Raw genomic sequence first — 103,579 nt, forward strand, 5'->3', positions numbered from 1 at the left:
AGGAGGATCAAAGTTATAAAAACCCCTCCTTCTTGCCTCAAGGTGGGACAGACTCCATGCTATTCAAGGTCAAGATGAGGTTTGCCTTTACCTAAAACCATTTCCATGCTTAGCTTCGCCCCTTCCCTATTCTGCTTCTCTCACTCTCTCCCAAGTTTCTCATAAGAACACCCCATTATCTAGTCACTTGTGCAAAAACCCCCAGTTCAGGCTCTGCTCCTCAGAACAGCCCAGATGATGCTACCTCTACCAAGGTGAAAAGGAATGAATGATGAAGGGGGCTGTCGGTGTGGCTGAGGAGCTCGTGGTGGCTGTCCTCTGCAGGCTGAAACTGGCAGCAGGAGATGCTGTTACAAAGCTGGGCTCTCTGGTTTCCAAAGGGATAATAGCGTTCTGGAGTAGTAGAGGCCAGATGGCAGCATTAATCATCAACGACAAGATGACCTTAATCACCACAATGGGCGGCAACTTCAGAATGGCAGCCGGGCAGCCTGCCCTGGAGGACTCTATGGAGATAGAGTGGAGCACAGTATTCCTCAGGGCAATAAATATTTGCGGGCAACAGAGAGATCACTTAATATATATAATCAAAAGAAATCAAGAATGAATGAGCCAAAGGTTAAGGTCAGCCACCTCAATAGAGTGTCATGGTGCTTTATCCAGTTTTCAAACCTGAGCCAGGTCTCAGACCTAACACCCATTAATTGAAAGGGAGGCTGACAAGCTCATCCCAGGAGGACATCAGAGCAGGGGAGTGAGGCAGACAGCAGAACAGGATCAGGGTCTGCATAAGGAGGGTGTCCGAGCAGAATGCTGGCCTAGTGCTGTCAGGTTATTGGTCACATGCAGTGGGGGGAGGTGGGGGGTGGGATTCAGCATATAAATATAGTGAGCATAATGGGAGCCAGATTTCTCACAGTTGGAAAAGGCAAATATAGGGAAAGCTCTGAACCCTGTTGGATCGGTATTGAATTAGAATTGGAGATATAGGGACGCCTGGGTGGCTCGGTGGGTGAGCATCCACCTTCTGCACAGGTCGTGATCCCCGGGTCCTAGGATGGAGTCCTGCATTGGGCTCCCTGCATGGGGCCTGCTTCTTCCTCTGCCTGTGTCTCTGCCCCTCTGTGTGTGTCTCTCATGAATAAATAAATAAAATCTTTTTTTTAAAAATAATTAGAGATACAGGTGTAAGCAAATGGTTTTCAATATATATGTAGATACAGAAATATTAGTCTCTCTGTACACACATACACACAGATCAATATGCACATATACACTCATATATATATTCTAGTTCTGACAACTGTGGGTGAGGGTTGGGGGCTAGGAACAGCAATACTCCAGTAGATTTTAGTCTCCATTCTCCATTTAAAGAAAGTAAGTGTACTTGGGAAAAAATGGCTGATCCCAGGACTGAGGTGGGAAAAAGACCAAAGAAGACCTTGGAAAAGTTGGATTATTCTAGAAAGTAAGGAAGCACAGAAAGAATGAGGAAGACATAGAAAACAAACACAGAGGGATGCCTGGGTGGCTCCAGTCAGTTAAGCATCCAACTCTTGATTTTGGCTCAGGTCATGATCTCTGGGTTGTGATATCGAGCCTTGTGTCAGGCTCCACACTCAGTGGGGAGTCTGCTTGAGATTCGCTTTCTCCCGCTCCATCTGTCCTTCCCTCTGCTCACACTTAAGTGTGCTCTCTCTTTCTCTCATTCTAAAACAAGTAAATAAATCTTAAAAACAAACACAGAAACCAGCTTACAGGGACTCTTGCTGGAAAAATCTGGCACAATATGAGCATCAAAATAAATGCTGATAGTACCAGATTATAACTCATGAAATAATAGGAATCAGTGAGTCCACAATGACAAAAACGTATAAATGGAAAGATAAATGAAGAACAGAAAAGGTGCTCTCTTGTAGTAGAATGCCAACTGAAGATTGATAGAATTAGGAAAGTCAACATTTGGCAACTATTGAAGTAATAATTAATTCAGGCAAGAAATATCAATGGATGCTAAAACTAGAGGATTAAAGTGGGATGAGGAACTTAATATAGCCTCAAAGTATTTCCCCTACAAAAGTCAGACTATTTACAAAGGGTAGAAGAGTAACTGTCGTGGAGAAACACGGCAGACACCATCCATCTTGATCAAGTGATCAAATTAATACCACGAGTCATAGGGCAAATCCACGTCATGTAGGATCGCAATGAGAAGAATACAGCACCATTTCTGCAGTTTTCTTACCAAAATATATAAACCAGGCTAATTATGAGGAAATTCAGTCAGGTTGAAGAACGTTCTACAACACGACTGACCTGTGATCTTCAAAAACATGTACAAGTCATGAAAGTTGCAGATTGAAGGAGACCACGGAAACATGACATGTGATCCTGAACCAAATGCCAAAAAGAACATTCTTTTTCAAAAAATATTCTATTTATTTGAGAAACAGAGAAAGAGCATAGAGGGAGAAGGAGAAGTAGGCCCCCTAATGAGCAGGGAGCCTGACGCAAGTCTCCATCCCAAGACCCCAGGATGATGACCCAAGCCAAAGACAGATGCTTACCGACTAAGCCACCCAGGTGCCCCTCAGAAAGGACATTCTTGGGGGAACTTGAATGGGTCTTCTGGGAGAGGGTATACAAGATTTTTTTTTGTGTGCTATTCTTGCAACTGTTTGGTAAGCTTGAAATTGTTTCAAAACATAAGCCTTTTAAAAAAAAAAAACCTATCTTTTAATTAAAAAAAAAAAAAAAAAGAAAAGCTGAGTCCCCTTGAGGAAATGCTCTGAAATACCACAGTAAGTATGTATATATAGTATTTGGGTAACTGCCAGTATTTGGGATAATACAATGTCTGGGGAAAGGGGAATGCCTTGGTCTTTTGAGGGCTATTATATACAGTTTGAGTTGACCCAGAAACCCAGGGAACCAATGTGCCATATTTGTCCCTGTGAGAGAAATGGCACATGGGAGTCATATAATAAATGAAGTCCTAAGCCACGTCTGTCTCACAGTGAACCCACAGAATTCACAGACCAACTGGTGGTCATCTCCCCAGTTCTTAAACATGTAACTGGAATGGTCTTCCTTAGCAGTTAGCAAAACCCTCATACTGGTTCCTTAACCTAGGGAGTAAAAGCTATTGCAGTATGGAAGATTGTATAGTTTCAGGGACTTCTGAAGTCTTTCTAGCCAAAATAATATTTTTTTAAAAGCTGCATTCCAAAGAATAAAATAAAATAAAGTTTTTTTTTAAATAAAAAAAAATAAAAAGTTGCATTCCAGGGGAAATGGCAGAGATTGGTACTACCTTCAAAAATTTGAACGATTCAGAAGCGATTGTCTTGATCATATGTGCACTCAATTGACTAGTCTGGCCTCTGTAAAAAGCAGATGAATGTGGCAGATGACAGCGGACTACTGACATTTACCCACTACAGCTGTTGTGCTATATTTGCTATCTTTACCAGAACATAGTAACATGGTGTCTGGTGTAGGGTGTTGCTTTTGATCTGGCCGAGGCATTATTTTTAATACCCATCAGGAAGGAGGACCAGAAGAAATTTGCTTCAGGTGGGACGCACAAGAGTATACGACAATTATGCTATCGCAAAATATTCTGAAGAGACATGAGCCATCTGGACATTCCAGAAAATACGATATTGGTCCATTATATTGATGCCATCACATTAATTTGACCTGATGATCAAGGTGTGACAAGCACTCTGGATACCTAGGAAATAAATATTTAAAAATTCAGGGCCCTGCCTGCCTTATCTATGGAATGTTAGGGGTTTGGGGCATGTTGCGACACCTCCTTCAAAGTAAAAGATGAGATATTGTAACTTACACTTCTTGCCACCAAGAAAGAAGTGCAAGGCTTGCTAAGCCTCTCTGGGTTTTGGAAGCAGCACGTTCCCCCTGGGGGTATAGTGCTCAGACCCAGAGTGATGGGGAAGGATGCCCGTTTTGAAAGTAACCTAAACCAAGAAAGAACTCTAGTAGTTTTGGTCTGCAGTATGTGTAACCCTGCCACTTGGGCCATAGGGCCCATGGATCCCATGGAACTAGAGGTATCTGTGGCAGAAAAAGAGGAACACTCATACATTGCTGGAGGGAATGTAAAATGGTGCAGCCACCATGGAAAAGCTTGGCAGTTCCCCCAAACACGAAGCAAAGAATTACTGTCTGACCCAGCAATTCCACTCTTAGGCATTATACCCAAGAGAGATGAAAATACACGTCTACTCAAAAACTTGTGCACCAAGACTCATAGCAGCCTTACTCACAACGGCAAAAAAAGCGGAAGCAACCTAAACATGCATCAAATGAACAGATAAACAAAATATATATCTATACATAACCCATCGTTTGGCAATAAAAATAAGGAAGTACTAGAACACCCCATAACATGGAAAATATTACGTTCCGTGAAAGAAACCAGACACGAAAGACCATGTGTTATACGATTCCATTTATGTGAAATGCCCAGAAGAGACAAATCCAGAGACAGAAAGTAGAGGAGTGGTTGCCGGGTGCCAGGGCAGGGGGGAGAGGGAGAGGACCAGGAATGGAGAATAGCTGCTAAGGGGTACAGGGTTTCTTTCTGTGGAGACAAAATGTTCTAAAATTGGATTGTGGTGATGTCTGGCCAACTCGGAGGATATACTCAAAACCACTGAACTGCATGCTTTGTATCACACATCAGTGCCCACCAGAGGGCATCCCTGCAGAAGCAGCATGAAAACAACCAAGTGGACAGGATCCATTAGATGTCAGCCGGTCCCTGGCCTGGGACACCTTAGCGCTGGTGAAATGGGATCATGAATGGAAGAGCCATGGTGGCAGGGATGGGGGTTATGCCTGGGTCTGCAGCACCGTGTACTTCTCACCGAGACTGATCTGGCCACTGCTGCTTCTGATGCCCAAACCATCAGCAACAAAAACCAACACTCAGACCTCCAAGGAGGCCAGCAGGCAACCTATTGACATGCGGGCTATAATTGGAAGCTTCCATCCTGGAAATGGCAGCAATTCATGCTGGCCAGGATTAACACATATCCTAGATATTACAGTTTGCCTTTCCAGCCTGGAGTGCCTCCACCAGCATCATGAGCTGAGGGCTCACAGAGTCAGGGCCAGGACCAAAGGGAGGCAGGGGAGGCATCTGGAGGGCCAAAGAGTGAGTGTCATCTTTTTTTTTTTTTTTTTTAAGATTTTTTTGTTTATTTATTCATGAGAGACAGAGAGAGAGAGAGAGAGGGGGGCAGAGACACAGGCAGAGGGAGAAGCAGGCTCCATGCGGGGAGCCCGACGCGGGACTCAGTCCCAGGACCCCTGGGATCACGACCTGAGCAGAAGGCAGACACTCAACCACTGAACCACCCAGGTGCCCCAGAATGAGTGTCATCTTAAAGTCTGCATCCTAGGCATCCCACTCGCCTCGCTCCAGTCCCATCCCTGCACAGTATCTCATTTCTCAACATGAAGCTACAGATAACATTGCTTTGGACCAAGGAGCCCTATCAATGCTGAAAGAGAAAAGCAATGGGCACGTGGAATCCAACTGCTCTTATCACGTAGCGCATTATCCCAAAGTTGCCAACCTGATGGTGGTGAACCAGCCTCTCAGAGATGCAGCTGAAAAGCTAGGTAGTCTCAAACCCATGGCCACCATAGGTGGAGTGTCCTCCAGAGATAGAATACGTGGAATGAAGAAAGGAATGAAGAGGTTAAAGTAAGAGTGGACCCATTTAGGGGGTGTGTGTTGCCCATGCCTACAACTCTGGTCCTGGTCCCCAGAAGGAGTGTGCTCCCACCAATAAAATAAGAATCTCATGGAACTGAAAACTCTGGCTGCCTCCTGGACATTTTGTGCTCTTGTGCCAGCACATCACCAAAGAGAGGCACCACCATACTTCCAGGAGTAATTGGTCCTTATCATGAGGAGGCAGGGTTGCTACCATATATTGGGGGCAGGGAGAAATATGCTTACCATTGGGGTGACCCTTCTTACTCCCATGCTATGTTTACCTGTAAACATGATAACAGGGGGTTCAGATCCCCTGACTCCACCATCAAGCCACCTAGTCCAGCAGAAGTGCTAGCAGAGGGGAAGAGAGTCTATAATGGATGGTACAGAAAGGAGACGAGAAGCATCGGTTGCAGCCTGGGGGCCAGCCACAGAACCAGGGGCTGCAACTCAACCCATAACCATCTCTTTACAGCTTTCACTACAAACTGTGGCCATCCAGAATCTGGGAGAAGCCGAGACAAGGTGGAGGGAATGCCACAGGGGAAGCAAGTGGATCTAAGTGGTGCTAGAGCTGGACCAGCGCAGACGCTGTGGGCGCCCCCGGGATCCCATTTCCCAATCTGCTACACTTATCCCCCAGCTGCCGACTGAATTCCTGCTCACAGCTCACACGTGCTACTCCACCAGCAAGTTGTCCTTGGTTGATTGGATCCGCCTTACAGTTGGTATCACCCACAGTCCAGGCTGCCCGTGAGTAATGCCTGCCCATCGTTGGGGGGTGTTCGGAAGCCCAGCTCCCGTGGCTCAAGGAGGGACAGCTCTGTGATGCCATCCACACTCCAGAGCTCCCTGCAAGATCATGCCGAGGCCCCACTTTGCTGACATCATACTCTGGCTCAGCTGCTGCTTCTTCCCTCTCCGACTTTCCTCGTTTCCTTACAGGTTTCTGTGAGGAGAGCACGCCTTAACAAATCACGTGCACGTGAATCCCCACTTTGGATTGTATTTCGAGAAAACCCGATCTGAAATTGCAAAAGTGATTTCAGTTTCAACATGTGCAAAATTTAAGCAAAACTAAAACTGAATGGCAAACACAGTTTGAAATCATCCTCTTGACCAGGGAGTCTCAGGCCTGGGATTGAGGTCACATGGCAGGTTTCTTAACATGCCACTTGCTAGGCCCGGCGCTAGGCCTCCTTAACCAAAACTCCACAAGTGACTGAGAAGTCTCAATTTTTGTAAAGTTCCCTGGTGTTACTGATTATTAAGTTCTGGGGATCCATTAGTTGAGACCATTCATTTTTTTATAAAGATTTTATTCATTTATTCACAAGAGACACAGAGAGAGAGAGGCAGAGACACAGGCAGAGGGAGAAGCAGGCTCCATGCATGGAGCCCAATACGGGACTCGATCCCGGGACTCCAGGATCATGTCCCAGGCCAAAGGCAGGCTCCAAACCACTGAGCCACCCCAGGATCCCTGAGACCATTCATTTGTATCAGATGGTTCGGATATACCTCTATATGAACTTGCAGGATGTGCAAGATGCAATGCTGAGGCCCCTCCCAGTAGTACAAGCCAGCAATTCAGTAAGCTAATGATTATACATCAATATTCCTTAATTGAAAAAAAATATTTTGATTTTAAATCAAACAGGATGATTATTCGCTACAAATATGATTTAATGTGAAATCTGCCATAAAAATGTCTACATATTGTACGTCTAACTGATTACATTTGACGAAATGGTAACGATTTTCACTTTGTGAGTTGATATGTATTACTGGATTGGTCATTATAGGTAATGCTGTGGTAACAAGCACCTCCAAAATCTCAGTGACACAGCAGAGAAAAAGGGTTATTTCCTTCTCATACAAAGTGCACAGCATGTCTGGGCCACTCTTCAGAGTAGCTGTTCTCCAGGTCCACCATCAGCAGCACAGGAAACTTCCAGCCTAAGGTACTTCCATCTCAGCATGAGGCTTAGAGTCCACTGTTGCTAGAGAGGCTCACGCTGGAAATCAAATGCTATAGCCCTAAGGTGACCTCTCCCCATTTCCATTGATCACATAGGTCATAACCTACTGGGCAAAATGAGGACTATGGTCAGTGCCAGGGCCAAGCGCACTTACTCCCCAAGAAAGGGGGATCCTGCTGTATGCCCAGAATGAGGGAGGAACTGCATATTGGGACGACCAGTGATGTCTACGATGAGTCATTAAATAAAATGCAGAAGATTCATAAAAGTGGAGAAAAGAAATATATACATGTATTCCAGCACTGTTATGGGATTTTGGTTTATTTCCCTTGAATCACTGAAACTACAAGGTCTTTTTGAATAACATTTATTTTTAATTTACAATGGTGTGCTCCCACTGTACAATATTTTTTGGGTTTTATTTTTTAGAGATTTGATTTCTCTTTTTATTTGAGAGAGAGAAAGAGAGAGCACAAGCAGGGGGAGCGACAGAGGGAGAGGGGGACACAGGCTCCCCACTGAGAAGGGAGTCCAATGTGGGGCTCGGTCCCAGGACCCTGAGATCATGACCTGAGCCGAAGGCAGACGCTTAACTGACTGAGCCACCCAGGCGTCCCTAGGATGTTTTAAAAGTATATCAGTGTGTAACAAAAAAATTAAAACCCTTATAATCCCACTTCCAGAATATAACCATATATGATTTTTAATCAAAATTAGAATCATACTATTTACTCGTAATCTGTTCGTTCTCCTTATCGATTTATACAAATTCCATTTTTAATTCCACTGTGCTAATGATCATTAATTGTGATTTCAGGCAAGGCCCTTCTCTCTGGGTCTCAGTCACTCTGTCTCTAAAATGGGGATGTTACAAGAGATCATTCCAAGACGGTCTTCCAGCTCTGATGATTTGTGAATATATGCAACTCCTGACATCTGTATGCCTTCCCCTTTCTCTTCTCCTCTCACCCGCAGGCTCTACCCCAGACTAATCATACCTGGAAGAATGAAGATTTTGAACCAGCCTCCTTCAGATTCCAATTTTAGGACCCAGACTAGCTTCAGGGTTAGGGCTTCTGTCTGTCAGCATGATGCCCTGAGGCCTCAACTGCTTTCAACCTGATATACTAAATCTCCTTAGGGCGCTGAGTCCCCTGGCCAAATCATTGTTAAAATTTTTTGCCAAAAAAAAAAATTTTTTTTTGCCAAATCAGACTACCATTACTTGGAATTGATGAATCTTAGCATCTCTGATTAGAAAAGAATAGTGGGGCTTGTTCCCCCTCACTGATAAAATGTAAGCTCATAAAACAAGGTCTTTGGTTTGTTCACAACTTGTACACCTGTCACGTAGGTTTCTGGGACACAGCAGATACTCAATAAGTATTTGATCGTTTGAATAAGTGAATCTAACATGACCCCTACCCTTTCTAGCAGTGCCAAGAAGGACTCTGGTAACATCTGTTTCTATACCTCTGACAACTGGGAGCTGATTCTGTCCTGGAATAACCAATCCCACTGTTGCACTGAGAAACAGGCCTAACCAGAGGACGGCAGTGTGGACCTCATCCCATGCGCTACCTCAACTGGTAAGTCAAGAACTGAGGAGCCCTGGGGGGTAGACACGTCAAATGGGCAAAAGTTGGCTCTGGGAGTGGACACACAACCTTCAGAAACAATAGCTTTCCTATTTGTAAGCTGTATATTACTTTACATGACATTTATGCCCTTTTTAAAAAATTCTACTTTGACGATTACGCAGAGGCAGGGTTTAAATTCAGGATTTGTTCAATAGCTGAGCCTTATTGCAATTTTTACATCAGTCACCAGGGGACGCACTTGTTGCTTAAATCGTCTCCATCATCCCTGTGGCTGGGGACCTGCAGTCTGAGGGCGATCCCAGGCTGGGAGAATTAAATAACCACAGACTTTAGGTCCTACAATAAAGGAACAATGCTAACAGTACGATTACCTACCAAGACAGATATGGGAGGCACATCACATCAACTGAGAAGGGTGGATAGAAATCCTTCACCACTGATTAAATAACCAGAGTGGGGGCGCCTGGCTGGCTCAGTCAGAGGAGCATGAGACTCTTGATCTCCAGTGTTGAGTTCGAGCTCCACGCTAGGTGTAGAGATTGCTTCAACAGAAACAAAACAAAACAAAAAAACCCAAACAAACAACTTGAGAAAAAGCCAAAGACCTTCTGCTGAGTACTATGGCTCCAAACAGAAGAGGTCTCAGGTCTTGCTGACCTTGAAGGAGAGTCACAGAGATATTACCTGCTGGTGCCACCTTATTCTCTAAATCTCTGGCAGTCTCCGAAAATGTTAGCGCTGGAAGGAAAGGCAAGAGCATCCAAGCATTTCCTCCAACCTTCCATTTTATAGATAGGGAAACCGAAGCCCAGAGAAAAAAAATAAATTACTTGCCCAAGTCACTAGAAACGACTATCTAATGGCGGATCCAGAATTAAAACTCAAGAGTTCATTTCACGGAGTATATAATAGTTTGGCTAGGGACAGGGTGGTCTTTAGAAATAACCCTTTGGATTCAGGGCAACCGAAATTCTATTGGTGTAAGGCTGGTCTTTTTAGAAGTTTTTGATTATGACATCTTTGCTCAAGAGAAAGGAGATGGAGAGAAGAGAGGGAGGGATGGGGGAAGGGAGGGAGGAAAGGAAGGAAGGAAGGAAAAGAGGGGAGGGGAAGGGAGGGGAGAGGATCAGAGGAGAAGGAAGGGAAGGGAAGGGAAGGGAAGGGAAGGAAGGGAAGGAAAGGGAAGGGGAGGGGAGGGAGGGAGGGAGGGAGGGAGGGGAGGGGAGGGGAGGGAAGGGGGGGAGGGGAGGGAAGGGAGGGAAGGGGGGAGGGGAGGGGAGGGGAGGGAAGGGGGAGGGGAGGGGAGGGGAGGGGAGGGAAGGGAAGAGTTTTCTGCTGGCTTCCTCTCCAGGCAGCCTCTGGTGCTGCTCTCTTCCTAGCAACTGCAGCTATGCTGCATTGTTTGAAGTACTCTTTTCTTTTTTTCAAAATCAAAAGATGAAGGATAAACTCCCAAAACAAAAGGCATTTTTCTTCCAAGGGCTTAGATAAATCATAATTCAAGGACAAAAGAGTCAAGGGTGAGCAATCCCTCAAAAACCATCTGCAGAACAATTATGCTTTGTCAACAGCACAACTCATTTCTGAAGTGCCGTCTTGGAGGGCCTTGGAATCATCCTATTCAAATGCCTTGCTTTGCAAAAGAGGAATTTGTGGTTCACAGAGGGGAAGGGGTAGGGTCATAACTCAAACGCTTTCAGGGGTCAGGGAAATGAAGCAAGCTGGGGACAGATAAGAGATATTTGAGTTAGTTACAAAAAGACTTTCCTCTCTAAGAAAAACAACAGAGCAACATGTTGACAAATGGCAGATGGCACGTGCCCTCGGTGATGGGGATAAGAGGGGGGACTCCGGCAAACTGAACAGGCCCCACTTTAAGGGAGCAGCTGTCCCGCGTCGTTCATCACTGTCACATAGGCAATGTGAGCATGAAGGTGCCAGATCTTGTCATTTTTTTAAAATATGGATTTGTAATTGAAATGTCCTTATCTTTTTTTTTTTTTTTAATGATGACAACTACTTTGAATCCATTGCAGGCCAAACAGAGTTCTTTTGGAGTTTGGATTCAGCTGCAAGTATCTGGTGCGTGCCCTCTGGACTAGGGTGCCGTGGGATGGCAGGGAAGAGAAGGGGCCTTCTGGGAAGCCCTGTGCTCTGGTTTTAGCTCAGCCATCCACTTGCTTTGTGACCTTCCAGGAACCACATTTCCCTGGCATCTGTTTTCTCATCTGAAACATGAGGGAGATGAAGTAGGGGATCTCTAAGGTTTATCTGACAGTCTCTGGAGTTTCTGAGTGTTCTTTACAAATGGAGAGTCTCAATTCACAAGGCATTCTGGGTAGATCACAGGGTCTGGAGGCAAAAGGTCTACAAACTTCTATATTCCTCCCTGTCCCTGTCATACTGGAACTTCAAACACCACAGGTCATAACTAGGCTGTCATCTCTCACGCCCAGTGGTTCCTCACCTAGCCTTCACCCACAGTGTAGGGCACCACACCTCACCTAGTTGCCCAAGTCAGAAACCCTGCCCTCATCCTAAATCCCTCTTTCACCCTCTACCCTCAGCCAACCAGCAGGTCCTGGCAATTCCATTTTTCATCTGTCAACTCTGTTCACTTCCTTCCACCCCAGGGCCAACATCCTAATCCAGGCAGCCATGCTTTCTCACCAGAATCATCCTGCAACTGTCTCCCTACCTCCATTCTTACCTCTCCAGTCCATTCTTCATGCTGCAGTCAGAGCTGACTTCGTAAGACACACATTCCCAGCTTAGAATCATTCTGTGGTTGCCCTCAAGGCAAAATCCAAACTCCTTCACACAAGGCCCTTCATTTTGGGTTTTTTTCTAGGCCAGCCTCATGTTCTATACTCTTCTCTTGCCACTGCCCCCCAAATAATCTATCTGGGGTTGGTGAACTCCTAGAGAGAAGAAACTGTGGCATGTTAACCAATGAGCTTCCAGAACCCGCCACAGTCCTGACCCCTGACAGCTGCTTGGCTGCTTGATGAATGAATGAGCAAGTGGATGGATGGATGGATGGATGGATGGATGGATGGATGGATGGATGGATGATTGAATGACTGAATTATGAATCCAAGGACTCCCCCACCTACAAACCAGATTCTAGAGCATGCACACTCTTATTTTCTCCACCTGTAAAAATGCCTGTCCTTATAGGTTACTGTGAGGAGCAAATTAAGCAACAGGTGTAAATGACCTTTAGAACCTGTAAAAGCAGAATCTAGACATTAGTTGCTATATACCTTCTCTGCACTTCAGTTTCTTAGCTCAGTACCTACTTCAGTACCTGCCTCGCAGCCTGAAAGGATGACTTAAATTAGTTCATATATGTAGCACTTTTTTTTTTAAGATTTTATTTATTTATTCATGAAAGACACAGAGGAGAGAGAGAAGCAGAGACACAGGCAGAGGGAGAAGCAGGCTCCATGCAGGGAGCCTGATGTAGGACTCGATCCCGGGTCCCCAGGATCATGCCCTGGGCCAAAGGCAGGCACTACCACCAAGGCACCCGGGGATTGCCAGCACGTTTTGAATAGTACCTGGCACACTGCAAATGAATAAGGACTACTATGATGGTGGTAATGATGATAGCGATGAGTGATCTTTACAGCCCCCTGAGGTGCTATATGTAGTGGACATTTGTGGCCGTTCTTTTGGTAGCAGAGCCCTGGCTTCCCTTTGGATGAAGTCTTGAGTGAAGTCTGAACAGGACAATCAGGGTGTGCCCTCCCCTAGCCAGTGGGGTGAGTCCACAACCAGAACCCAGCTCATCAGACTCCCGCTGTCCTAGAACTTTGACTCTTGAGTGGCAGGAAGGAAGAAAACCAAGTTAGGTGCTCATGCATCTCTACAGTGACGCCGGGATGTGAACAGTGGAGATGTTCTAACCCTGCAAACCTACAAACCTGACTCCCACCTTTGCAAACCTTCCCTTCCATCCATGAGTTCCCCCATGGCCTTCCAAAAACATCCCCTTTTGTCTACATTAGCCAATAGCCACTCCTGTGGCTTCTTGCCAGAGACCCCTGGCCTTTAGTGCTCCAGGGTCAGGAGACACCCTGTGTGGCTTTAAACAAGGCATTTCTCCTTCTTGCACCTCAGTATACTCCCCCTAAAGTGGGGAGCCTTGACCGGCTGGTTTTTCCCAGCCCATCAGCAGAATCATCTTAAGATAGTACCTCATCCCAATCCTACTGAGTCAGATTTTCGGGGGGGGGAGGGGAGCCTGAGAATCTATATATTTTTCATAGTTCCCCCAAATGATTCTGAATAGCAGCCAGCGTGGGGCCCCTTAAGGGCAGAGGACTGGGGTTGTCAGTGCTTCTCTGATGCTGCTGCTCTTTAGGATGCCACATTCAAGTCCAGTCCCATCATGCTCCCACGGAGAACCTTCCTGTAGCTTCCCAGAGCACTAGGATGAACCCCAAACTCTCCCAGCCTCCCCTGCCACATCTCTCCTGGCCTTCCAGCTGTGCCTAGAAGAGAAAGTTCTGTCTGGAAAGCTCTTCCCTACCCTGCATGGCTGTTTTCTTCTCGTACCTCAAGTCTCTGCTCAAATGTTACCTCCTCCGAAAGGCCTCCCCGAACACCCAGAAGCAGCCTCCCTCTACCGTCACTCTCCATCACCCTGCTCTGTTTTCTTTTCCTTCATTGCACTTACCACTGTCTGAAATTACCCTCTTATTCATTATTTTACCCCGGTTCATTGGCAGTGTGTACCCCCCTAGAATGTAGTTACCATGAGAGCAGGGAAGCTGACTAACTTGTTCTCTAATGCATATCCAGCTTCTGGAACGATAGCCAGCTCAGAGGAGGCCCTCCATAAAATATTTGTTGAATGAATCTGCTTCACAGGATCCCAGAGCCATGACCACAGTTCTGATTCCCATTCCTCCTGAGACCAGTGTTTCTGATGTATCTTCCTGGGATTGGCAGCCAGGTGCCCTTGGCCTTCACCTTGAGCAGACAGGGTGGTGTCCGTGGCTCCCAGAGGCTTGGCCAGGAGCTGAGGCCAGCTCCTACAAAAAGATCACATCACACCCCCAACCCGCATCCACCCCAGCCATTGGTCTCGGCTGAGTTTCTCCTCTGACAAACCTTGTTAACGTCCTTGGCTTTTCACTCTTCAGGCTTGCAGCCAGGAAATATGACTCTGGAGGTGAGCTCTTAGGAACACAAAGATGTCCTCTCCTTTTCAGTCAATTATTTCACACAAATGCTCTGCTTTTAATTTACCCATCTCTGTCCCCACAGCATCTGCTCCGAATCCCAACTCCTTGGGAATGGTACGAGGACATGATTCCTAGACCCCTTAAATGGATTACCTTTGCCAATTTAGGTGTGGGATAATGCCCAGCTTTTATTGAGAGACTTAACCAAAACCAACTTCAGGAATCCCATTTACGCATTTGCTATGACTATGACACTAAGGCCATTGGCCACAGGGACCCTCAGAGTCTATGGTCAGAAAAAAAGCCTCCTGAAGATAAATGTGCTCTGAGAGCTAAGTGTTAGAGCTGCCTCGAATTCTTAGGGAAATGAACAAGAGAAAAATGAAGAAACAAAAGGAGGAAGGAAAGAAAATAGGAGCTAGCCCCCCCCCAAAAAAAGGTGACCTACTTTGCCACTATAGACATATTGGTCTGTTTCTTCCTCGCTGATTTAATTATTTAAGCATTCAACAAAAATTTATGGAGCACCTATTACACATCATCAGGCATCGTCTGCGACAACACCCAGGATCTATCAGTGATCCAAAAAGACGACAATGTCTGCCCGTGTGGAACTTATATTCGAGTGGAAGGAGACAGACAGATTGAAACAGCAACTACATTAAACAGATAAGTTAGGTAATTTAAAATTTATCAATACAGGAATTAATAAAGAACGTATTAAAGAGCGCCTTACGTTGCAACAAATATACGATATAGCTTATATAGTACCCAGTACGTTAGGAGGTAAAATGCATGCCACCATGAGAGAAAAGGTAAAGGTGGACTGGGCAGCAGAAGGCAGGGGGCAGAGGCAGGCTCCGCTGTTAAGGAGAGTGGTCAGGGTGGGCCTCATTGAGGAGATGACCTTGACCAAAGACTTGAACAATGTGAAGCCATTAGTTCCACGTGCTATTTCCCTTTCTTTTTGATATCCAAGAGGATCAGAACCGAATCTGAGGCTCAAGCCCAGTGTTCTAGAGGCCCCTGTGGTCTGCATATTCGTGGTCTTTTGTCTGTTGGAGAGGCAGGGCAGGACAGTGGTGCAGGTCGTGAGTTCCAAAAATCACACCAAATATCGGTTCCGCTGCTCACCAGCTAAGTGACTTTGCGCATCACAGTTCACCTCTCTGGCCTTCAGTTCCCTATGCCTCAAAGGGAAGGTAATAATAGCACCTACCTCACAGGGCTCTTTTATGGCTTAAAGAAAATAACCTACGCAAATTCCATCGCCTTCAGGAAGAACTCGATAAAAATCAGGTGTAATGACCAAGCCTTGGTCTTGTCTCTCAAAGTGTACTTACATTTTCCTTGGTCCTGATTCTCTATCCTTATTGATATTTTAACATTGCTTTATGGTTTCTGCTCCTGTGGTAAGCTACCTCAAATCCTTTGCGGTTTGGGGTGGGTTATAAATAAGGAAGTAAATAAATAAAATCTGGAGAGGGGAACGTTTCCACCGAAGCAAAACATTTCATTATCAGTAGAGTGAATTCCAAGTGAGGCCAAAAGGAAGAAATATTGACTCTAACCTCTAAGAGCCCATCAAAAACCACCAGCAAGATGCTCTCTGGTTACTCAGACCATCTTTCTCTTCCCCTTCTTCCTCTTTCCTAAACCCCTCTTCTTCCCTTCCTCAAGAAAGGGTACATGAGTCACACAGAATGGCCCAATAAGCCTAAGCCCTGCCAATCCCTCAATGACGACCTCATGGCATGGGACTCACAGAATTCTCCTTCTTCCTCAACAGAGAAGAGAAAGGAAACTGGTGGGCTTACTCTCCGTGGTGCTGGGGTTAAGAGATGGGTGCTGTTCAGGGCACTGAGTCAGACAGAGGTCAGGATCTCATTCCTGCCATTAATTAGTGAGTCCTGTGGCAGTGGGGAAGGCCCTGGAACTCTCTGGGCCTCAGTTTCCTTGTTGGTAATAACAGTGCCTCCCTCCTAATGTACCCATGCAGATGAAAGGGAGGATACAGGGAAGTAACATGGATAGCTTGTTTTTAAAGCCCTTAATAAAAGTTGGGACTTTCCTTCCTTCACTGCGCCCCAGGGTAACATTTACCAGGCAATGGGAATCTGAGACTCTTTAAAAGGGGGTTCACAGGGCAGAAACAGGGTAAGAAGACTAGTTTGGCTATATCTCTATGTGACAGAAATGCCCTACAAGAAGGAGACAGATCATTTTTTTTAGCCTCTACTACTTTGCAGGCACATTCATGCAGGTGTGTGTGTGTGTGTGTGTATACACATCCCTTACGCCACAGGCATATATATAAATATATAGTATGTTACCATATAGATCATCACAGATCCTTACTGTAACTGTTTGAGATGAACATGTCACATCTGACAGCTGGGACTGGGTTTAGAACCCAGAGCACAGAGCTAGGAATGTCTGTGAGACTGTGCTGGCCTTCTGGCATTTTCTTTATGAAGGGCAACAACTAGCCTCCATCACAGGACATCACAGACACCATTGGCAGAAACCTGCGAGGCCCTGGACCCGCTGGAGCGCCAAGCTTCCGTGACTCCTGAGCTGGTTTCCAAAAGAATCTGGATCAGGCTGACCTTGCCGAGGCTCTCTGAGCCCTCCTCCTCCCCTCCCCTCCAACAGCCTCCAGGGCCTTCAGTGTTAAGGCAGCCCTGCTCCATGGATTTCGGCTTTGGAATTAGCTAGATCTGAATTTGAAACACACACCCCTCGCACAGCAGCTGTAGGACCTTAGGTAAGTCACTTACTCTTTCTGGCTCCTGTTCTGAAAATGATGACATCCAAATGTCTGCCTCCCAAAATGATCATGAGGATGAACTAGAGCAGTGCCTTGGAAATAACACAAAACGGTGCCGTGCCGGGAACATACTAAGTGTTCATTTCTGGTCACTGTTGTTCCATTGACACCATCAGGGAAAATCAGCCTTATGCTGACAGAGGTGATGCTCTCAAGTCCTTGAGAACCAACTGACATGTCTACCCACGCTTCTGCACAGACCAAGCATCGTGGCCTGGTTATCTGACGTTTGGTCCATCCCTTATGCCACAGGCAACTACTTGTGGATAACAAGAAAACCTGGCTGGGTGGGCTCTGTGCCCCTCCCAGGGGAAAAAAAAAAAAGACTAATCAAGATCCAGGCCTTCCAATCATTGCCTTTGATCCACAAACATGCACTGATGGTCCCTTTTGTGCTGGGACCTGGGGAGAGATGAGAAACCCGGACCTATCCCAGCAGTTTATGGTGCACTTGGAAAAAAAAAAAAAAAAAAGACAAGGAACCGCATCATGGTAGACAGAAAGGAATGAGTGCTGAGGACCCCTGGGGACATGAGTGAAAGCCCCAAGGAGAAGCATGTATTTGAACCGGACCTTACAGTCTAGGTGAAACGTCAGTGCGTGACTTCCCAGGCTGGAAGCACAGAATGAACACAGGATAGAAATGGGAAAAATACAGAGTTTGTTTAGAGAACAGAATTTTGGTGAGCCTGGAGGACTGGAACGTCAGAGGACTGAGGTGAGAGCTGGCAGTGAGGGGCCAACGAGCCACAGGAGACACAAAATAAAGGTCATGACTACCGTGGAGAGAACAGGGGCAGGGGGCCTGCAATGTAAAGCGGGATGGTCCAGAAGGCCTGTTGGAGGTGACACGTTTAAGAGGTAAAGGAGCAAGCCATGTGACTATCTGGGGGAAGTTTCCAGGCAGAGAACATCGCCGCCGTGCAAAGGTCCGGAGGCCAGGGGGTGGCTGCCATGTTGGTGATGCATCGAAGGGGACCGGTGTGACCGAGCGGCGGGGAGTGAGGTGAGAGTTCAAAAGGAGCCGGCTCCTGAGAGGTCTGGCGGGCTGTTGGGGGCTTTAGCTTTCACTTGCCTGAAACGAAGAGCCATTGTAGGATTTCCAGGGAAGGCGAAGACTTAGGTTCTATACGCATCTCTGACTGCTGTGTGGAGACCCAACTGCAGGGGGCCGAGCCTGAGGCAGGGAGAGCGGCCTGGAGGCTGCAGCACAGATCCAGGTGGGAGACGACGGTGGTGGCCGGAACCAGGGCGGTAGCTGGGCGGCGGTGCGCCTCGGTTTCCCCGAGTAGAGGCCCTGCCCTGCGTGCAGCCTGACGCCCCGGAGAGCTCCCTCCTCCCCCACCGGGAATACCAGCAACCTCCCGCCGGCAGGGCGCCGGCCTGGGGTGCGGGGCTGCGGGGTGCGTGGGCAGCCCCCCGAGCCCACGAGGGCGCCGCGGCAGGTGCGAGCGCCGGGCGGGACAGGCTGGCGGGGCCGGGCCGAGCTCCCCGACCCACGAGGGAGGGGCGGGGGCGCCACCCCCGCTGCGGACCCGGGCGTCGCGCGGGCAGCCCCGGGGAGCGCCACAGGCCCCCGCCTCGCCCCCCCCCCCCCGGCGCCCCAGCACTGACCCCTTTGTCTCGCCTTCCTCGGCCCGCAGCCGCCCGCCGGTCCGTCCCGCACTGGGCTCGGCGCGCACGGCCCCGCCGGGGGGTCCCTCTGGCGGCCGCCGGATCGGCGCACCCGGGCCCGGGGCTCCCGGGAAGAGAAAAATCATGAATGAAGCGCACGCGGATCTCCCGCTCCCCGCTCCGGGTGCAGGCAACCTCCGCGCGGGGGCGGGGCGGGGCGGGGCGGGGCGGGGCGGCGCGCGGGGACTCCGAGCGGCGCGGGGGGCGGGGGCGGGGGCGCCGAGCTCCGCCGCCGGGACGCGGGGCCGGGGCCGGGGCCGGGGCCGGGCCGGGGCCGCGCGGGGGCCCCGCGGGCCCTGCGCAGCTCCCGGGGGCGGGGCGGGGCGGGGCCGGGCGGGGCCGGGCCGGGCCGGGCCGGGCCGGGCCGGGGGCGCTGCGCCCGCGACTCCGCAGCCCGAGCGCGCTGGCGGGGCGGCCGGCCGGGGAGCGCGCACGGAGCGCGGGACGGAGCGCAGGCGGGCGGGCGGCGGCGGACGGACGGACGGACGCCCCCGCACACGCAGACGCACGGAGCTCGGCGCGGCCCCCGTCACACACACACGGGAGCACACGCAGACACGCGCACCCTCGCGCGCGCACCCTCCCGCCCGCAGCCCGAGCCCGAGCCCGAGCCCGAGCCCGAGCCCGAGCCCGCAGCCCGCTCTGGCCGGTAAGTGCGGCGCCTCGGTGGCGCCTTTGTGCGGGGAGCCGGCGGGGAGGGCGCGGGGTCCCTCCGGGGCGGCCCCGCGACGGGCAACCCCCCCCCGCCCGGGCCGGCCGCCGGCGCCCGCCACCGCCACCGCCACCGCCACGCCCCCGTGGGGCTCCCCGCGCCCCCGGGCTGGGGGAGGGGGCCGGGGGCCGGGGGCCGAGGGCCGAGCCGCAGCCGCTGCCCCCGAGCTCGCGCGCGCGTTGCGGGGAAGGATGGAGACGCTGCCCCGGGTCCGAGGCCCCGCGCCCGCGGCTGCTGCTTGGCCCCCGGCCGCGTCGCCTGCGGGGTCTGACGCCCCGCGGGGAGGCTGGAGGGCGCCGCTCGCCCGCGGGCCTGGAAAGCGCGGCCCCAGCCTTCCCTTCCCCTCGCCTCGCCTCGCCTCGCCTCGCCTCCCCCGACCCCCGCGGAGCTTCGACAGCCCACGAGAGCCCGAGAGCCCGGCGCGCCCCCTCCCCCCTCCCCCCTCCCCGGCCGGCAGGCCCCTTTCCCCAGAGGAGGCCCGGGCTCCTGCCAAACGCGGAGCCGGTGGGGGGGGGGTCGGAGCCCCGAGGGGTTTACCTTACCAGGGACCGCGTGGCTTAGGGGGTCAGGACCAGATGAACCCTCGGAACTCATTTCACCCCCTCGCTTTACAGATGGGGAAACTGAGGTCCAGGGAGGTGGCTCAACCAAGGTCACCAGAGTGAATGACCAAGCCCGCATTAGAATCTAGGGTCTCTGGCTTTCGTGTTCATTTCCCTCCTACATAATTCAATCCTATGCCCACTGAAGCCCCAGAACCCCAAAATTTCACGAGTGTACCAGGGAAGTCTTTGTGATTCCAGCCCTGCCCCCACTTGGAGCGGCAGGTGCCATTCATTTGCCACCATCCTTACCGTGGGGTGTGTGTGTGGGGGGGAGGGTGGCCTTTAGTGTGCCACAGTCGGCCTCAAAGGAGAGCTCTCTTATGCAAGCAAGCACAGGTTTGGGGATTGCATTTGCAAGAATGAAGCAGCTCTAGGCAGGAGATCAGATCAACCAGTTGATGTGCCAACCCCTTCCCTCACCTTTACCAGACTATGTGCCTTCCCAGTCACGCTCCCCTCCTCCTTAATGGCAGGGGTCTTCTAATCTAACCAGGCCCCCTTCGTCATCCCTTTGAGGAGGTCCCCAAGTCCTTCATGTCGGGCCACCCCTTCCTCCTTGACGTCTGTTGGCTACAGCCTCTTGGTGTTGCTGACAAAGCTGCTGGGGAAGCTTGAGTTACAGCCTCACCAGGCTCGGAGGGTAGCTCAGGGCAAGACTCCCTCAAGGGCAGCTGGGTGTCCCCAGAGCTGAGCCCGATGGCCGGCACACACAGGGTGCCCCTATGTTGAAGGCGTGCAAGCTGGACAGTGAATGGATGAAGTCGAGCACTTTTGAGGAGACTCCGTGGGGTGAGATAGTTGGCAAGGAGGGCAGTGTTCAGTCTCTAGGGGCCTGAGGCTCTTGTCTCGAGAGCCTCCCTCCTGAGTGGGGTGAGCAGCCTGGCAGGGAGCAGAACCGAGGTGACTGGGTGGCCCGACTCCAGGGACCAACACTGGTCCACGTAAATGGCATCCCACTCCAGAAGCACCATGCACACAGGCGTCTTAATGCGAGGTGCCCCCTGGCTTTTTGGGGGGTGGTGGCTCCCAGGCAGAAAGTGCAGAGGTCCGGGTTCCAGGCCCTGTGTCCTCCTCACCGTCTGGGCAGCTTCAGTTAAATGCTCATAACCTCTCTGGGTCTCAGTTTCTCCATCTGAAAAATGAGATAATTAGATTGGAAATTTTCAGGATACCTTTCGGGTCGGAACTGTTGGGGGTGGGGAGGGGAGCGCTTATTTATATAACCACTGTGGGCCTGATTTTCCTCTTCTATTACTCTGCGAGGGAATAAAATGAGATGAGATAATTTATGTAGGGTACTTAGCACTGTGCCTGGGGCACAGAAAGAGCTCTAGAATTGGTAGCTATTAATACTATTAGAACCCCAGCTTTGTGGATATACCCTCCACTTCTTCCCTCTTCAGGCTGCCCAAGGGCATGGGATTTTAGGGCCTCGGAGTCCCTCTCTTTGAAAAAAATCCCTTCCTCGCCCGACTTAGGGCTCAGCCGGCCTAAGACATCCATGAAACCTCCCCGGGACAAGTCACGCTTCCATTTATCAGTTGTTTTGTAGCTAATCGTGACCGTATTTAGTAACTTAGGTAGTGTCGCTTACATTTAATTCTCCTAACACACCCGTAATAGCCATAGAGTTATCATTCCCGTTTTATAAATGGGGAAGTTAAGACGCAGAGTTTAACCTACCTAAGAAAGCATACTTTAAAAGTCTCAGAGCCAGAGAGCTGTGCCTCGGAGCTCAGATGATCTAAATCCAGATTCCAAACTCTTCTAAGTCATGTTGCCTGTCCTTGCCCAACACCTGCCCTAAAAGAGCGACTGATGACCTTTGGGAGAGAGTTGAGAAGAAGGATGGGTTTTATTCTTCTGGAAAATCAGGAAGAGCTTCTTGGAGAAGCTTTGTAGCATTTGAGTTGGGTCTACGTGATTAGCACACTCGAAGAAGGAAAGATTTCAAGTACTGGAAGCCGCATGAGCAGAGAGCAGTGGGGGCTTCTCAGGCATGTGTGGAAACTGGAAAGTGTTTCATTCCAACTGGAGCAGAAAGGATAACAGAGGAGTTGTGAGAAGGAACTTCTAGGTAGAAAGGTGGAGGCAGTTTCTGGGAGCATTGAATGCCAAGCTGAGAGGTTGGTCTTTAGGGCATGGTCAAGCCTGGCCATTAGGAAACTCAGCCTGGCTGCCCTGTGGAGAACAGATGAGGGGAGGACCCACTGGCAGGGAGCCCAGGTAAGAAACAATGACAGTGGTCTAAGTAAAAGATAAGGAGTGGGGGTGGTTGTAAGAATGAAGAGAGGAGGAGGCCCGGGTGTCACCAGAACTGACAGTGGTTTGGACACGGGTGCTAGAGGGAGGGAGGAATGAGAAGTGGTGGCAAGGTTTTGAGCCTGAGTGGCTAAGGGTGTCATTCACAGAGAAAGCCCAACGGGAGGGGGTATGGGGAGGCCTGCAAGTGGGGGCCGTGGATCTGACCGGGAACCATAATGACTCCTGCAAAGCTGGCTCACTGAGCACCCCTAAACTGTCTAGAGCCAGTTTGTTCATTCATTCATTTGATCTCCAGATACATATAAACATCTGTTACGTGCCAGGTTGTTCTGGGCTCTGGGGATACATCGCTGAAAAAGATGAACTTCCTGCCCAAGCTCTACCAAGGGAGACAGAAAATAAAACATAAGCAGAGATATGACATTTCAAGGGGTGAGCAGTGCTCTGGGGAAAAAAAAAACAGGGTGGGGCAGGGGAAGAGTGAAGGAAGAGGTTTGCCTTTAAATAGAATTGCCTTTGAGGAGGTGATAGTTGACCAAAGACCTAAGTGAAGTGAGGAGACCAGGGGAGAATGGCATTCCAAGAAGAGGAGACCACAAGTGCAAAGGCCCTGGGGTAAGAATACCTTGGCGTTTTCAGGGAACAGGAAGTGTGGCAGTAAGAGATAGGAGAGAGGAAGGATGGTAAGGGCAGAGGTAGGAGAGGCAGGGCCAGCTCATGTAAGTGTTTATAGGCCTGAGGAATAAGAAACCACAGCGTTAATGAGTTCCAAGAGAACCAGAGTCCTATTCTCCTTGTATTCTAGTGACTGGCAAACCAAGCCTGACACTCAGCGCTGGCTCACTGAATAGTTGTGGAATGAATTAATGTTAGAAATGACCACCTACGTATGAAGCCGTATGTCTTGGAATGATACAAACCTCTAGATAAAGATATGGCATAGTGAGCTGTAGTATGATCAAAATGATAAAGCTCAGATGATTTGACTGTGCTGCCATTCAAGTTTGAAAAGCCCATGGTTCGCAGATTTGTTGGACAGCAAGCATCTTGGTGAGAATTTCTGACTTTGGGCCAATGTAGGGGGTGAACTGGTCGTGGCCAAATCTCCCGGGCACTGTGCTGGCGAAACAAAGACCCTAAATTGTCCTTCCTCTGCATGATGAGGTGGTTGGTTGAAGGCATTAGAGAGGCTTTGACATGTCCGTCTTAAGAGTCAGAACGCTCCCCTCTCCCCGAACTCTCTGAAAGCCACTCAGAGGGATTTGTGTGGACTTCGGTGGCGGGCGCAGTGTGGGTGTCCAGAGTCAACTCCAAAGATTGTATGTTTCATCATCGGCCTAAAGGTGTTGCCTGGCCTTAAAAAATAAATTGCATCGTAAAAATGACATGACCAAGCTATAAAGCAAATGTAAGATTAACCATGATCTTGAACATCCTGCTCTATTTCTTCTAAAAATCTGTGTCTTTTTTTTTTCTTCCTGCAGTTTATTCTTTTTTTTTTTTTAATTTAAATTCCGGTTAGTGATCATACAGTGTAATATTCGTTTCAGGTATACTATTTAGTGTTTCGACACTTCCGTACAACACCCATGCTCATCATAGATGAGCATCACCTTAATCCCTCTTTAATCCCCATCACCTATTGCCCCATCCCCTCACCCCCTTCCCCTCTGGCGACCATCAGTTTGTTCTCTCTAGTTAAGAGTCTGTCTCTGAGTTGCCTCTAAAGGTCTGTATTTTTAATAGATGAAATCAGTCAACGTCGGTTTTAGTACCTTGTTTTTCACTTAACATTTTTTCATGACTTCTTCTGTGTTCCGTCATGATCTTCTTTTTATCCTCAGTGGCTTTACTATATTTTGTTTAGCCGTTTCTTTGTTGATGGATATAGTAGTGAACATGTTCACGCACAGCTTTCCCATCTCAGATTCTCAAGGCATCCGTTTTAAGCATCCTCTAGAGGGTATGATGGGACCATGGAGGGCCTAAAAAGGGGCCCAGGGGACAGAAAAGGAATGACTGTGGACAGAGGCAGGTTCATTTCACCGGCATAAATGATGTGGCTGTGGGTCCTGGGGTAGAAGGAGAACAGAGGACACCAGAGCAAGAGCCAGGAGAGGATGGAGGGAGATCATGGATCAGGAGGCCAGAGGCAAAAGAGCACTTGAGGGTGTGACATCCAATTCGAGATGGAGTCCCTCCAGCATTCTGTTGGTTCAATTTGGGGCGCTTCTTTAAAATGATGAAGTACACAAAGTTTGCTCTTTTACCCATTTGTAAGTGCACAGTTCGGTGGCATTGAGTACATTCACGGTGTTGTACCACCATCACTACCCTCCGCCCATTGAAAGCTTTTCATCTTGCAAAACTGAAACTCTGTATTCATTAAACAATAATCCTTCATTCCCTCCCAGCCTCTGGTAGCCCAAATTCTACTTTTTCTCTTTATGAATTTACCTATTGTAGGACCCTCATGTAAGTGGAATCATATAGTATTTGCCCTTTTGTGTCTGGATTATTTCACTTAGTGCCATGTCCTCAAGATGCATCCATGTTGTAGCAGGTGTCAGAATTTTCTTCCTTTTTAAGACTGAGCAATATTCCTTTGCATGGACAGGCTGCATTTTGTTTATCCGTTCGTCCATTGGTCACTTGGGTTGCTTCCAGCCTTTGGCTCTTGTAGACAGTGCTCCTATCAGTATTGATGTAGTATCTGAGCTCCTGCTTTCAGTTTTTTTGGGTACAGACCTAGAAGTAGAATTGCTGGATCGTATGATAATTCTGTGTTTACCTTTTTGAGGAACCAATGGGGCTTTTTTTTTTAAGGGATTTTTGTGGGCCCAGCATGAAGAGGGCCACTAAATGAAGTCTTAGGAGTGCGGAGTCTGGGAAGAAGCCATTAATTAAAAAAAATAAAAAATAAATAAAAAAGATGTACTCAGGGCACCTGGGTGGCTCATTTGGTTAAGTGGCCAACTCTTGGTTTCAGCTCAGGTCATGAGATCAAGCCCTGCGTGGTGATCTGCACACGGCACAGTCACTTCAGATTCTCTCTCCCTTTCCCTCCAGCTCACACACTTTCTCTCACTCTCAAATAAATAAAATCTCTTTAAAAAAAAAAAAAGGTAGAATTTCATGGCTTCTTCATGGCCTTGAAGATAATAGGAGAGAAGGGAGTAAAAATGAATCCAGCCTCCATTTCTGAAGAATTATTGTGATTTAGAGGCATTGTGGGTGGAAAAAGAAAGTTCTCCAGGGACGTCTTAGTGGATGCAGTTCATTCATGCATGCAAGTATTTACTGTGCCAGGAAATCCACATGGCCATGAGGGCCCTGCCCACAAGGAGCCTATGTCTCCTGGGGGGTCCCCGACAGGTAACCCTGCTTCAGTCCTCCGTGCCCGATGTGTGATCTGATGGTAATAATAAGCCCTCACTTCTTGGTGCTTGTGACATTATCTCACCTAATCCTCCTAACAGTTCAGCACAGAAGATTTATATTGTCCTCAGTTTCCAGACTCAGAGAGCTTAATGAACTTGCCAAGAACACACAGCAAGTATGTGGCAGAGCCAGAATTCAGACCTAGGCAGTGACTGTCCTCTGGTGCTGGGCCAAGGGTTGTGGGAACACAGGAGAGACGCCTGCACAGCAGGGAGATCAGAGAAGGCTTCCAGAAGGAAGAAGTAAGGCAAGGATCTTAAGTGTAAGTCAGCCGTGTTCGAGCTTCTTTTGCCCATGATTTCAGGAAATGCTTTTCTGGAGCAGCAGCAGCAGAGCAGCCTTCAGCCCTGCCGCCAGTGACTCTGATCCCCCAGGGGGCCCCACCTCACTGAGACTCCATCTCAGAGGAGGATGATCGTTCATCATCCCGGGTGCTTATCATGAGGCAGGGAGGCCAGGCAGGGGGTATTTCCTTTTCCCTCTCATCTCAGCTGCCTCTGACTACCCCAGCTGTCCTCCTCCAGCCCCTTCCAGCCCTAGGGGCACATGCGGGCCTCCCCCCTCCTGGGCCTGAGCAGCTTCAGGACAGCAGGCCGGAAGTGACCAAATACAAAGCCCAGGAGTGGCCATGGGGGTCCTATGCCCACCTTCCTGCTTCCCAGCAGGGACCCTCCTGGCCTCTGACAGGGAGAGCTCTCCTTGTGGAAGCATCCCTGGCCCCATCCCTCAAAGATTGCCAGCAGCACCTTTAGTCGCAACAACCAAGGACGCTCACACACGTTTTTAAGGTCTAGTCTATGAACAGCGAGAGGTACAGACCTTAAATATTGCATTCAGTGAGTTTTGATGATGGAATCGAGTTACAGACCCATTGCCAGGATTGAGATGGGGCGCATCTCCACCACCCCCGGGTGTTCCCTCTTTCTCCCGTCCAGTCAGTAACCTGCCCCCAGAGGTGATTGTTGTTCCTGGTCCTGTCATTCTAGATGTTTTGTCCGTTCCTGAGCTTCGTAGGAATGGCATCAGAGCATGGGTCTTCTGTGGCATCAGGCAGTTTGGGGGAGCCTCCACGTTGGTGTACCCCCAGCCTCGCCGACACAGATTCCTAAATGCCAGCCAGAGCGGCGACACCTGCCACCGTCATCCTGCTGAGAAACAGTGGCCTCCCAGTTAAGTCAGGGTGCCTTAGCCTGCTGCCCAGAGCCAGCTGCCACGCGGGGATCCCCTCTCCTGCCCACTCCCCAGCTGCTCCAGGGGGTCCTCTTCCTCCCACTCCCCCTGCGCTCTCATCTCTCTGGGCCTTTGCCCCAGCACCGTCCCCTGCCCGGCTGCCCTCCCCCGCTGTCTGCGGAGCCCCTGCTTCTCCTAGAGATGCTTCCCAGACCCTCCCCTTGTCCCTTCTAGGCACTCCCATTAGGTAGCCCCCTTGACCTTTAGCACTTTTCCTTCCTTTTTTTTTTTTAAATAGTTTCAGAGGTAGAATGTAGTGATCATAACACCCAGTGCTCATCCCGTCACGTGCCCTCCTTCATGCCCATCACCCAGCTACCTCATCCCCCCCCCACCTCCCCTCCAGCAACCCTCAGTTCGTTTCCTAGAGCTCAGAGTCTCCTGTGGCTTGCCTCCCTTTCAGTGTTCATCTCATTTTATTTTTCCTTCCCTTCCCCTGTGTTCATCTGCTTTGTTTCTTAAATTGCACATGTGAGTGAGATCAATATGGTATTTGTCTTTTCTGACTGACTTATTTTGCTCAGCGTAATACCTTCTAGTTCAGTCCACATCGTTCATTGCAAGTGGTAAGATTTCATCTTTTTTGATGGCTAAGTAATGTTCATATGTACACACACACACACTCCACATCTTTAGGCATTCATCTGTCGATGGACACCTGGGCTCTCTCCATAGTTGGGACATTTAGCACATTTCTGACTCTATGTACTAAACTGGATGCTGGCTGAGGGCAGAGCCTGGGTCTTAGGCCCAACAGAGCTCATAGTAAAATGGATTTAAGGTCTTGGAGGCAAACTGGATTTAAAACAACCATGCAAAATAAATCTCACCTGCTCTCTGAAGCTGATAAGAGAGCGTGAGATAATCTCTGACTACAGGTGGGAAGTATAGAGTGAAACCCACCGCCAATGAGGCAGAGACCTCCAGCCCTTCCCCAGAGGACGTAGCATCATGGGAAATGGTACCAATGAGTACAAAGTAGTGCAGCTCAGGGAGCCAGGGAAAAGAAATCTGAGTCAATCAGGGAAGGCTGCCTGGAAGAGGTCAAGTTCCAAATGTTTTCAAAGAGGAGTCGGTTAGGCCAGAGAGTTGCATAATCAGGGGGTAGTTCACGGAGACCCTTAAAGCATGACCCACAGTAGCCTGGATCTGTCCTCTTGTGACCCTCGTCCTGAGTCTCATATGGCTGCCCTTCCTTTTCATTTCTTTTTGCTCACTTCTATCTTCTTTTTCTCCCACATAGTCACTCCTTCCCATCTTTTCAAATCTGAGAGTACAGGAAAATGCTGGATGCACAGAGAATGCTGGAGCCCTCTGCACTGGGCTCCCTGTCGTGGGCCCCATGGGAGGAGGCCCATCCTCTGCCCCTTCTCAGCCTGGGGCAGCTCACAGGAGCCCAGGTTTTTTTTGTTTTGTTTTGTTTTTTTATGAGAGAGAGAGAGAGAGAGAGAGGCAGAGACACAAGCAGAGGGAGAAGCAGGCTCCATGCCAGGAGCCCATCGCAGGACTCGATCCCAGGACTCCAGGATTGCGCTCTGGGCCAAAAGCAGGTGCCGAACCGCTGAACCACCCAGGGATCCCCGGAGCCCAGGTTATGAACAGGAGAGCTGGGGAGCAGCCCAGGGTGGAGTGCAGTCTGTTGCCAGACTCCGAATCACAAGTCACGTGCCCGGAGGAGAATTCAGCCAGAGGAGCGGTCAGCATGCACTGGGCTCATGCACTGGAGAGGCTTCCTGGAGGAGGCGTGGTGCTGAGGCAGGCCCCGGAAGGGCCCGAGGCCACGGCTCGGAGAAGAGGAGCAGGGAGGGCTTAGCAGGAAGGAGAGCAGGAGAGACCAAGGCTGAGAATCAAAAATGAGCGTGGCCGGAAGCTGGGGCAGTTTTCAGGCTGGAGGAGTATTTGGGGAATCCCCTGAAGTCACGTTTCCAGTTCTTCGACCCACCTTCCCAAGGGCTCTGAGTCTGATGAGGCGGACCTGGGAAGAGCCCAGGGCTCTCCAGAGGGAAGAGGAGTCTGTTCTGCTGGGGAGGCCCTGCACTGTTCTCATTAACTCCAGGAACACCTGACGGAGCCCCAGGAAAAAGGAAACAGACCTTCGTAGCTGATGGCACTGCCTGGTGCAAAGAGCAGGAGCATCTCCTTGCCAGGTTGACTTAGAGGGAGCGGGCCACAGAGCTTTGAGCCAGGTCAGCTGTCACGAGGAGGAGGATGTCGGCCTCGGGTTGCCTGGTACTTCCTTTACTCCCGTTACTTCCACAGCCTCTACCAGAGAACCCTGCCACAGGCAGCTCTGCTGTTCCTGCAACTCCCAGGAAGAGACTGAGGTTCGGAGAGGTCCAGACCCTGGCCAGGGACCCCATGGCAAAAGCGCAGGGTTTCAACCAGGTCTCTCTGCCTCTAGATCCATCCTTTTCTCAGAGCGCCACAGGTGCCTTGAGGCGTATGACCTCAGAGTGCTCAGCTGTCATGTCTTGAGGGATTGCACCCATAACTGAGGACCTCTGTTGACAACCTGCCCTGGACCCCAGGTTTCCAGCTGTACTAGCACCAGGCACTAAGAGGACCAACCATCCTTGGCCCAGGACCAGACTGTCCTGTCTTCTCCATGGGCCACCTGAGCAGGACTAGAGTGACCCTGAGCTGTGCTCGTGCCAGAGTCTAACCCCTCTGAGTGCCATGAGCTCCTGTACAAAGTGAGGTCATGATGTCTTTTTCCCAAGGTTGCTGCAAGGGTCCAATTAAATAAGGCATTAGAAAGCATGTAGCACATAGTAGGCATGCAGCTGATACTACATTTGCATACAGGAGGTTGGACCCTTTTAAACCTTGACTCCTGGTCCTGTCTTTTTTTTTTTTTTTCCTTTCCCATTCCATTTGACACTCTATTGTCTCTGCTGGTAAAGGAGCCTCAGACCCAACTAATGTTTCCAAATGTAGCCTCTCCCAGGCCCTGCATCTGACTCCGTTTGTCTGAATCTTTCACCAAATCCTAAAGTACCAGGGTCCTCAAGCCTGTGCTGTCAGTGTTTGGGCCAGGCCCGAGCCCTGAAGGGTTAAATCAGAGGCAGAGGGTGGGGACTGTGGCCAAGGACTAGACCTCATGGTGGGCTGTGGCTGAAGCTGGAGCCCTCCCTACCTGGAAGGGGGATCGACCCTGGTTCTGAACCCCAGCCCTCCTGTCTGTACATGCATATAAGCCCTACGTGAAAAGTGGGTTCATAAGCATGAAGAGCAGAGTAGATGCCAAATGGGACCATCGTAGATGACTGGTAGTCCAGGCCAGTGGTTGGCATCAGGACATCTAGGGCTGAAACCAGAGGCAGGTAGACACCAGCAGCATGAAACCATTTGTGATCCAGGAGGGTGTGTGACCAACACAGGCTGAGTCAGAATTCTAGGTCCTGGTGGGTTGGGGAGAGCTGCAAGAGTGGAGTGAGCCTTGGTCCTAGAAGGCAAATGACCAAGACAGAGTTCCTGCCAGGCGTCAGGCGAAAGGCCAGGTGCTGGGATGGGGCCAGTGTCAGGGCCAGACAAGGAGCAGGGAGACCGAGGACTGCTGCAACTCCCAACAACCACCGTATGAGCTACTTCTTCCATAGCATCCTCGGTGCCAGGCGTTCCTCAAGGAGCAGTGTGTCTGCTCATCCCACGATGTGATTGTAAGGATGAGAAAACTGAGGCACAGAGGGTTGCAGTGAAGCTCCTGATCTCCTCCAAGATTGGCAGCCGGACCCCTCACATTCCTAGCTCGAAATCAGCCATCATGGGACCGTTTACACTGTGAAAACTAGCAAATGCCACTAATCGGGGCTTTTAAAGTTACTTTTTGTTTCTGAGAACTAATTTGTTAGCACATCACAAGACTCGTTCTAGAGTCTCTATGGGCCTCATTTATATGAGAGAAAGAAGGGCTATGTTAACTGAGAAACAGGCAACACCTGACGTACAAGATGATGACAGCTAACGTTTTTAGGTGGGTTTTATTTTTTTAAGACTTTGCTTGAGAGTGTGCAGGCATGAGCAGAGGGGGTGGGGCAGAGAGGGAGGGAGAAGCAGGCTCCCTGATAAGCAAGGATCCTGATGCAGGGCTTGATCCCAGGACCCTGAGACCATGCCCAGAGCCAAAGTCAGATGCTTAGCAGACTGAGCCACCCAGGTGCCCCTTCAGCTAACATTTTTAGGAGCTTACTGGCCCCTGTTCTAAGCATTTTCCATGTATCTCATGTCAAAACTTCATGTGAGGGGGCACCTGTGTGGCTCAGCAGTTGAGTGTCTGCCTTCAGCTCAGGGCATGATCCTGTGGTCCCGGGATCGAGTCCCACATTGGGCTCCCCTCAGGCAGCCTGCTTCTCCCTCTGCCTGTGTCTCCTCCTCTCTCTCTGTGTCTCTCATGAATAAGTAAAATCTTAAAAAAAAAAAAAAAACCTTCACGTGAGGATCAAAATTCACTAAATCCCCTTTTTGAAAAAAAAGACTTTATTTGAGAGCAAGAGAGCACACGCAGTGGGGAGCGGCAGAGGGAGACAGAGAAGCAGACTCCTCGATGAGCAGGGAGCCCGATGCGGGACTAATCCCAGGACCCCAGGATTGTGATCTGAGCCCAAGGCAGATGCTTAACTAACTGAGCCACCCAGGCACCCCTCACTTAATACCTTTAAGAATCCGGGCAGCCCCAGTGGCTCAGCAGTTGAGCATCTGCCTTCGGCCCAGGGTGGGATCAGGGGACCCGGGGTCGAGTCCCACATCGGGCTCCCTGCATGGGGCCTGCTCCTCCCTTTGCCTCTCTCTCTCTCTCTCTCTCTCTCTCTCTCTCTCTCTCTCTGTCCCTCGTGAATAAATAAATAAAATCTTTAAAAAAAATACCTTTAAGAATCCTCTGAAGTGTGGATGGCTATTCCCATTTCACAGGTAAGGAAACTGGGCACTGAGAATTCAAGTATCTTGTGCAAGATTGGACAACCACTGGGGGATCCTTAGTTCCTACTCGGCAGCCCAATCCCAAAGCCTGTGCTTTATGGTTTGTTTTTTTTTTTTTCTTTATGGTTTTTAATGAGCCACCTATTCATACTCCATCTCTAGCCTGCTTTTCATTGATCTTTTCAAGAAATGTGTTTTGAATATATCTGCCAGGTGTCAGCTAGAGCGGCCGCGTGGGGAGCAGGAAGGTCCGTGTCAGGAGCTGTACACTCAGTGGTTTAAATAAAGCCCTGGCCTAGGGTTGAGGCAAACGGAGTTTGAAGCCTGGTTCTGCCACTTACCAACTGTGTGACCTTGAACAATGACTCAGTCCCTCCAAATCCCAATCTCTGCATGTGTAGGAGGAGGGTGATAACTGTGTTTAGTTGATAGGGCTGTAGTGAGACATGAATGATGTAGTACCTGCCCAGCGGTTGGCATGGTATCCAACACACAGCGAGCCCTCAGTCGCGGGGGGGGGGGGGGGCAGGGGGGTTGCTGTGATTCTAAACCACAGGTTTGTGTACAGATGCCTCATGGGGATTGGGGATTCAGGCGTCAGTAGATCATTTCTGAACAGAGAGGTGGGAAAGGAAGAGGGAGTACCCAGTTTTTCCTTCCTTTTTTTTTTTTTAAAGATTTTATTTATTTATTCATGAGAGACACGGGGGTGGGGGGCAGAGACACAGGCAGAGGGAGAAGCAGGCTCCATGCAGGAAGCCCAATGTGGGACTCGATCCTGGGTCTCCAGGATCAGGCCCTGGGCTGAAGGCAGGCGCTAAACCGCTGAGCCACCCAGGGATTCCCTACCCAGTTCTTCCTAAGGGAGTCACGGATGGTTCTGCCGAAGAGGTGACATTTGAACATTTGAACATTTGAATGGGATCTTAAACGGGTCATCAAGAGTTTTCCAAGCCCGGAAGGAGAAAGGGGGCTTTTTTTCCGGTGAAAGGGAAAGAACGTTCCAAGGAATTATAGGTGAGGGTGGGCATCTGAGTACCCTCACAAGGGGTGTGCTCATGCCTTCACGTCTGTGATAGTCTTCTCCTCGTACACTAAACTCCGTACCTGGGTCTTGGAAGGTGTTGGGAGAGGGAGCAGAATGAGTGTTTCAGAGTGTTGGAAAACAGGGTTAAACCAGAGGATCTTTGAACTCTGAAATCTGGCTCTTTGGTTGATCTTTTTCTGGGCTCGCCACACAAACAGGACCATCCGCAGCAACACTCATCACCAGAACTGGACATGGCCCCAGTGGGGAACTGGCTGGGGTGAGATGGGCCCTACACACTTGCCAGTCAGGTGGCCTTTGCCCAGCGGCTCCGTGGTGCGGGCGGGCGGCGCCCTCTGCTTGCTCCCTGCCGCTCCATCACCTCCCGCCTCATTAAATCCACCTCGACAGCCCTGAAGTTGAGCCTTGACCTAAAGGAAAGGCCTGTAAAGGTCATTAAGTTCCATTCCCTTGGTTCTCAGCTGGTGCCACTGAGACCCAGATCCGAGGAAACGACTGGCCCAAGTCACACAGTGGCCTTGGACAGAGCAGGAGGGAGAATTTATCATTTATCTGGGCACATCCCAAGCAGAGAACACGCAGACCCTATGTTTGGGATCCAGAACACTCCCAAGTTTGCAGTCTGCTCAGACGTGGGGACAGATGGCCGGACAGTGGACAGCTGGGCAGGGAGGGTAGGCAGCATGGCAGGATGGAAATAGCAGTGAACTAAGCGTTGGGAGCTCGGGGCTCAGAGCCTGTCTGTTCCCCACACATCGGCCTGAGTTCTCTGGTAACAAGCAACAGAAACTGGCTCTGAGTCATTTAGGCAGAAAGGTCTAACACAGAACCACAGGTAACAGACCTCTGGTCCTGGGCCCTCCCTGTGGCAACGGACAAGCGGGGCACCCAAAGAAGAGTTACCTCCCAAAGGGAGTTTGGATTTTGTTAACTACCTGAAAACCGCTGCCCGTGCTGTGTGACGTGAGGCAAGGCACTCAGCCTCTCTTGCCTCAGTCCCCCATCTGGGTGTTCTAAAGCTGGCCTCTCTCCATTCATATCTCTAGTGTGCTTTTTGCTGAAGAGCTTCCTGCCCTGGCCCCCGATGGCGCCTTTCCCCATCCAGACACCTTGGGAATGAATTATGAGGAAGCCAGGTGAGTGGTGTGCGTGGGCTTCCCTGCAGCTCACCCCACTGAGGAGGGCAAGCCCTCTCCTCGTGCATGCGCTGGGACACGGGACTCATTTGCATGAGGTAGTCAGTGTGATCCTTTGTCTTCCATGAAACCAGCATGTCCTTGGCCCCTGCATGCTAAACACGCTGCTGAAAATCTAGGTGGCATTATGGGCCTCTTTCTGGTGGTGGTCTGGCCGTCTTCTCCAGGCTGGGGAGCTCCTAGCTAGAGCCTGTCCTCCCGGAGCCCCCAAAGCCACTAACCCTAAGACCCTCCCCCTGCCTTCCACTTGACCTCTCTAACATGTACCCCAGCAGGCTCAGGTTCTGAACACCTGGGATGCAGAGGTGGCTGAGGGGGTGGGGATGCTCTCAAGTGATTGGAAACCTGGGGTAGGGGGAGGCAGGGGCATAAGCAGCTAACTGTAGCAGCAGAACACAAAGGCAGAGAGAGGTAGTGAGCCAGGAATAGGGGCGAGCCCCGAGATGGGAGAGCTTGGTTCTCCCCAGGAGATCAGGGAGTGCTCCAAGGAAGAGGTAATGTTGAGGATGGGTAAGATTTGGCAGGAGGGAGAAAGGAAACTTCAAGCTGAGGTAACAGCATGAACAAACGCCTAGAAGTAGGAGTATACAGGTTTGATTCAGGGAATAGCTACGTCTGGTGGGATCAGAACTCTGGGAGGGCAATAGGAGTTCCACATCGACAGTGAGGGGTGTCTCGGGGGCCACAGAGCCCCAGGAGCATGAAGCCCAAGGTAGAGGGCATGCCTGCCTGGGGTTGGGTCAGGAGGTTGTTGGGGGCTCAGGCTAACACCCAGGAGTAAGGCCTACCCAGGAACAGGGGGCAGGCCCCTCGGCCTCCCTCCCCAAACCTATCAGCTATTTCTCTACACTAGTCCTGGGCAAAGCAGGCATCACCTCTTGACAGCACCCACCCATCTCCCATTCCATCCCCTAGGGAGAGGTGAGGTGCTCCCCCCCCGCCATCCCAGACGGGCCTCTGCTGGGCCTCTCATCCAGCCCACAGGAGGTACCTGCCCTGTGTCTCCCCTGCTAGCCGTGAGTTCCGGAAGATGAGGCAGGCTGGTCCAGATCCAGTCTCCAGCTTCCAGCAACGGTGGGACAGCTGCGGGGTACACGCCACCTTCACACACGCACCCGTGAACGAGCGATAGTGATGTCGTTCGGGCCGCGAGGATTCTGACCGCCTTATTTTATGAACGCAGCTTCAGGGGCCCAGGGTGAGACAAGATTACCCAGTCATAGGCATGTTGGGAGCTGAGTTTAAGGGAGAAGTTTGGTTCGTAGCAGCACTGTTCATAATAGCCAGAAGGTGGAAGCAACCCAGATGTCCATGGCTTGATGAATGGAGAAATAAAATGTAGTATATCCGCACAGCCGAATGTTATTCAGCCATAAAAAGGAATGAAGTACTGATCTGTGCTCCAACCTGGGTGAACCCAGAGAACATTATGCTAAGTGAAAGAAGCCAGACCCAAGGCCACGTAGTGTATGATTCTGTTTATGTGAAATATCCAGAACAGACTAACGCACAGGGACAGGAAGCAAATTAATGATTGCCAGAGGCTAGGGGAGGGGAGAATGAGCAGGGGCTCCCTCGTGGGTAGGAGGTTTCCTTGTGGGGTGATGAAAATGCTCTGGAACTAGAGAGTGGTGGCAGTTGCATGACACTGTGAATATATTAAATGCCACTGAATTGTACAGTCTCAAAATGGCTAAAGTAGTGAATTTTATGTGAATTTTAGCACAATTTAGGAAAAGAGAGTAGTTCAGGACCAGATGAGATAGCACCGGCCAGGTCTACCATCTGCTCCTCGAAACACGTGCCACTGGCCCCCCTCCTAGTATAGGTCTCCCCTCCTCCCCAGGCCAGGGGTGGAGAGCCTGTGGCACCTCGGTTCATGGCAAGCCCTAAGGTCAAGTGGAAGAAGGCAGGATTTCTGACACTGAGGCCTCCTTCTTGCTGATTCACCTCTGGTCGAGGCCTGGCCCCCGTCATTTCCACATCCCACCCACCAGCCTGCTCCCTTCAGTACCAAATGTTCCATACGTCTCAGACCTCTGTGCATTGCTTTTGCTGTCTGCACCGTGAAGGAGGTTCTTTCCCTTGTCACCCCTCATCCATCTAGAAACATCCTTTAAGAAGCAGCTCTTATCTTCCCCTTGCAGAAGATCCTTCCCCCTGCCACCCTGCACCCTGCCCCTCACCACAATCTGAGCTGAGCTCCCCAAGGTATGGCGTGAATACGTCGATCAGAGCAGGTGTGGGTGCAGTGGTGTTTGCGTGTGTGTCTTCCTGAGACGACTGGCAGCTGTGCAGGGAGGGGCCTGGCTTGTTCGTCATTGGATTCCTAGGACAGCTCTGGTGCCTTGCTCACAGGCGGTGCTCAGCGAACTAACGCTTGTTGAATGAGGCAATGGCTTTGGGAAGCTTCTGTCCCCGCCCAGTTATTCCCCATCAATGAGGGAGGGACAGGCTGGGTGATCTCCGAGTCCTTTTATCTCTGGGGTTCTCTGGTTCTAAGAACAGCAGTGGGGGGCCCGCCCAGTCAAGTGGCTGCATGTTCTGCTCCCGCCGCCCAGTGCATAGAAATCCAGGAGAAAGAGGGAGCCTGCAGTAATCCACTGCAAGCAGCTATTTCTGCTCTTGGCGGGGAGGAGAGAGGGCAGTGTCCAAAGACTGGGCTTCTCCCTCCAGCCCGAAAGGACCATCTCTTCTCTTTGGAAATCTAATTAAAACCCTTCCCTGAACAGCCTCGCCATGCAGGTTTGGGCTGAGGTGGCCTGGAGTCCCTACAACGACAAAGCCGAGCAGCGGGCTCTTGCTCCATTTTCCTCTGCAGATGAGAGGTGCTACTCTTTCTGCTTTTCTGATTATGAAATTAGTCATTTTCTAGGAAGCTTATTTATAGAGTCCGCTGCACACATGCAGCGCTGAGCTATTCTGAACACGGCTTGGGGCCTGGGAGGCTTAAGGTGTGAAAGCAGCTGTGAGTCACACACGGGTCCCCTTCCAGAGGTATCTAGATACCTTGGTTACCTTTCTGCACCCAGCCAGGAGCCAGCCCTCATGGGCTGCTCTCCAGCCAGGGTGCTCTTTACAATAAGGACAGAAAAAGCTCAAGATCCCAGTCCCCATGGCCACCAGCTGAATATAGTACCTGGAGCAAGTCAGACCCCCCACTCAGTGCCCCATTTGCCTCCTCACCTAAATGAGGGGCCTTCCGGATGTGTGATTCTGTGCCTGCTCTGGACAGCAGCTGCAGAGGCGGGTTCCAGGTGGCTTCATAGAGACCTGCCCATGAGGCAGCTCAGAGAGTGGCCATGTTTCAGGCTCCTGATGTTGTTTTCCAGAAAATCAGGGCGACATTCATTTATTCAACGAGTATTTGTTTATTTATTTATTGAACACCTACTACGAGCCAGGCGCTATACAAGGCTTTGAAGATACAATGGCGAATAAAACTGAAATGGAGCTTATCATCTAACGTTAAACAACTGCATACATTAAAATGAAATTTCAAACTGTGTCGAGTGCCATGAGTAAAAAGTGCTAGGAAATAGAGCTGGAGGGCTTTCTAGGCATAGAGAAAAGCATATGTAGAGACACTGTGGAGGAAGGAGCCTGTCCGGTGTAGCTGGAGGTCAGAGGACAAAGGGAAAGGGGATATGCAATAAGGTTGGGGGATATCCTGGAGTCAGCCTTACAAGACCCAGTAAAGCAGGTTAAAGCATTTCTGTGTTCTAAGTATAATAGGATGCCACTTAAGTAATTTTTTAAAGGAGGTTATATGATAAAATGTTGAGTTTTGAAACAATTGTTTCTAGCTCAGGCCTGCGCCGTCCAGTTGTGCAGGTTGTAAACCGCACACCCTGTGAAGCCAGATGTATTGGAACCACATGAAGAATGTTTTAGGGGCCAGTCTGAGTGAATGCCAGAGACCAGTTAAAAGACTGCCAAAGTAATCTAGGCAAGAGAGGCTGGCATAGACCAAGATGTAGGTGGTGGAGAGGGAGAAAAGTAGAGGGATTCAGGAGACATTTAAAGGGCCTTGAAGATAGCAGCCTTCTCTCTGCAAGAGAGCTACGCTCCAAGGATTGGGATTCTCAGAGCCCCTGCCAGTCAGAGTGAGGAAAAGATAAAATAATGCAATGCCAGTTGAGAACAGAAAATGTCAGAGTGAAAAGGGTCGCCCCCTTAACCCTGCCTGTCTATCCGTAATCATTTCAGATCTGCAGCAGGGCCTCAAACGGACCTCAGGACCAGTCTGAGAGACAGGATTGCAGAAATAGTGGGCAGAGAGGTAGCTGACCTCTTGGACTTCATGGAAGCATTATCCTGGCAGTGCTGTACTCAAGTTTGTTTGAGTTGCTAATTTCAGAAATCAGATCCTACTGGCCTAAGCTAAAATGTTGGAATTTATTGGAAGGATCTAGGGGCATCTCGTGGTTTTGGTAGACAGACTCAAGACCCTGGATGGGCAGGAATGAAGCAGCCCCCAGGCCCACAGCAGCAGATGTTTTTGGACCTCCCCTCCAGGACACTGTGGCTACCATGATTCAGAGCCAGCAACCGCAGGCCGCAGAATGCATTTGAAAAGTGCAAGGGAGAGGAAGCGATGGACCCAGCCTGGTGGGTGTGTCTAGCCCTTGATCCATTAGCTACTGCCAGGGGTCAGAACGTGAAGGGCAGCGAGCTCCGCTGGAACCCATGTTTGCATGTCAGGCCATTCCCAAAGCCTGAGGAAGCTCTGTGAATGGCACAGTTGCCCCCAGGGTATATCTACTCTGCAGACACTTCTGGGGTCTAGCTGAGCTCCAGCAACCTTTTTCCAGCTTATGGGGTAAAGGAGAAAAGCTAGGCCCCAGTGTAGTCCTGGAAAGTGCCCTGATCGGCTAGAAAGAGGGCTTTCTGATATCAGAAAGAAACAGAACATTTAGAGCAGGCAAAAAAAATTATACATATATATACTTTTTCTAACTATTTCTGGGGAAGAGTTTTGCATGCCACTTTCTACTGCCCGGGGCACAAGGTACTTGCCGCCCCTGAGGATCTGGGCACAGCCTCTGTGGGACCCAGGCCCCTCTTCTTGCTCTTGTAATTCAAATCCACATGAACTGGGAGGCCGGACAAGACATCAGTCAGTGAGAGCGTACGCGTGGAGTCCTAGACTGTACTTCCATATCCAGCTCCACCCTAATGAGCTGTGTGACCTTCGGCCAGTTACTTAACTTCTCTGAGCCTGTTGGTTGATCCCTAATCCACAGGGTCACAATGAAGACTTAGTGCAATAAAGCATGTAAATGCTTTTGCACACAGTAAGCCCTCTCTCCATGGCAGAGGGCACAGTGCTGATGATGGTTGTAGGGCTACTGCTGTTCATTATGGGGCATGGAAAACCGCCTGCAGAATCTGTTCTTGCCTCTGCAGCTTGACCCTTCTGCAAGTTGGTCCTTCTCCTCAGGCCCCGCAACCCCAATGAGGCGCTATTCAAGGGGGCCCAGTGCAAGCAAGAAGCCTTTTTATCCTTGTTCAGGGCTCTGCCTTGATCCCAGCTCCATGGCATCATCTGGCATTTTTCATCCACTGCAGGAGTGAGAGAGAAAAGCACGCAGCCGATGACTCCGAGGGAGGGATCCTGGACATGTGCTGTAGCGAGAGGCTGCCGGGTGAGTCTGCCCAGCACCCAGGGGTCCCCGAGCTCCCATGGCACGCAGAGAGCCCCGGATGGCATGGGCTGGAGTGGAGCCCGCTTAGCTGTGAACTTGCTCAGGAGGAGTGACTCAGCTGCTCACGAGGTCTTCATTTAAATGAGGATTTGTTTTCCTAATCCCTGGTGTCTTTCTGACCTGTTGTCATTTGAAGCTGCTCTGGGCTCGCTGGGAGGGAAGAGCAGGCCACTGAGGGTGTGCCGGGAGGGTGGAGAGCAGGGTGATGGGGAGTCCAGGGCTGGTGGGCCATGACTACTGACCAGCGGTGTGTGGGGCAGAGTCCAAGAGATAAGGCAAGGGGACACGAGGGTGGGTGGGTGATGTGGAGAAAGTACTTGACTTTCAGCCCCATAGGGAGCCCCCGGCTGTGAGGGTCAGACTGTGCCGCTTGAGTCTGATTGACCGTACCCGTGGGGAGCGTGGCTGGCCGTCAACACAGAGACATTACCCTGGCACTCTTGCCTATGGGCTGACAGCATGTCCCAGCTGTAGACTGAGGACCCAGGTCATGGAGAGAAGAAGGAAAGGAGGATAGAAGTTTTCAATACTCGTTTTCTCTTTATAAACGTTTGTGTTTTTTTTTCTTTACAATAAATACCTATCATAGAAATAATAGAAAACAAGAAAAATGAAAAAAAATTTTCATAATCCCATGACACAATATTCATTTTCACCTTTCCTTCCAATCCTTTCTGTTCAAAAACAGCCTTTTGAATGTTGACTTTGAAGTCCCAAACCTGTAGCTTGTCAGAAACCTCGTGATTGGCGAGGAACCTTAACAGGGGTTTAAAGACCAGTGACGGTCTTTAAGACAGGCACTGAAAACAACTCGGCATGACTCTAAAGCGATGACTCTTTAAAATAAGTAGGTATTTTACTCCCAGGGGTAACCAGGGCCGCAGCCGCTGATGCAGCTTCTCAGGCCTCCAGGTAAGGACTGAGCCCTTTGGTGCAGTTTGTGCCATAGCCAGTAGGGGGTACCGTTGCTCAAAAACACTTTGGAAGGCCTGTTGAGCTGGTCTAGGATGGCTGTCACCTTTCAGGTGCCTGTGGGGACCCGAGACAGCGAGCTTCAAGAACAGAATTCCCCAAAGGGATGCGAGAGCTGTCTGTGAATATAGAAAAGGCTGTCCTGTGAAGGGGGCAGCAGATTCATTTGTGTGTATCTTAAGAGGCTGGCATAAATCCGATATACAGAAATTAAAGAGGCCTGTTGACACAAGGGATACAGAACTAGCTTTTTTTTTTTTAAGATTATTTTTAAGATTTTATGCATTTATTCATGAAAGACACACACACATAGAAGCAGAGACACAGGCAAAGGGAGATGCATGCTCCCTGCAGGGAGCCCGATGTGGGACTCCCATCCCAGGGCCCCAAGATCATGCCCTGAGCCAAAGGCAGATGCTCAACCACTGAGCCACCCAGGCGTCCCAAGATTGTATTTATTTGAGATAGGGAGAGAGCCGGAGGAGGAGCAGAGGGAGAGGGAGAAGCAGGCTCCTCACTGAGCAGGGAGACCGATGTGATGCAAGGCTCCATGCCAGGACTGCGGGATCATGACCTCAGCCAAAGGCAGCTGCTTAAATGACTGAACCACCCAGGTGCCCCAGAACTTTCTTTCTGAGTCTGAGAGTGGTCCACTCGTAGAACTGGATAATTCAAGAGGAAGAAAGTGAGTGTGCCATCACCGGAGGCATACAAATATTGTCTGGATAGACAGTGAAGAGGAAATTTCCACAATGGGTGGGAGGTCGAGATGACATCAAAAGTCCCTTTCAACTATTAAACGTTCCGTGATTCAGATATGAGTCATAGAATTCAGAGATGATTCTATGACCGGGGATGGCCCAGTGGCTAGAAAAAAAAACCCACGGAAAATAGGACATGATGTATAGGAGTCCAGAGAGTAGCAAAGAAGAGCAACCAGCTTTGGCATTTGAGTCTGGCGTACAGGCTCTGTGTTTATGGACAGGTCACTTACCCGTGCTGGGACTCATTTGTAAATGGAAACAACAGCAATATGAGCATTTATCCTCACAGTGATATGAATATTTCCCTTTCAATTAAATAAATATAATCACACAAGCATTCAGTCCACAAATACTTCTTGAGCACCTATGATGTGTTGAGTATTATACTAGGTGCTAGAAATATAGTGGTAAATAAAATAGACGTAGTCCTTGCCCTCCTTTGAGCTGCTTCTGGAAAATGGGGTGGAGCCACCAGAGAGAGACTACATTAATAAGAATAATGCATGAAATTTCAACCATCTCCGAAAGCCAGCAACCAACTTAGTATGGAGGAGAACCATTGGTCATCTCCAGTGGACCTGGCACACTGCCTTCCTTGTGCTAGGCACTGTCCTGTATACTCTCTCATGTACATCTCACATAATCCCATCCGTTGCCCTAAGAAGTTAGTATCATTTCCTGTCCCCCTCTTACAGGTGAGAGGACTGAGACCCAGGGAAGTGAGGGAGTCCGTCCAGGGTCACTTAGCTAGTGTTTGGTAGAGTGAGGATTCACTTTATGCCGTCTCTTTCCAGAGCACATGCTCCTGGCCACTTCCCCATTCTACCTCCATTGTCACCATGGAGCTGCCATCGGGTTTCTGGCACTGTGTAAACTGAGGCAAGAAGAGCTAAGGCGTGTCTGTCCCCAAGGAGGAGTCTGGAGGTGATGGGCAGTCACTGTGCTGTCCACATCTGCGTCCTTCCTCTGGAAAGCCCTGCCTGCCAGGGGCTAGGCAAGTTATACGCCCCTCTAGACAGCCCTGATGCCATCGTGATGTGATCTTGTAATCACGTTTTGTCTGTTTCCTCCACGGGACCATGAGTTCTGTGGAGGCAAATGCCTCTCTCTTTCATCCTCCACGTCCAGTCTTCGTTCACTCATGTCTTTGTTCACAGAATGACTGTTAATTGACTGCTTCCCAGGGCAGGGCACTCTTGTAAGCACAGAAGATTCAACAGCGAACCAGGCTGAGAAAGTTTCCACCCTCACAGGGCAGTGTTGTGCATTGATTAGGAGCAGGGACTCTGGACCTGGGCTTAGTTCTACCATTTACCCTTGTGGGGTGGGGGGCGGTGCGGTGATCACGGCAAGCGACTTAACCTTTCTGTGCCTCCCATTTACAAAATATAAGCAAGAATACTATTTACTACCACGTAGAGTTGTTGGAGGATCACATGAATTAATGGAGAGCTCAGAACAGTAGTTCTGGCACATAGGTAGTTTGATCTATAGGCATTTACTATTTAGAGAAAGACAATAAAATAAATAAGTAAAATGCTTAGGATGGTAGATGGTGGTCAGTGCCGTGGAGAAAATTAAAGCCAAGAAGGGGGAGATGGGAAAGGACTGGGGGTGTCTTGGCGTCGTAAATAAGGTGGTCTTGAAAGCTGGTAAGGAGTACACTTCCATAAATGCTCATCAGCCAGGACCACTGATGTGAGCAGCAACGTGGAGATACGTGGGGGTATAAAGGCCGAGAGAATCCGGGTGCAGAGCCTTGAGAATGAGCCCACGGACACTGCAAGCAATTGCATAATGATGGTGTAAAAATACAGCCGTCAAGTAATCTCCCCCCGCCCCCAGCTGTCTTCCCGCCGGGCGAGATGCGGTGGAGTGAGGGCTAGCCTTGCCTGAGTGACTCACGCATTCCCACACTGCCAGGCAGGGGCAGCGTGGCCAACATGCCAGGCCACGGTCACCTGGTCCTGAACCAGCACCAAGCAGGTCACATAGTCCTCCCAGATTGAGATTTCTGGGGGAATACCTCCTCCGGCATCGCCAGCACCCCCGGGCAGCCCCCAGCTGCCCCGGGACAGGTGCCCGCATGTGCTCACACACTCGTCTTAGTTCTCACTTGTCCCAGCCCCGTGCCCATGTATGCACATGTACATACCCACACGCCGCTCCCCAGGCACACGCCCCGTCTCTCTCTGCCTCATGCAGCCCCACGGGCGCACACCCACTGGAAGCTCATGCACCTGCGAGCCTCCTTCCTCTTGCGCACTCGGGATCTCTTCCCCTCATGCTGCCATCATCCAGGCCGACTTGCCTGCTCTGTCATTCCAGCTTTAGGTCTCTTTCCCTTCCACAGCCAGGCCCTTCCTCACGTACACTTCACAGACAAGTGGACACACTCCTTCCCTCCCATTCTCTACCCTTTCATTCCCCAGGCCCTCAGCTGCACTCCCAATGCATGACACTCGGTGCACACACACACACATTTTTCTTCTTCCTTGGACACACACTCTTTTACACATGGTCACTCTCCTTTTCTTCTCTTTCACTCCCCATTGCTTGCTCATTTTCTTGCTCACAGTCACCCAAACACATTTATACATTCAAACTCACACTCCCCCCGCCTCTGTGTGTAGGTGTTCATATTTGCAAGAAACCAGGCAACCCTGCCGGTGCTGGGGCCCCCGCTCCTTCCCCAGCCAGCACCACTGCAGGCCTAGCCTGGAACCAGCAGTTTCCTCTGGGGTACAGGTCAGAGGAAGGAGGTAGACAAGGCCATGGTAGGTGCTACGTGTGGTGTGACATCACAGAGTGTTGTTCACACTGTCTCTAGCTGGCAGGCTTGTGGGCTGGCCTACTCCTAACATGTGTGGAGACCAAGGCCAGACAGCGAATAAGGTCCCTGGTGTGGTGCCTCACCCTTTGCTGAGTCCTGCACTGCAAGAGCCCTCGTGTGCATGCATGTGGGCATGTCAGTCTGTGGATCCAAACTTGGTCCACATCCCACACCCAAGTGGAAGGCCACGTCCACCCTCAGAAGGGTTTACCTGCACCCATGCATGCTTCAGGACCTTTGAGCAGGGAGCTCTGGAGCCCTGGTAGCCAGAGCATGGCCTGGAAAGGGGAGCGTAGGCATACCTCCTGGCCCTGTGGACTCCTCGCCTTGTAGGGAGTGGCATGGCCAGAGCAGAAGGAGCTCAGTCTGGGTGTAAGGACAGCTCTGGTCTTAGAAAAAGGGTGCCCCCACAGCATCCTGCAGCCAGCAGCTGGCTGGAGCCGGGATAGTCACTGCCACCCTGAAATTTAAGTGTATCATGATAGATTCTTTGCAAGGTTATGAGTAGGCCTCAGTAAGCCATTGCCCGTTTGGTAGAAGCATCCGGCCTCTTGGTGACTCTCGTACTCACTCCCACGTGAGTCCCAGTGTTTTATATCCTCTCCCCAGCCCTAGGTTCTAAATAGTCATGGGTGTCAAGCTGACCCTCTTTTGTAGGGGGACAAGGTCTAGGTCTCATTGCCCATCCCAAGTGGCCTTTTATAAAGCAAAGGGGTGCCATTATTGAGGAAATCTTTGTTATCCTGAGCCCGCGGTGACTAACCCTGGCCATCACAGAGGGTCACATCACAGCTTTCCCAGCTGTCCCTTCATGACACAGACAAGGTCTTGGGCCACAAGCCAGCAGGAGCCAACTGAAAAGCCCTTTTATCAACTTAACAAACTTTTATTGAGCATCCAAACTCTGTGGTCAAGACTGTGCCAGGCACTGGTGATACAGGGAAGAGCAAGACGGACCCTGGTTCCTGCTCTCAAGGACAGAGCACCAGGGAAGGGTGCACCACTAATGAATGCAACCTTATCTTGTGGGGGAGGGGCGTGGCGGTCAGGGAGGTTTCCTGGAAGAAATGGCCTTTAAACCGTGACCTGAAAGATGAGTAGGGTTCTGGCTCATGTCTTTAGGAACCAGCTACCAAAGCGTTTTAAGGAATAGGTTAACCTCATAATGGAATTTGTCCCCCATCTACTAACCCTTATTCTCACAAAGACCCTGGTCTGGATCTGGTACCTAGTACTGGTTCAGACTGGTCTGGGAGCAAGTACAGGAGTCCAGATAGACAAACGTAGAGAAGACGGGCCTGGGTATAGTTGTATGGTAGGTGCTGGTTCAATACTCAGCAGCTTAGGTTCTGTTGGCTTTTATTTCTTTGTATAATTGGGGTTCTGTTTTCATTCAAAACTTTTAATGCATTTAAGAGAGTTTATTATGGCTGGTGGTACAGTGACTTTGTTTTGAGTCTTCAGAGTGGAAATGAAAAACAAAACACCATTTGGATGTGCTAAGAACCCTAATTGGAGAGCATTCCATCATGATACCGTTGTATTGAGAAGTACCAACCCAGGTCCCCACTGATCAGCGATGGTAGAGGTTAATTCTTCTCAGATGATAGGGGCAGATACGGAGGGATGAACCCAGCTAGTCAAGTCTTGGCATGCTGTGAGGAGACCGACAGACCTGGGTTCAAATCCCAGCTCTGCCACCGATCAGCAGCGTGACCTCAGATAAGTTATTTGACCGCTCTGAGTTCCATATGCTTCACTCTAAAATGAGGTGGTACCATAATAATATCTTTACAGAGATTTTTGTGAGGATTAAATGAGTTGATGCATGCTAAGTGCTAATTCCACAGTGTTCCACAAATGTTAGTAACACTGGTGAGGACTGTTCCAGGATATGGAGTGTGAAAGAAAACCCTTCATATATTCCCAAGGACCCCAGCCGGTCCTTCAGCAGTGGAGTGGTCGGATAGCTTTGTGGGTCTTTCTTGACTCCCCACCGCAAGCCTGGCACCTCACAGAGCCAGCACAGACACTGCAAGAGTGTTGTCTACGTACGAGTCAGGCAGGAAAGAGGCCAGGGTTGTGCGGGAAGCGAGCCACCCACTTTCCTTCACCAGCAGAGAAGTGGTTCTGATATTCTAGGGAGCCGCCTGGATGTGTGATGTGACCAAAGACTCTTCACGATGGGAAGAAAGGCCGTCTGCCTCCACATGGGTTGATGCTCAAGGTCTTTCAGACAAACGGACGTCCATGGTATCCCTAAGATACGCAGTGACAGCCGCTGTTTCCTTTCTCCTTTCCTGGCTGAGGGACTAATCATCCAGCCCCTTAAAAATCATCATCATCATCATCTCAGGGCGCCTGGTTAAGCATCTGACTCTTGATTTCAGCTGAGGTCATGATCTCGGGATCATAGGATAGAGCCCCACTCAGCATGGCGTCTGCTTGGGACTCTCCTCTGCCTCTGTCCCTCCCACAACTCTCACTACCCGCCCCCCAGGGAGTGCCTGGGTGACTTACTTGGTTAAGCCCCTGCCTTCGGCTCGAGGTGAGCTTGATCAGGGACCCTTCATAGCCCTTGAGTGGCCAGAAGATCATGATCCCATGGTCCTGGGATCGAATCCCGTCCCGGGCTCCCTGCTCAGCAGAGTCTGCTTCTGCCTCTGCCCCACCCCCCGACTCGTGTGTGCGCTCTCTCTCTCTCTCTCTCTCTCTCTCTCTCTCTCTCTCTCTCACACACACACACACACACACACACAATAAAACAAATAAAAATCTTTAAAATAAATAGCTAAATAAATAAAAACTTTTAAAAAGAATATTTCAGCCTTTAAAAACGAATCTCATCCTTCCACTTGAGCTCATTTCTTCTTTTCAAGTCCCAGCCTCTTCTTTTGGTTAATGTATTTGCTACCTAAGAAACAGTCTTAAAACTTAGTGACTTTTAAAACAATAGCATTTTATTGGCTCATGATTCAGAGGGTCCTACAGGTCTCAGCTGGGTGATTATTCTGTTCATGTGGCTTCAGCTGAGGTCACTTGCTCACCTGGTGCTGGGCTTGGATAGAAGTCTCAAGAAAGCTTTTCTTACATGTCTGACACCTCACTGTGAATACCAGGATGGGGGGGATCATTAGGGCACCTTGGGGGCTGCCTGCCATACTCCTTAAAAGTTGAACCCTTGAAATCCAAAGAGACATATTCTAAGGATACGTCTATATACAGAATGATTTATGAGGGGAAAAAAAATCCACCCACAAAGGAAGAAAAAAATACCAGAAAATATGTCAAGAGGAAACCAGTGCCTTTCTCAGCGTGGTAGGATTATGGATGACTTGAGTTTCCCTTATGGTTTTATGAGGGTTTTTTTCCCCCTCGTATTTTCCAAAATCGTTTAAAAAACAATTTGCCACTCCAAAATATTAGTCAATCCTTGTCAGACAAGAGTGGTAGTTGGGGGTAGTGGGAGCCTTCTGGGGTGAATCACATCCCTCCAGGTTGGGTTGCTCAGCCTGGCAAGCCCAGAATCTCAGACTGACCCAACCCACGAGATCTTGGAGCTAGTTAATCCTGTGGGGGCATCTGTGGAATCTCCCCTCCCTAGAGAGAGCCAACAAAATGACTCAAGTGTCATGTTGGTGAAGTTGCTCAGAAAAGAGGAGACACAGGGGTCTCCTTGGCAGTTGGCTCTGCTTCAGCCAAGTCCATGAGCCTTGCCCCCTAAAGGGGGCGTCGATTCCCAAGCAGCCAGAAGAGCCATGTCCCTCCCTCTGGCTCTCCCAGTTCCAGGACCCAGACAAGATAACAGGCCTTCCCTTGGCTCTTGTTCTTTCCCTGTTGGGACTTGACTCAACTTACAACTTGGTGGTTTTGTTTCATGTCTCCTTGGGGGAAGCAGGGTAGGTATGATCGTTGTAGGTATTCAGGTGTTAGTCATAGTCCTGGGTGCATGGCTTCGTTATCCTCAGTGGCCTACAAGAGGCCCCTCTCTGCTTTTATTCACTTATTCCTTCTCTTTTCTCTCCCACTGCCATCCTCCTCCTCATAGATAATGTGTTCTGAGGGACTTAGTGTTTGTTGTTTGTTTGTCTCTGTGTGCTCTTGCAGAAGGGGTGGCAGTATTTTGGGTGCATGTACTTTTTTTTTTTAAGATTTTATTTGTATATTCATGAGACACACAGAGAGAGGCAGAGGCAGAGGCAGAGGGAGAAGCAGGCTCCCCGCAGGGAGCTCCATGCGGGACTGGATCCCAGGACTGGATCACGCCCTGAGCCAAAGGCAGACGCTCAACCACTGAGCCACCCAGGCATCCCCGTGTGCATGTACTTTTAATGTGTGTTCATGGTGTTGTATTAGGTCTCATTCTGTCCACTCAGGATTCTTTCTGAGATCCTTCGTGTGGTGCCATATGTACTCTGCCCCTCTGCCCCTGAGGGCTGCATAGTACTCCCCACAGCATGTCCCCAGCCACAGCCTCCCAGCTCCCCCAAAGTGTAGTTCCCCCCTCTTCTCCCACCCCGACCACAGAGCGTAGGCTTTCATGGCCCCTTAGGGACCGTGTGAGAATTTCTTGGAACGGAACCACTGGTTTCCAGACTTCTGCTTCCCAGGCCGGTTCCTGCAGAGGTTGTGGAAGGAGAGAGAACTAGGAATGAGGTGGTGTGCCAGGAGGCTGCGGAGATAACACAGACGGAGCCTTTCTTTTTGCCCATGACAAGGACTTTGGTCTTTGGCCTGAGAACAAGGGAAACCTGCTGAATTAAATTAAAGCAGGGGCTCAAGGTTGTTGGTGTGTCTTTGGCACTGGAAGGACCCTTAAAGACCCCTGGTCACACTCTAAATTTACAAAAGGCCTCAGAGGCCATGGAGGCAGTGAGAAGCACAAGGCCACACAGCTTGCTAGAGGCAGAGCTAGGACTGTCATCGTGGCCTCTTGACACTTCACCAACATCATGAGCCTCCCCGGCTGCAGAGAGTCGCCCCAAAATGGCAACCTCTGGAGGCTTGGGATCTGTGGGCGCTGCTGTCCTGGGGAGTCTCGGGTCGCTCCGGCTCCCTTCCTACCACCTGGCCTTGCCTATACTTCTGAGGGCACTTACCAGGGCCCACCAGAGAACCCCAAGCCAGGACTCAGGCTTCTGCTGCCGTGGGGCCTTTGGCCTCAGCCCTTCAGATGCCCACTGGCAGCCCCTGTGAGACTTCCCTTGCTGGCATGCTGAGCAAGAACTGAATTAGAGGGTTAAAGTCACACGTGCCCATCCTGGTTCTGCCTCTTACTGTCTGAACCTCAGTTTCCTCATCTGCGAAATGAGCGGGTAGACCAACCGTTCCCTGCAGTCCGTCCCTTCCTCCCCATGAGTCTGTGCTGAAGTCTCAAGCACTTAGGACCTCTGGTTCCCCCTCCCCGCAGGGCCTCTCCGGTGGTTCTTTTAGTTCTCAGCGTGGGCAGCTGGGAGGGAGCTGGGCCGCACCCTCAGAGTTTCATTGACCCTTTTCACCCTTGTACCTCTTGGCCTCCGCTCCAGAGGGGCACAAAGAACGAAGCCATTGTTTGCTGCAACAAAGCTGTTTGCAATTTCACATAGAACCATTTTATTATATCCCATCTAAAGATTACTCGAGTTGTGTTTTGTCTTGAAAGCTTGTTAGCAGTCTGGATTTAATTAACTGGCAGAGACGGCCTCCTGCCACCTGCAGCCCATGCCCACGCCATCCACCGACCCCAGTTGCCAGCCTACAGCCCCACAGCCTCTGCCCACGTGGGGTCAGGGCATCCGCTGTCCTCCTGAGGGGCTCGCCTGGCAGATGAAGGGGAAGTCTTTCCTGCTGCCTCTCCCTCTCCCCCTCACCCCTCCCTTCCCCTCTTCCTCCTCCTCTCTAAACGATGCCCCTGTTTATTGAGCGCTCACATGTGCCCGGCTGCAGACTGAGCACCTTGCATGTTTTACCTTAGGGTATCCTCAAAATCCAGCAGACGAGTCTTATTATGTCTGTTGTCTGGAGGAGAGATGAAGTCACTCACCCAAGGTCACAGCAAAGTCAGGCCTCAAACCTAAGTTTGTGTGGCTCTTAAACTTCTGCCATGAGCCACTACCAAAGGCTACCTCCCTGGAGACTAAGCCACCTGGGGTGGGTAGCGGTGGGTAGGAAGAGTTGCAGAATGGCACACAGGTGTCAGGTCCTGGGGATAGTTCTTGTCGCTTCAGTCTGCCTCCTGAGAGCATTCACTCCTGGCTCCGTTCTTGCCTCTCGCCATGCCCCCTCCCCTAGCCTCTCTAGCTGTCTCCAGCACCCCCTACTCGCTCCACCCCTGCCTTGTCCTCTCTAGACTGAACGTCAGAGACCTGAGTTCCCAGACTGCTTCTTCTCACCTTCAACCCAATCCTGCTTTTCTCTGCCCACCGTGGCCTTAGCAGAGCACACCCCCTACCCTGCCCCCATGCCAGGGTGTGATAGGAGAAGGCCTGTGCCCTCCATTGCAGGCTCGCCCCCTGTCCTAGAATGGGCTGAAGCTCTTTCCCAAGCTCAGTCCCCCAACAGGCAGGAGGAGGAAGCTGTGGAGACCCAGGCAGGGGTGGGCAGCACGGGGTCTGGTGAGGAAGACAGATGCTGGAACCCAGCTGCCTGGGTCTGGGGCCTCACTGTGCCTTCGACGAGCCATGATGGCCTTGGGCAAGTCACTTAACCTCCTAAGCTCCTGTTTTCCAGTCTGTAAAAGGGAACAGGCCCCTTACCTAGCCCCCCACGGGGGTTACAAGGCCTGAATGAGTGGGTATGGGTAAAGCAGTCACAAGGGTGCATGGCACCGTGCCTCTTAGCTGGTTAAGAAAAAAAAGAAGTCGAATTCTGTGACTTGGAGGAAGCAGAGCTTGTGTAGCCTAAGCCTCACGCACACAGGCTCACACTCTGCATCAGTCAGAGAACCAGAGTCCCTAGCTTGAAGCAGATCACTGAGAAAAGTTCTGGAGAATTCTGCATCAGACAGAAAGGAGCATAGTAGACCCTCCCACTCCCTCTTCTGTGGCACAAATTTCTCACCTGGCACAGGTGAGCTCCCAGAACATCATCCTTAAACACAGAAGCCCTACACGTGTGATAGTTCAGTTGTCCCGTGGGGCCTGAGGTCAGGCCCCCCACCGCCCCCCGCTGCATTGGCCTGTGTGCTGAATGTCAGGGTTGACGGGGGCTTTTCAGCCTTCAGATTTTCCTGAGCACCTGCTACGTCTAATGCATCCACTCACTCTCCACTCTCTCCCCTCTTGCCATCTCTGTCCACAAGGCGGCCTCAGGGCAGCTGGAGTTTCTTAAACAACTGCCGGAGGTTTCCAGAGCAAGCATCCAGAGAGAAACTGCAGACGCTAGATGGACTTTTCGAACCTAGTGTCAAGGGTCAGACGTCATCTTTTGCCATATTCCTCGTCTTTAAGGCCATCACGCAGTCCAAGGGGAGGGGACATTTGCTCTACTGCCCATCGATGGGAGGAATGTTCCGGAATTCACAGACACATTTGAAAACCACTGTAGGACTCAAGTTACTCAGAGCTTGGGCAGTCTACCTAAGTCATGTAGCTAATAAATGGTGAGCACCCGTGTTCTAGTCCAGAACCTTCTTCTGCCAAGGTCAGCTTCCTTTCCCAGGCTGTCCTGCCTGGGGAGTCAGCAGTGAGACTTGCACCTTCCCCTCGGCCAGCTTACCATCCGAGAGCAGGTGCTCGCTGCCAGCCCAGTTCTCGCCATCTCACTCCTCTTTCTGTGGGTGTGTCAGCCTTGCTTGCTGATTAGTAGGACTGACAAGGTGGAGGGCTGGAAGGGAGCCACTGCAAACCTCCAGAACCCCACACCCACCATCAGTTTGCCTTTGCTCAGAGGGGCTAGACTTTTTGTTTTGTTCTGTTTTTGCCAGGGCTGTTGTCATGCCAAGGAGTCTTGCTGGTCAGCATTAGGACCGAGACACAAAACATCCCAAGAGCCTAGAACAGCTGCTTGGTGAATGTTTGTCAAATGAAAACGTTGTTTTGGGGGAATCTTCTCACCCCCCCCAACACATCCCCTCTGACTCCTAGTTTACCTGCTGCATGCCTCCCAAAAGGGAGCAGAAAACGGAGACCTCCACGCTAGCCTCTCTCAGGGAGGACAGAGTCCACCGCAGTACCTGTGCCCATCGAAGCCAGGCGGTCTGCTGAGGAGTGTGATCATTGTGGTGGCAGAAATGGCTGATTGGGCCTCTTCCTTCTAGACTTTTTTACCCCTTCTTGGTTCCCCTGGGGGCACCTGCCTCCCTTGGTTCTATATTCAGGGCTGACCCAAGCAAAACCTCAGAATAGGCCTGATTGTCCTGCCCCTGCCTTATCCCCTCGTGGGTTTCCAGATCTTTCTGTGGAATAGCAGAGGCCCATAGACATGGATTCAGATCCTAGTTCTACTGCTTCTGGCTCTGTGACCCTGAGTAAGGCACTTCTGGCCCTCTGGTCCTGAGCTTCCCTCTCTGAGATTAGCAGGCTAGACCAGATGCCCCTTGGGGCCTGTCAGGCTCTGACTGTCCATGGTTTGAAAAGCCTGGTCAGGACCAAGTGTGATGTTCTGTTGGTCAAGGCCCCCTGTGACCCTGTGGGCATGGCTGGGCAGTCACTCCTGGCCATGTTTGGGAAAGGAAGAAGAGCTGAATGGGACAGAGTCTCCTTGGTCATGTAAACAGGAACAGCCTGAGCCAGCCTTCTGCTCCAGTTCCGGTGGGCTGGCAGCCTGTGAGCTCCAAGGATGAGTCACCGGCAGGAGCAGCCGCGGGTTCTTGAGCTCAGGCGGCGCCAGCCCCGGGGCACACAGCAGCTGCAGAGTTTAGTGGTGGGATTCAGGTGCTAGGTGACAGGAGAGGGATCACAGTGCTTCCACATGCCCCGGGTAAAATCTGAAGGCAATCCGCTTGCAGGCCTTACCTGGGGTCCCTAGAGCTTTGGCCGGGAATACCGAGCACCTGCTTTCCACTGCTTCCTCCCTCCACACTGTGTAGTCTTTGAGGAGCCATCAGCCAGGGCGGGGGCACAAATGCTGCGCCACCCCCAGCCCCATGCAGCTGGTTAGGGTTCAGGATTCCCCCCCAGGTACAGGGCCTCCCTCCCAGGCTCTCACCACCTGCCTCCTCTGCTGCAGCGACCCTTCCTGATAAGCAGTGTGGCAAAATGGAAAGATCACTCGGTGTCAGGAAGCCTTGGGTTTGAATCTCAGGTCTTCCCTTCCTTGGGCCAGCCACTGGACTCTCGAAGCCTCCATTTCCAGGCCTGGAAAATCCCCTTCACCCTGCGCAAGAGGCAAGCCCAGGAGGAGCCCTGTGTTAAATCGTTGTCAGCAAGCTGCCTCTGAGTCAGGGTTTCATGCGTGGCAAAGCAGCTACCTCGCTGTGAACTATTGAAAAGCCAGCCTTTGACACAAGCAGCCGCCTCTCACCGACAAAACGGGGCTGATGATGATAATGTCTACCTCACAGGGCTGCCGAGGGAAGCAAATGCAACTGCGTGTGCAGAAGCACTTCGGGAACTGCACGGAGCCTGCCCGGTGAGGTGGTGCTGTCACTCCCAGAACATGATAGCAAGTGGCAGGGTGGGCAGGGCAAGGCCGAGAGCTGAGATAATCTCTGGGAGCAGGCCTGGAAGCCGAAGGGACTGAATGGGGCCAGGACCTCGGTGGTGTCTGCAGGTGGAGACTGGTTTTGTTCGCTCTTGTGTCCCCAGAGCCTGGCCCAAGACTCGGCCATGTATATCGCTGGTGCTCAATAAGTGTGTGTTGGACTCATGCCTGAGTGAACAGAGACTAAAAGCAAGACCGTTCCCAGACCTGTTCTCCACACCCCCTGCTTCCATGACATTCTATCACAGAGCTCTACTCCCCACCCCCAAGGTCAGAGGTGCTTAACTGGAAGTCTGTGGATCCCCTCCAAAATTTTAGGCAGAATGTAGTATGCTTCTGAAGATGTGTCTTCCTGAACTGAACTTCAGCTCTCTGCCCAGAAAAAATTTTCAGGGCAGCCCCGGTGGCACAGCGGTTTAGCGCCGCCTGCAGCCCAGGGCGTGATCCTGGAGATCCGGGATCAAGTCCCGGGTCAGGCTCCCTGCGTGGAGCCTGCTTCTCCCTCTGCCTGTGTCTCTGTCTCTCTCTCTCTCTCTCTGAATACATACATTTTTTAAAAACTTAAAAAAAAAATTTCAGTACACCCTGCTCTGAAAGATAAAGCATCTCCCAGGTGCTCAGTGAATACGCACATCCCTTGGATTCATCTGGCCCCCAGGGCTGCCAGGTGCCCTGTGGATTTCAAAACAAAACAAAACAACCATTCTCCCTGAGATGTGCATACAGGGCCTACCAGCCTGCAGTTTTTCTTCAACCCCCAGAAGGTGCCCGGCCATTGACAATGCCATCTTTCCTACAGAAGGCTGATGATCACGCATCATCAGGGGGGCCCGTCTTCAGAGTGGCTGTTACACCGTAGTGGGGGGGGGGTCACAGAGCTGTGTACACTGTCTCACTCTTCCCATTCCCCCCTTGTGCATTTAGGTGTGATAGGTGTGGTAGTCAGAGCCTAGAAATCTAGGAGTATTAATGAGGTCTCATGGTGTCTGAACTCAGAGCAGTGATCCCTTCTTTTAAATATATTTTTACTGTAAATAAGTACGTGTGTATGTGTGTGTATATGTGTGTGTGTAGACACATGTGTTTATGCATCTGCTTATCATCATACATACGTATGTATATGTCTATTGGAGAAATTTTTTAATGTATAAATAGTGAAAAAAATCGGTTCTCATCTCCCCTGCCTCCAAGGAACTACTGTTAACACCTGGCTTCTGTTCTTCCCATGTACCATGTACAACATTTATCGAGCACTTACTGTGTGCCAGGAGTTTGCTGTGCTACATACCTCCCAAATACTATCTGACATTAACTTCTCATCCTACATTGGGTATTTGTCACCTTATCATATGCACATTTATACTTTCTTAATTTTTAAGGCCAAGAAGATTGTACTGTTTTGTCACCTTGCCTTTCTCCATACCGTCAGAATTTCCTTCCATGATATTAAATATTCATTTACAGAGTCTTTTATAACAGCAGCATGATGTTTTATTGCAGGCAGGTTCCACGCTCCTTAGACTGGGGTGCGTGTACCCCTGAGGGCAAAGTCACAGGATAAATCGTATCACATTTTCCTGAAGGAGAAATCTGATTCGAAGCTTTGGGAGGGGAGAAAGCCCATTATTTTAATATCAAAACGAGGACAGATACACCACAGCATAGAACAGAGAGCACCCATGAATTTTAAAACAAAGCAGAGAAGTCCAAAATCGTGTGAGCTTGCTGCTAATCCCCAAAGACCCAGGTCCCCTCTCCTCTGAAGATGGAAGAACTAGAGCTTCAGAGGTACCAAGTTCTAGTTCAAACCCCTCTTTCTACAGATAAGGAAACTGAGACGCAGGGAGAAGGCGGGATTGCCTAAGGTCCACAGTGCATGCAGTCCGGAGCCACACCAGGTGACCTCTGGGCCCTGGACCCTTCCCACCCTTCCAAATTTGTCATCACCCTTGGACTGCTTTTTCTGAGGGTGTGGGTGGAGACCTTGCCACTTGAGCAATCAAGCCTCTGCGTATCGAGAACGGAAACTCCAGGCTTCCTGCATGATCCATCCTTAGCAGCAGCTTTTCCTTTTTCACCTGTCTGGCCAGGATCTGAGCTGTCTCTTCATGTCAGCAATGAGGCCCTACATGGGCAAGAATGGGTAACCCTAAAAAGTGACTCCACCAGCACTTGGATTTTCCACTGAATGCACTGGATTATGAGCATGTATCCACTGATCTGTCTTACCCATGAGACTGGGAGCCTTTTGAAGGCAGGAATTACGTGCTAACATTATAATCGGACATTTACTGAGCACCTGCTAGACGCCAGGTGCCATGCTGAGTGTTTTTTATTGATAGAATTTACAGTCTTCATCACAGCTTTTCAGGGAATGTATGATCATCGCCATTTGGTAAGAAAGCTGATGGCAAGTTAGCACTGGCCTACCATCAGGCACTCATTTGGTATCAGTATTTATTGCAGACTTACACGTCAGGACTTTGCTAGATGCTGTGGACAGTTGTGATGAACAAAACTGACTCCACTCCTGCCCTCGTGGAACTTACAGACAAGTGGGAGAGATGATACTCAACAAATAATTTTACAAACCACAGCCCATGTAATGTAGACCCGAGCCCATCTCCCTGCCTCAGTTTGAACGCACCTCGATGACTCATTAGCTAGCTGACCTGGGGAGAGTCTTGTACCCTCCCTGCATCTCATTTTCCTCTTCTATCGAATGATGGTAATCGTCGTGCTGATTCCATAGGAGTACCGTGAAGAGTGAAGACATTCACGTATAGAAAACACTCAAAGCAGGGCCTCGGACATTCCAGATGTATTATTGCTGCCGTGGTACGGGGAGGCAGGCAGTGCTAGGCGAATATGACAGGGGAGGACGGACTTCAGGTGACTTCTGACTTGAGTTCCGTAAGGTGAAGAGGAGTTAGCTTGACAGAGTTGGGGGGAGTGGGCAGGGGAGGAGAGCAGGAGGTTGGAGGGATGTTCCAGGCAGAGGGAATAGCAGGTGCAATACCAGGAGGTGGGCAGGCGGTGCAGAGCAAGTAGGGGAGCTCACCTGGGGAACTGCAAGGAGTGTGGCTGGATCACATCACATGGGGAGCTGTAGCAGGTCAGCATCTAGGAGGATACAGGTGGCACTGTCACCAGGACCTGCGCCCATTGCACCACAGTGGTGATCCAGGCTCAGTAAGATGCTCCCTAAATGTCCAGGAGGCAGACAAGTGGAGAAAAAACTCTCAGCTCTGAGCATCCTGTTGTCACCCAACTAGAACAAAAAGAGTCCATTGTTCGTTTACACAGAGCGGTGCAGACTGCTCCATCCTCACTGTCAAGCTGTTTGCATATCCATTTTGCTAGTCCCTCTCTTCTTGGCAACAGTCAGCTGTGTGGGCTCCAGTGGGGACCTCCAGCATCTGGGCTCTGGTAGGGACCTCCAGCATCTGGGCTCCAGTGGGGACCTCCAGCACCTGAGCTCCAGTGGGGACCTCCAGTATCTGGGCTCCGGTGGGGACCTCCAGCATCTGGGCTCCAGTGGAGACCTCCAGCATCTGGGCTCCGATGGGGACCTCCAGCCTCTGGGCTCCGATGGGGACCTCCAGCCTCTGGGCTCCGATGGGGACCTCCAGCCTCTGGGCTCCGATGGGGACCTCCAGCCTCTGGGCTCCGATGGGGACCTCCAGCATCTGGGCTCCGATGGGGACCTCCAGCCTCTGGGCTCCGGTGGGGACCTCCAGCTTCTGGGCCTCATCAAAGTGGATGCTGATAGAATCGCTGAGGCCAGGGCCCCAGATCTAAGCCAGTGGTGTTCACACAGTTTTCATAGTGGAACCCCGTGTTGGAATCATCTCAGAGGGAACCCAGGGCATGGCATGGGGACAAGCAGAGCTTCCACACCGAGGTCCCTGAGCGCTTGGCAACACCGGGTGCACCTGAGAAACAGCAGGGCTCTGTAGAATAGTAAGGAAACCAAGGGTTGAGCTGAACCTCTATTTCCCGGGTATGGAAACGGAAGCCCGGAGAGGGGGTGACTCTCCCAGGGTCCCACCACTAGGGACACACCCAGAGCTAGACCTGAGACCTCCGATACCAATTCTGCTGCACCAGGGCTTTCCTCCACGCCGCCCTACCCGCCCCACGGCGTGGGGGCCTTGACGTGGGGAAGGGGCGCACGGCCGGGATCTTGTCCAGGGTCCGGCCTCCGGCCCCAGTCAGGGTACAGACCCCACGAGAGAAAAATCTGGAAGGCAGGCGTGGGAGGGCTGCTCGGGGTCACGGCCTGGTTACGCCGTGTCTTTTTTTCCTCTCTCTCTCTTTCAATTGAGTTTGAGGTGGTTGTTTTTTGTTTCCTTAAGAAACGGGAAAGAACGAAACTGCGTAAACACGGCGGTGTTAGCTCCCTGAAAAGCCTCCTGCCATTTTAACTCTGTTACTGGAGAAATAAAAGAGAACTAATTTGTCCACCCACACTTAGCTCTTTCTGACGAGGGTAGGTGAATGTTGCTTTGCTAATCGACGGTGACGGCTGGAAGTGGAGCCGCGCGGACCGATCCCACACTGAGACGGAGCCGCGGGTCGCCGGGGCCCCAGTCACCGGGCGCCTGTCCGTCCGCCTTCCGCAGCTCTGCCCCAGCCGGTGGTGATGGCGACGCTGGACCAGGCCGAAGGGCTCGAAGGGCTCGTGGACCCGCAGCGGGAGATGCCGCCGCCCCCGCCGCCCTCACCGCCACCCCGAGGCGCCGGCAGCCACCCCCTCAGCGGCAGGGGCAGGAGCGGCCTGTGCCTGTTGGCTGCCTCTCAGCTCCTGGTAAGGCGAGGGCAGGTGCGGGGACAGCCCTTCCGTCGCCCCCAAGGCGGCCACCTGGGGACGGCGGGGGGCGAGGGGCCTTCCGGGTGTCCCTCCGGGACTCCAGGCCCTCGGGCCGGTGTGCAGAGGAGGCCACGGCCTCCGGCCCCCGTAGCTGAGACCCTCAGGCCGCCTTCCCTAGCCCAAGACGCGGGGCCCTGCACCGCCCCAGCGGCCGGCCTGCGGGGGTCTCTGGGAGGACTTCCCGTCTAGGGAGAGATCAGATCTCTGGGGAACTTGGCCTTTTATGTCGTGCCTGGTGGGCAGGGGGGTCCCCTCTGGGAAGGGCTTGATCTTGGCTCCCTCCGGTCAGCTCCTCTCCAGGGAGAGTCCTGAGGCCTTCTCTGCACCCAGAGTTCCCCGGGCTCTTCCCTCAGCTGTGCAGTCTGGACCTTGGGGGGGGGGTTGGGGGCAAGTTGAGGCTGCAGGGGGAAGATGGGGGCAAGGAGCCCAAGCTCCAGACTCAGTCCGTCATCCCCCCTGGCTGCCCCAGCTTGCCTGCGGGGTCCTCTGGCTCAGCGGCTACGGCCCCATCTGGTCACAGAATGCCACAGACCTCCTCTCCTCCTCGCTCACACTCCTGGGACAGCTGGGACCCATGGTGAGTAAGCTCCAGGGAGAGCCAAGGTAGGAGGGAACGACGGGACCCCTCCAGGCCCACCAACCCCTGGATGGGGCTCGTCTGAGTTCAGAAGATACATCCACACCCCTGAAACCCCTCACCCTGCTCCCCACGCACGCCTGGTCGGCAGCTTTCAGAGCCTCGGTTTGTCACCGTAGGAATGGATGAGAACTATGTCCCCACCACACCACCACCCTGACCTGTTTGTCTCATGTTCTCCAGGCCCGGCTGGGCGCTGGGACCTGGGAGGTCCCCAATCTGCTGCTGGTTACTCTGTCTGTGATCCTCATTACCACCCTGGTAAGGTGCCCCCTGACCTGACCTCAGCGCTCCCCTCCTCTGGGAGGGGAGTCCCGGTGCCCACCAGCTCCCATTTGATCCCCCCACTAGATGTTTCAGGTCGGGGCAGGGACAGGCTGTCTGTCTCCTTCCACCAGTGTGCTCACAGCCTGGGATGAGGGGCACCTTCTTCTTGAAAATGGGTTTGTGGTGTCCTAGGCTGTTGAAGACTCCCGTAGCAGCCCCACATCCCACCAAAAAAACCTCAATCCACACGAAACTGAGGGTTGGGAGGAGGGGGCAGGGGGGAAGGTAGGGGCTGGAACCTCCCACCTAGGTGAAGGGCAGTGGCATGCAGGCAGCTCCCAGGGGAGCAGGGCTGCTCTAGAGTGAGGGGGCTCAATGTCATGGACACCCCATCACCCGGGGACCAGCCAGCAGATGCCAGGTCCATGATACTATATCTCCCCAACTAGGTGTGGCACCTCCTGAGGGCTCCCCCAGAGCCATCCACCCCACTGCCCCCTGAGGATAGGCGCCAGTCAGTGAGCCGTCAACCCTCCTTCACCTACTCAGAGTGGATGGAAGAGAAGGTCGAGGATGACTTCCTGGACCTGGACCCTGTCCCTGAGACTCCTGTGTTTGACTGCGTGATGGACATCAAGCCTGAGGCTGACCCTGCCTCACTGACCGTCAAGTCCATGGGTCTACAGGAAAGGTGAGAGGGTGGAGGAGGGGTGGGCTCTGTGGGCTCCCGAGCTTTCAGCTCCCCAGCGGAAGGGCAGGTGCCTGACTCTGACTCCCAGTGGCCAGGACAGAGCTGGCCTCATGGTTTAGCCAGTGTAGACAGACACATGCTCCTCAGGTCGGATTCACGTAGATCAGAATGCCCCAGGGAGGGTAAATGCTGTTACTGCACGCGAGCCCACAGGCATGCACATGCGTACGTACTCACACGTTAACTCCTATACCCAAGTAAGTTTGGGTAGGTTCCTGTATTACAGGACTTGTCAGGGCCTTTAACATACTTGTGTTCATCGTAAATCAGCAAGGGGGTAGCATAGCATGTGGCATTCCTCAAAGTGTTGACACAGACCCCTACTTTTAGAAAGTGTCCCATAGTGTTCCCTAGAGTGTACATTGGGAGGCGTCAGCACCTTCTCCTCTGAGCCTCGCTGGGTAAACCAGATGCACCAGGTTTGCGTTATTCCCACGATGTCATGGAAGAAGCACTGGATGAGGAGTCAGAAAACCTAGCTTTTTGTTTCAGGTCTCCCATCCCCTTACTGTGTGAGCTTGGGCAATTCTTGTCCTCTGTCTGGGACTCAGTTTCCTTTTCTATACAGTGAGGGGCTTTTCAGCTGTTCTGTGTCTTTAGTCACTGGACATGGTGGAGCTTGTCTTGCGCAGACACCCGCCGCCGCTGTGGTGCCCCAGGACTCCCCCAGGACCTCCCCTTCCCCTGGCAGCCGAGAGGCCTGGCCCCTCCCGGGTGAGATGGCCGGGACTCGTCAGCAGCCCCATCCAGGACCGGTGGGTGGGACCGAGGCTGGGTGCGGAGTAGAGCCCTGCTTCTCTGCTCTGCGTAGGTGCTCCCCACCCCCCCACCCCCCACCCCCCGCTCGTGACGTCCTGGGGCCCCGGGGCTGGGAAGTGCCTCCAGCGGTGACAGAGGACAGGCCAGGGAGGACTGTGTTGAGATTGCCTTGGATGGAACCGCTGGAACTGGGGCCCCAGGGCCCCCTCAGTTAGTGACTCCGCTGTAGGGGCCAGGAATCGGGGAGTCAGTCAGGCCTACATCTCGGAGCTGAGACCCACGTTCCCCAACCAGTGGAACTGTCACGCTCCCACTGCTCCTCTGGGTGCCACCCTGCTCCCACCCTTGACCCCTCCCTCCTCACGCCCCCACCTCTGAGACTCGCTCCCCTCTCCCGGTCCTTCCAGGAGGGGCTCCAACGTCTCCCTGACCCTGGACATGTGCACACCAGGCTGCGGTGAGGAGGGCTTTGGCTACCTCATGTCCCCACGTGAGGAGTCGGCCCGCGAGTACCTGCTCAGCGCCTCCCGGGTCCTGCAGGCCGAGGAGCTTCACGAGAAGGCCCTGGACCCCTTCCTGCTGCAGGCAGAGTTCTTTGTGAGTCCCCCCAGGGCCAGCCACCCACAGTGGGCGGACCTTGCTGCTCACGTCGATCATGCACTAGCCGGGCAGTGGTGTGGGGTGTCCAGCACCCAGCACCCGAGTGACTGACGTCGCTTCCTTACTAGCTCTCCCACCATCTTGGGCAAGCTGCTTCCCCCCTGAGCCTCAGAGGGGCTCTTTCCAGGTTCCTCATAAGGAAAATGGGGATAAAAATCATTGGAATGTTGCAAGGATTAAAGATACGGCTGAGGTGTGCAGGGGACGCAGCCAGGTGATAGGAATCTGGTGGCCTCCCCGCGTCCTTACTGCCCAGCACTGGGCTTTGGGAGTGGTAGAAAGCCTTCCTCCGACTCTCCTCTTTTCCCTCCCTCCTCCTGCCCGCTATCTCCGCTATCTCCACTATCTCCAAAACGTTGCTCCTCCTCTGACATCTCTCCAGTCACCTCCCCGCCAGACCTCCGCGAGAGCCTCAGCTGCCTCCTGTTGGGCCCCGTAAATGACCTGCCTGCTTTACCTGCCTGAGCACCCAACCAGTGATTAGCTAGGACGTAGGAGATGACAGTGTCACCTTTATTTTGGTTGGTAAAGGCTAATTTTGAAGTGAGGCCTAGGTGCGTAGCAATAGTGAGCTTCCTAATACTGACCCCAAGAATCCACAAGTTTTCTGCCCACCTCAGGGGGTGCACCACTTGCCCCCTGAGGGTATCCCTGTATTTCTTTCTCTGCAGGAGGGTCCCCAAAGGAGGAGGAAGGAAGGAAGGAAGGGGTTTGGGCCCAAGAGTGTGCTCCTCACTCAATCTCACCATCTGCCACCAGTCTGGGTGGGAGAGGGCAAGAGGCCATGAGTCTTTGGGGACAGTCCCTCCTGGGAGAAGTCAGGGGGATGGGGAAGCCATGTGCCTCCCTCGGCTTCCCTTGCCCAGGCCACCTGGCCTCCTACCTGGCCCGGATGGCTGTTTCCTCTGAGAAAACCTCTGCTGCCCTCCGACCCACCGCTCCACATTCTTCAGGGCTGGGCATGGTCTGTCTCACCCGAGCTGGGCTAGCCGAGCCTCCTTTTTCAGCCATGTGCCCCCTCCCCTACAGGGACTGTCCACTTCAAACTGGACTACCACCTCCCTCCACCCCCAGGCCTTTCTCTTCCCCACCTCTACTCACATCCCCCCACCCCCACCCCGCTGGATGCTTCCAGAAAGCCTTTCTCAACCACCCCAGCCTCAGCTTCGCTGCGTGTTCCCACCACCCTCACCTCCCTGGTGTTTCCTGTTCAATAGCTGATTGTTGATTTTGCCCAGAGACCAAGGAACACAGCCTGCGCCCTCACTCCATGGGCACTTTTATACACATTGCCTTTTGGGGAATGGGAGGGTTAGGGGTTTTTTTTGTGGGGGTTTTTTGGATTCTCATAATAACCCTAGAAAATTAAGTGTTGTGATCCTTAACGCCCATACTTAACTATGTCCAAAAACTGTGGACGTTGTGAAACTGGAGTCAGGTGCTGAGCGATGGGGACAGGTGGAAGGGGGGGTGAAGAAGCCAGAGGCACTGGGGAGTCACCCCCATGAGCAGTAGGGAGGGGGCAAGAGGTGAACTTAAAAGCTGGGAACTGTTTGGACAGATGGAGAAGGGTGGGACCAGCGCTCCCGACCAGCAGAGGGTCGGAAGGAGTGCGGGGAGCTCAGACCAGGAGGCAGGGTGGCCGGGGAAGAGACTGGCCTGTAACCAGAGAGCAGCCCACGGTGAACAAAGACCAGATCCAAGGCGACATCACTTGGCCAGGCAGAGAGGATTGGATTTGGGGCTTTTGACACAGAGTTGTGATTGGAAGGCACAAGCACATCCTTGAGGGGCTCAGAAGGAGGCTCCTTTCCTGCTGGAGAACGAGGGAGGGCTTCTTGGAGGAGAGGGTGCTTAAGGTGGACAGGACAGAGGAAGCGGAGGATGGGGTGGATGTTTCCACAAAGGGAGCAGCACAGCCCGAGCCCCTGAGGCCAGACCCAGGTCAGCGAAGCCTCGAAGGGAGGGGGATGGAAGGCAGTGATTGGCCAGGTCACTTTTTCTCTTGTTCCCTGTTCATCAGCCGTTTATGGAGCATCTACGAGGTGCCAGGCTGGCCCCGGGGCAACGGTCGTAATAACGGCATTTATTATGCACTCACTAGGTGCCAGGCACTATTCTTAATGCTTCTCCTGTGCACTGACTGGTTTAATAGTACACGTTCACTGAAGGAGTGCGTGCACTCAAGCACACGCCTGGACTAGAGGTTAGAGGCACACCAGTGCCTGGATCCCGACGCCTGTGAGAGCCGGCCCACCGCGGCTAACGCCCCCATGTCCTCCTCTGGCAGGAAATCCCCATGAACTTTGTGGATCCGAAGGAGTATGACATCCCCGGGCTGGTGCGCAAGAACCGGTACAAAACCATCCTGCCCAGTGAGTACTCACTGCCCCCGGGGCGTGGGGTGCACCTCCCCTGGGAGCCCCTCGCCCTGAGGAAGACCTCAACCCCGGAGCTAGGCCTCGAGGTCACGAGGAGAAGGGAAGGAGGGCTGGGGGCACCCGGGGAAGGGGAAAGGCCCCCGTGGTGAGGGCAGAGCTGAGCTCACAGCTTCACCCTTGGCCTCCCTGGCTGTGCTTGGCTCTGGAAACCCGGAGAGAAAGAATGACGACAGTAGCAGCTCCCAGACAGTGCCCAGTGACCCCAGAGTGTTTTCACGCTCTTTCTCCCTGCAGAGTGGGCGGGCGGCTAAGAGGGGAAAATGAGGCTCAGAGAGGTAGAGTCACACGGCTAGGAAGGACAGAGCTGAGTCTCACCCTGGGCCTCTTTGACCCCGGAATCGGGCTCTTCTGTGTACCTTGAGTGGAGTTTGCTCAGACTGGGAGTCCTCTGACAGGAAGAGCCACCCCACAAGGGCATGAGGTGCCGGTCAGCTAGTGAGCTCCCCGTCACTCAAGGTGTTCAAGTGAAGCTGCGTGATCAATCCCCTGGCAGATCTGAGAGGGATTTTTTCCCCCTTTGAGGGCAGTCAGACCAGGTGACCTAACGTTCCTCTTTCAGCCCTGGGGTGTCATTTTCAGCTAACTTTCATCAGGCCCCTGTCTGCCTGTCACCCCTGCCCAGTTCTGGCCCCAGGCCCCCCCCCCGGGCTAGCTTAGGGGGTGACTTGTTGAAAGCGAATCCCCACCAACCTACTCCACTCAGTTTGTGGAGTAACGAGGCTTTAAAAAAGCAGTTTTGCCATCAGCATCTCCAACAACATGTAAGATGTCATGACTTATTTTTAACTTTTAAAATATCGACTTGTGGTTGCCATGGTTACACAGTCTCTAGGTAGTTCCGGTTAAACAAAGCACCATTTAAGGCCAGGATGCGTTCTTCAGGGCTGCTCACCTCCTTCCTCATCTTGTCACCCTCCAACCACCCAGCCCCACCTGGAGGGGCTCAGGCACCCCAGAACCTAGGGCTTGGCTGGTCACTCGGAATGGCCACCGGGGGTAGGGTGGGGGAGCCAGGCCACCGCTCCGCCTGGCTCCCCCTGGACGGCTGAGAGGTCCTGAGCTGCTTCAACTATGCGCTGAGCCTGCGAGGGCCTGGAGCTCAAGCGAGCATCCTCTGTGGCCAGCGAGAATTGTCCCTGTGCCTCAGAGACTGGGACCAGCCGGGGGTTGTATGTGTGACAAGGAGGACATGTCAGGCTTGGCACAGGCCTGCTGGATCCAGGACACCCCGAGGCTTGGTCTCTCGTTCATTTGGCACCAGTTTCCTGAACTCTGCCCCAGGGGCTGAGACTTCAGGCATGAATGAGCCACGGGGACTTCACGGTCTCGTGGGGGAAATAGACCCATGGACGGTGAGTAGGACAGAGTGACCAGTGACCCAGCTGGCAGCACTGAAGGCAAAATAACAGGGGAGCGATTTCTGTCCTTTTTGTCACCATGTCCCAAGTGCCAAAATAGTGCCTGGCACCTCGTAGACAGTCTGCTCCTATTTGAGTGAGGGAGGGAAGGAGGGAATGAATGAATGAATGAATGAATGAACGTCTCTCAGGTCAGCTCAGCCTCTCCATCCTCACTGCCGGATGACTTTTTGGGGGCCAGGGCTTGTCTGTTGCCCAGTCCCATACCACCCCTGGAGTTGTGCCAGGCAGTCGTCTCCTGACTGCCCTGCCGAGGCCCACACTCTCCCCTCCTGTCCTTCGGCTACCGTTAGCACAGAAATGGTAGAAAGCAGAAATCCAGTCGTGTCATCCTCTTCCTTAAACATTGTCACCATCCCCCTTGTAATCCTCGGGTTTTGGCCCAGCCTTGGTTTATAAGACCCTCTGTCAGTCCCTCTCCAGGCCATGTGTCTGCCCCCCCGCTCCCCCACCCCCCTGCCCTGTGCCCTGGAATCAATCACACAGACCCCACACAGCCTACCTGCCTGCCCGCCTGCCCCATACTAGGGGGCAAGGACGTGTCTCGTTCACTGAGGAGTCCCTACCCTCGAGCCCCATGCCAGGCACAGAGACCGCGTCCAGTGGGGTCATCATTCCCACAGTGGTTCTTTAGTGCCACAGGCCCTCCTGGTGTCTGGTCCGAGGGTGCTGTGCCCACTTCTGACACCTAATCTGGGCAGGCACCAAGGCCAAGAAGGGAGATGGCCCCTCAGCACGCCCTGCTCTTTCCTTCCACTGACCACGCAGCATCCCCTCCACTCACCCTCCCTCCCTCTGCCCTCCTAACACCCCTCTGTGCCCCCATCCACAGGGGCAGCCCCACCATGGGGCTGGGCATAAAAGGGCCGGAGGGCAGAGGCCTGTGAGTGTCACCTGTTTGTCCTACCCAGTTTGGGATCCTCTCTACCTGTTAACTTCTAGGGAAGCTCTGTGCCATATGGTGTGTGCAGAGCTAAGTTACTGGTCTAAGGCCAAGCTACCATTCCCTCCTTTCATCCTTACAAGACGAGTGGGGCTGTGACGGAAGGGATGTCTCCAGTTCACAGACCCACACAGGGAAAGTAAGTCAATGGTGCACACTGCTAGCAAGCCACAGCGTCAGGACTCGAACCCAGCCCTCTGGCTCCCTGTACTGTCTCGGAGAGCCCCCGGCTGTGTGCTGGAAGCTCCTTCAGTTCAGCCCTCCCTATTTAGGAAAGAAAGGGAAACCCAGAGAAGGGATAAGACTGTGAGCTGGTGACGGAGCCAGAGCAGAAGCCAGGGCCCCGGCCCCCCACCCCCACGAAGTCCCTGCCCACCCCACGCACCTTCCCCATCTCTAGGCCCAGCCTCTGCGGCCTGACCGAAGAGGCAGTTCAGGGAGGCTCTCGCTGGCACAAAACAGATTCCATTCCAGGAAGAGGAGCAGGAGGTTGTGAGAATCTGTAACTGTGGGATTGAACATGTCAGTCGATGGAGAAAAAAGAAAACACAAAACAAAAACCCTTCGTGCACGTGTGTGCGTCTGCTGCGGAGACCCTGCCATTGCGTCGCAGGTGCAGGAGGCTCGGCTCTCTCCATCCCTCGGCTCTCCCTCAGCTTTCTACCCCCAAATCTCAGCAGCCCTATATATTTGTAAAGCACTTGACGGTTTACATCGCATCTTCCCAGCTGTTTTCTCATTTATCTTCCCAACAACCCTAGGAAGTAGGCAGCTTTACCCCTGTATTTCACACGGGACAGTTGAGGCTTAGGAAGGCCGTGTGCCGTTCAGGTGGACCCAGCCCGTCAGTGACCGTGTGCACCCAAACCCTCGCTGCCCCCGCTGACTGGAATGTGTCCCCTGGGTCATCCTTTTCTTGACTTAGCTCTGTCCTCTCCAGAACATGAGGCCCAGGGAGCCCGGGGCAGCTTGAGGGACCCAGGCAAGGGGCCGGCACTCCTGCTGTGCAGGTAGACACCCAGAGCCACAGAGATAGGCCAGGGTTTTGCTCGCAGGCAGGGGAAGGAGGAACTCCAGGAGCCCCGGAGAGATGTGGGTGCCCTGCAGTGAGCCAGATGGGATGGGCCCCGCGCTAGAGGGGTTGTCGCACCTGTCACATGCCAGCCTCACCCATCTCCCCCACCCCAGACCCCCACAGCAGAGTGTGTCTGACCTCACCAGACCCTGACGACCCTCTGAGTTCCTACATCAACGCCAACTACATCCGGGTACGTAGCCCTATCCCAGTGACACCCCCCCCCCCCCGCGAAAGGGAGGCCCAAGCCAACAGGATCCGTCCTCCGCTTGTCCCTAAGCCAGCGGGGGCTCCTGCCACCCCTGCGCTCCCCGGGGGAGGGCCCGAGGGTGGGGACTGGGCCCAGGGAGCACCACATCGGACCCTGACGGCCTGAACTTGACTGGCCGCAGGGCTATGGTGGGGAGGAGAAGGTGTACATCGCCACTCAGGGACCCATCGTCAGCACGGTCGGTGACTTCTGGCGCATGGTGTGGCAGGAGCACACGCCCATCATCGTCATGATCACCAACATCGAGGAGATGAACGAGGTAGGCGCCCCTGTGCTGTTAGCAGGGGTCTGTCCTTTCCATATTAATCTCTAGAACAATGCTGAGGTTGGTAGCCTGCTGCCAAGGTGAGGGAATGGGAGGCCGGGCAAGGTTAGGCCATTTGCTCAGGGCCACGTGGGTGGGCAGAGCCTGGAGCCGGCCTCTCCACCCCCGCTGTCTGTGACCTGAAACAGGCTGCTCTGCACACCCCCGCCCCCCGCCCCCGGCTCCAGCCAGGGCTCACTCTGCCTGCGTCAGTACCCATACCAACCCATTTCATTGAATCCCCAGAAGAGTCCTTCAAAGTAGGTATTAACTTTCAATTTCCAGATGAGGCAATTGATGCTCAAAAAAGAAAATTTACAGGTTAGGAAGCTGAGATTTGAACCCAGCGCTCTCTAACCGCAGACCTGTTGCCCTTTTATGTCTTGCCCTGCTGGTCCTGGAGAGGAGGGGCTGGCGGCTGGCGGCAGGGAGCAGGGTGGGGGCGCGGGGAGTGGTAGGACTGTGAGTGTACGAAGCCTGGTCTGGGCCCCCGCAGAAGTGCACCGAGTATTGGCCGGAGGAGCAGGTGGTGTACGACGGTGTGGAGATCATCGTGCAGAAGGTCATTCATACTGAGGATTACCGGCTGCGAGTCATCTCCCTCAGGGTGAGGCCAGGGGCCGGGCCGGGCGGATGGGGGGACAGGGCCCAGATAACAGGGCCCAGGAGTGCACTACGGGTGAAATCCAGGCCTGTGTCACTCTCAGGATGTAGCAGGGAGGAGGGAGGAGGGGTGGATGACTTGGGGGCCAGAGGCAGGAGCAAATCTCAGTTGCATTTTATGCTCTCGGAGTCTCCCTGTGTCTGCACTGTCCTTGTCAATGCCTTCCAAGTCTGCTCCAGATGCATTCACGTCGGGGACTGCCTGGGTAAGGGATCCCCAGCAGCACCCCCCCCCCGCCCCGCCCCTTGCTGTCCTGACGACGGAAGGTCTGTTGTAACTTTGAGATCCTACAGTGTGCAGTGTGTCCACCAGAGGGCAGGCACTCCTCGCTGCATTTGGGTTTCACAGGGAAGATCTGTAGTATATGAGCGATACAAAAAGAGTGGGGGGAGGTATTCTCCCACCCTGAGGTCGTGCTTCTTCCAGGTTCAGCATAAGAGAGGAGATTGTTGCCTTGGAATCAGGACGATTCATGGGGTTCTGTTTTTGAGAAGGAAAACTCATATTTGGGGACGGTGGAGCCCAATGTAATAACCCCACAGGTTGCTAGGTTACCAAGCACCAGGAAGCTGAGGCTCTATGTAGAAACTGAGGTCTACTGGCACTGGCAGCCACAGGGTCGGACCCAAGGCCTGAGACTTGTCCCTCTGAACTGCCGTCTCCCACCAGAGAAGGGAGAAGGTGGGGTGTCAGGGGGCACTCAGACCCCAAACAGCAGTGCCCACCTGAGCAGCTCCGAGATCTAGGCCTTATTGGAGAGCTGGAAATGGCAGGAGGCATGGGCAGAGGTTCTAGTAGCTGTCACACCAGATAAGCTGGGGGCCCAAGGAGCCAGCTTTCTGCTTCCTAGAAAGAGGCTGAAGCCAGGTGAGGGCTGCCTCACTGTCTCAGTGCCCTGGGACAGCTTGGGGGTATTTACTTTTGTCCCTGAGTCTTTACAAGCACCTGCCTTTAAGCCTGGTTCTGGGTTGGGTATTGGGTTGGAACACAGAGCTGTCCAAAGCCTGGACTCCCCTAAAGGAGCACCCAGAGATGGTAAGTACCAAGCTAGAGATAGGCAATAAAACAAAAGAAGGGCACTCTGTTAGCCAGGGTGCTCGGGGAGGGCCTCCTGGAAGTGGTGGTACTGAATGGGGTTTTGCAGGATGAGTAGGAGTTGACTCGGTGGCAGAAGGGACAAACAAGTGGGAAGACCATTCCAGGCAGAGAAAAAAAAAAGAAAGGCATGGAAGATGGACTAGCTCTGTGTGTGTGTATATGCGTGTGTGCGTGTGGGTCTGTCTGTGTGTGTGTGTGTGTGTAGCAGAGGAGTTGTCTACAAAGCCTTTGGAATGCAGGAGCACTGAGAACGAGTAGACAGGGCCAGGAGAAGGGCCTGGAGCGCTGGACCCTGTACCTTGTCTTATTGGCCAGACTGAAGAGTAAGAAGAATGGGTTTTACTGGGAGGGAGCAGGAGCCGTGGGAGCGTTCTGAGCAGGAGAGCAGCGTGTCCAGATTGGCGCCGCGGACAGACGTGCTGGGCCACTGTGCGGATGAGCGGTCAGGGAGGACTCGGGGAGGACTGCCACACTGGAGAGATGAGAAAGGCCCGAGTGGAGGCAGTGCTGGCGGGGAGGAGAGAGAACAGACGAGACTGGGAGACGGGCCGGGGGAGGGCAGGTGGAGAAGAGGGGTGACTGATGGGAGACCAGAGGCCGGGCTCTGCGACCTGGGACTCCAGCGTGACTGGGCTGTGCCTTAGGATAAAGAACCAGAGGACGCGGGTTGGGAGAGGGACTCCGCCTCTCTCGGATGGGCCTGCAGCTGTGGGGGTAGAACCGATGGGGAGGACGGGGAGGACGAGGGCCAGCGTCCCTGGCCAGCTCCCACTGCCAAGCTGCTGCCAGCCCCTGTCCGGTGCCCCGTGCTGCAGGTGGCAGACACCACAGGTCCCACTCTCTGGGCCCCCTTGCCACGCTCTTGCTGCCCCCACCCCATCTTTGCGCCAGCTGGTGGGTGCTGCAAGTTCACGTGTATCTGGGGCGGGTCTCTGTCGCCCGGACAGAACGGGACCGAAGAGCGAGGCCTGAAGCATTACTGGTTCACATCCTGGCCTGACCAGAAGACCCCAGACCGGGCTCCCCCACTCCTGCACCTGGTCCGGGAGGTGGAGGAGGCAGCCCAGCAGGAGGGGCCGCGCTGTGCCCCCATCATCGTCCACTGCAGGTGGGTCCTCCCCACCGGCCACCTGGGCAGGGCAGCCTCCCTACTCCCGACGCTGCCCCGTTGCTTACCCCCCACGCCCCCTGTGCCCTCAGTGCAGGGATTGGCAGGACAGGCTGCTTCATTGCCACCAGCATCTGCTGCCAGCAGCTGCGGCATGAGGGAGTGGTGGACATCCTTAAGACCACGTGCCAGCTCCGTCAGGACAGGTCAGCCGGTGTGCAGGGGTGGGGGCACAGCTTGAGTCCCAGGGGCAGCCGGGGGAGCCTGATGCACACATGGGGCGAGGGGCCAGAGGACGCGCTGCCCGTGGACTGGCCGGCAGCAAGTAGAAAGGACGGATGGGTAGAGCGGGAGCTGGGTCCAGACAGCTGGGGGCTGGAGGAGGGGAAAGGGACAGCTGTTGAGCAGGACAGGGGCTTGGGGTGGAGGGGCATGTCCTCTCTGTCTCTGCTTTCGGGCCAAGCTGGGAGGGGCAGCAAGGGGCAGAGGGCAGTAGCCGCCAAGGACTGGCTCCTCCACTCAGCACAAAGACAAGGCCCCCCACAAATGCCTGGTGGTCGTGGGCTTGGGGATCACCCCCCCCCCAGAGCCCAGTAACCCCGTCTGCACCACGTGTCTCTACCCGCAGGGGCGGCATGATCCAGACGTGCGAGCAATACCAGTTTGTGCACCATGTCATGAGCCTCTACGAGAAGCAGCTGTCCCGCCCGTCCCCAGAGTGACTGCACTCCTGCCCTGGGGTCCTCTGGGCACCACCCAGCCTGAGTCGGGGCCCTCACCCTGGCCACAAGCAGAGCCCTGCCTCGGGTCCTGGCCTGCCCCTCTCCCTGACCCTCCTGCTTCCTCCTCTTCGGTCTGCACCCTCCCTCCTCCCTTCCCTCCTCCGTCAGCCTTGGCCTGGCCCCTGCTCCCCAATATAGCTCTTCCTACTGTACATACTGGGGAGTGGGGCGGGGTGGGGGAGTGATGTGCCAGGCCAGGCCTGGGGCCCCAGGGCCTGACCCATGCCACGCAGACCTGGGGCCTCAGTTTTTAACGACGGTTCCATTGCTACTTGATCCAAAACGTTTCTGTGTCGCACTCCAAATGTCCTGCCGCAGCGTGTCTGTCCGTCCATCCATCTCTGCTGTCTGTACCGGACACTGTGTCTCCTCGGCCCGGGGAAAGGGGTAATGAGCTCCAGCCCCAAAGCAGCCCGGCAGAGGTGCCTGCCTCTGGCCCCCACCCCCACGTCCCACCTGGCAGGTGGCATTTTGGTTATTGGGACCAGGATGGGGTGCTCCTGAGGAGTTGGCAGAGAGATCTCAGCTAGGGGGAGAGGTCTCTGGGTTGGGAGGGAGGAGGAGTATTATCAGAGCAGGGGTGACCTCCTGGTGTCAGATGCCCTCAGGAGGCAGTGACCAGCCTGTGAGGCCCTGGGGAGGAAAGGGGAGAGAGGGGCTGTGAACCCAGAGGACCTGGGCCCTGGTGGGGGTGGGGAGAAGGGGGAGCTCTGGGGGGGGGGTCTGGGCCCCAGATCTGTGTGAAACATTTTTCTGTGTCACTGTGGGAAAGCCTTCCCAGAAGTCTCGCTGCGTGTAGCTCTGCGTGTGTTCCTGTGTTAACGCGTGTGTTGAGAGCCCAGCAGCAGGGCATGCATGACTCTTGGCAACTTGTGTTACCTTGGAGCCACGTGTTTTTATTGCTGACTTTAAATATTTATTCCACGGCAGACAGAGACATTTGGTGTCTTTTTATAATTTGCTCGTGGTCATTGAATAGAGCAATAAACGGAGCATTTTGAGCAAAACTAGCCCCCCGGGTCTGTGTGATTGCCTCTCCCCTCGCTGCCTCCCTGTAAGCTGGTGTTTGTGTACACCCTCTACACACACACACACACACACACACACACACACACACACACACACACTCCCTGGTGCCGCCTGTGGAGATTGGAAGTGTGCACCAAACTGATTCGGGCAGGCTTCTCCTGCATCATCACCCCCAACCCATCCAGGAGCCCTGGACCAGGGGAGCCTCAAGGACAGGTGTAGGAGGCTTCCAGAGAAAACAAAGCATCTGGCCAGCCATGAGCTCTGACAGATGGGCCAGAGAGGCCAAAGCTAGGGCAGAGAGACATTTAGGTCACACCCAGGCCCCTCCCTGTTGGCCCACCCACTTATCCCATGAGCCTTACATGTCCCAACAGCAGCTGCAACCTGGAAATTTCCCTTGTAAGGCCTGGGCTGAGAGTGGCCTCTCCCAAGGGGCCCGGAGACTCTGGCCCACGGCTCAGATCCTGAGCCATCCCTGACACCCCTGCTCTATTCTTACCCCTGCCCTCAGGGATGCAGCAAAAGTAGCTGTGGTGATGCTGCTGCTGGCAGGTGGGGTCACTCCAGGGCAGGACTGCTGACCAACCAGTAGGTCCTTAAAAGGATATCAGATCTCCGTGTGGGTTGGTCGAGGGTATGTGGGTATACTACAATGAGGAAACACCCGGGAGGCGCTCAAAGAGCCGGGATGCAGGTCCCAGAGCAGGGGGGCATGCTCTCCAGCCATCCTCCAGCAGGAAGCTGGGCCCTCCCACCCTCCACCCAGATGAGAAGGATAGAGCTGTAGGAGGGGGAAAGGCGAGGGGAGCTAAGATTTCTATCTCTTCCCCCAGGGTGGCCCTGGGAGGCCACTCAAGCTGTGCAGACACTGCACACGTGGAGTACAACAACGTGAATGGTGTCCCCCGGATTTCTGCAAAATGGCAGACTTCCTTGACCCTGGCCCATGTACGTATGCATGTGTATGTGCGTGCATGCACTCGTGCGCGCGTACACACACACACACACACACACACACACACACACACACACACACTACCCGGAGCCCCGCAGCTCAGATGGGCCGCACCCACCAGCAGTGAGAACCCAAGTCTCCGCCAACAGGACCACCACGTCTGGTCTGGTCCCGGGCAGTCCCTCCAGCCCTGGCTCCAGCCACACCTCCCCCACGCCCCTCCCCCCAGAGCAGTGCGCCAATCTAGCTGGGGCAGCTGTGGAGCTCCAGTAAGGGATCGCCCCCAAGGGGCCAGACATTTAAGGAACCCGTGACTCCTGGTGGCTCCACTGTTGGGGCAAAAGAAGGAGACCGCCCGCAGATAGCCCAGGCATAACTGCACCCCCAAGGCCCTGGACACAGCATTCAGGAGTTAGGAGGAACTAATCACACAAAGGTAAGGCTCCCCTCTTTCCTCAAGAAGGGGACAGAGCCGGCTGTCTTCGGAGCCCAGAGCAGGACAGCCAGAGTAACCCAAATAGCGTGAGTGCGCTCCTTGGGGGGTCGCAGGTAGGAGCTACCCCAGGTGAGCTGTTGCACAAGGGAGACCTTATTTGCAGCAGATAAGGAGATCACGGGGAATCATTTCCAAAGCTGTGACTCCCCGAGCAAGGGCGAGTGGATTTCTTTTATTTACGGTCAGGATGCATATTTAGATAGGGGAGCCTTGTCGTGGTATGTAGAGGTGGGCATGAGGTTGCGCGTGCGCCCTAAGGAAACTGCTCATGTACGTTGTATGGTATGTAAAGGAGGCTTGTGCTGCTCCTTGGGTGGAGATTTTAGGATGGTAATAAGGTGCAGATAACTGGTTGCTCCACGGTCCATCTGCACAGGTCTGAGTCGGGAGTTGAGCTCAAACTGGTCTGGGTGGTCTGGGCCGCCCAAGCTCCTGTCCAGGCAGTCCTCACTGCTGGAGGGGTAGTTTCGGCTTCCATCACAGGATGTTGGGCCCCTCGGGTCTTTTGCCCGAGTGAAGAGATGAGCTGTGAAGAAGAGCTTAAAGGAGAATGTAGGACAAAGTTTTGATAGACAACGTTTCAGTGGGTACAAGCAGGTGAGGAGTAAAAGTCAGCTCTTGGGGTCTAGCCGGTGACAGTCTCAGAACTCAGGAGTGGAAGCAGGCAGAGATATGTCATGGTAGGTGAGATGGAAGGTGAGCCTCGAACTGCCTGGCTCAGAACCAGGCTTTTGGATCCCTCCAGGGAAGTGGGCTGGGGGTCAAGAGGCCAGGATTCTAGTCTGAGTGACCTCGAGCAGGTGATTTCTCTCAGACATCAGTGTCCTCATATATAAAGTGTGGGTGGAAAAAGTGCCATGCTGGTTAAACAAAAATGGAACATCCATTCATCAAAATGCTGTAGCTGTTAGCAAGAATGCAGAAAATCTTTATGAACTGGGATGGAGAGCTCTCCAAGATGTATTAAGTGAAAAAGAAAGGGCGGAATAGGAATACCTGAAGTGCAAAAAGAGGACGAGGATAAAAATATACTTGTATTTGCATGAAGGAGCCTGGGAAGGAGCCGAGAGGCCACAAGTGCTTACATGTGGGGGGATGATTGGGAGATGGGAGCTCAGGAGTGGGAGGGAGCCTCTTCATATAGATGTTTATATTGTTTTATTTATTAATTATGAGACTGAATTACTGATTTTTTTAAGTATAAGAAATGAAAAAAAAAAAAGAAAAGAAAGCTCAACCTCTGTCCTTTCCCAGTCACAAATGAAAGCAGAACTATGGAAACATGCTATCATCTGTCCTAGCATTCCACCGATGCCAGGGGTCCCCAGGGCCCAGGAGGAAAATGTCCGCTTCCTTCTAAGGCCTACTGTAGTATGGCTTAGTCAGGAAGTCCCTTCTTAGGTCTGACTTCATTCCCTCCTGATGAAATATTGGGCACCGCCTCCCTAGTTCCATGTAGCTATCACTCTGTATCCTCAGCTCCCCCTGGGCCTTACCCCTTGGATCCCTGGGTAAATCTAAGCCCTACATTCTCTCCCCCTGAGAGTTGGAATGGTTTGGGGTTACTTGGTGGGTGACAGGCCCACCAGTCCTCCAAACCATCCTGGGAAGTGAGATACAAAGGGAAGAAAAGAGAGGCCAGAGAGAAGAGGCTTGCTGCCCTACTTCCCCTCGCCCTCCCCTTGTGTCCGCATGCCCTGTCCCTTCACACACACACACACACACAGACACACACACACACACCACACACACCTGGATCTCTCTCCTATTCCCTTCCTTGTCCTTCATGACCTCATTCTCTCCCTGGTCCTCCAGGTGAGTGCCCACGCCTGCTGTCACCATGACGACCATTCACCACCAGCAGCTGCTGCAGGAGCACGTGTCCATGGAGTTCTCGAGCTCCACCACCCACGTGCAGACCTTCTCCCAGACAACCAAGATCGTGGGAGGCAAGTAGACTGGGCGGGAGGGGGGATCGGGAAAGGGCAGCCTTTCTTCCTCTGCATCCACCCCCTGGGGGCGGCCTCAGTCTCTGTGAGTACTGGGCCCCTCAGGAGCCCAAGGTACAAAGAGCAGCCCTCTCCTAACCTGTGCTTTGATAAAGCTTCAGCCCCTGGGATGTTCACCCACAGATCAGATCTTCTGAGAAACAGCTTAGGAAAAGCCAATCACGTGAATGTGTATGAGCGACGGAGGAGCTTCATTGCTTGAGGAGATCAGAGCCGTAGGCTAATGGATGTATCTCCGATGGCCGACTTTCGGGCACAGAGGAAGCTAGGGAAGTAGGTACCGTCCTAGGTGTGAGTAATGCTGACCCTGCTCCACTTAAGAAACAGGAGATTTGGAGCTGCCAGTGCAGAGAGGATGAACACATAAACAAGTGACCTAAGCTTCCAGGCTGTCAACCCTTGGGGACCAGGCTTGGGGGAGAGCAGATCCAAGGGAAAGCTGAGAAATGGTCTCAGAGCAGAACAGATTGTTTTAGTCATGTCTCTAGTGGAAAGTGATTAAAAGATGGCCAGGGGCCAGGATATCCAATATCTCCTCCCTGGTCACTGCCCCTCCCTCAAAGTCCTGGAGGGGCCGAGTCCCCCAAACTGCTGTGTGCACAGGGGTCAGGGCCAGATGAACGCTCTATACCAACTCCTCCCGGACAGCAAGCCAGGGCAAGTGCAACAGCTGGGACTCAAGACCAGAAGTTGCAAACTCAAGTGATTATAGCAGTGATTCTGAGCCCTGGCTGCACAGTAGAATTATCTTAGTGCAGCAGGGAGAGAGGAAGGGGAATGAAAAAATAGCAATACATAAGTCTGGGGTGTGTGTGTGTGTGTGTGTGTGTGTGTGTGTGTGTGTGTGTGTGTGTTTCCAGCTCTCCAAAGATTCTAACACTCAGCCAGAGTTTAAAACCACTGGCCAGCAGGGTCCAGGCAGGGAATGTAAATGCAGAAACAAGACTAAGGGAACCACAGAGGACATGCCCCACCCACAGAGGCCCCCACTATTCACCACCCACTGACTGTTGTCCTATAGGGATTATGAGCTCAGTGATGAGAATCCAGAAACCTGTCTTTTTATGTGAAATCTCTTAATTTTTAGATATAGGGCTACTTTTGTTTAACTGTCGAAGAGATCAAATAAAACACATCTGCAGGTCAGGTGCAGCCTGCACACTGCTTCCTGCCTGCTACTTAAAAGCAGGGCTTCTTTTTTTTTTTTTTTTTTAAGATTTTATTTATTTATTCATGAGAGATACACAGAGAGAGGCAGAGACACAGGCAGAGGGAGAAGCAGGCTCCCTGTGGGGAGCCTGATGTGGGACTCAATCCCAGCACCCTGGGATCAGGACCTGAGCTGAAGACAGATGCTCAACCACTGAGGACTAAAAGCAGGGCTTCTTAAGACATTTTTTGCATCTCAGTCCTTCAGATTAGTCGTGATAATAGAGGCACCTACTTCACTGGGGTATTGTGAGGATTAAATAAAATAACCTCTGAAATGTGTTTAGCACAGTTCCTAACACAAGAAGAGTACTCTGTGAATCAGAGCAATTGTTTTTAACTGTCAGCTCAGGGGCCAACACGATTTTTGGTAGTGTATACAGCAAATACAACTTTTCATTTTCCAAATACAGAGTGACCTTCCCACATTGAATACGCTCTCTCAGATAAGGAGATTTCCACTATGGCCCCCCTGGAGTGGGAATGTGTCCTGTTCCTCACTCAAGAATCATTACTACTCCCATTGCAATCACTGCAGAACCACAGAGGGCAAAGGGGGAGGCCCTGCAGCAGAACTCAAGTAAACTATCAGGCCTCCTGAGCAGAGGGCCCCTGCCCCTCTTAACACTATTGGGGGACAGACCTTCTAGGAGAGAAGCCCAAGAGATCAAGAAACACCCCCCCCAAAAAAAAGAAGTCTTTTTTTTTTTAAATTAGGGGGCACCTGGTTGGCTCAGTGCTTTAGGCGTCTGCCTTCGGCTAGGGTCATGATTCCAGGGTCCTGGGATCGAGCCTCGCCAGGGGCTCCCTGCGCAGCGGGGAGTCTGCTTCTCCCTCTTCCCCTTGCTTGTGCTCTCTCTCTTTCAAATAAATAATAAAATCTTAAAAAAGAAAAAAAAAGGACCCAATAATGTGGTCCAATAAAGGTAAGAGGGGTTGGCTCCCCCTGGTGCTTGGAATTTGCCCTAACACAAGGGCCCCTGACTCCAGTCCTTTCCGGGCCCAAGGCCCCGCGCTGGCCTCCAGACAGGGCCCGGGAGCAGAGATGGGCCCTCGGAGCCGGCCGAGCTCCGCCTGGGGCCCCTTCTGACCTCTCACCTGCCACCACAGAGGAAGTCGTGACAAGCAAGTCCTCGAGCACCGTAGAGTTCTTCAGCTTGGTCACTCGGAGTTCTGACATCCCTCCGGGCGAGAGCATCCCAGAGTTCGTGGAGAAACCCCACCCGGTCACCGCGTCCGAGGGTGCGCACTCCCCGTGGCGCCCCCACACCCCTAAGTGCTTCCCGTTCGTCTCCCAGTGCCCCCACCAGCACCCCCCCCCACCAACCCCCACCTCTGGGCCCCACCAGCACCCCCCCCACCAACCCCCACCCCTGGACCCCACCAGCACCCCTCCCACCAACCCCCACCCCTGGGCCCCACCAGTACCCCCCCAACCCCCACCCCTGGGCCCCACCAGCACCCCCCCACCAACCCCCACCCCTGGACCCCACCAGCACCCTCCCAACCCCCACCCCTGGACCCCACCACTGGGCTGCGCCAGGCTGAGGGTCCCTCCCTGCCCAGGGCGGAGGCAGGGTGCGGGCAGGAGGTCGGCCTGGAGGTGAACTTGCGTCCCGCGCCCACTGCAGGGGATAAAGCCGTGTTCCGAGCCCGGGTGCAGGGAAACCCCAAACCCAACATCTCCTGGAAGAGAGAGAGCGGCATCCCCATCAAGGAGTCGGCCAAGATGTTCTACGACAGCATTAACAAGGAGCACGTGCTGAAGGTGCGGGGACCCCAGCCTGAGACGCAGTTAGGGATGAGGCCAGAGGCAGGGACCCAGGGCATGCCGCAGCCCCCTCGTGGATCAGAGGGCCACGGGGCGGCCCCAGAACCGGGCCATGGGACATGAGGCTGTCACTGGCCGAGAGGAGGGGAGGGTAAGAGAAGCCGGGTCGGGAGCTGGGGCCTTGCTAGAGTGAGTAGGGTAGGGGACCAAAGTCAGGGGCATGGCCAAGGAGAGCTGGGCAAAGCCCAGGAGGGGCAAGCCCACCAGGAAGAGATCCAGCTGTTCCAGAGGTGAGAGCCAAAGGGAAAATGAGGCCAAGCGTGTGGGCGCGGCTAGACGGGGCGGGGCGTGGTGGGAGGAGGGCCGGCTAAATTGGGGCGGACAGGGACAGGGGGAGGAGCTGAGCATAGTGTAGGGGTGAGGCTCAGGGGTCCTGGGCCCTTCAGGGGAGCCTTCCAGAAGATGCTCACCAAGGGCTGATCATCTTTAGATCTAACCAGCTTCTGCAACCTCTGGCTCCCTTGAGGGAAAGGAGGGATAAGTCCGGGGAGACTCCCATTTGGTCCTGCCAGGATATACCGTTGTGAAGGGCAAAGAGCCTCCCCTCTCCCCCACAGACAGAACTCGGTTCCTTCCCCTCCCATGGTCCTATTACTGGACTCTGAGCCCCACAGAGCACACACAAGCTGCTGAGTCCCCTACCGGCCACCCCTTACACAAATTCATTCAGCGAGCACCTTCTGAGGCCCCACTGGGCTGTAAGTGCCATCCGGGCAGGTGCCAAGGCAGCCTAATTCACTAGTTTGCTCAGGCTCGGCCCGGTGCCTCGTACAGAGGAGTACTTCTGTGTTAACGGAAGGAATACCCATGCCAGTGGCAGAAACTGCTCCTAGTTACAACTCAGAGTTAGTCCCTATCTTCCAGCTCGCAGCCTAGAAGGAGAATCCCATGCAGAAGCATACACCCAACGCTCAGCTCCTCTCCCACCCACCCCCATGCCCTCCTCCTTTCCTTTCTCACAGAAAGTCTCCCTGGGGTCCCCCCTCCCTCACTAATGGCCTGACTCTGATACAGCTGGAGCCACTGACCTCCGATGACTCTGACAACTACAAGTGCATCGCAAGCAATGACCATGCAGATGCCATCTACACTGTGTCTTTGCTAGTGACAGAAGGTGAGCCAGCTCCCTCCGCCTGGCCTTTCCTCTCAGGGACCAGACTCCCCCTGTCTGACCCTGATCATCTCTCTGTCCTCAGGTCAAGAGAAAATGGATTTCAAAAAGATGTTGAAAAAGAGGTGAGACTTGGACCCAAGCTCGAGCTTGTAAATAAACCCTCGTGTGTTTGCAAAAAAAAAAAAAAAAAGAAGAAGAGGTGAGGCTGGGAAGCTCCTCTGCCTGGGGTGCTGTCCCTCTACCATCCAGGCTAGAGCTTCTCCAAGGCCTTTCAGCAGGGCCCTGAGTTAATGGCCCAGGCTCCAAGAACCGATGAAGTAGGGAGGAGAATCTCAAGGTTAGGAGAGGCTCCCTTTGTCTTCAGAGGGAGGTGCTGAGTCCAAGCTTGATACCCACCTCCTTGCAGGGCACCCCCTGCTCCCAAGAAGAAGCAGAAGAAGGGAATAGGTGAGAAAGAGATGCTGGAGATTTTGTCCAAGGTGCCCAAGAAGGACTTTGAGAAGGTCTGCATGGAGTACGGCTTCACCGACTTCCGGGGCCTGCTCAAGAAGCTCAAAGAGATGAAGAAAGTGGAGGTGGAGGTCAGTGCCTATAGTGGGGCAGGGGTCTGCAGGCCGGGGTCTGGGTCTCTCCAAAAGCGCTAGTGCCTGTGTGTCTCCCAGTGGCAAGGCCTCTCCACCCTGCACACACATGCTCAAAGGCAAGAGCAGGAAAGGAACTTGCCTTCATTTTACGTCTTCTCTCTCCACAACCCCCTCACGTGCTTTTGCATGGACTCCGGAGTCAGACAGACCTGGATTTCAAATCCCAGCTCTACTGCCTTATTAACTATGTGAACTTGGGCATCTCTCTGAACCTCAGTTTCTCATTGGCAAAATGAAGATTCTACTTTCCTCTTTCATTTGTTTTTGTGTTGTCATCATTCATTCATTCAACCAACTCACAATTATTAAGCATCTACACCAGATTTAGAGAACTTATGTAATGGGCCCAGGTATACAATGACTGTTCCACGAATGGTGGCTCATTCTCATCATGCATCACATATCTGTCTCCCCCTAAGTCTTGCAGGCTTTCAGTGGCAGGAAGTCGGGGCGGGGGGTGAAGCATAGCTATCCAATCAGCCTAGTCATTTCTCCCCAGACCTTTAGGGGGTTCCTCCAGAATTGCGTTAACAGACTGGTCAGGCTCCAGATGTCCCTGACACCTGCCATTTTATTATCACAATCTCACAGACCATCCGGATTCTGAAGCCCCTGGAAGACATACAGACCAAGATTGACACCACTGTGGTCTTTGACTGCATCATGGAGCTGAAGGATCCCAATGTCAAGATGATATGGATGAAGGTGGCGTGGGGGCACCTAGGGAGGGCCTGCTCGGCAATATCATTTCCTCTCTTCACCTCCTCCCTTCACAGACCCCCTTTCATTATCCATCAACCAGGTCCCTTCCTCCAACCCAGCAAAAGGATGCCTGCTGGTATGATTGAAACTGGCTGAGAGCTGGGCTTTATTCTTAGCTGTTCCATCATTTTGCTTTTTCGTTTGCAACAGTTACTTTCCTCTCTCTGTGCCTCAGTCTACCCATCTGAAAGGCTGAAGTAGGTAGTCCTGAAGGTCACATTAAGAGTTCAGGTCTCAGGGGAGGCAGGGCTCCTGGGTTCCACTGTGCCAGATGATGAGGCTAAAGAGATCTCAAGGGTCTCTGGTATGTCTGGGGATCTTAGAGAGGTACACATGGCACCCCCAGCTCAGGCTGGCCTTGGGGAATGGGGACCTCTGGAAGTCTCCTGCTAAAGTCTCTCATCAGCTTTTCTACCTGTTTCATGAGGCAGGGTAATGAACCACTGAGGATCCAGTACTCCCTAGGCAAGTATGATGTGAAGCAGATGGGCACGAAGCACATGCTTGTTATTACAAACGTGAATATGAATGACGCAGGCACCTACAGCCTGGTCGTGGGTGACAAGCGGATGACAGCAGAGCTCACAGTGCTGGGTATGAATGTGGGCATCAGGGGGAACCAGGAGGACACAGTCAGGTTGAGGGAGGAATAGCTGGGGAGAGAAGACTGTGGGGCTATGCAAGAGAGAACTGCATAGGGATGGACATTAATGGAGGTGGGAAATGTGAGGGACAGGACTATGAGACAGGAAGTGCTATGGGGCAGTGTGGCATCGTGGTTAAGTGCACGGTCTCCAGAGTTAGATTACTGGGGTTCAAATCCCAGCTTCTGTCATTATGAACTTGTGGTCTGGGACAAGTTATTTAACTGTTATTTGCCTCAGTTTCCCCATCTGTAAAATGGAGAATAATAGTAAAATCTACCTACATGGGAATTGGATGCATTAATATGTGCAAATTGGCTAGAATAGTGCCTGGCACAGATCTAAAAGTATGTAAGTACTTTTTTAAATTGCCATGTTAACATTACTGGGGAGGAGACCATACGGACATCGTGGGAGGGGTTCACAAGCAGAATGAAAGGAAGGATGCTTTTCCAGTTGTGGGCTACAGGAGACCAGTGATCCTTGAATCTCCATGCCCCCTCAAGACCCCACCCCTCAGGAGAGACCGGGCTGCAGCCCAGTGACTGCCCCTCCTACTCTTCCACAGATGAGCCACTAAAGTTCTTGGGAGAGATGAAGCCAGGGAAGGTGACAGAGCGCCAGACAGCTGTATTTGAGATCCGCCTCTCCAAGAAAGTGCCTAACTTTGTGTGGAAGTTCAATGGGAAGGAGCTGAAGAGGGACGAAAAGTATGAAATCACAGTGTCTGAGGATGGTCTGACTCACACACTTAAGATTAAGGATGCCAGACTCAGTGATGCTGGCGAGTTCTCTGCTGAAGTGGGGGACCTGGTACAGAAGGCCCAGCTCACTATTGACCGTGAGTGGTTGGACCAGAGCTTTAGGGGTGGGCCTCATGCCACAGTCACCTCCATGTGGGCAGTTATCCTCCCATCCATCCATCCATCCATCCATCCATCTCTCCTTGCAAGGCCCTGTAATGGGTACTAGAAAAACAGGAGGTTCTCTTCTCCACTAACTCCTAGTGTAGTGGGGGAAGCAGGTGTGAAAATGGAATTAGAACATAAGTTCTCAAGCAGAGTCTTATGATCTAGTTGGGGGATCGTGGGTCAAGAAATGATTAGCCTTTCTGGCTCTAATGTCATATATTATAGCCCTTCACTCTTAACCACTTGCATTCTTACATTAGAGCAAGTTTAGAGAGCTACCCATGATGCTGGGTACATCAAGAAGCATGTCATACATGTGAACCGCACTTGACACGTGTGACATGGAATCGTCATGGCCGTGATGGAGGGAGACACAGAGATGGTGGGAACCCAAAGAAGGGGCACTACTTGGTAATGTCAGAAAAGACGTGATGAGGTGATGTCCAAGCTTTAGCAAGAAGAACAAAAAGGAGTTCAGCTTTCCGCAAATGGGGAAGAAGAGAGGAAATTCTCAACAGAGAGAACAGCATGTGTAAAGGCCCAGACACCAGAAAGACAATGCAATTATGGCTGGAGTTCCAAAGGGGCATTAGAGATATTGACTGACGTGCTGTGAGGAGGCGAGAGTTGTTAACCCATTTTATATATGAGGAAACTGAGACTCAGAAAGTGAATGCATTGCATACAGTCAGCTAGTAAGTTAAGGGGCAGAGCTAGGACTCTTCCTGCCAGTTACCTCTATAGATCACATGTTGCACACGTCCCATGTCACAAGTCCCCGTGTTTCTGGGACCAAAAAGAGAAGCAAGGTAGCAGGTAGCTGCAGAAAAGGGAAGTTGGGGGTTGGGTGCAGATCCAAGCCTACCTGTCCGCAGGCATCCCCATCAAGTTTGTGAGAACCCTCAAGAATGTACGTGTGAAAGAGAGAAGCCGCGCATGCCTCGAGTGTGAGCTGACATCCAAGGATGTGACACTGCACTGGAAGAAGGATGGGCAGCTGCTGGAACGCAGCACCAAGTACAGCATGAGCCATGAGGGCAAGCGAGCAGAGCTGGTCATTGAGGATGCACTTCTCAGTGACAGTGGCGAGTACACCGTGGTGGCCATGCAGGATGGAGACCCCACTGAATACTACAGTACTGCCATGGTCACTGTGGAGGGTACACATCCACATCCACCCTGTCAGTGCCCACTGACCAATCCCACCCAACCCTGACAGTTCCTTACTGTCAGGGACACTGATCAGCCCCCTACTGACTCCAGCCCTCCTCAGACTATGATCAATTTCTACCTCCCCACTCTGACCACCCCCATCTCCCAATTCTGACCATCTCCATGACCTCCCAGGCCCTGACCATCTCTACCTCCTAGACCCTGATGATACCTCATCTCTTGAACTCTGTCCAAAATCCCTCGACTTTATCCATCCTTCACTTTCAGGCTCTAAACAGCCCTAGCAGCCCTGATCATCCTATACTCCTTGACCCTGCTCAGCCCCTACTCACTAGCCCTGGCCACTCCCCACTGACCTTGACCACCCTCAACTCCTAGAAACAGTCTAGCATGACCACAAGGAGCCATCCCAACTCCCCTAACTACCCACATCCCCCCCTTCTTCAGCTAAGCATCCTAAGACCCCACGGACCATCCTCCAATGATAAGCCCCCCATTGGCCATTTTCCAATGCAAGGGACTTTTCCCCAACCTCCCACCTACTTGCTCCAGTTCCTCCCTCCACCCGACCATTCACCAACTGCTCACTGACCATTCCCAAACCCTCTGCCAATCCTAAATTACTTGGATAGACGCGGCACCCCTGCCTCTTCCCTTAGCCATGGCCACCAGACGTTTTCTGTGAGTCCCTTCCCGCCCCCAGCACCCTAACCCAGCCCATGCACCCCTTCTCCCCAGAGCGTCTGGCCACAGTGAAGAGCGGGATGTCTGACGTGCACGCGGCCACTGGGAGCCCGGCTGAGCTGTGCGTAGTGCTCAACGACGAGAAGGTGGAGGGCGTGTGGCTGAAGGACGGCAAGGAGGTCCGAGGCAGGGGCTGGAGGAGGGGACCAGGCGGCCAGGGGTCGACTCGGCGAACGTTGGCACTCACGCCCGGCCCGCCCCCTCCGCCTCCCAGATCACCGACTTGCCGGGCGTGCAGATCGTGAAGCAGGGTGCAGTGCACAAAATCATCTTCCCCAATATGGGTCCGGAGCACGAGGGCAAGTACACTTTCCGGGCCAAGGGCGCAGAGAGCGAAGCCTCGGTATTCATCGCAGGTAAGGCCGCCGTCCACTCGCGGCGAAACTCATCCACGCCCGGCCGGCCCACGAGCCAGCGCAGAGCTCTTCCCCGACCCCCGCGGGGTCCTCCTCCACCCCTCGTCGCCCCACTCCACCCCCCGATCCCTGCTGGGCCAGCCTGCCCCGCCACCCCCTACAGATCCTCCTACCATCGACCCATCCGTGCTGGAGGCGCTGGCCGCACACCCCGTGACTGTGAAGGTGGGCCACACGGCCCACATCAAGGTGCCCTTCCGGGCGAAGCCGCTGCCCAAAGTGACGTGGTACAAGGACGGCGTGGAGGTGACGGAGGAGGAACGTGTGTCCATGGAGCGTGGGGAAGACCAGGCTCTGCTCACCATTTCAAATTGCGTGCGTGAGGACAGTGGCCTGGTTCTGCTCAAGCTCAAGAATGACCACGGCACAGCGACAGCCTCTCTGCACCTCAGCGTGCTGGGTGAGGGCAGGACCCTGGCCGGGCTGGGCTGGGGGACCTGGGGCTCAGCACTCCCCACGGGGCTAGAGCTGGAGAGGGGGTTGACAATGGGGTTGGCGTGCTGGCTTTGCAGCCACAAGCCCACTTTCCAACTCCTGATTTTGTGGCTCTCGGCAATTCAAGGCACCTTCTGAAGCCTCAGTTTCTTCTTACCTGCAACAGGACGATTTGGTTTTTGTTGGTTTTTTGTTTGGTATCTATTTCAAGTGAATCTAAGGCACTTAGCAGTGTACAACACATAATAGACCTTCCAGTATTAAGGGTTGTCATTGACGTGGAGATGAGGACATGGTTGGAAGGCAGAAATGAAGTGAAAGAGGTGGGGCTTAGGGATAGAAGTGAAGTTGGTGGGGAAGTTTTGGGGTTGAAGTGAAATGGAATGATGGGAGGTGATATAGGATTGAGGATAAAATGATGCTGGAAAAATGAAAGGGGGGCCGCCTGGGTGGCTCAACAGCTGAACATCTGCCTTTGGCTCAGGGTGTGATCCTCATCCTGGGATCGAGTCCCACATCGGGCTCTTTGCAGGGAGCCTGCTTCTCCCTCTGCCTGTGTCTCTGCCTCTCTGTGTGTGTGTCTCTCATGAATAAATAAAATCTTCAAAAAAAAAAAGAAAGAAAGAAAGAAAAAGAAAAATGAAAGGGGGTAGGAATGGGATTTGAGATGGGTCTGAACATAAGGCTAAGGAAAGAGATGAGAGGCTGGCCTTACTGAGCTCATATTCAACAGGTAACACACACACCCCACACCATCGAGCTGTGGACTGAGAAAGTTTGGGTTTCAGTTCAACTCAGCAGATGACTGAGCCCTTCTTCTGTGTTCTCAGCGCTGAGGACACAGAGATGGAGGTATCCCAGCAGTCTCTCGACCCAAAAGGGGTGAAAACTAGCCGACGTGTAATTATAGCGTAAGATAAACTATCAATACCGGAAAGCACTGGAGTTCTGGAAGCTGAGAGGAGGGATGATCTTGTCTGGAAGGACACAAGGGGAGGGTGGGGGTATCAGCTAAGGCAGGGGTCCCCCAGATCCCCAGTCCACTCATGCCTAGACAAGTGAGAGTTTCAGGCGGCCAAGGCTCAAACTCTTTGGGCAAGTCTTACCAGGAGGGGCAGTGAACACAGAGCAGGGTGAGGGATCCAGAAAGCTCCCTGGAGATTCCTGGAAAGCCTCGGTATTCGTGGCAGGTAAGGTCGCCGCCCACTCGTGGCGAAACTCCTCAGTTAGTGAGCGGATCTAACTATGCCCCAGTTTGGCTGGACCTCCGGCAGGTGACATAAAGCCTTTCTGATCCTTTGCTCCCATTCTGATGCTATCGTCTTCCGCAGACCGTCCCAAGCCTCCCCAGGGCCGGGTGGAGTTCCTGGAACTCTCGGGAAGCTGTGTGCACATGAAGTGGAAGGCCCCGAAGGACAACGGCGGGCGGCCTGTGACGCAGTTCATAGTCGAACGGAGGATGGTCGGCAAGAAGTCCTGGATTAAGATAGGCGAGGTGGACAGCAAATTCACGAAATTCTCCACCAACAAGATAGAAGAGGGGAAAGCCTACCAGTTTCGTATCCTGGCGGTTAATTCGGAAGGAGTGAGCGACCCGCTGGAGACGGATGAAGTGTTTGCGGGAAATCCCATAGGTCAGTGACGTAGCCCCTGCTCAGTGGGAAGCTCAGTGGTCAGGACGGGGTCTTCAGACGGTGAGGAATGCCAGTCTGTGGGGCAGTTCCCTGGGGCCCCTCTCTAGCTATCCTATGGGACAGACGGAATCCAGACTAACAGCAGAACATCGCCTCGGGCAGGAATTCTCGACTTTTCTCAGATCACATGCACGGCACACTCCGGGGCGTGTAATCAGAACTGCGTTCAATTCCAGGGAAATGACGCCACTTGTTTCTCCATTTCAGAAATCATCCCAAATGCGAAGGGAAGTGATGTTGTTTTAGAGATAACCTTGAATCTATCCTTTTTTTCTCAAAGAAAACCCTTGACAACATTGGCATTTTAATTATGAATGCTAATTAACTACTTGCAACACTCCTCCCGATTGGTCTCCATGTCTCCATGCATCAAGTACCTTAAGATGCTGGAAAAATGAAAGGGGGGCACTTGTGGCATTGGGGATGACTCAGGTTGGAAGATGCGAGTTGGTGATTCTCAGTCTTGGCCACACAGCAGAATCACCTGAGGTCTTGAAAAGCAAGCCGACGCCTGGCCTCCACCCCAGGCCAAATAAACTAAACTATCTGGAAGTAAAACCCAGCCATTGGTTTTGGTGATGGTATTTTTTTTTAACTCCCCACTTGTTAAGAGTTAAGAATCAATCATTGGGTTTTTTTTTTTAAGGAGAGAGCCAGAGATCAGCATGGGGTGGGCAACTGTCCACATGCTCTCCCTTCTGACCTCTGCCCTCTGTCTCCCACAGAGCCTCCTGGTCTTGCCTCCCAGCCTCAAGTGACTGATGTGACCAAAGAGGCCATGACCATTACATGGAATGCCCCAACCCAGGACGGGGGAGCCCCAGTGCTTGGCTACATTGTGGAGCGGAGAAAGAAAGGCAGTAACCTATGGGTGCCAGTCAACAAGGACCCCATCCAAGGTGAAGTCCTAGGGAGAGAGGCCCAGGAGGACCAAGGGAGGTTTTGCTGGGTGGACCTATGTACCCCTGCTACCCTGAACATATTTCATTCCCCAGTTCCTTTGGGGTTTTTAATAGCAACTCATAACCCCCTCTTCCATGTCCTCTCACTCTCTGGTCTCCCATCTCATGGATCCCCTGCCTTATGACCCCTCAAATTCCCATTTCAGACACCAAGTGCACCGTGGATGGTCTCCTGGAGGACACAGAATATGAATTCCGAGTTATAGCTGTGAATAAGGCAGGCCCCGGACAGCCCAGTATGGCATCCAACTCAGTGGTAGCCAAGGACCCCGTCAGTGAGTAGGGGGGATGCCAAGCCCCAATATAGTAGAATTAGCCCATTCAAGGTAGACAGCAGAATTCTTCTCTGAGAAAGTCTAATAGGATGACCCCTCCACACAGTGTCCACTTTCTGGGAGCTGACAGCCTAACAAGAGGAACAGGATTCACACACAAAAGAAAGCCAGCAAATAAAGATTGAGAGTCAGTGAAGAAAGAGGCGGGGTAGAAAAAAAAGTTATAAAACTTTGAGCGTTTCTGGTTAGGTTAAGGTGGTAGAGGCATGTTTGAGGGTTGGGTAGGGCTATCGGGTAGATGGTTGGGAGAGTGCTGAGCTTAGGAGGTGAGATGGGGGTAATACACATGAATGGATGTGGTGGAGATGGCTGGGCTAAAAGGTGGAATTTAGAACATAGGGGGATTGAGGGTATAGGGTATGTTGGATTTGGAGGGTATTAACTTCAAGCATGAAAGGCTGGAGCCAGTGAGAGAATTGAATCTGGCGGTTATTGAGTGTTCAGGGTTGGTGCTCAAAGTGTAAAGTGGGAGTTGGAGGCAGTAGTGGTGAAAGTTAGGATTCGGGGTTACTGACTGCGGGAACTGGGCATGGGATGGAGTACAGATGAGTCGGAAGGCCAACTGGATGTCTGTGCCACCCAGAACCCCCAGGCCTGGTGCAGGGTCTGCACGTGTCTGATTCCTCCAACTCCAGCATCTCCCTGGCCTGGCGGGAGCCTGCAGAGGGAGACCCCCCCTCCGGTTACATCCTTGAGATGCGGGCGGAAGACACTAAGGAGTGGTCCAAGTGCACAAAGATCCCCATCTCGGGCACCTGCTACACGGTGGGAGGCCTCACCGAGAGGCAGAAATACTTCTTCCGAATCCGGGCTGTGAATGAGGCTGGGGTCGGGGAGCCTGTGGAGCTGGATGAGGGGGTCCGTGCCATGCCCCCACCAGGTGAGGATGCAGAGAAAGCTGGGGTTTAGGCCCCAACATCCTACCCCATATTTTCTTCCCTGGGACCTCATGCCACAGGGGAAAACTGGGTGATGCTCTGATCAAGAAGTCATCCATACCTGCACCTGGACAGAGCTGGGGGTGACCCATCCCCACCCCACCCCCAAAAACCGACTCACTGTATGCCAAATAGTATCTACTGTGTGCCAAGGGAGATGTTAGAAATATAGAAACAGGGATCCCTGGGTGGCTCAGCGGTTTAGCGCCTGCCTTTGGCCCAGGGCGTGATCCTGGAGTCCTGGGATCGAGTCCCACGTCGGGCTCCCGTCGTGGAGCCTGCTTCTCCCTCCTCCTGTGTGTGTCTCTGCCTCTCTTTCTATCATAAATAAATAAATAAATCTTTAAAAAAAAAAAGAAATATAGAAACAAATGAGACACAGGACATGCCCTAGAGTCTTACATACTAATAAGGGAAAACAGATGAGGAACAACTAGATGCTTCGCAGCGCTGGGGCTGCCCCCTGTCTATACGACCTGTCGTGAGAGCTTGGAGGAGAGGTTGGGAAAGGCTCTGGGGGAGGTTTAAAGCTGAGTCTTCCCAAGAGAGAGGTCCATGGCCCCACCTCTGTGTCCCCATCACAGCTGCCCCCAAGTTTGACCTCAGTGCCCGGCTGAAGAGTCACATGGTGGTGCGCGCTGGGACAGCCCTCTGCATCCACACTGCCTTCTCTGTGAGTGGTCCCAGACCCTGGCCCCCAGATGCCCACCGCTTAACCAAGACGGCCAAAATATCACCTGGTTGACCCCAGTGCCATCTCCGGTCACCCCGCAGGGGTCACCACCACCCAATGTAATCTGGCAGAAAGACGGCATCCCCACCAAGGGCCGGGAAACCATCACCAAAAGCAAAAACCACTCCCAGTTCCTCATCAACAGCACCAAGCGCTCCGACTCAGGGGTGTACCGCATCTTGCTGCAGAACGAGTTTGGAGAGGCATCCTATGACATCCACGTGCGTGTGACAGGTAAGACAGCAGGCGGAGGCCTCGGGGAGGCAGCCTTGCACACACTTGCAAAATATAGCTCCCCACCGCTGGAGTTCCTGGCCCTGCAGAGTCATGCCTCGAGATGGTGAAGGCTTCTCGGGCACCACAGAGCAAGACTTGATCGGCCTTTGCCTTCATGGGGAGGTTTGTTTCCACTTTTCTAAGCACTTTACTCGACGTCCCTGTGGTAGTTTTTGTCAACCCTATTTTGCAAATGGGGAAATGGTCTCAGAAAAGATAAGTAACTTGCCCAGGTTCACAGGGCTGGTAGGCGGCAGCGCTACACCTCAGAAATAGTTCTGCTGCCTCCCAAACACCAGCGGCCTGAACTCAAAGGGACATTATCTACCCCACACTCCATAGGACGTGGCAGGTGGCCGGGGCGGGGCACATTCTTCAGGCCCCCAAGGGCCGCCGATGCACCTTGTGGCTCTTCCCAGATTTCCCACGGCCGCCCACAAACCTACAGCTGTTTGAGGAGGTCCCCAACACAGTGACTCTGACCTGGAACCACAGCCCTGACGTGCAGGAGGACAGCGAGGCCCACTACGTGATCCTGAAGCGGGATGCCAGCACCGCCACCTGGTTCACGGCCGCCGACCACGTGTTCAGCAACAAGTACACGGTGACCGGGTTGCTCCCCGGCAGGAAGTACTACTTCCGAGTGGTGGCCCGGAACGAAATTGGTGACAGCGACCCCCTTGACTCCAAGGATACCTGGCACGTCAACAAGGACAAGAGTGAGTGGGGGGGGGACTCAGGGGTTTGGGTGATACCCCCTGGCTGGCAGGGATGACATGGGCCTTGCCAGGGGGAGGAAAGATTTGAGGTACCATCGGAGAGCCAGGGAGGGGGAAAGGCCAAGGTCAGGGACGCTGGGAAGAGAAGCAGCAGCACTCCCGCAGCCCAGAGAAGATACTCTGTGGGTGCTCTGAGGGGTGGGGCTGAGGTGGAGGTGCCCCTGGGCGAGGAGTGGAGAGCTGAGCGCCACCCTGGGACCCTCGGGGCCGAGGACTGCGGAGGGTCTCCGAGGAGGACGTCCAGGGAGGGAAGGGGTTAAGGGTGGAGCCAGGGTCGGGAAACTGAGGCCGTGCCCAGCCAGAGGAGGCTGAGACTACACGGGGGGGGGGGGGGGGGGGGGGGCAGCCCGATGGGCCGGAAGCCGGAAAGAAGTCAGGGCTCCTGGGTCTGCAAAAGGGGAAAAGAAAACCCGCGCACCTGGCTTTGGTCGGGGACCCTGGAGTGACAAGGGCGGGGAGGGGGCGGAACGGGAAGCTCAGGCACCAGGGTAAAGGCGCAGGCCGCTGTGGCCTTGGGCGCGGGGGGTCCGGGGTGCGGGACTCCACTGTGCGGGGGTCCGCGGTGCGGGGGCGCGGGGGTCCGGGGTGCAGGGCGCGGGGGTCCGGGGTGCGGGGCAAGGGGGTCCACGGTGCGGGGGTCCGGGGTGCGGGGGTCCTGCGGGGTGCGGGATGCGGGGGTCCACGGTGCGGGGGTCCGCGGTGCGGGATGCGGGGGTCCACGGTGCGGGGGTCCAGGGTGCGGGGTGCGGGGCGCGGGGGTCCACGGTGCGGGGGTCCGGGGCGTGGGGTGCGGGGCCCAGGGTGCAGGGTGCGGGGTCCGGAGTGCAGGGGTCCGTGGTGCGGGGGTCCGCGGTGAGGAGGCGTGAGGGTCCAGGGTGCAGGGCGCGGGGGTCTGCGGTGCGGGGGTCCGGGATGCGGGGTGCAGGTGTCCAGGGTGTGGGGTGCAGGGCCTGGGGTGTGGGGGTCTGGGGCCCAGAGTGCGGGGGTGCAGAGGTCCGGGGCTCGGGGTGCGGGGGTCCGCGGTGCGGGGGTCCGGGGTACGGGGGCCCGAGGTGCGGGTGTCCAGGGTGTGGGGTGCAGGACCCGGGTTGCGGGGGTTCAGAGGTCCGGGGTGTGGGGTGCGGGGCCCGGGGTACGGGGTGCGGAGGCTTGGGTTGCGGGGGTGCAGAGGTCCGGGGTGCGGGGCGCGGGGGTCCGCGGCGGGGGGTCAGGTGTCCAGGGTGTGGGGTGCGGGGGTGCGGGGCGCGGGGGTCCAGGGTGCGGGGCCCGGGTGCGGGGCGCACTCACGGCCGCCGCGTCCCGTCCCGCCCGCGCAGTCGAGGACCTGAGCGCCACGCTGAAGCCCTACCAGCAGAAGGACTGGCGCCACGCGCCGCGCTTCGTGACCCCGCTCAAGCCGCACACGGTGCTGCGCGGCCAGGACTGCACCATGACCTGCGCCTTCCTCGGGAACCCGCGGCCCACGGTGACCCTCTACAAGGGCGACGTCAACATCACGGCCAACTCCAAGTTCTGGTACAACTCCACCAGCGGCGTCTGCACGATCGTCATCCCCACCTGCACGCTCAAGGACAGCGGCGAGTACAGCGTGCTGGTGGAGAACGAGCTGGGCAAGGACCGCAGCAGCTGCGCGCTCACGGTCTACGGTGAGGGCCCCGCGCGGGGGGGCCCCGGGGGTGCGGTGCGGTGGGGGTGCGCCCAGGCGGCCGGCTCCTGGCACGGCTTTTGCATCTTCTCCAACATCAGGGGGTGTAAACACTCACCCACTGGCCTTACGGGCGCCTCTCTCCCATCCTCTGGATGTCCTTTGTTAGGCGCCTGGCCCCTGCAGACTGGGGAGTCTGCAATCCCTCAGCAGATTGTAGCCCTTGGGGGGCCTAGACTTGCCTTTGCAAAAGATACTGGTGATTAGGCCTAAACCGGACTCACCAGTCGCAATCTCTGCAGCAAGGTTCTGGAAGGAATTTTTATGTTTACAGTATTTTACAGGTGATTCTGATAGGGAACCAAGCCTGAAAGCTGCTGGTCTAGGATAAGGATAGTTGGGAAATACAAATGGGGGAAGGACCGAAGGGAACCCTAGTGGAGACCCTTCCTCTGCACAGGGCACACCTCTGCTAGTGTGTGTGCCTATATTTCTTCCTACACACTATCTTCACAACTACACGGCTAGTTGTAGACATGAAGTCTAACTGCAAAGCTGACCTGCCCTGCTCCCTTCTTGCTTAAACTCCCCAACTTTTCCATGATCCTCCTGAGAAAATCCCAGCCAGCAAGGCTCCCCACACTGTCCCCTGCGCCCCACATCTACTTCTCCAGCCTCGTCCTCTGCCACTCGCTGAACTCTCCGTGGCAGTCCACTGTGTCCTGCGGTAGGTGCCTTTCTTTAGGGGAAACTACCGTGTTCTGTTGCTCTGTCTCTCAAATACCCAGCCAGGTGTCTGGCACTGAGGTGATGCCTCCAGAGCGGCTGCTGAACTGTGCGACAGAACTGGGCCAGGGAAGGCATGGTGGGAGACATCCAGCTTTCATTCCACAGCTAGAGAAATCCCTGACAACTTAATTCTGGTTGTAAGCTCATGGGCCCAGGGCCCTGGCTCCACTGCTCTCCAGCCGTGTGACCTTGGCAAACCACTCTGAGCCTGTTTTCTCATCCATTTCTTAGGGCTGTTTGGAGGCTTAAATGAGATAGTGGATGGAAGTTCCTGGCGCGATGCTTGGCAAATATTAAGTGTAGAATAAGAACTCTTCGTCCCACACTCTCAGCTGACCTTGGGAGACTGGGGCCCTCACTGCACGTCCGGCAATTTGGAGTCTGCCTTCCTACCAACGTTAACACTGACAAATACTTATTTTGCTCTTTCAGACAAAGATGACAAGTCAATTCTAGCATCAGTCACTGAAAGTCTGCAGAAGTCAAAGTACCTTATGTGAGCTCCGGCCCAGGCCAAGCATCAGGAGGATATTGTGAGGGCTTATCCTGTTGTTTCTGGGTCTCTTCCGTGCATGGCCCCAGTGAGGGCGACCCCGTTTGCTCTCTGGTGCTCGTCCGTGTAAACAGTCCATGAAGGCATGGGATAATAAACTGACTAAGCTCACCCCTGCCTGTTCCTGAGGGTGATGTGCAGGGACCAAGGACATGGACTTGGGAGTGGATGGGGGCACACGGAGCATGGACCCCAAGTCACACACTTACCTTGAGAGTGACTGGCCTTGGCTTGCCTTCCCCTCCCCGGCAGCCCCAGTGCACCCTCCCCTCCCCTTGGGGCAAGGTTAAACAAGTCCTAATAGGCTTTATCCTTCTCCTGGTCCTTCCCCCACCCCCCTTTCTTCACCAGGTGTGTCGTTGTTGTCGTCGTCATCAGAGTTCTGGGGTTTGAAGGGATCAGGGCCTTGCCTCTTTAGTGTCCAGGATTCCCGCTATTTCAGAATTAGTGCATCTCAGAGCTAGAAGGGATTGGTCACCCAACTCACTAGGTTTCAAACTTAGGTTTTACAGCAGAATTCTCTCTTTAACAAAAAAAAAAAAAAAAAAAAAATCATAAGAAACTACCGGACTTCAAACAAGGATAGGGGGATCTCTGAGCCTCCCTCCTCTACTTCTTTCACTATCTCCCCCCAACCAGAGGTCTCTAAAAATCCTAATTTGAAAATCATGAATTCACCCATTCACCCATCACTGGACTAAGTCTCCTCTATCCAGTCCTCACTACTCTACACCCTCCCGGCTAAGGGCACATTCACCACCACCCAAGACTTCCCTCTCAGCTTCTGGGTCAGGCAACTGCCCATTAAGATGCAAATGCCCCTGGTGCGGAGTGACTCCACTCCATTGTTTCGCCAAGGGCTTCCCATCTAAAGTGCAAATCAACCAATCTAATCTCCCTCCTCCCCACTGTTTGACTGAGCCCAGAGTCCAAGGAGAGAGGAGACGCTTGAAGGGAATCTGGATCACTCGAGTGAGCAGGCAGCAGTAAAGGCCACTGAGTAACCACGAATTCCCAAAGGTGCCAGGCACCCGTGCACAGGGCAATGCATCCAGGAGAAACTTGGATGGTGGCAAATACTACCCATCCCCCATCCTCCGGAACTACATCCTCACCCATACACGTGACCAAGGAAGTGAAGGCCCATTCCAACCGGCACCATGTCACCAGAGCCAGGGAGCCAGCCTGGCGCCAAGATGCACTGGCCAGCACTGTGACCCAAGCTGTAAGGACATCCAGGGCCCTGGCACCATGCCCCCATACCCTCCTCTCCAGGACAGGCATATGCCACACAGGGAGATAAGCAGGCCAGCGATGGCCTTTGGTTTTTATTTTTTTGTTCACATAAGCAGCAAAGGATAGAGTTGTCCCACCCATCCTTGCTCCTTTTGCATTGAATGTGCCTTAGGTCTTATGACCCTAGAAAGTCATCGGAGGCCCCTCCTCTCACTCTCAGTGCTGAAGGGACAGAGAGGAAAGCACTGATGGAGGCAGGGTGGGGTCCCAGCTCTCTAAGCCAGGCTCAGCACCCCCGCAGCAACTCCCTGAGGCTCTCTCTCTATAAGACTTAGACAGCAGGACAGAGACAGATGGCAGAGCAAGACATAGACAGGCTGGGAGACAGACCACACACACACAGACTCACGTGCACAGACACACAGACAGGCTGGCCCCTTCCTTTGGCATGGTTCACCCTAGCCCTGGGGATAGGGTCCTAAGGGTAGTGGTAGTGGGCCTGCACGCTGGGCTAGCCTCTGAGAGAGATGGGACCAACCTGAATCCTTGGTAACCCAAGCCCCCAGGCCAATGAAGTCCCCAGTCTTGCCTACCCGGACAGACACTCCTTCATCTTCCCACCCAACACTTAGAAATTGAGATTGTTCAAGTAATAAGGAGAGATGAAGGAAAGGGAGATTCCATCCTCCTCCAGTCTTCCCAACTAGGGGCCTGCAAAAGGGGCTTCAAGCCCTGGGCTTGGGTCATCTCAGCTCAGATTTCTCCCCTCTTCCCTTAACTGTGCAGATTACAAAGAGTGGGAGTGGGTGAGTCAGACTCTTCCATCTAGTAGAAGTGGGAGGCGGTCAAGACACTTGAGCACCATCACCCTCCAGAGGGGTTTTGACAGTCCCGATGGGGTTAGAGGTGGGGAGATGTCTAATTCTGGCCCCAGTAAGGAGAATTAGGCTGGCTCTTTTCAGCTCTCAGAATTGTTCCAGACCACCAGCTTTGCTAGAGAGATCCTCTTCCTGCTTACCCCCTCACTTCTACATTTCCCGGGTGGTAATCGCTGCCGCAGGTGAGACCTACAGCCGTCCTGACCCAGTTCTTGCAGGTTCTAGACCCCCGTCCCAGAAGAAGACAGGGGTAACCAGACCCTGGCCTCTCAGTTGGCCTTGCTCAGTCTGTAGTCTTCCATTGGCTCCCGGCTTTCAACAGCTGACAGGGCGATGAGCATCTGGGCAGCATAGTAGGTGGACATGATGAGCGCCCGGGAGTAGGGCACGAGGAAGCAGAACTTGTTGAGGGCGATGGTCAGGTCTGAGATGATAAAGAGCACCGCACCACTGCCTGCTGCCAGCTCAGTCCAGCGCCAGGCTGCCCCGACCAGCCGCAGTCCTGCCAAAGCCCGCCAGCTCATGAAGCCGATCAGGGCCACATAGACCCCCACCGGATAAGTGAAGGCATCTGAGAGGCACGGGTAGAGAAGAGCATAGGCCAGGCAGGACAGCACTGCCATCATCAGACCTGTCCGTAGAGCCAATGGCCGCATGCCAAAGGCCGAGGCGTAGAGCATGTGGGTCACGGCAAACATCAGCAGACCTGGGAGTGAGAGGGGATGAAGGGATGCAGAGGGCAGGCTCAGGTGAGTCATGGGGTGGGGGCAGGAGAGGAGTGCTTGGGATAACCCAGGAGCTTTGTCTGGGGAGTATCGGGGGTGGGAAGAAACCCACAAAGATATACCCGCCCCTTCCCCTGAGGAACTCCAGAACTGATCACCAGACCATCTGTAAAGGTAATCCTCCAACCAGGGCCCCATAGTCATCGGCCTCAGAACCCCTCAGATTCTCCATGTTCTTCTTCCAAAGCTCCCTCTCCCAAATCCTTGCCACCTATGACCCTCTAAGCACCCAGCCCCAGGATTCCTCCCAGGTAGCTACTGTGGCAACTGACCGTGCACAAAGTAGCCCTGGTCCTGCCAGATGAGGAAGGCATCACCTAGAGCGGAGAAGACAAGCCCCACAAAGATGCGGGTGGCACTGGGGTGGGCCAGCAGGAATCCTAGGCCATGGGCCAGAAGGAAGAGCCAGAGGCAGAAGATGGGCAGGCACTTGATGAGGGCGCTGACCCACGATGGGCTGGTCGAAGGCAGCCAGAGCACAAAATACACGCAGGTGGCCTTGAAGAAGGGCACCAGCTTGGGTCCCTCACTCTTCACCTGGAGGACACAGGACAAGGGCAGCACTCAGCACTTGGAGCTCAGAAGCCCACAAAGGTGTTCAGAGCCAGCACCCTCAACCCAGACATACACCCCAGAGCCAGACCCACCTCCCGAGGAGAGAGGACACACACAGAGAAACCCAGTTTGGCCTGCCCCAACCACCTAGCGAAGTATGAACATTCCCATCACCACCCTGAGGCCTAACTGATTAGGAAGGGGGAGGGCTCCCCCCGTTCCTGCGGTCCCTGCGGTTGGTTGGCCCGTGCGCATTCTTGACCCAAAGCAGGACCAGAATAGTCACTCACTGAGCAGAAAACAGATCTTGGGATAAAGTCCCCTCCTACAGGCAATGTTTCTGCCTTCCTGGCCCCTCCCTGTCCTTCCCCAAAGCCCCTTTAACCCCTCTAGGCCACCAGCCGTCTGGAATGGAGTGCAGTCAGCAGGAAACCACAGAGACGCCACAACTAGCCAACTCGTGATCCTCCGCAGTGGGGCCAGGGCACAGGCTTAGGGCCCTGGCAACACCCTGAGAGTGCCAGGAATGCGTGAGGGTGGGTCCTCCGCCCCGACGGGCTCTCTCCTGGGCCAGTGTGCTCCTCAGCCTCCACTCCAGCTGCCCCTAAAGGTACCAGCCTAAAGGTACCATCAAGAGCAAGGAGAGGAGACAGGAGTGCTGGCTGGAGAAAGAACGACTTCAGGGATTGGGGAGTTGGGGGAGGGGGGCGCTGTCTGTGGGTCACTCTCATTTCCCAGAGAACAAGAGCAACTCAAGAGCTCATCAAAAAGAGAGGCAGGAAGCAGGGGAGGGGTTCTCTTTCCAGCTTTTGATCTGAAGCCAGCAGACTGGCTGGGAGGAGATGTGGAACTGCGAGGGAGAAGTCAGAGCAGCTGACTCGGCCTCAGCCCGATTAGGGGGGAGGGCAGCTCCAGAAAGGTGTGTCCCAGGCCACTCCGGATCCTCTCCAAGCTGAGGGAGGGGGCTAGCGCAGATACTCTGGATCTGTGATCTCCTGGAGCTCCTTTCTTGGGGCTTTGGGCACAGGGTCTCTGCGGGCCATTCAGAACTGCCGAGGTTCCCTGTATACACACGCTCTGCCCTAAATGATTGTGCCTCTGGCTGGGTGAGCTGTCCAGCACGAGGCTCGGGGCCACCCTGACTCCCACACTGCCGGTTACCTGAGGGCTGCTCAGACGGTGACGAGGGAGGCTGGGAAGAGGCAGGTGGTAGGTCCAGGATCCCAGCCTGCCCTTGCTCCGCCAGGGGTGAGGGCAGGGAGAGAAGATGGCTAAGTCCCTTCCTACGGAGATCTCCCCCATCCAGGCTCAGCAGGGCAGGGGCCGGGGCCGGGGCCGAGGGGCAGCCCGGCCCAGACCACCGACCCCACAGTCCCTGGCTCCTCCCAGCAGCCACCCGCCAGGCCTCGGGGGCACCAGCGCCCGCTCCACACCCCTCCCCAGCCCCGTGTTTCCTATAAGGAGAAACAGGCCGGAGCAGCAGCCGGGGAGGCTCGGCCCGTCCCGGGGAGTCCGACACCAGGAGAGGAGGGGTGCGCGGACCGACCCAGGTTCCAGCTGAGAACGTCTCAAGAGGAAGGGATGTCAGGCGAGAAGGGCCCCCCTGCTCGCACTCGGGGGCGCCCCCCCCCGGGCCCGGGCTTGCTTCTACGAGGAGGATCCGGGTCCGGGGGAAGCGGTGCGGGCCGGGGTCCCCGGGCGGTCCCCGGGAGGCCCCCGCCGCCCCGGGGTCGGCCGCGCGCGGTCGCGGTTCTCGCCCCGCCGGCCCGCGTCACACACACAGCAACAAAGTCACGCTTCCGAGTCACGTGCCCGCTGTTTTCCTCCCTCCCGCCGGGGCGCGGGCGCTGCGCGGAGGAGGAGGGGCGCCGCGGCCCGGGACCCCCGCCCTTGCTCGGCCCCGGCGGCCCCGGCGGCCCCGGCGGCCCCGGCGGCCCCGGCGGCCTGGCCTGCCGCAGCCCGGTCCCCAGGCCGGGGGGCGCCGGCCGCGCCGGACGCCGGCTCGCTCGCTCGCTCACTCACCACAGTGACCGGGGACACCATGGCGGCGGCGGCGGCGGCGGCGGCGGCGGCGGCGGGACGCGCCCGCGGCCGGGAGGCGAGGCCGAGACGCAGCAGAGCCCCGCGGACCCGCACTGCCTCCGGCTCGCCCGGCGCCTGGGTTCGGGCTGCGATCCCCGTGACGTCACGCCGCGCGCGGCCAATGAGAGGGCTGGAGCCCAGGGGGCGGGGCGGCCTAGGGGGCGGGGCGTCCGAGGCCCCGCCCCGCCCCGCCCCGCCCCGCCGGGGGACCCGGGTCCGGGGCGCCCGGGCAGTGACCGCGGCCGTGACTCGCGGGACTGGGCGAGGACCGATCCCGGCCGAGCGTCCCACGCTCCTGTCGGGCACGCGGCTGCACACACTTCCCATATCCCGGGGGGTAAAAGGCGCGTCTTGCAGACTCGAAAAGCCTTCAGACACGCAGCTCGCACGCACGCACCTGGGATCAGACACACCGCCTGCCTGCACGCGGCCACACGGACACACCGCGGTCAGGTGCGCACCCCCTTCGGCGCAGGAGACACATCACCAGGCACACAGCAGCCCGTAGACACTTAATCCCTACATAGGTGCAGACACACGCAGAATCACAATTAATTAGCCTTAGGCACTGGGGCAGCCCAGGTGGCTCAGTGGTTTAGCGCCGCCTTCAACCCAGGGCCTGATCCTGGGGACGAGTCCTCCACGTCGGGCTCCCTGCATGGAGCCTGCTTCTCCCTCTGCCTATGTCTCTGCCTCTCTCTCTTTCTGTGTCTCTCATGAATAAATAAAAAAATATTTAAAAAAATTATCCTGGGATCCTGGGTGGCGCAGCGGTTTGGCGCCTGCCTTTGGCCCAGGGCGCGATCCTGGAGACCCGGGATCGAATCCCACATCGGGCTCCCGGTGCATGGAGCCTGCTTCTCCCTCTGCCTATGTCTCTGCCTCTCTCTCTCTTTCTCTCTGTGACTATCATAAATTAAAAAAAAAAATTATCCTTAGGCACCGAACAGGTATGTAGACCCAAAACCGCAGTTCGACACACGTCCTTGGACGTGAAAAGAGACACTCATATAGTCACGCAGCAGCCCACAGACGGCAAACACTTCATTGCTCTTAGGCACATGCCTCTCATAGTTCACAAACAACTATAACACAAGAACACACCAGAAATGAGCATACTTGAGGCCCCAGAGGGTGTGAACTAACTTTGCCAAAATCCGGCTGAGGCAGGTTTAGTGTCGATGTTACAGACACTAAAGGTCCACGGGCACATTTGGAAACGAGCCTCCTCAGAATCCTGGGAGCGACATGGGTGGACTGGTGAGCTATCAAATGGACTGGGACAAAGATCCCAGTCTTGCCACTTCCATGCTGTGTGATCGCATGAATCACTTCCCTTCTCTGGCCTTGTTTTCCTCATGTATAGGATGGATGCATAATCTGTAAGGTTCCTCCCAAGCCACCGGGTTGTGTAGGATGGGGAAGAGGCAGGCTGCTGGTGTCAGGAAAGTCCAGGTGGCTTCCTGCACATGGGGCATTTCAGATACTTGTTAAATAAAGCCTGGCCTGCAGTCTTTGATCTGCAGCAGGAGGAGAGGAGCTGTGTGCCAGGCTTCGGGAATTGGGGTTGGAGGGGATAACCAGTCTTCAGTAGCCCTGATTACCAGCCAACAGGGAGTTTTGTGTGCGTGTGTGTGTGTGTGTGTGTGTGTGTTTTAAGATTTTATTTATTTATTCATGACAGACACAGAGAGAGAGAGAGGCAGAGACATAGGCAGAGGGAGAAGCAGGCTCCATGCTGGGAGCCCGATGTAGGACTCGATCCTGGGACCTTGGGATCACGCCCTGGGCCGAAGACAGGGACCAAACCGTTGAGCCACCCAGGGATCCCCCCAACAAGGAGTTTTAAACATCCTGGGATGGCACTACAGCCCTAGTGCTACACCCCAACTTGGTGCTGGGCCAGGAGAAGCCTACAGGCTGCCTTCTGTGAACCCCTCCCACAGTGAGCCTCTTTCTTTTTTTTTTCTCTTTCTTTTTCTTTTGGGGACCCACCCAGCTCTCCCCCGAACCATGCTGACCTGACACCCACTTGGAGTGGGGAGCAGCCCTCTTTCAATGATAGAATTAACAATGAGAGGTTCAGAGCCAGGGGCAATCAAGACTTGGGTTTTGGGGGTCACCCACAGCCTTCTCTGTCCCCCACAGGCCCCTTCTGGATGGAGGCCCAGTGGGTGGTGAACTCTGTCACTGTGCTCTCTTCCCAACTGGGGGCCATGGGGATACCTGCCTTACCAGAATGGGAGATAGAGTTGCTGCCTGGAGGACTTGGTGGTATGCACACGGCGCTCACACACATACACACACACACACACACACACACCCTCCCTACAGGGTCCTGCCTAGGAAAATACTGGATTGAGAGTTAAAACTACTGTACTTGGTGCCAGCCACTGCCTTCTCTGGGACTTACTAGCTTTGTTAACTGGGCACATCACCCCATCTTTGGAGCCTGGTTTTCCTTGTCAGAAAATGGAGAAATGGGGCAGCCCGGGTGGCTCAGCAGTTTAGCGCCAACTTCAGCCCCGGGTGTGATCCTGGAGACCCGGGGATCCAGTCCCACA

The 103,579-nt window shown here is 53.5% G+C and overlaps 3 protein-coding genes across 6 annotated transcripts; 2 read left to right on the forward strand and 1 right to left on the reverse strand.

The window, feature by feature from the left end:
• The first annotated feature begins 19,521 nt into the window (after positions 1-19,521).
• PTPN5 (protein tyrosine phosphatase non-receptor type 5) lies at positions 19,522-73,073 on the forward strand. 3 transcript variants are annotated; one of them, XM_055317824.1, is made up of 15 exons: positions 19,522-19,686; positions 34,302-34,391; positions 40,023-40,099; positions 58,975-59,159; positions 59,692-59,799; positions 60,043-60,120; positions 60,576-60,817; positions 62,044-62,233; positions 64,587-64,671; positions 68,287-68,366; positions 68,566-68,703; positions 69,245-69,355; positions 71,458-71,618; positions 71,711-71,824; positions 72,247-73,073. In XM_055317824.1, exons 2-15 carry the CDS (start codon positions 34,372-34,374, stop codon positions 72,338-72,340), a joined length of 1,683 nt encoding a protein of 560 aa, XP_055173799.1. In that variant the 5' UTR covers positions 19,522-19,686; positions 34,302-34,371; the 3' UTR covers positions 72,341-73,073. The 3 variants fall into 3 exon arrangements, with proteins under 3 accessions (XP_055173799.1, XP_055173801.1, XP_055173800.1); XM_055317826.1 differs by lacking the exon at positions 34,302-34,391 and having other exon boundaries at positions 58,827-59,159; XM_055317825.1 differs by lacking the exon at positions 34,302-34,391.
• Positions 73,074-76,603: 3,530 nt separating this feature from the next.
• On the forward strand, positions 76,604-96,698 carry IGSF22 (immunoglobulin superfamily member 22). Its single transcript, XM_055317679.1, has 22 exons — positions 76,604-76,832; positions 79,212-79,343; positions 79,733-79,869; positions 80,947-81,046; positions 81,129-81,168; positions 81,453-81,627; positions 82,282-82,395; positions 82,884-83,046; positions 83,665-83,937; positions 84,883-85,167; positions 85,919-86,043; positions 86,139-86,280; positions 86,444-86,740; positions 88,107-88,409; positions 89,195-89,368; positions 89,578-89,706; positions 90,350-90,646; positions 91,289-91,377; positions 91,479-91,671; positions 92,133-92,432; positions 93,809-94,138; positions 95,359-96,698. Exons 1-22 carry the CDS (start codon positions 76,724-76,726, stop codon positions 95,424-95,426), a joined length of 3,975 nt encoding a protein of 1,324 aa, XP_055173654.1. The 5' UTR covers positions 76,604-76,723; the 3' UTR covers positions 95,427-96,698.
• A 79-nt stretch (positions 96,699-96,777) lies between these two features.
• On the reverse strand, positions 96,778-101,061 carry TMEM86A (transmembrane protein 86A). Of its 2 annotated transcripts, none has more exons than XM_055317678.1 (3): positions 100,956-101,061; positions 98,651-98,915; positions 96,778-98,299 (listed from the first exon to the last, which is right to left on the reverse strand). In XM_055317678.1, exons 1-3 carry the CDS (start codon positions 100,974-100,976, stop codon positions 97,863-97,865), a joined length of 723 nt encoding a protein of 240 aa, XP_055173653.1. In that variant the 5' UTR covers positions 100,977-101,061; the 3' UTR covers positions 96,778-97,862. The 2 variants fall into 2 exon arrangements, with proteins under 2 accessions (XP_055173653.1, XP_055173652.1); XM_055317677.1 differs by lacking the exon at positions 100,956-101,061 and adding an exon at positions 100,095-100,862.
• Between the last annotated feature and the right edge of the window lie 2,518 nt (positions 101,062-103,579).

The sequence above is a fragment of the Nyctereutes procyonoides genome, unplaced genomic scaffold (assembly GCF_905146905.1).
Source record: "Nyctereutes procyonoides isolate TBG_1078 unplaced genomic scaffold, NYPRO_anot_genome, whole genome shotgun sequence".
NCBI lineage: Eukaryota > Metazoa > Chordata > Mammalia > Carnivora > Canidae > Nyctereutes > Nyctereutes procyonoides.

Coding starts and splice junctions, on each gene's coding strand:
- IGSF22 (XM_055317679.1), top strand. CDS start 76,724: ATGACGACCATTCACCACCAGCAGCTGCTGCAGGAGCACGTGTCCATG. Junction 79,870..80,946: donor ACAAGGAGCACGTGCTGAAG/GTGCGGGGACCC, acceptor ACTCTGATACAG/CTGGAGCCACTGACCTCCGA. Junction 86,741..88,106: donor TCTGCACCTCAGCGTGCTGG/GTGAGGGCAGGA, acceptor CGTCTTCCGCAG/ACCGTCCCAAGCCTCCCCAG.
- PTPN5 (XM_055317824.1), top strand. CDS start 34,372: ATGAATTATGAGGAAGCCAG. Junction 60,121..60,575: donor TGATCCTCATTACCACCCTG/GTAAGGTGCCCC, acceptor CTCCCCAACTAG/GTGTGGCACCTCCTGAGGGC. Junction 68,704..69,244: donor ACATCGAGGAGATGAACGAG/GTAGGCGCCCCT, acceptor GGGCCCCCGCAG/AAGTGCACCGAGTATTGGCC.
- TMEM86A (XM_055317677.1), bottom strand. CDS start 100,235: ATGGGGGAGATCTCCGTAGGAAGGGACTTAGCCATCTTCTCTCCCTGC. Junction 98,916..100,094: donor ACCGTCTGAGCAGCCCTCAG/GTAACCGGCAGT, acceptor TGTGTCCTCCAG/GTGAAGAGTGAGGGACCCAA. Junction 98,300..98,650: donor CCAGGGCTACTTTGTGCACG/GTCAGTTGCCAC, acceptor TCTCACTCCCAG/GTCTGCTGATGTTTGCCGTG.